The 144179-nt window shown below is 40.4% G+C and overlaps 1 protein-coding gene across 50 annotated transcripts; it reads left to right on the top strand.

The window, feature by feature from the left end:
• Positions 1 to 6979: 6979 nt before the first annotated feature.
• LOC103345948 (zinc finger protein 39) lies at positions 6980 to 96564 on the top strand. 50 transcript variants are annotated; one of them, XM_070059248.2, is made up of 10 exons: positions 7000 to 7288; positions 7871 to 8006; positions 17406 to 17563; positions 31491 to 31624; positions 52537 to 52595; positions 61823 to 61900; positions 62611 to 62827; positions 65337 to 65551; positions 65800 to 65892; positions 67962 to 70351. In XM_070059248.2, exons 8-10 carry the CDS (start codon positions 65398 to 65400, stop codon positions 68048 to 68050), a joined length of 336 nt encoding a protein of 111 aa, XP_069915349.1. In that variant the 5' UTR covers positions 7000 to 7288; positions 7871 to 8006; positions 17406 to 17563; positions 31491 to 31624; positions 52537 to 52595; positions 61823 to 61900; positions 62611 to 62827; positions 65337 to 65397; the 3' UTR covers positions 68051 to 70351. The 50 variants fall into 50 exon arrangements, 35 of the variants coding, with proteins under 35 accessions (XP_069915373.1, XP_069915354.1, XP_069915368.1 ...); XM_089315075.1 differs by having other exon boundaries at positions 7007 to 7288; positions 7868 to 8006; XM_089315071.1 differs by lacking the exon at positions 62611 to 62827 and having other exon boundaries at positions 7007 to 7288; positions 7868 to 8006.
• Positions 96565 to 144179: the final 47615 nt, after the last annotated feature.

The following is a 144179-nucleotide window of genomic DNA, read 5'->3' on the forward strand; positions in this document are numbered from 1 at the left end:
TGAAAAAGGAAACGTAACAACAGACACCACAGAAATAAAAAAGAATCATCAGAAATTACTACAACGACTTGTATGCCAGCAAACAGGGAAACCTATCAGAAATAGATAGATTCCTGGACTCACGCAACCTACCTAAATAGAACCAGGAAGATATCGAAAACCTAAACAGACTCATAACTGAGACAGAAATTGAAACAGTAATAAAGGCCCTCGCAACAAAGAAAAGCCCAGGACCAGATGGATTCACTGAATTCTACCAGACATTTAAAGAAGAACTAACTCCAATTCTTCTCAAACTATTCAGAACAATTAAAAAAGAGGGAATCCTCCCAAATTCTTTCTATGAAGCCAGCATCACCTTAATTCCTAAGCAGGAAAAAGATGCAGCATTGAAAGAAAATTACAGACCAATATCCCTGATGAACATAGATGCAAAAATCCTCTACAAAATTCTGGCCAATAGAATGCAACAACACATCAGAAAGATCATCTACCCAGACCAAGTGGGATTTATCCCTGGCATGCAGGGATGGTTCATTGTGTGCAATCAACGTGATACACCACATTAACAGACTGCAGAAGAAAAAAACCATATGATTATCTCAATAGATGCAGAGAAAGCATTTGATAAAATACAACACCCTTTCATGATGAAAATTCTAAGCAAACTGGGTATGGAAGGAACATTCCTCAATACAATCAAAGCAATTTATAAAAAAGCCACGGCCAGTATCCTGCTGAATGGGGAAAAGTTAGAAGCATTTCCACTGAGATCTGGTACCAGACAGGGATGCCCACTCTCACCACTGCTATTCAATATAGTTCTGGAAGTTTTAGCCAGAGCTATGAGGCAAGAAAAAGAAATTAAAGGGATACAAATTGGGAAGGAAGAAGTCAAACTATCCCTCTTTGCAGATGATATGATTCTTTATTTAGGGGATCCAAAGAACTCTACTAAGAGACTATTGGAACTCATAGAAGAGTTTGGCAAAGTAGCAGGATATAAAATCCATGCACAAAAATCAACAGTCTTTGTATACACAGGCAATGCCACGGCTGAGGAAGAACTTCTAAGATCAATCCCATTCACAATAGCTACAAAAACAATCGAATACCTTGGAATAAACTTAACCAAGGATGGCAAGGATCTCTACGATGAAAATTACAAAAGCTTAAAGAAACAAATAGAAGAGGATACCAAAAAATGGAGAAATCTTCCATGCTCATGGATTGGAAGAATCAATATCATCAAAATGTCCATTCTCCAAAATGAAATTTACAGGTTGAATGCAACACCAATCAAATACCAAAGACATTCTTCTCAGATTTGGAAAAAATGATGCTGAAATTCATATGAAGATACAGGAGACCTCGAATAGCTAAAGCAATCTTGTACAACACAAACAAAGCCAGAGGCATCACAATACCAGATTTCAAGACATACTACAGGGAGTTGTTATTAAAATAGCATGGTTCTGGTACAGAAACAGATGGATAGACCAATGGTACAGAATGGAAACATCAGAAATCAATCCAAACTTCTACAGCCAACTTATATGTGATCAAGGATCCAAAACCGAGTCCTGGAGTAAGGACAGTCTATTCAATAAATGGTGCTGGGAAAATTGCATTTCCACGTGCAGAACAATGAAGCAAGACCCCTACCTTTCAACTTACACAAAAATTCACTCAACATGGATTAAAGACTTAAATCTACGACCCAACACCATCAAATTATTAGAGAGCATTGGAGAAACTCTGCAAGATATAGGTAATGGTAAAGACTTCTTGGAAAATACCCCAGAAGCACAGGCAGTCAAAGCCAAAATTAACTATTGGGATTGCATCAAATTGTGAAGATTCTGTACTTCAAAAGTAACAGTCAGGAAAGTGAAGAGGCGACCAACGGAATGGGAAAAAAATATTTGCAAACTATGCAACAGATAAAGGGTTAACAACCAGAATCTTCAAAGAAATCAAGAAACTCCACAACATCAAAACAAACAACCCACTTAAGAGATGGGCCAAGGTCCTCAATAGACATTTTTCAAAAGAGGAAATCCAAATGGCGAACAGACACATGAAAAAAATGTTCAAGATCACTAGCAATCAGGAAAATGCAAATCAAAACCACAATGAGGTTTCACCTCACCTTGGTTAGAGTGGCTCACATTCATAAATCTACCAACAACAGATGCTGGAGAGGATGTGGAGAAAAAGTTATACTAACCCACTGTTGGTGGGAATGCAAGTAGGTTGAGCCACTATGGAAGTCAGTCTGGAGATTCCTCAGAAACCTGAAGATAACCCTACCATTCAACCCAACCATCCCACTCCTTGGAATTTACCCAAAGGAAATTAAATTGGGAAACAAAAACACTCTCTGCACCTTAATGTTTATTGCAGCTCAATTCACAATAGCTAGAACCTGGAACCAACCCAAATGCCCATCAACAGTAGACTGGATAAAGAAATTATGGGACATGTACTCTATAGAATACTATTCAGCAGTCAAAAACAATGAAACCCGGTCATTTGCAACAAGATGGAGGAATCTGGAAAACATTATGCGGCGTGAAATAAGCCAGTCCCAAAGGGACAAATATCATATGTTCTCCCTGATCGGCGACAACTAACTGAGCACCAAAGGGGAAACTTGTTGAAGTGAAATGGACACTATGAGAAACAGTGACTTGATCAGCTCTTGCCCTGACTGTTGATGTACAATGTCATATTTTATCCATTTCAGTATTTTCTCTTTGTTTTTTTTCTAGTAGTATTGGTTGAACTGTGTGATTAACACACAATTATTCTGAGGTGTTTAAATTTTAACTGAAAAGTGATCCCTGTTAAATATAAGAGTGGGAATAAGAGAGGGAGGAGATGTACAATTTGGGACATGCTCAATCGGACTTGCCCCAATGGTGGAGTTAGAATCATGCCAAGGGATCCCAATACAATCCCATCAAGGTGTCATGTACCAATGGCATCTCACTAGTCGAAGTGATCAATTTCAGTTCATACTTGATCACACTGATAGGTCTAAGAGTCAAAGGGATCACACAAAGAAGACTAGTGTCTGCTAATATTAACTGATAGAATCAAAAGGGGAGAGAACGATTTATTATGGGCAGCGAGATACACAGCAGACTCATAGAATGGCAGATGTCCTAAACAGCACTTTGGCCTCAGAATCAGCCCTTAAGGCAGTCGGATATGGCTGAAGAGCCCATGAGAGTATTTTAGGCATGGAAAGCCAAGAAACCCTAAAAAAAAAAAATCCTAAATGGAAGATCTCTGCGAGTGAGATCCTAGTGGAAAGAATGGGGCCATCAAAGAAGGAGGTACCTTTCTGTGAAGGGAGGAGAGAACTTTCACTTCGACTATGACCCTGTTGGAATAAGATCGACGTCGGCGAACTCAAAAGGCTTCCATAGCCTTCGCAACTCATGACTAGAGCCTAGGGAGATTACTGACACCATAAACAAGAGTGTCAAATTGTTAAGTCAACAACAGGAGTCACTGTGTACTTACTTCTCATGTGGGATCTGTCCTTATTGTGTTGTTCAATGTGAAGTAATGCTATAACTAGTACTGAAACGGTATTTTACACTTTGTGTTTCTGTGTGGGTGCAAACTGATGAAATCTTTACTTAATATATCCTAAGTCGATCTTCTCTATATAAAGATAATTGAATCTTGATATGAATGGAAGGGGAGAGGGAGTGGGAGATGGGAGGGGTGTGAGTGGGAGGGAAATTATGGGGGGGAAGCCATTGTAATCCATTAAATGTACTTTGGAAATTTATATTTACTAAATAAAAAATAAATTAAAAAAACCCTCCAACATACAATTTATCTCATCAAATCTGCATCTCTGTTTTGTCTCCACTGACCCATCCCCAATCTACCAGCTCCATCCTTCCTTGAGACAAGGGGTACAGAACGGACCTGTAAGTAATAAATGCAACATTTACAAGCTCTCATGAGGGAAAACATCATAGCAAGGTGTCTTTGATGCTAATCCAATGGTACATCTATGTTTTCCCCTGAAGAAAGTTCAGCACTGTTGTGATTGTTCCATGGAGGAAATGTGTTAACACCACAAACTGAGTCAACTGTACTTGTAACAACCTCATTGTTGACAATTGTACAGTAGCCATGATCCTTAGGCATGCCCTATTCTTGTAAAATATGCCAATTTTCAATCTAATCCTTATGTCACACACTAAACTATGACAACATAGTTGAGCCCTGGATGAAAGTACTGCATGAAAGAGAAATACTGGAAATGGGGTAGCTTGGCTACCATTTCATGGTTTCTATTAAGCAATCTAAAAATAAGTCATCCATCATGTTTTCAAAAGCATGGGTGAGCTTCCAAATAATTGCTTTAGGCGTCACATCTTTGATACAGCCACAAATGCCATTTATTTTACCCTTATATGTAATTATATGCACTGGTGTTAGGCATGTTGTTGCAGGTGGGCATCCTTCACTTGTAAGTGGATGATCTTTTTTAATTTTTTAAAGATTTATGTATTTGGAAGTCTGAGAGAGAGAGAGACAGACAGACATAGAAGAAGAGATCTTCCATCTGCTGGTTCACTCCCTTAATAGCCACAACAGCCAAGTATTGGCCAGGCAGAAACCAGGGTCCAGGAATTCCATCCCAATCTCCCAGATGTGTGGCAAGGGCCAAGTACTTGGGCCATCTTATGCAGCTTTCCAGGCACATTAGCAAGAAACTGGATCAGAATTGGAGTAACTAGTACTTGAACTGGCACTTGTGGCACTTGCTGGTGTTGCAAGAAGTACCTTAGCCTGCTATGCCACAATGACAGTCTTGAAGTGGGTCACTTTGAACATTTTATTTCTGTTTGGCATGTCACTGAATAATGCAGAAGATTAATTTCTACTGAGTGACTACAATGAGAGCTGAGACCCATATACATCAAATCCAAATGCCAACATGACCAAACTGAATTTCAAAATAAGATTCCTTCTAGAAATATTAGATATCAGCAGAATCCAATTCCAAAGACTACATTCCACAAGTAGGTCAGGTGCTGATGTTATAATGTCAAATAAAGCAGATATGGTTCTTTTCCTCATGAAGTTTACAATCTGGTATGAAAGAGCAATCTCACCAAAGAGTATTGCACAACATAGTAAACACTCATGTGAAGTGAACAGATAAATATTCAAACACTCCCAATCCAGCACCTCTAATCACACACACTATAAGGGACAGAAGTAGTCATAAGCATAGAATGCCACGTGATCTGGTTAACTATTTATTTATAGAGCTTCCAATTAAATTTTTAAAACACAAATGACACACATATACCTAAGAATGCATATTATTTAGCCGCTACCTCAATGTAAGAAAAAATGATCATGGCATAATAATTAAGAATGAGGCTTTGAGACTCATCCCATTTTTGGACAGTTTGTAACCCTATGTGCTTCTCCATAGTGTGGATTATCCTTACTGTTATCCTTTCTTTCTCATTTTGTTTTTCCAGATGAGAAATCTGAGGCATTAGAAAGAGATACACAAGACAAAAGAATGATTTCTGAAACACTATTAGATTTGGGTTGGCTTTTCTCCTATATGCTTTAATCACATTCCCATGGGCAAATCAGAAAGCCCTTCTTTCTTTTTTTTAAGATTTTTATTTATTTTACTTGAAAGTCAGTTACACAGAAGAGAGGCAGAGAGAGAGAGAGAGAGAGAGAGAGAGAGAGAAAGTGAGAAAGAGAGGTCTTTCTATCCGATGGTTCACTCACCAATTGGCCGCAATGGCTGGAACTGTGCCAATCCAAAGCCAGGATCCAGGAGCTTCTTCCAGGTCTCCCACATGGGTGCAGGTGACCAAGGACTTGGGCCATCTTCCACTGCTATCCCAGGCCATAGCAGAGAGCTGGATGCGAAGTGGAGTAGCTGGGACTCGAACCAGCACCCATATGGGATGCTGGTGCTTCAGGCCAGGGTATTAACCCACTGTGTCACAGTGCCGGCCCCAAGACAACCCTTCTAACTTCAGTTTTCTCTTTGTAAACTGTGATAATATGGTCTCCAGAATTAATCTAAGGCGTTGAATGAGGCGATGTGAGGCAACTAGTCCCTTAACTTGGCTCCTCGGAGATTTTCAGGAATATTTGTGCTCTATCTAGTTCCTGTTTGTCTTTCCAAACTTTGTGAATTAAAGGATTAATAGGGGCTGGTGCTAATTCTCTGCTTGTGGTGCCAGCATTCCATATGGGAACTGGTTTGTGTCCCTGCTGTTCCTCTTCTGATCCAACTCTCTGCTATGGCTCAGGAAGGCACCATAGGATGGCCTAAGAGCTTAGGTTCCTGCCTCCATATGGGAGTCTGGGAAGAAGTTCCTGGCACCTGGCTTCTGATCAGTCCAGCTCCAAGCATTGTGGCCATTTGGAGATTAAACCAGCAGATGGAAGACCTTTCTCTCTATATATAACTTTCCCTCTCAAATAAATAAATAGAATCTTCAAAAAATGATCATATAAAATGATTTAAAAACAATGACCAAAATCAATGACATACCAATATAAAAATCTATTCTCAAATCTGGATACAAAACTATGCCTTTGCACGCCACCTAAAAGTTACATTGTATTCATACTCATTTATTATTTGATTCTTATACACAAAGACCCAGAGAAATCCTCCAGAAAGAAAAGCAGCAGATATTTTTCTGAAAGAACAAGGTTATGAAGAAGACAGGATTTGGGGGTCAGTCAGCAAAATCAGGTGTCATTCTTAAAGCCTCGGGTCCAAGAAAGGATGAGCAGCAACCAAATCTTGAGATTTTTGGCGGGTGTTTATAAAGGAAAGAAAAGGGCTCTAGTTTCCAGTTCAGACTCTGCCCAAGGCTGCCAAGCCCTTGGAGAGGGCCAGCAGCTCTGACCTCTAGGAATGCCCGAGCCTGGACTCCATTTCCCAGAGCTCCCTAGGAAGTCCCAGCATTCCGCGCTAGGCGTGCCTGTGTATATGCGCGCGCGTGAACAGGGACGACCTGCGCATGTGGCTCCGAGTCCCCGATCAGCACCTGCCTCAGCACCGCTCCAGCTCTCACACTCACAAGGCTCCTGTCCCCTTCCTGCAATCCCAGGGGGTTCGCGAGCCCGCAGCCCGGCGCATCCCCCGCCGCCTCCACTTCCGCTTACGCCGTGCCGCGGGCTTTTCCCGCCGCGTACCTTCAGCCCCAGGCTCTCTGCGTTGCCTTGAGGTGCGCGGCCGGGTCCCTCGGGAGTTTCCACGGCAAGTACGGAGACCGGGAAGGGTAGTGCATACGTGCGTGTGGGAGAGGCCTGGGTGCGAGGGCGGCTGGCGGCTACAGACCGGGCTCGCTCTCCTGGGCGCGCTTCCCAGCCACTGACTGTGGCTGCGACCGCTGCCTCCCAGCGTCTTACTGAGTTCCTGGCGCTGCCTCCGCTCAGCACTTTTCTCCTTGTTTTGTTTTGCATAGACAAGGGGGTAGGGGGGCCGGCGCGGCGGCGCTGGGCCGCCCTCAGCCCGGGAGCCTCGGGGCGTCAGGCGGGATGGGGACGGAGGTTCAGGTGAGGCTTGGCCTCGCTGTGCTCCCACACATCTGCTCATGGGAAGCCCGCGGACACCCAGGGCAGCTGGGACTCTGCGTATTCGTCGGACTTTTTCCTAGTCGGGTTGGGGGTGTATGCAGCAGCTTTGTTGGATGCAACCCGGCTCCCTGTGGAGCAACCCCTTGTTTGTGTAGCTAAGTAGCTGTTTTTTTTTTTTTTTTTTTTTTTTTTTGGGGGGGGGGTGGTGTCTGCTGTTCGACTTCTGGCTTCAACCCTTCCCTTCTTTTTCTCCTTTTAGTAGAGATGGCGTCTCATGATCCCTTTGCAAAATGAGAAGTGCAGTGAATGTAAGCCTACTCTGCTTGGGGCCGTACCTGGAGCTATTTTCATCTGGAGTTGTCTCAAATGAGAAGCTACAAACACAGCCAGGCAGAAAGGTAAGATTTGTGCCCAAAGGCTCCACCAACTTGATTGTCTTATAGGCCCTAGTGTTTTAATTAAGGGGCCAGTTAGTTTTCTTATTTTGGGTTCAGTGTTGAAGCCCAAGCGAATTTCAGAATTGGGAGCATAGTAACTGTAAATTGTTCATAATGTCAGTGATGTGCAGAAGCTTCTGTACAAGCTGTTAGTTTGAGGAGGGGCTAAGAAAGAAAAGGGAAGAGAAAGAAAGTTGCAGATCTCCCCACACAGAGAGGCCCACACAGCAGAGTTAAAGAAATGTGGCCTTGAACAATACTGCTGAGTTACTTTCTGAGGTTTTCAAATGAATAATCAGGTTTGCATGATTCCCAGGTTCTGTTAGAGGGTTTGGCGCTGTGACCAGATGACCAATTTATGAGACTAATTCTTAAACGGCAGTGTGCTGTTTTTGTTCTTTTCTCTAGCAAGCTTCCTATCCTTGTGCTTATTTTTTTTAAGAGATTTATATATCTATTTGAAAGACAGAGTTACAGAGAGGGGGAGGGAGGGAGGAGTATCTTCCATCTGCTGGTTCGCTCCCCAAATGACCAGAATGGCCAGAGCAGGGCGTATGAGGAGCCAGGAGCCTCCCCAGGTTTCCCATGTGGGTGCAGGGGCCCAAGGACCTGGGCCATCCTGCATTGCTCTCTCAGGCCACAGCAGAGAGCTGGATGGGAAGTGGAGCAGCCAGGACCCAAACTGGCGACCACATGGGATGCTGGCACTGCAGGTGGTGGCCTCACTTGCCATGGCACTGGTCCCTGCTTGTGCTTATTGAGGGGCAAGCAGTTAGGTATTTCTGCTGTGAAGGACTGCTTCAGACCCTCAAAACAGATGTAAGTGCCCTTTCTGAGCCACTATGTTGTGTGACCATTAATGTGACTTGAAACAACTAGGAATAGGATTCCTAGACATGTCAGGCCAGCTGGCTGTCCTTGGCAGATCCTTCCCTGTACTGCTATAAGTTGACAGGTGAGTTTAAAATTTGGAAAAGAAATTTTTAAAAATATGAAATATTTAACTTAGAAATGATGCCTTTACAGAAAGGCATCAATTAGGAAGCAGTCTGATGATATCCATTCATCTTCCCATTAATATCAGTGATTGACATCTGCTACAGGGTGAAAGGAAATATTCTGAATTGCTAGGAGGATTCAGCTGTAGTTTAACTGAGATTTTTCTGTTAGAGGGAATAACCAGAGTACTTCATTGTAAATGGGTGATTTGAAGGAGTGGGGCACCTTTTTTTTTTTTTTTTTAATCTCTATGTAAAGATTATAATTGGTAGCCGATGGTGATTTTTGATCACGCTTTGAGTTCATTAAGTTTCTATGTGGAAGTTATCAAGCCCTAGTATTCCTTTTATGTTATCTTTTTTTTTTTTTTTAATTAATGTATTTGAAAGGCAGATTTAGAGGCAGAGATAGAGTGGTCTTCTCTCCACTGGTTCACTCTACAAATGGCCACACCAGCTGGAGCTGGGCCGATCTGGAGCCAGGAGCCAGGAGCTTCTTGTGGGTCTCCCATGCAGGTGCAGGGGCCCAAGGACTTGGGCCATCTTCTGCTTTCCCAGGCCATAGCAGGGAGCTGGATCAGAGGTGGAGCACCAGGACTCCAAGTGGCGCCTGTATGGGATGCTGGCTCTGCAGGTAGCTACACCACAGCGCTGGCTCCATCTTTGCTTTTGATAAATAACCTTTCTTCTGTCTATCACTAAAGATACTTTTTTTTTAAATAGCATTTATTTATTTACTTACTTGGAAAACAGAGTTAGGGTGGAAGAGAGATATAGATAACTTTCATTGCTGGTTCACTCCACAATGGCCAGGATTGGTCTAGGCCTAAGATAGGAGCTTGGAACTCTATCCAGGTATCTCACATTGGTGGCAGGAGCCAAAGCACTTGGCTCACTCACCAATTCTGCTTTCCCAGGTACATTAGCAGGTAGCTAGACTGGAAGTGGAAAGGCTGGGACTTGAATAAGTCGTCTATATGGGATGCTGGCATTGTAGGTGGAGGCTTAGCCAGCCATATCACAATGCTAGCCCCTCCATATACTTTATTAAACGATTTTTTTTCAAAGATTTATTTATTTGCTTGAAAGGCAGAGTTACAGAGAGGCAGAGGCAGAAAGAGAGATCTTCCATGTACTGGTTCATTCCCCACATAGCTGTAAGGGCTAGAGCTGGGCCAGTCTCTGAAGCCAGGAGGTTTTTTTTGGTCTCCTATGTGGGTGCAGGGGCCCAAGGACTTGGGCCATCTCTACTGCTTTCCCAGACAATAGCAGGGAGCTGGATTGGAAGTGGAGCAGCGGAGCAGCCAAGACTTGAACCAGCGATTCTATGGGATGCTTGCACTGCAGGTGGTGGCTTTACCTGCTATGCCATAGTGCTAGCCCCTGAAAAATTTATTTTATTCATTTGAAAGATAGAGTGATAGAGTGAGTAAGAGAGAGGTGTTCCTTCTGTTGATTCATTCCCTAAATGCCCACAATGTGTGGACTTGGCTAGGCCAAACCCAGGAGCCTGGAACTCCATTTAGGTCTCCAATTGGGTGGCAGGGACCCAAGTATTTGTGCCATCTTCTGCTACCTTTGCCAGGGGCATTAGCAGGGAGCTGTATCAGAAGTGGAGTAACTGGGACTCAAACTGATAAATCATAAAGGATGCTAGCATTGCAGCGAGTGACTTAACATTATGACACAGTTCCAGCTTCTCTGTCTATATGTATATATATATGTGTGTGTGTGTATATACATATATATATATATTTTCTTTTTTAAAGATTTTTTATTTGAGAGGCAGAGTTACAGAGAGAAAAGTCTTCTGTTTGCTGGTTCATTCCCAAATGGCTGCAGTAGCTGGAGTTGGACCGATCTGAAGACAGGAGCCAGGAGATTCCTTTGGGTCCCCCATGAGTGGTGCTTCTTTACAATATAGACCTCTGCAGGTATTCTACTGGGTAATGTGGCCTTCAAAGCTTATTTTGAGTATTGTATTTGAAAGTTTCATAATTTTTTTTTTTTACTTACCTAAGATGTATTTCGCCTGGAACACATACAGACCAAAGTCAGCTGTGTGTAGATCACAGGAAGTTGTCCGTTGATTTTCCTGAATGAAAGTGGTGGTCTGTTGCTGCCCTCTGGCTCGTGAAGCCTGTGGTGTCTTTTGCCTGAGCTTCTGTAAACCAGAAACATGGACTCTCGACCACTTTTTTTTTTCCCCTCCCCCTGACTTTCTTCCTCCATCTCTTTCTCTTTGCTATTTCTCGTGGTCTACAACAGGGGTGATTCCCTAAGAATACTGCTTTGATCCAATATGCTACTTGGCCTCTGTCCCTGGGAACACTGCTTGTTTTGTGACACTGGCCACTGAAAGAGACTTTACGGACTCACACTGGGCATCGGCAAGATGGACAGCTTGTCTTACCTTCCCAACTTTTTGAAATTTCCAGCCCTGGTGGTTTTGGCACCCATGACCGAGGCTGGCCATAATGCGTCTATCCTTTGGAAGCAGCCATGATCCTTTGGTGTATATGTGTCACAGTAGACAGTGATGTGCATATTGTATTCATCAGTAGTTTCTATACCTTTACTTCTTTGTACCTTCTGCAAGGTGGGCTGCTAGGCAATTTTGCCAAGTATGCTTTTGCGCCTTCCTTAACTATACCTCTGCCCTCAGTGTTCTCCTCTAAATCTAGATTGCACTTCAGGCTGTGTGCTGGATCACAGTGGCGGGGGTTTTCCATGCATTTTCTTCCACTGTGAAGCAGATGAGCTGTCAGTCAACTTTTACGCCAGCCTAGGAACTGCAGAATTGCAATGGTCCCCGGTTTGCATTTAGCAGATGCAGATGGCAAGTGATAGGACTTGGGGTCACAGTACCCCTCCAGCTCTCTCTGATCACTTATTGAAGGTGTGTGCTGTTTCTGGCCTCATTTCTGATAGGGCGTCCTCATCTGGCTCAGAAGATTGGGATGGCAAGTTCAAGCCCTCCCATCCCCCAAGTAAGCTCTGCCTTGTGGTCATATTCAATGTCAGTGCTATTGTGCATGCTTCTGGTCATGGGAAAGGCCAACTCCTTTTTACCTGATAGCCGTGGAGTGCTGGCATGTGCCAGTCTCTCATCAATGAGCATTGATAGTTCTTGTGGGAAGTATTTTTCTAACGGTGTTCAAAGGCAAGTTGGCCTTGGTGTTGCCTTGGTTGGCTTATGCTCTGGGGACTCTGGAGTGAAGAGGGGTGCAAAGAGGCACTGCAGTGCATTTCACTACATCAGCAAGTGTAGACCTCTAGAGAATTTGGGGGAGATGGGGTAAAGAAATTCACCCATCCCCTCATTTCTTTGCTTTCCTCATTATCTTTCTCTGATCTTGGTTTTTTCTGGCTTTTCCATTGACTCCCATGCACCAGATTCCATGTGATTCTGTTTTCACAACCCTCAACCCTTTTGTCAGAGAAGAAAAAAGTTGTCTTCAGTCACTGAAACATTCCCAAATAGCTGTGTTTTCCTTGTGACCAGAAGGCTAGGAAACTGACGACTCTTGGGACCTAATAGGTTTTCTGGGTGCTTATCTTGGGGCTCACTTTCAGGAGTTCCTGTGTGACTGCTCTGTATTTTATATTCACAACTGCTACTACTTCCTGCGTATGAAGTGGCTTTTCTCATTTTCTTCAAGTGCCTGGTTGGGATGTGGCTACGGTCACCCAGAGTGAAAACTAAATCTTTATTTGGCACTTGGCAATATAAGTGCTGAGCCCTGAAATCTTCTGCTCAAAGTTATTCAGAAAGTAATTGTGCTTTAAAATGACTGGGCTGTGGGTAGGTAGGGCAGTTATCTTCAAGCCTGCTAAGAACTTAAGAATTGAAGGTGTTTTTCCACTCCATGATTTGCCCTAAGATTTGCTTCATTTTATTTTCTTAAGAAAACTACAGCTGAGATTTATTTTTCCCTGTTCCTCTGATTTTTGTGCTTCTCCGCTCTATAACCACCAACAGGAAAACTTTTTTTTTTTTTTTTTTTTGTCTTCCCCTTAGAGGCTGAGAACAACAGTTTTGTCCATGTTGGCAGTGCTTTCTCAGGCTGTCTCCATGACTGGAGACACTAAAAGGCATCTACCTAGACCCAGTATACCTTTTCAATAGAAGTTGTCATGAAATCCACCTGCCTCATACATTGCTCACGATTTTGGTTTTGAAATGTGCTGAGAGTGTGTCTCCTCTGTCGGTGTCTTTAAGGTGGAGTTTTCCTACTGGAGGCCGAAGGCTGCTGAGGGGTAGCACAACGGCCAGCCTTGCTGTGTGGCTTTGGCTGTGGCTCCTCTTTCATCCTTTCCCTTTCTGTTGATTTGTGTGTGTTCTGACCCTGCTTGTTGGAGAGACCTGTGAAGCAGGTCTTGGCGTTGTAATTTGTGCTAGTTGTAATTTGTGTTTAGTTGTAATTTATGTTTTGTTGTAATTTGTTTGTGTTTTGTGTTTTGTTATAATCTGTTGATCAAGGCTAGCTGTAATCTGGTCCATGGTGAAAGATGTCCTTAGGTTGTGACTGATTCTGCCTTTTCTGTTTTTCCACATACAAGTGGAAAATGAAATCTTTTCCAAACCAGTATGTCAGAAAGTAGCATCTGGACTCTAAAAATCTCACCTAACAGATCCACTGTCTCTATGTTTCTATCTTCTCAGCCCAAACCTTATCAGACTCTGAGAGAAGAGGAAGTTTGTTAGCTTAGTCAGAACTGATATATGTGGATACCTGTTCCCCTCAGAGTGGCAAAGCTATAGCTTTTCTGTTTGCTTGGTTTGCATTGCGTGGTGGTGCCACCCCCCATGGAAATCTCCATGCCATACGCTGGCATGGAGAAAAGTTCAGTAAGTCTGTATTCCTTAAGCAAAATAAAATTCTGATCTGGAAATTCATCAGATTCTCATCAGAAGGGTGGGGAAACTTATTTGTTTCAAATTAGGTGTTCTATAAATTGGCATCCTTTTCCCTTTTGTTCATGGTCTTCCTCCTTCATGGAGAACTGTGTGTTCTGGTGACTGAGAATGTTTGTGAACAATCACAGTATCTGGAGTTACCTTGGTGACCAGTCTCTAACCAGAAACAAAGGTGAAAGCGAGGAGACTGTGACCCTGAAGCCACTCTAGGTTTGTGTTCCTGCTCTTTTTCTTTCCTTAGGAGCTGGAGCGGCCTTCACAAAGTTATACCAGGAAGCATTGTCGCTTTCAGTTTTTGGAAAGGAGAGAAATAGTTTTTTTTTTTTTTTTTAATAGGGAAGGATTCAAGAGGCATTAGACAAAGTCAGCAGCAACTTTCTTGGCTCCTGTCCTGCTGACATGTATCAGGATATTTGTGGTCAGTTTTATGTAAATACATATTTAAGGCACATTAGAAGGCCTGAATATGTCCCTGAGAGGTCATGTCCCTACAGAACTCTTTTGAAGTAAGTACTCTTTCTCATATAATTAGGTGACCATCTATAAGAGTGTTTCCAAAGGAAAGCGAGCTTTAACGGCAGATTGAATGGGGTTATTGGGGGTGGGGGGCAGTGAAAGAAGAGAGGTTAGAATGTGTTCAGTAAAGTAATGAGATAGGACATTTGTGCAGATGGCCAACATTAATCATGTATATTTTAGTGTGTTGTATTTTTAAAACTTAATTTCTGACATTTTTATTTTCTTCACATAAAATTTTCTCATAAGATGTAGAAAAATGATCTAATGAAATGCAATAGTAAACTCCTAAAAGCCGTTAGCTTTAGAGTTTGATAGGCAGTTGGGAGAGGGGTGGATACAGGTGTGTGTATCCCTTGGTTAGGGCAGAAGTTTTATCAGTGAGTTTCATGTCTTTAAAATCAGTTTTATAGTGGTAGCACTGGCAGTCCTTACAGGTGCAGTGCCCATTCTCGGCATCCCTGTTTACATAGGTCCACATGGGAGCACCTTGGAATGGGGAACCTGCACACTTGCAGGAATTCACATGTGCCCTTTGCTGAAACCTGGAGACTGATAGGTTGGATCTTTGTGATTCAATTTGCATTTTTTCTTTAGAATTTGAAATACACCTATTTAGGTAAAGTATCCTCTCTCTTGGTAAATGAATCCAGCTGGCTTGCCTGACGTCTACCAGGCATCACAGGTGGTTCCCAAGGCAGGTATTGGGCTTTGTGGAAAGAAAGAAGCCATTGCAGAACTGACTTATTTCTCCTGGAAATTGGGAGAAGCTGTTCATGGAGGATGCATAATTCCCTAGGGTGGGGGCTGCAGTGATTTTTGTTCATGGTCCCTCTGTAAGCCAGTTCCCAAAGTTGCTTCTCTAGGGAAAAGAGACTGCCATTTATAGGCCAGTTACGAATGTCCTACACAGTAGTGTGACTAACATATGAAGTGTCTGTAGATATGTTTCCCAGGGCCCTTAAAATCAACATTTCCCCAGTAAGGAAACTTTATAACAAGAGGGAAGGTAGGCATTGTCTGCTGCCTTAGGATACAGTCTATGTATTTATTACCCCCTTGGCCCTGTGGCTTCTATAATGTACATCCTAATGATTCTCTTTCGGCCATCTCTGTGTTTAGGTTCTTGCCTGTGTGACAGTCTTTAGCCTGCCTGCTAGTCTGTCCGCTCAGACTAAATGAGAGTTGACTTTGTGCATTCTCATTCCAGGGTTAGAAGTGCTCAGAAATACTTATGACTGTCCCTCTCTTCTGGCTCACCACAGTGGGCACTGGTCACAGGCCCTAAATGACTTTGCTTGGTCCTCCATCCTTGGCCTTCCTGGTGGTCATGCACATTCTCAGGCAGGCAAGAAACCTGGTGGCTCACAGCAGGCTCTGGCTTTCTACTTTGCTCTGATCTGTGATATATTTGAAAAGTCTTTCTTGGGTACCAAAAACCCTGAGTACAGGGTGATATTTTGTACTCAGAGATGTATATTTTTGTAAGATTTATTATTATTTTTAAAGAGTATTTAGGCTGGTGCCATAGCTCACTAGGCTAATACTCTGCCTGTGGCGCTAGTACTCCGTGTTCTAGTCCTGGTTGGGGCGCCAGTTCTGTCCCAGTTGCTCCTCTTCCAGTCCAGCTCTCTGCTGTGGCCCGGGAGTGCAGTGGAGGATGGCCCAAGTGCTTGGGCCCTGCACCCGCATGGGAGACCAGAAGGAAGCACCTGGCTCCTGGCTTCGGATCAGCGCAGTGCGCCGGCTGTAGCGGCCATTTGGCGGGTGAACCAATGGAAGGAAGACCTTTCTCTCTGTCTTTCTGCCTGTCAAAAAAAAAAAAAAAATGTTATTTATTTATTTGAAAGGCAGAGTTACAGAGAGGCAGAGGCTGAGAGAGAGAGAGAGAGAGGTCTTCCATCTGCTTGTTTTCTTCCCAGATGGCCACAACGGCAGGAGCTGAGCCAATCCAAAGCCAGGAGACAGAGCTTCTTTAAGCTTTCCTACGTGGATATAGGGGCCCAATGACTTGGGCCATTTTCTATTGCTTTTCCAGGCCATAGCAGAGAGGTGGATCAAAAGTGGAGCATCCGGGACTCAAATTGGCACCCATGTAGGATGCCAGCACTGCAGCTGGTGGCTTTACCCATTATGCCACAGCGCCAGCCCCAGATTTATTATTTGAAAGGCAAAGGTAGCGAAAGAGAAATTGCCCATCATCTGGTTCACTCCCCATATGGTTCCAATGGCCAGGGTAATCCTGGCTGATGCTAGGAGCCAAGAATACCATCCAGGTCTCCTGTGTGGGTGGCAGGGGCCCAACTACTTGTGCCATCTTCGTCTGTTTTCCCAGATACGCTAGGAGGGAGCTGTATTGGAAATGGAGCAGCCAAGTCTCCAACCAGTGCTCATATAGGATGCCAGCATTGCAGACAGCAGCTTAATCTGTTGCACCACAACACCAGCCCCAAGAGATGTGTCTTTATAAGGTCATGTGTTGCTAGGAATCAGCTGAGCCCATCAAAGCCATGGCCAGCCTGGAATGATCAGGATCCTAGTGACATTGTGCCTATGGTGCTGGGCACTAGGGGGATACTTTCCAAGGGCTTTAAGACTGAAAGTAGGGGGAAACCTGGTGTGGGGTTTTAGAATTGCTCTTGCTGAGGAAAATGGGGCAGTGCCAAGGTCATCAGGTGCACTTCTGGATTGCAGCCAGAGCAGATGACCACTGCGAAGGGTCAGCAGATCACTTGATGAACCATCCTTCTATCCTGACTGCACAGACATAGCTCAGCTCTGGATCATCTGCCCCCGCATTCTCCCTAAGCCTCTTTTCCTTCTCTCCAGGGGAGGCAGGAACTTCAGTGATGTGTGTGGTGGTTTCTTGTTTTTCCTCAACAGGTCTTGCAGGTTCCTTTTCATGCTTCTGGGTTTGTCTTATAGGAATGAAGAAATGTTTGCACAGTGAATGGGCCGGCTGGATGGGAGCTGTCCCTGATGGCTGTGGAATCCTCTAGTCAGCTTGGCATGGCTCTGGCAGATCAAGCTCCACACCACTCTGAGATGTGCTCCTACACCCAGCAGGAACTTCTAATCACCGGGTGAGAAAGCTGGTGCTGGGCCCACCCTCCTGCTTCCCCCTGGCAATTTGTCATGCAGAAGTTATCTGGGCTGCTTGTTGCTCTCATCTGCCTGTCACCCTTGCTGTGCAGAAAAGGTGGCTAGAAATTGATCATTTGCAGGTAGGGACTTGAGAGGTACCAGGACCAGGCTACAGAAGTTAGGATGTAGAGGGGCACTGGTGTCAGTGCCTGCGAAGGACTCCCAGCCTCTTCCCCCAGTGAGGCTTGTGAGTGCTTTCACAGATGCTGGTGACTTTGCCATCTCTCTGTGGGAGAATTTCACATGTAGACCAAGGGTAGGAGGGTCTGTATCCTCTGTGTCCTTAGGTCACCCTAAGGTTGGGGCCCCAGGTTGATTTTCTGTCTTTTGAGCACAGGGTGGGGGATGTGGGTGAGGGTCAGGAGAAGGCATGTGGCCAGAGGCGATGCAGGAGGAGGGGACAGAGGGCAGACCACGTGGTCATGGAGTGATGGGGCCAGCAAATGGTGCATGGAGGAGGGAGGTGTGCAGGATGTGGAAGGGTGGAGTGCAGATTGGGCTTGTGGGGGAGTGAGGTTTGGCCAGCTGTGGCATCTGCACAAAGTGAGTCACACTGTAACCTGAGGACCACACCTGGGCACCACACCATTGATTACCATCCAGCTGGTCTCTAGAATCTTGCAACAGGAAGTTTTCCAAGGTTGTCTTCTGGTCAGCAACCTCTGCTTGATTATTTGGTGGCCTTTCTTTGAAATTGAAATGTAGTATCCAAATAACAGAAGTTGCTCTACCTCCCCTTGATGGCAGTCTCGAAAGGCTACAGGTCACTTTTCTGTGCCGACCCTGCTGCTTCTCCTCCCTCTGTTACTATCCCTTTCCCAGGAGTAGCCCTGGGTTTCCTCTGGCCTCTTTATCCCTTCAGTTTATTGAGCAAGGTCGTAACAGAGTTAGAGGAACTGAGTCTCTAGGTCAGGAGGGGACTTGGCTAGGATTAGATATCTATGTGGTAGCCCAGGTTAGAGAATCTCTGAGGAATTTTGTAGAATCAGATACTGTGTGAAACAAATGAACTATTAGAATTTGTGTGTCATGGTGTTTGGGGTGGTATATAATTATAATTGCAGTGATGATATATGAATAGTGTTCAAATTCAGAGTTCCACGGTTTCCGGTGTGTCCTTCCGTCAGAATCTACATAGACACATTTATCCTCTTGTCTATGTGAAACCCATCTGCAAACCTTCCCCCATGTGTACATCATAGGCTCACAGCACCATGGAAAGTCTTAGGATAGAACATGAAGGGGCCTTATAGGTCAGGAGAGAAAAGCAGAGCAGGCCTGAGGTGTGGGGAGTTCTGGGCAGGCATTAGATATAGGCCTGAGATGAGTGGGGAGAGGCCTCTCATGTGTCTGTGTGCATCCTCCTAGGGGTGAAAGAGGACTGTCCATTACCCTGAGTGCACAGATAAACTCAGTGTTTTTATCTTTATGAAAAGGGAGCCCCCATGGGGCTTGGGAATGCCAGAGAAGGATTCTGATTGTCAGAGAGGTGAGGAGTAGGAGGGTGGGAGTTGGGAACACTGACCTGCCTTTCTGCTGGCTTTGGATTTCAGCCAGTTAATTAAATAAACTCATTTAAATATGGCTTATGTTTGAAAAGCCTCATGTTCACATATGTGTGTAGCAGAAACAGCCATGAGAATTCAGATGTCTGACACCTTAATTCTTGTCAACTCCTTTATGGACCCTTTTAAGGTTTAAGGGAAGGGGCTCAGCGGGTTAAAGCCCCTGCAGTGCCAGCATCCCATATGGGCACCAGTTCGAGTCCTGGTTGCTCCACTTCCAATCTAGCCCCCTGCTAATGTGCCTGGGAAAGCAATGGAAGATGGCCCAAGTCCTTGGGCCTCTGCACCCATGTGGGAGACCCAGAAGAAGATCCTGGCTCCTGGCTTTGGCCTGGCCCAGCCCCAGTTGTTATGGCCATTTAAATAAAATCTTAAGAAAAGAAAAAAAAAAAAAAAGGTTAAGGGAAGGGGTTAAGCTCATTGTTGGGGCAGAACATCCCTGCCAATCATGGAGTACCCAGTTCTGTTCTCTAGTCCCTAGTCCTTCCAATATATTGTCACAAAGCTATATGGGAAGCAGGAAGGGAGACACTAAGCATGGGATTTAGGCCCAAATGCCACAATAATAATGAAAAAAGAACTCTAGAAAAATCCAGGATGGAATGTGAGAGATACCCAGGCTTGAAGAAAGCTTTAGCAGGTCTGCTGTTAGGTCCTAGGCTTCAGCTTCCTTTGTGAGCAGTAAAATTACAAAGTAACAACAACCTTAGAGTAACAGAAATTTGGGTGCATGGATGTGCTTTCTGACAGGCCAGTCAGAAGTCAGAGCTGGTTTATGAATAAAAGAACCCAGCAGGTGGACTTAACCCTTTTCTAACAGCACAGATTCGTCATTGCAGATGTTACCTCCTCCTCCTAACTTGTAAGCATGGTGTTGTCAGCTTCAGGGCATGTGTGGCAGTGCTGGTAGGGAAGGGGGACTGGGAGTGTGGAGATTGTGTAGTGTAATGCAGGTTCCCAGAGCCTGCACTCATCCTTCTAAGCAGAATCACAGGAATCACCACTTAGTGTTCTGGATCTTTAGAAAGCCACCCACAAGTTGCTGCTTATGGCCCTTGTGGTTTCTGAATCACTCATCTAGGGGGAAAGCATCAGAGGGAGGGTTTGGCATAGGACTTTGACCTGAAGAAAGGGGAGTTAGGACTGGAAGAGAGGAGAGGAACAGGATGCCATTCCACTGAGGAGTGGGAAGGGCGAGAGTGAAGACACAGGGCTTCTCCCAACAGTGTCTTTCTCACGCAGTCTCCTGGCCTGGAGAGGACCTCTCCAGTTGCCTGTGTTTTCCACCATGGCCTGTGTTCTTCCATTTTTCTTCTCACATTGCTGACTAGCTGACTATGCCTGCTCTGGCCTGGCTTCTCAGTGCAATATTGTAACAAAGAGGTGGCCCAGTGGTTGAGGCTTAAGGTACTTAGCCAGATATGAGAAAGGGTTGGCCCACACTGTTGTGGCTTGGGGACCCACCAGCTCATCTCCTTGTTGGTGTTATGATGGCGGTGCTAGGAGGCTTTTTTTTGTCCAACGTGCTCGTTTTCTTTACCAACTCTTAAGGTATCAAATGCCCATTTGTAAAGAAACAAGGGTGGGAGGGTTAGACGTAGCTTTCAAGATTAGTCACCAGCATGTGTGGATTGGACTTCTGCTTCAAGCTTTAGCCTTTTTGTGGGCAGTGCCAGTGGGTGAGAGGTTAAATGAGCCACAGAAAGGGGCTCTGGGTGAGGTTCTGGTGGCTTTAGATACCTGAGTACTAAGGGATACACTCATCAAACTTACTTCTGGACTTGGAGTGGTTTTTCCCCCAACATAATTTCCTGCTTTCTTTTAAGGTAACTCATCATATTCTATTGTAATTATTTGCTTAATTGTTTTCTCTTCCAAGCGCCAATTTCTGTCTCCTTTGTGACTCCATCCAGTGTGTCACTTCATGTAGTTGTATAGCGGTTGTGAAAACTCCACTTCTCCTGTGGAGCCCTGCCAAGAGGTGTTAGCTGGCTCCAGCCTCTTTGACATAGTGTGAAAGACGCTCCAGTGTTGAGCACCTTCTGGCGAGAGGATTGGCTCAGGGACAGGGTCACAGTGCAGAATCAAATGCTGGGCTTGTCAGGGACAAGCTGTATGACTCCTGGTAAATCACTTTTTTTTTTAGAACCAGCTACTCACAATTCAAATGAGAAGTAGCAAATAATCCTTGCTATGCCTTACAGGGTGGCTGAGTTGGAAAAGATCACACAGGTGTGTTTTGTAGTCCAAAAGTAACTAAGTAAATGCCTACGTAGGCACTGTATGCATGGATATGGATACACAAAGAAATGTTTGTCTAAAGAATGAAACAGTATTAGGGGATTAAAATAGCTTATGAAATACCCTAGTGTAGGGGCCGGTGCTGTGGCTCACTTGGTTAATCCTCCGCCTGCAGCACTGGCATTCCATTTGGGCGCTGGGTTCTAGTCTCAGTTGCTCCTCTTCTAGTCCAGCTCTCTGCGGTAGCCTGGGTGGGCAGTGAAGGATGGCCCAAATGCTTGGGCTCTGCACCCGCATGGGAGACCAGAAGGAAGCTCCTGGCTCCTGGCTTCGGATTGGCGCAACACTGGCCATAGCAGCCATTTGGGGAGTGAACCAATGGAAGGAAGACCTTTCTTTCTGTCTCTCTTTCTCACTGTCTATGACTCTACCTGTCAAATAAAAATAAATAAATAAATAAATAAATACCCTAGTGTAGAACTTGGAGGGAGGCTTCTCACATGCTGTTCTGCAATTGGAATTGGGCTACAGTAGAGGGCTTATTCCCTGAGGCTGATTATAGCATTCCTTCCCTAGGCAATCTGGGGCAAAAGGTTCCCAATTTTTGTAGACTCTTGGGAATGTAGGCTGACAGACCCTGTTCTATGCCGATCTGTGACATCTCAGCTGACATTTCACTTTGCCAGATCCCCATTGAGAAGAATCACCCTTCACCTTTCTACCCAACAGAAATCTGAGCACCTTTGTTTTTCTGTGTCCAGGGCCTGTGACTGTCTTTTCTATGGATGGAAGTAGGGGTATAACACCCGGTCTGAGGAATGACAAGCAGAGATGAGATGAAGAAGGCTTTTTGCCTAGTGATCTTTTCTAGGCTGTAAGCATAACTGATCTCTGTGCTGGGGCACTATGAAGAGGCCAGGACAGATTTTGAAGGATTTGGAAGGGCTTGTGCTTTAGGTGAGATCTTTAGAAGTCAGAGCTGGGCCGGGAGGATTGGAAAGAGCAAGCAATTAGGAAAGGCTTTAGTTGTGTGGGAAATTTCATTATGTGATTTCTTAATAGACCATTATGAAGCAGATTCATTAACAAAATCTTAATAAGTTTCAGGGTTACTCTTCCAACTTCCCAGGGGAACTGTTCTCTTCATATTTATTTGCATACTTCCTGTTCTCCTTAAGCTAACTGTATGAGACACATTGAAATTCAATCTTTTTATGACTATTGAAATGACAACAAGGGAAGACAGAAACAGTGCTTCTCCTGATAATAATAGCAGACAGTATTTTGATTGCATTAATCTTTATATCACTGTTTTGAGATAGGTGTTACATATTGCCATTTACAATTCAGGAAACTAAGCCACAGGGTTTTTAAGCAAAGTTCCCCTTATCACACAAGCAAGACGTAGATGAAAATCAAACCTGGGTAATGTAGCTACAGGATCAGTTGAAAAGGAAGAAAATCCCAGGATAGGGAGAACTATGGATCAGATTCATGATGTAGTAGTTACAATGATACTTCCATCTGTTCATGGACTCTTAGACATTCTTTTTAATATATATTTATTTATTTGATATACAGAGTGATGGAGAAAAAGAGACACCTGCAAACCACTTGGGAGCCCTAAATGGAATTTCTGGCTCCTTTCTTCATCCTGGCACAGTTCTGACAGTTGCAGCCATTTGGAGAGTATACCAGTGGATGAAGAGATTGCTCGCCCGCCCTCCTTCCCTCCCTCTCTCCCTCCCTCCCTCTCCCTGTTCTCCTCCCCCCCCCTTTCCCCCTCTCCCTCTGTGTGTGTTTGTGTGTGTGTGTGTGTGTGTGTGTTGCTCTGCTTTTCATGCTAACTCTGTGAGAATGCAGAGATGCTCCTGTTGTTTCTGTACCTCCCTTTCCTTAGGGCTAAGTGGGATGAACACTGATACCAAATTATGAGAGTTGTCATAAAGCTAAGTGAGTTAATAGAATATACAGATAAGGTCCTAAGAGTAATAATGCCTGGCACAAAGTAAGCATTTTGTAAATTTGAGCTATAATTAATATTACAAGTGTTGGGCACAGAGCTGAAGTCTCTTGAACCACGCTTACCTTTCACTTCTGCTTTGATTGCATTACAAGGACAGACTCTGGCAAGCCCTGATCTTTTAGGGGTTTGCGTAGTTTGACAGGTCTTTAGCACCCCCCCCCCCCCACCAAATCTAATTGATGTTAAGGAATTGGTACCTAAATGTTGCCTTTCCTCCATGGCTCCAGTTGTATGGTGGCTGGAACAGGAGTGACTTGAGAGCTCACTCCATGACCCCCTGTATGAACTACTCTTAAGACAGAGGAAATGATAGAATGTGATGCTACATTCCTAACTGGGGAGCGATAGTAAGACATAGGGTCTTTCTCTGGGGCAAGGGGCTTGGTTAGTCATACTCTTTGCCTCTGCCTTGGTGGCTGTCAGATACCAAGCCTAAGGACAATTCACTCCTTCCCAATGACTTTGGAGAGAAGATGAGTGAATAATATAGTGTCTAAAATTACATGGAATTTTGAGCTCTGAGAGAACTGCTGTAGACGTCTTTTCTCTCCTTTTTAATTTATTGTACTTAAGACCTAAGAATTGTGTTTTCCAGGATGGGTACAAGTGGTTACGATGCCATTTGGGGCCAGTGCTGTGGTGCAGTGGGTTAATGCCCTGGCCTAAAGCATCGGCATCCCATATGGGCACCGGTTCTAGTCCAAGCTGCTCCTTTTTTGATCCAGCTCTCTGCTCTGGCCTGGGATAGCAGTAGAAGATGGCCCAAGTCCTTGGGCTCCTGCACCCTCATGGGAGACCCTGAGGAAGCTTCAGATTGGCGCAGCTCCGATTGTTACGGCTACTTGGGGAGTGAACCAGCAGATGGAAGACCTCTGTCTCTCTAACTCTGTCTTTCAAACAAGTAAGTCTTTTTTTTTTTTTTTTGACAGGCAGAGTGGACAGTGAGAGAGAGAGACAGAGAGAAAGGTCTTCCTTTGCCGTTGGTTCACCCTCCAATGGCTGCCGTGGCCAGCGTGCTGCAGCCGGCAGACTGCGCTGATCCGATGGCAGGAGCCAGGTGCTTCTCCTGGTCTCCCATGGGGTGCAGGGCCCAAGCACTTGGGCCATCCTCCACTGCACTCCCGGGCCACAGCAGAGAGCTGGCCTGGAAGAGGGGCAACCGGGACAGAATCTGGCCCCCGACCGGGACTAGAACCCAGTGTGCTGGCGCCGCAAGGTGGAGGATTAGCCTGTTGAGCCACGGCGCTGGCTAATAAATAAGTCTTCCAAAAAAAAAAAAAAAAAGCTGCCGTTTGGGACACCCATATGAAGTGCCAAGTTCAAGGTTTTTTTTTTTTTTTTTAAGATTTATTTATTTATTTGAAAGTCAGAGTTACACAGAGTGAGAAGGAGAGGCACAGAGAAGTCTTCCGTCCGCTGGTTCTCTCCACGGTTGGCTGCAGCAGTTGGAGCTGAGCCAATCTGAAGCCAGTAGCCAGGAGCTTCCAGGTTTCCCACGTGGGTGCAGGGGCTCAAGGACTTAGGCCATCTTCTACTGCTTTCTCAGGCCATAGCAGACAGCTGGATTGGAAATGGACCTGCTTGGGCTTCAGCTGGCGCCCATTTGGTGCCATGGTGCCACCCCTAAGTTCAGGTCTTGGCTGTGCTTCTTATCCAGCTTCCTGCTAATGCTCACCCTTGGAGGTAGCAGGTGATGACTAAAGTTCTTAGGTACCTACCACCCATTTGGGAGATCTGGATTGAGTTCCAGGCTCCTGGCTTAAGCCTGGCCCAGCACTAGCTCTTGTGGGCATTTGGAGATGTACTGGCATATGCAGGATCTTTTTCTTTCCTGCTCTCTACCTCTTTCTGTCTCTCTCTCTCTCTCTCTGCCTTTCAAATTAAATAACAAACAGGTAAAAATCTAAAACAAAAAGAAAGAATCCTTTCCCTTACATTCTAAGAAAAAAAATGCTTTTTGTTCTGTATAGATCTCATCTCAGTTGTGCATTTTGCAAATACTTTTTTTTAAAAGTGACATCGTAAGTGAGCAGTTGCAGTGATTACTTTTTTTTTTTTTTTAGCTTTATTTCATTTATTTGAAAGCAGAGTTACAGAGATAGAGACAGAGAGGTCTTCTGTCTGCTGGTTCACGCCCCAAAAGGCTACAATGGCTGGAGCTAAGCTGATCTGAAGCCAGGAGCTTCTTCTGGGTATCCCACGTGGGTAAACGGGCCCAAAGACTTGGGTCATCCTCCACTGCTTTCCCAGGTGCATTAGCTGGGAGCTGGATAGGAAGTGGAGCAGCTGGGACCCAAACCAGCGCCCATATGAGATGCCCGTACTGCAGGCCAGGGCTTTAACCTGCTGCACCATAGCACTGGCCTATTTGTAGATACTTTTTCTTTTTCTTTTCTTTCTTAAAGAGGCAGAGAGAGAGAGAGAAAGAGGTCTTCCATCCATTGGTTCACTTCCCAATTGGCCGCAACGGCCGGAGCTGTGCTGATCTGAAGCAAGAGCCAGGTGCTTCCTCTGGGTCTTCCCATGTGGGTGCAGGGGCCCAAGCACTTAGGCCATCTTCTACTACTTCCCCAGGCCATAGCAAAGAGCTGGATCGGAAGTGGACCTGCTGGGACTTGAACTGGCACCCATATGGGATGCTGGCACTGCAGGCAGCATCTTTACCTGCTATGCCACAGTGCTGGCTCCTGCACATACTTATCTAAATCTGCTTGAAGCCTTGCTGAGTACTGTTGTCAGGGCTGCATGCTTTAGCCCCAGTTATTTTATCTATCACTTTCCATTGTCTTCAGTTCATTTTCAGTAGTCATAAACCCATAGACTACCATCTAATTTGCATCTTTGTGTGTGTGTGTGTGTGGGTTTTTTTTTTTTTTTTTTTTTTATATTTACTTGAAAGGCAATAATGGGGATGGGAGAGATCTTCCATCTACTGGTTCAATCCCCAAATGGTCACACCCCTCAAGGCTGGGCCAAACCAAAGCCAAAATCTGGAGCTCCACCATGGATGGCAGGTACCCAAGTACTTTGACCGTCTTCTGCTAACTTCTCGGGCACTTTAGCAGGGAGGTGGATTGGAAGTGGAGCAACTGGTGCTCAAACCAGTGCTCAAATGGGAGACCAACATTGCAGACCACAGCTTATCCCACTGCACCATAGTGCCAGCCCCTATTTTTGTCTTTATAAGTATCTTGACCATAATACCAGTTTATCTAGCAGCATCCTAATTTCTAAGAGGCTTAATAGGCCAGCAATTGTGGATCTTTGATTTTTCTGAGCCTCAGTGGTTTATTCTGTGAAGCTGATTTTAGGTGGTGAGTACAGATTTGCTGCATATGAAGTTGGGGTGAGGAATTTGCTATTAGAGGAACTGGGTTTTCATTGCCCCTTCCGCTGTGCCCCGCCTTGCATGCAACCCATGCCTTCTCTTGAATTGTATTTAGAGCTCTGGACAGAAGGTGGTAGTGATGGAGTGAAAGATCTTTTCTTGGAGGATGCAAGAAGTTGGCTTTTTTTCCTGAGATAATCTTTGCTCCCACCTCTACCCTTTCTGTGATTTGTTTCCTATTTTACAGTCTGGTGCTTTTAGGATTTTAAGTTTTTGCTTTCCTTCACCCCTATTTTTTGCCCTACTTCTCTATTATTATTATTTTTTTAATATTTACTTATTGTCATTTCATTTGAAAGGCAGGGGGGACAAAGATCGTCCACCCTCTCTCTATTTATTTATTTATTTATTTAATTATTTATTTAAAAGGCAGAGTTACAGAAGGCAGAGGCAGAGAAAGAGAGAGGTCTTCCATCTGCTGGTTCACTCCCCACATGGACGCAACGGCTGGAGCTGTGCCAATCCGAAGCCAGGAGCCTGGAGCTTCTTCTAAGTCTCTCACACGGGTGTGGCGGCCCAAGGACTTGGGCCATCTTCCAATGCTTTCCCAGGCATATTTTTCCTCAGATCTACAGCAGTGGGAATTTATTCCTTCTTGTAATTTGACCCTGATGAAATCTTTCCAGGTTTCTTGATTAACATTCTCTGTTGGTCCAGGAAGTTGACAGATTGGGAGAGCAGGGAAAGAGTGCTTTCTGTTCGCTGGTGCTGAGTTGCAGAGAAACTATAAGGGCAATTTATGAGCAGGGAAAATGAGGTTGGAGGTGTGAGGGAAAGGAATTAGAGTATAAGGATGGAGGGAAATAAGTACAGGACAGTATTCACAGAAATTTGGTAAGAGAACCGAATGTGATCAGAGAGCCACGAAGAAGGAAGACAACCTGAAGTTAGAGAAAGGAAGATGGAAAATTTGAAACATCTTGAAATGAACAGTTTGTGTGATAACATACTTGATGAAGTTGGGGAAGAGGATCTTGTACTCACAGGTGGCAGGAATATAATACAGAAGAGTGTCTCTGGAGGAAAATTTGCCAGTATCTTTACAAAATATTTTAAATGCAAGTGTCCTTTGGTAGGATTCAGCTGCAGGAATTTATCCTACAGATATTTAGTCAAGTACATAAAGACTTTGTAAGTTCTTTATAATATTTTTTGCAGTGAGAACAAAACAAGTGTATATCAATAGGGAAATACTAAAATACATTATGAAACATCCATATAATAGAATACAAAATATGTAGTAGTTTGAAAAATGAGTTAGGGACAGACTGCTTATATGTCAAAGAAGGCACAGAAAAAAAAATACTACTTCATATAAAAAAAAGATACAAGCATATGTATCTTTGTAAATTCAAAAAATTCATAGAAAATGGAGTTAAAAGATAATGTTATTTTGGTGCAAAAAATTGAAACCCATTCAATTTTTTTCATAATGCACTACACAATCTTTTTGAAGACCCTTTCTATGCATGGATTTCAAAATTTATAGTAAAACAAACTTTACATTTTAATTCCATTTTTCATGATGTTAAGTACAATTGTGTATATGCATATGGAACTTACAGTAGGGCATGTAAGAAACTTAAGAGTAGTTTCTTCTTGGAAAGAAAGAAGTAATACTTTTATTTATACACCTATGTGGTATTTGACACTTAATATGTACATGTATTATGTTTTAAAGGGGGAAGTAGAGAGAGAGAGAGAGAGAGAGAGAGATGGCTGCAACATCTATGGTGGACCTGGCTGAAACCAGGAGTTAGGAACCCCATATGAGTTTCCCACATGCATGGTAGGGATCCAAGCATTTGGACCATCTTCCACTGCATTAACAAGAAGCTGGGTCAGAAGAAGAGCAGCCAGTCTTCTAACTGGCTTTCTGATATGGAATACTGGCATGTAAGCAACAGGTTAATTTGCAGCACCACTATGCTGCCCTCATTTATTGATTCTATAACTAAAAGATCTAGTTTCTGACTTTAAAATTACAATTCGGAGATCCTGGAAAAGAAAAAGAACATTAAGTAAAAACTAAGCAAATACAAGTAAAATGTGGATTTCATTTCATAACATATCAATGTTGGGGCCAGTGTTGTGATGCAGTGGGTTAATTCACCACTTGCAAAGCCAGTGGGTGATGGTGCAAGTTCTGACTGTTCAGTTCCAATCCAATTCTCTGCTGATGCTCCTGGAAAAGCAGCAGAAGGTGGTTCAAGTACATGGGCGCAGGCCACCAATGTGAGAGATCCAAGAGACCCAGATGGTGTTTTAGGCTCCTGGTTATGGCCTATCTCAGCCCCAGCCATTGAAGCTAATTGGGGGTAAACCAGCAGATGGAAGATTTTTTCTCTTTCTCTCTGTAATTTTGCCTTTCAAATAAATATATTTTATTTATTTATTTATTTTTTAACTTTTATTTAATGAATATAAATTTCCAAAGTACGACTTATGGATTACAATGGCTTCCCCCCCATACCGTCCCTCCCACCCACAACCCTCCTCTTTCCCACTCCCTCTCCCCTTCCATTCACATCAAGATTCATTTTTGATTATCTTAATATACAGAAGATCAGCTTAGTATACATTAAGTAAGGATTTCAACAGTTTGCTCCAACACAGAAACATAAAGTGAAAAATAATAGATGATTTTTTTAAATGATGATGAAATCAGATCAGACCTATTGTCGTGTTTAATCCCAGAAAGAGTCAAGTTGGGAATTGATAATTTCTTTCCTTTTTTTTTTTTTTTTTTTTTTTTTTTTTTTTTAACAGAAGATCAGTTTAGTATGCATTAAGTAAAGATTTCAACAGTTTGCACCCCCATAGAAACACAAAGTGAAATATATTGTTTGAGTACTCGTTATAGCATTAAATCTCAATACACAGCACATTAAGGACAGAGATCCTACATGACAAGTAAGTGCACAGTGACTCCTGTTGTTGACTTTACCAATTGACACTCCTGTCTATGGCATCAGTAATCTCCCAATGCTCCAGTCATGAGTTTCCAAGGCTATGGAAGCCCTCTGAGTTCTTCGACTCTTATCTTGTTTAGACAAGGTCATAGTCAAAGTGGAGGTTCTCTCCTCCCTTCAGAGAAAGGTACCTCCTTCTTTGAAGACCTGTTCTTTCCACTGGGATCTCACTCACAGAGATCTTTTGCCAGAGTATCTTGGCTTTCCATGCCTGAAATACTCTCATGGGCTTTTCAGCCAGATCCGAATGCCTTTAGAGCTGATTCTGAGGCCAGAGTGCTAGTTAGGACATCTGCCATTCTATGAGTCTGCTGAGTATCTCACTTCCCATGTTGGATCTCTCTCCCCTTTATTTATTCTATCGGTTAGTGTTAGCAGGTACTAGACTTGTTTATGTGCTCCCTTTGACTCTTAGTCCTTTCATTATGATCAATTGTGAACTGAAATTGATCACTTGGACTAGTGAGATGGCATTGGTACATGCCACCTTGATTTTTTAAAAATGTTATCAACATTGCTTAATTAGTTGTGTTAAGTGTACCATATTAATTTGTTAGTAAGAGTGGAAACTGGGGGTGAGGTATATATAAACTCCGTTTTACCCTGGCATTTTTTTTCTGTAAATCTGAAAACTATTGTAAAATAAAAATTGATTTTAAAGAGATAACTTGGAAGTTGGTATTATGGGAAAGGCCTGTAACCTAGCATTTAAAGGTTGAAAATTGAAGAGATGAATTAATAGAGAAAAATGATGCCCCTGCATCTAGAACCAATTACTAATTGATTATGTTTCTTCTAAATAGTGAAATGGATAGGAGTGTAGCCACAGTTGCTAGAAAGTGATTTTGCTTACAAAATATGTTTTATTTAATAAAAAAGTTAAAAAACTGTTAAGTGATGTTTACTTCAATTTCACCATCCAAAAATCAGATTGAGACCTACCTATAGAAGGGAGTTTAAAATTGAAAAGACTTGGGGTGGTGTTGTGTTGCAGAGGGTTTAGCTGCCTCTTAGGATGTCTATATCCCATGATGGAATACATGGGATCTACTCTGGGGTGCACTCCAGTCTAGCTTCCTGCTATAACACACTCTGTGAAGCAGCATATGGTGGCCCAAATACTTAGATTCCTGGCACCATTATGGGAGATCCTGGACCCTGGCTTCAGCATGGCCCAGTATCATCCTGTTGTGGGAGTATAGAGAACCAGCAGATAGAAAAACACAGTCTTTCTCTCTCTCTGGTTTTTCTTCTCATCACTGTCTTTCAAGTAAAGAAGTGATAAATCTTTTAAAAAGTGAAATGACTTAAAAGTGGTCAAGTGCTTGCTGTTTCTTTAAGTGAGCAAGATGCAGATGGGATAGACAGCACGTGTGAGTGGTCAGTGTAATTGCATTTAACCAGCTCTGTGGGTGGTTATTTTTGAGAACTTTCCTCAAATTGGCATCTAAGAGGCAGACCCGGAGATTTTCTTGCTACCTGTGTCCCAAGTAGGATCTCCTCCCTCTTCATGCACCATCAAGGTTGATTTAGCCATTGGCTGACTTCTATGCAGGATTAAGGTTGAGGAACAGAAACCTGACACTGCATGAATATCACATGTACTCATCTCTCTTCCTGCCTTTGACACTAACACATGGTTAAGAACAAATGTAAGAAATTTTCCCTTTGCAGGCTGGCGCTGTGGCTTAGTGGGCTAAGCCTCCACCTGTGGCACCAACATCCCATATGGGCACCGGTTGTATTTCTGGATGCTCCTCTTTTGATCCAACTTTGTGCTATGACCTGGGAAAACAGTTGAAGATGACGTAAGTGTGTGGGCTCCTGCACCCATGTGGGAGACCCAGAAGAAGCTCCTGGCTCCTGGCTTCAGATCTGTCCAGCTCTAGCTGTTGCATACATTTGAGGAGTAAACCAGCGGATAGAAGACCTTTCTCTGTGTCTTTCCCTCTCTCTGTAACTCTGCCTCTCAAATAAATAAATTAAATCTTTACCCCCTCAAAAAAAAAAAAATTTCCCCTTTGAATTAATTTGTATCCTGACCAGAAGAAGGCACTTTGGTTTTACCTCCCCATGTAGTAGAAGGAGATCTCTGGACTGTGTTACCAATTGGCTTTGACAAGAGAAGAGGGGGTGCTCTGTAGTATAGGTTACAACCAACTATTTCATCCTTCTTGAAATTTACCCTCCCTTGGCTTCTGGTACATTTTATCTCCATTGTTTTACTTCCTCCTCCATGTTTCTGCTACTGTCATGCCCTATTTCCCCACATAACAACACACACCAATTTTTTTTCTTTTTTTCTTTTTATAACTGTGCAGGGGAAGGGAGCAGGATGCTGCTAATCTGTAGAGGGATTTTAGAGCAATCAGTGGGACAGGTACTGTGGTACAGCAGCAGGTTGTCACCACTCAGAGTGCCCATTTTCCCTATTGGGGTGCCAGTTCAAGTCCCTGCAGCTTGTTTCTAATCTAGCTTCCTCATGCATCCTGGAAGGCAGTGGCTGATGGCTACTAGTGTGGGAGATTCAGGTGGAGTTCCTGATTCCTGGCTTCAGTCTGGGTTGGCCATGGCTATTGTGGCCATTTGGAAAGTCAACCACCTCTCTCATTATGCCTTTCCAGTAGATAAAAGAAACGTTTGAAAAAACCAATATAATAGGCCTGGCATGGCATAGTAGGTAAATCTGTTGCCCATGATGCCAGCATCCCATATGGTCACTGGTTTAAGTCCCGGCCTGGCTGCTCCACTTCCCATCCAGCTCCCTGCTAACATGCCTGGGCAAACAGAGGACTATGGCCCAAGTAGTTGGCCTCTGCCTCCATTTGGAAGATCTAGAAGAAGCTCTAGGTTCCAGCTTCATTCTGACTTAGCCCTATCCATGGTGGCCATTTGGGGAATGAACCAGTGGATGGAAGATTTCTCTCTCTCTTCTCTCTTTCTGTAACTCTGCCTTTCAAATATTTTTTTTTTTTTTAAACAAACCAAAGTAACAGTAATGTTTGGCCTGTTCCTATATATCATATACTGGCAATTTTAAACAATGACCGTTGTAAAATATTTCTCTCCTAAAAAAATTTGGTTGATCTAGGGTTTAAAAAATTGCTGTGGTTACTTAAGTTTTGATATATATGTTGTAACTTCAACGCACATAATATACACTGTGGACCCCTGAAATTGCAGATTTAGTTAGAGAGTAGTATTTCAGAATTGGTTGGTCCCTGGGACTAAGTTTTTATCTCCAACAGCTGTGATACTACATATGCTTGCATTCATCCAGAGAGAAAAACTGGTATCCCATCTGCTGGTTCTCTCTGCAAGTGCCCCAACAACTGGGACCTGGGCCAGGCCAAAACCAGGAACTAAATCTAAGTCTCTCATGTGGATGGCAGGAACCCAGTTACTTGATTCATCACCTGATGCTTCCCAGGAAACTAGAATTGCAAGCAGAGCAAGGACCCAAACACAGCACTCTGATGTAGGATGTGGTGTCCACTTGTGGTACCTTAACCACTATGCCAAATGCCCACCCCTTTGATTATATTTTAAAGCAAATCAGCTCAGCTGCAGAGTATAGTATTTTTGTTTGGTATGTGCAAATTTTAGTTTGCTTTGTAGATAGTATATTAAATTTGAATACTTTAAAAATGAAAGTTTCTTTTAAGTCATCAATTGCTTCTGTTAAAACTAAAGAATTTATCAAGAAAATAATTATGACTGATTTTATGTAATGATTTGTCATCAAAGGAAAAAAAAAAACAACTGCCAAATAAGCTTGGTATGCCCTTGGAAATGATTTCCAATTGAAATGTGATGAGCAGGAGACAACTGTGTAAGGATTTGAAAATAGGGGTCTAGGCACATTTTAGGAGTAAAGAGAAGGCCTGAGAGCTGTGAGAGTGAATTGAGGCATGTGGTAGTAGATGAGATGGAGAGGGGGCAAACCTTCATAATTTTTTTAGGCTATCAAGAGCTTGGATTTTATTCCAGTTGTAATGGAAAGCCATAGATTATTGTAAATAGGAAGAAGCAGAAAGTGGCTTTTCTTTCATTTAATAAGATTACTCTGGGGGTGAGAATTGTGGCACAGAAGATTAGACTGTAGCTTTAGCTTCAGACACCCGTATCTCATGACAGTGCTGGTTCAAATTCTGGGTATTCCACTTCCATTTCATCCTTCTGCTCATTTTCCTGGGAAGCAGTGGATGATGGCTAAAGTACTTGAGTTTCTGCCACCCACCTTGGAGACCCAGATGGAGTCCTTGGCTTCTGGCTTCAACCTGGCACAGCCTCTGCTGTCGCACCCATTTGGGAAGTGAACCAATGACTGCAAAAATTTGTCTTTTAACCTGCCTTCCAAATAAATAGATCTTTTGAAAAATTAAAGAATACTGTGACTGCTACATGAATTGAACTAGAGAAAGTGTTGGCAACAGAAGATTTGTAAACAGGCTATTGCAATAGTCAGAGTGAGAGATGAGGGAAGGAATTAGGTCTTATGCTTTTTAAAATGTCTATAGTAGCTTTCCCATAGTAGGTCTTCAAGGAATACTGAAGAAGTACAATTTATAAATCACTCAATGCCACAAAACCCCTAAAACAAAACAAGATGCACCTGTGACAGACAAGGTGCTGTGCAACATGGTATTAGGTCCAGAATTTGGAGTTCCACGAATCTGCTTTTAACAGCAGCTCTGGTACTTCTTAGCTATATTGCTTTTGGGACAGGGAATTTAAACCCTTTGGGCCTTGGTTTTTTTCTCCTATGCAATGGGACTGGCTTAATTCACCCCCCCCCCATTTTATTGAATGAATTGCATGTGGTGATATATGTAGAACATGGCTCCTGATTCATGGTGGTCTCTTGGTAAGTGGTGAACATTGGGGTTAACAAGACATGAGGATGCCTCAGATAATGCTCAGTGAAGCTTCTGTGTGATCCCAGCCACAACTAACAGGATTCCTTAGAAGAGGGGTAACTCTTTGGGCCTTTACACTATTAGGATTTTTTTCTCCTGAGCCAATTTTCTTCACTTTTAGTTAATTAGATTTCCAAGTATAAAGAGGAAAATATTAAGAAGATAACTTTAGAAAGAGAAAGTGCTAAAATTTTCTCTCAGCCTAACTCTTTGCCTGGATTTTAGAAATGAAATTTTCTCTCCCTCTATTCACAGGTTGAACAGTATAATGCTGAGGGTTGTGCTTCCTTGGGACTTAAAGTAGCTACTTTCTGGGTCATTCCCAATCTTCCCTGCAAGGGTTCCTAGGAGTCCAGAAGTCTCTTATCTTGTGCCTAATTAAATGCCTTGATGAAGGATGTAATTATAATTGTTTGGCTCTGTAAATTATAATTGTTTGGCCCTTACATAGACCAGTCAGGATTTCTGGGCCCCAGCAATGATCATTATGGACCTGTGAGAAGGTGTGGCTGAGACAGCTTTTTATGTTTAGGGAAGGGCTGGCCACTTCCTATTTTCCTTGGTTTTCTGGCTAAGATATGTGTGTATGTGAGCAAGAGAGAAAGAGAAAGAAGTAAGTTCAAAAAGGCCCAACAGTGTATAGAGACTTAGCACAGGGGCCATCACTGTGGTATAGTAGGTTAGGCCTCCAGCTGCAATGCCAGCATCCCATATGGGTGCCAGTTGCATGTCCCAGCTGCTCCACTTCTGGTCTGGCTCCCTGCTAATGGCCTGGGAAAGCAGAGGAAGATGGCACAAGTGCTTGAGTCCCTGCACCCATGTGGGAGACCTGGAAGAAGCTCTGGGCCCTTGGTTTTGGATCAGCCCATCTCTGGCCATTGTGGCCACTAGGGGAGTGAACCAGCGGATGGAAAACCTCTTTATCTCTCTTTCCCTCTAACTCTGCCACTCCAATATATATAGTTTGTTCTTTTAAAAAAAGAAACTTAGCACAGAGACCAGGGGAGGGACTTATAGAAGACAAGGAAGTAGTTTTCCCAGTTTAAGTCCTACACGAAGTGGGTGATTTCTGAGTCGTGAAACCCCTGAGGTTCAAGTTGAGTGCACTCTGAATAAAGCACGATTTCATGGCTCCTGTCAGAAAAGCTTTAAAAGATTTGGAAGACTTTTCCTTGGGACAGCAGCCAGTTCTCAGCAAAGCAGGTTGTTGAGATGTGTACAGATGAGCAGATTAAATTCTCCCATGAGGATTAGAGTCCACTTAAGAAGCATGTGAAAGTGGAAGCATGGGAGATGGGAATCTGCCAGGGCACACTCACTCTCGTTTACCCTCAGTAACCATCGAGTGCAGTAGAACTTCTGTTACTAAGCCAGCAGGGAAGAGCAAATGTGGCCTGCAAAGGTGTCGCTCCTCCGCGAAGAGGGGGAGCGACATAATGGTGCCGTGACTTGGATAGGAAGCCTAGGAGACATAATGGTGCCGTGACTCGGTAGGAAACCTAGGAGGGAAGAAGCGGGAAGAAGTGGGAAAATATCAGAGAGAGACGAGGGAAGAAGTGGGAAAATACCGGAGAGAGAGACTAGGAAAGAGCCTAGGGAAAAGCCGGACAGAAAAAGTGCTGGAAGAAGTTAGGATTGAAAGCGAAAGTGAAAGCTGGAAGAAACATAGACTCAGATACAGACTATGGCGGGGGTTAGGAGAAATTTATGGTTGAAAGCGAAAGTGAAACCTAGAAGAAACTTAGACTCGGATACGGACTGTGGGGAGAAGCCAGGAGAAATGAGAGGGGAATATTGTTGGAAGAAAAGTTAGGAAACATACCGGGTAGAGAAAAATGTTAGGGAAAATGAAGCCGCGGGGGCAGGCTGAGGCGGAGACGTAAGCTAGGTTGGAATTCGTCAAGTCAGCCCAGGGAACAAAAGGCGAAAAGCTAAAACCAGAGGCGGAGACGTAAGCCAGGTTGGAATCTGTCAGATTAGCCCGGGGAGCAAAAGACGGGAAGCCAAACTGGGAGCGGAGACATAAGCTATAGGTTGCATTTCGTCAGGTTAGCCCGGGGAACTTAGACTGAAAACTAAACCAACCGATGGCGGAAACGTGAGCTAGGCTGTGATTTGCGGAAGCCGCCGTGTGCAGAGAGCGCGTGGGGCACAAGCGGGGAGAGCGCACGGGGCGCAAGTAGATAGGGAATGCAGGGCTAGCGTGGAGGCCGTGGTGCGGGTGCGAAGGGGCGCAGAGACCGCGGAGCGCACGCGAAGTAGGGAAGCCGCGCAGAGCCGGGAAGCCGCCACGGGGCAAGGCGCCGAGAAGCAGCCTCGGGGCGGGCGCCGGGAAGCCGCGGGGATAAGAGAAACAGAAGTTTAGAAGTAAAATGAGAGAAATAGGAATGCTGGCAGATAGAAGTAAAATAGGAGAGATAGGAATGCCCGGAGATAGAGAAATAGAGAAAAATAAGGCCTCCCCACAACATGGCAATGAGAGAGCTTGGATTCGGTCTGCCTGATTAGTAAGACAATAAGCACCTGTGGGCGGCTGCAGGTCACCGAAGACAGGCACGAATCAACATCAATAAGTCTCCCCACAAAACGGCAATGAGAGGGCTTGGATTCAGTTTGCCTGATTGGTAGGGCTTGTAAGCACCTGCAGGCAGTTCTAGCAGAGCAGAGCATGCGCTGCAGGGCACCGAACACAGGCACGCATCAGCGCCTAAAAACCTCACAACATGGCGAAGAGAGGACCCGGATTCAGTTTGCCTGATTGGTAGGGCTTGTAAGCACCTGTGGGCAACGATAGCAAGCAGAGCAGAGTGTGTGCCGCGGGGCACTGAAAACAGGCGCGTATCAACGCCAAAAAATAAAAAGAAAGGGGGAACTGTGGGGAGCAACTCGGACTAGACTAAGTTACTGGAATTAAGACTTATTCTAAGCATCTGCTCTCCCACAATATGGCGCTGGGAGAGGAGGAAACAGCTTCTACACAGCTGCCTCCAGTTTGACCATTAACCTGCAGGAGCTGCTCCTGCTCCTGATTGGAGGAGAGCAGCGTACTCGGTGTGTGGGTAGCAGAGTTGGGATTGGTGGAAGAGGACTATAAAGGAGGAGAGAGACAACATGCACCAGGAACATATAAGGGGAACACCTGAGGAACATCTGAGCAGCCCGCGAGAGAGCCGGCCGGCGGTGTGCTGCTCCCCCGCGGAAGTGGGGAAAGTGGCAGAGGGCACCGCCCCTCCACGGAGGTGGAAGGACGGTAGCCAACCCTAGCCAACCCGGGAAGAACCAGCAGCAAACCCGGGAAGGGCCGAGCAGACAAAAGAACAGCGCAGGGTCTTGTGTCGTTCCTCCATGAAGAGGGGGAGCGACACAAAGGTCTACGTGTGGGTGGGCCAGCTTCATGAGCCAAGTAGTTTAATCTTACTGATTAGCTTTCAGGGGAGCAACTCGGATTGGCGATGCTGTTAGGAAGTATAATGAGCAATTAAATGCATTTATGAAACTATTCTAAGCAGTCTCTTAAGGAAATAATTGTCACTGCTGATCAAACCAGTGTTTTAAACACTAGCTTAAAGGCCTGCCCCATCACACCGTGCTCTTATTTTTAATAAGCCGTGCAGAGCTGGACTATGCACCAGCCATGCATATGATGATAGCACTGGCAATTCCTGCTCTTCGTCTCAGCACAATCTACTAAATACACTTTCAGTAGTCATTCTTTGATGTCACCTCCAACCTAATTCAGGGTCACCCTTCCGTCTTTCTGTCCCTCTCTATATTACTTTCCAGAGAAACTGGTCCTTATTCCTTAAAGCACTTAGCATGTAATTACAAAAGCTTCTTAACAAAAGTTCTTCAAAATGTGCATCATGAAAAAACTGCATAGTTTCCATTTTATATACAACATAGGTTTATCTTTTAATTCAGTTTTCCACACACTTTCGAAGTACTCTGTGTTTACATGTGCTTCCAAGAGGCATTTTGGGCCTCAGCCCCCAACGTAGCATCCAGTGTGCACCCAGATAGTACTTGTTGTTTGTTGCCTAGCCAATTGACAACAGAGTGTTCCCTGCTAAAGCAGGCGTTCAGGTTAAGTGGAGCCATCTTGAGAATTTGATAAAATGATGGTGATCAGTGTAGACGCTTAAAAGTCCCCATTTGGGAACAATGTTATGGTATAATGGGCAGAGCTGCCGCCTGTGATGCCAGCATCCCATTTGGGCACCGGTTTCTCTCCTGGCTGTTCATTTCTGTCTCAGCTCCCTGATAATGGCCTGAGAAAAGCAACAGAAGATAGCCTAAGTGCTTGGGCTGTTTGTCACCCACATGGGAGACCCCAAAGAATTCCTAGCTCCTGGGTTCAACCTGGCCCAGCGCAGGCCATTGCAGCTATCTGGGGAGTAAAGCAGCAGATGGAAGGTCTTTCTCTGTTTCTCTTTTTCTCTGTCTGGCTCTCCCTCTCTTTCTCTAACTCTGACTTTCAAATAAATAAATATCTTTGAAAAGTTTGGTATCACAATTAAGATGGTGCTTGAGACACACATACTTCATTTGGAGTGTCATTTTGAGTCCTGGTTCTGTTCCTGATCCATTTCCTACTAATGCATACCCAGAGAGACAACAGGTAATGGATCAAATACTTAGATTTCTGCTGCCCATGACGGAGTTCCAGAATTCTAGCTTTGGTCTGGCTCAGCCATGGGCATTGTAAGAATTTGAGTAGTGAATCTGGATGAAAGATCTCTGTCCATCTATCACTGTTGCTTTGCCATTCAGATAAGTTAAAATGTTTTATGTCTACAACAGCAAGTGCTGGGCCAGGTTGAAGCCAGATGCCAGAAACTTCATCCAGGTGTCCCATGTGATGGCAGGAACCCAAGTACTTGGGCCACCATTTGCTACCTCCCAAGTGTATCATTAGGAAGCTGGAACAGAAGCAGAAGTGGATCTCAATCCCAGTCATTTCAATATGGGATACAAGCATTCCAAATGGTGGTCTGACATACTATGCCACGTATGAAAACATATAATGGCATAAATGTCATTTTAAGAAACATGCAATGACATGTTATAGAGAAGAAGGTTAAATGTCTTTTAAAAAGGATTTTATGGAAAAAATACCTAACAATATGATGTAAAATAGAAATGTTGATTTTTTTTAACTTTTATTTAATGAATATAAATTTCCAAAGTACGACTTATGGATTACAATGGCTTCCCCCCCATACCGTCCCTCCCACCCACAACCCTCCCCTTTCCCACTCCCTCTCCCCTTCCATTCACATCAAGATTCATTTTCGATTATCTTAATATACAGAAGATCAGCTTAGTATACATTAAGTATGGATTTCAACAGTTTGCTCCCACACAGAAACATAAAGTGAAAAATAATAGATGATTTTTTTTAAATGATGATGAAATCAGATCAGACCTATTGTCATGTTTAATCGCAGTGAGAGTCAAGTTGGGAATTGATAATTTCTTTCCTTTTTTTTTTTTTTTTTTTTTTTTTTACAAAAGATCAGTTTAGTATACATTCATTAAGTAAAGATTTCAACAGTTTGCACCCCCATAGAAACACAAAGTGAAATATACTGTTTGAGTACTCGTTATAGCATTAAGCCTCAATACACAGCACATTAAGGATAGAGATCCTACATGAGGAGTAAGTGCACCGTGACTCCTGTTGTTGACTTTACCAATTGACACTCCTGTTTATGGCATCAGTAATCTCCCTATGCTCCAGTCATGAGCTGCCAAGGCTATGGAAGCCCCTTGAGTTCTCCGACTCTTATCTTGTTTAGACAAGGTCATAGTCAAAGTGGAGGTTCTCTCCTCCCTTCAGAGAAAGGTACCTCCTTCTTTGAAGACCTGTTCTTTCCACTGGGATCTCACTCACAGAGATCTTTTTGCCAGAGTATCTTGGCTTTCCATGCCTGAAATACTCTCATGGGCTTTTCAGCCAGATCCGAATGCCTTTAGTGCTGACTCTGAGGCCAGAGTGCTAGTTAGGACATCTGCCATTCTATGAGTCTGCTGAGTATCTCGCTTCCCATGTTGGATCACTCTCCCCTTTATTTATTCTATCGGTTAGTGTTAGCAGGTACTAGACTTGTTTATGTGCTCCCTTTGACTCTTAGTCCTTTCATTATGATCAATTGTGAACTGAAATTGATCACTTGGACTAGTGAGATGGCATTGGTACATGCCGCCTTGATGGGATTGAATTGGAATCCCCTGGTATGTTTCTAACTCTACCATTTGGGGCAAGTCAGCTTGAGCATGTCCCAAATTATACATCTCTTCCCTCTCTTATTCCCACTCTTATGTTTAACAGGGATCACATTTCAGTTAATTTTCAACACTTAAGAATAACTGTGATAATTACAGAATTAAACCAGTCATATTAAGTAGAACAGACAAAAAAACTACTAAGAGGGATAATGTATTAAGTTGTTCATTAACAGTCATGGCTATGCTGATCAAGTCACCATTTCTCATAGTGTCCATTTCACTTCAGGAGGTTTCCTTTTTGGTGTTCAGTCAGTTGTCACCGATCAGGGAGAACATATGGTATTTGTCCCTTTGGGACTGGCTTACTTCACTCAGCATGATGTGTTCCAGATTTCCCCATTTTGTTGCAAATGACTGGATTTCGTTGTTTCTTACTGCGGTATAGTATTCTAAAGAACACATATCCCATAGTTTCTTTATCCAGTCTACCGTTGATGGGCATTTAGGTTGGTTCCAGGTCTTGGCTATTGTGAATTGTGCTGCAATAAACATTAAGGTGCAGACCGCTTTTTTGTTTGCCAATTTATATTCCTTTGGGTAAATTCCAAGGAGTGGCATGGCTGGGTCGATCGGTAGGGTTATCTTCAGGTTTCTGAGGAATCTCCAGACTGATTTCCATAGTGGCTTGACCAGTTTGCATTCCCACCAACAGTGGGTTACTGTCCCTTTTTCCCCACATCCTGTCTAGCATCTGTTGTTGGTAGATTTCTGTATGTGAAGCATTCTCACCGGGGTGAGGTGAAACCTCATTGTGGTTTTGATTTGCATTTTCCTGATTGCTAGCGACCTTGAACATTTTTTCATGTGCCTGTTGGCCATTTGGATTTCCTCTTTTGAAAAATGTCTATTGAGGTCCTTGGCCCATCTCTTAAGTGGGTTGTTTGTTTTGATGTTGTGGAGTTTCTTGATCTCTTTGTAGATTCTGGTTATCAACCCTTTATCTGTTGCATAGTTTGCAAATATTTGTTTGTTCCCATTCTGTCGGTTGTCTCTTCACTCTCCTGACTGTTTCTTTTGCAGTACAGAAACTTCTCAATTTGATGCAATCCCAATAGTTGATTTTGGCTTTGACTGCCTGTGCCTCCCAGGTCTTTTCCAGAAATTCTTTGCCTGTGCCAATATCTTGAAGGGTTTCTTCAATGTTCTCTAATAACTTAATGGTGTCAGGACGTAGATTTAGGTCTTTAATCCACGTTTAGTGGATTTTTGTGTAAGGTGTAAGGTAAGGGTCTTGCTTCATGCTTCTGCATGTGGAAATCCCGTTTTCCCAGCACCATTTATTGCATAGACTGTCCTTGCTCCAGGAATTGGTTTTAGATCCTTGGTCAAATATAAGTTGGCTGTAGATGTTTGGGTTGATTTCTGGTGTTTCAATTCTGTTGCATTGGTCTATCCATCTGTTTCTGTACCAGTACCATGCTGTTTTGATTACAACTGCCCTGTATTATGTCCTGAAATCTGGTATTGTGATGCCTCCGGCTTTGTTTTTGTTGTACAAGATTGCTTTAGCTATTCGAGGTCTTTTGTGACTCCATATGAATTTCTGCATCATTTTTTCCAGATCTGAGAAGAATGTCTTTGGTATCTTGATTGGGATTGCATTGAATCTATAAATTGCTTTTTGGAGAATGGACATTTTGATGATATTGATTCTTGCAATCCATGAGCATGGAAGATTTTTCCATTTTTTGGTATCCTCTTCTATTTCTTTCTTTAAGATTTTGTAATTCTCATCGTAGAGATCCTTAATGGCCTTGGTTAAGTTTATTCCAAAGTATTTCATTGTTTTTGTAGCTATTGTGAATGGGATTGATCTTAGCAGTTCTTTCTCAGGAATGGCATTGCTTGTGTATACAAAGGCTGTTGATTTTCGTGCATTGATTTTATATCCTGCCACTTTACCAAACTCCTCTATGAGTTCCAATAGTCTCTTAGTAGAGTTCTTTGGATCCTCTAAGTACAGAATGATATCCTCTGCAAAGAGGGATAGTTTGACTTCTTCCTTCTCAATTTGTATTCATTTGATTTCTTTTTCTTGTCTGATGGCTCTGGCTAAAACTTCCAGAACTATGTTAAATAGCGGTGGTGAGAGTGGGCATCCCTGCCTGGTGCCAGATTTCAGTGGAAATGCTTCCAACTTTTCCCCATTCAATAGGATGCTGGCCGTGGGATTTTTATAAATTCTTTTGATTATATTGAGAATTGTTCCTTCTATACCCAATTTGCTTAGAGTTTTCATCATGAAAGGGTGTTGAATTTTATCAAATGCTTTCTCTGCATCAATTGAGATAATCATATGGTTTTTCTTCTGCAGTCTGTTAATGTGGTGAATCACATTGATTGATTTGCGAATGTTGAACCATCCCTGCATACCAGGGATGAATCCCACTTGGTCTGGCAGGATGATTTTCCTGATGTGTTGTTGTACTCTATTGGCCAGAATTTTATTGAGGATTTTTGCATCTATGTTCATCAGGGATATTGGTCTGTAATTTTCTTTCAGTGCTGCATCTTTCTCTGGCTTAGGGATTAAGGTGATGCTGGCTTCATAGAATTTGGGAGGATTCCCTCTTTTTCGATTGTTCTGAATAGTTTGAGAAGAAATGGAGTTAGTTCTTCTTTAAATGTCTGGTAGAATTCAGCAGTGAATCCATCTGGTCCTGGGCTTTTCTTTGTTGGGAGGGCCTTAATTACTGTTTCAATTTCTGTTTCAGTTATGGGTCTATTTAGGTTTTGTATGTCTTCCTGGTTCAATTTTGCATGTGTCCAGGAATCTATCCATTTCTGATAGGTTTTCCTGTTTGCTGGCATACAGGTCCTTGTAGTAATTTCTGATGATTCTTTTTATTTCTGTGGTGTCTGTTGTTACGTTTCCTTTTTCATCTCTGATTTTATTGATTTGGGTCTTTTCTCTTTTTTTAGTTAGTTGTGCCAATGGGGTGTCAATTTTGTTTATTTTTTCAAAAAACCAGCTCCTCGTTTGGCTGATTTTTTGTAGTGTTTTTTTTTTTTTTGGTTTCAATCCTGTTAATTTCTTCTCTGGTTTTAATTATTTCTCTTCTCCTACTAGATTTGGGTTTGGTTTGCTGCAGTTTTTCTTGGTCCTTGAGATGCGCTGAAAGCTCATTTATTTGGTACCTTTCCAATTTGTTGATATAGGCACCTATTGTTATAAATTTGCCTCTCAATACTGCTTTTGCTGTATCCCGTAAGTTTTGATATGTTGTGTTGTTGTCTTCATTTACTTCCAGAAAGTTTTTGATTTCTCTTTTGATTTCTTCCATGACCCAGTGTTCATTCAGGAGCATGTTGTTCAGTCTCCATGTGTTTGCATACTTTCTGGGGTTTCCTGAGTTGCTAATTTCCAGCTTCATTCCGCTGTGGTCTGAGAAGCTGCATGGTATGATTCTAATTCTTTTAAATTTGCTGAGACTTGCTTTATGGCCTAGTATGTGATCAATCCTAGAGAAGGTTCCATGCGCTGCTGAGAAGAATGTGAAGTCTGTAGATGTAGGGTTGAATGTTCTGTAGATTTCTATTAGATCCATTTGGGCAATAGTGTCAATTAAATCTGCTGTTTCCTTGTTGATCTTCTGTCCAGATGATCTGTCTATTTCTGAGAGTGGAGTATTGAAGTCCCCCAGTACTATTGTATTGGAATCTAAATCTCCCTTTAAGTCCCTTAACATATCTTTTAAATAGACCGGTGCCCTGTAATTAGGTGCATATACATTTATAATAGTTATATCTTCCTGTTGAATTGAACCCTTAATCATTATATAGTGTCCCTCTTTGTCTCTCTTAACAGTTTTTGTATTAAAGTTTATTTTGTCTGATATTAATATGGGTACACCTGCTTTTTTTTTGGTTTCTGTTGGCATGGAATATCTTTTTCCAACCTTTCATTTTCAGTCTGCATGCCTCTTTGTTAGAGAGATGTGTTTCTTGTAGGCAACAAATAGTTGGGTTGTGTTCTTTGAGCCAGTTAGCCAAACGGTGTCTTTTAACTGAAGAATTCAGACCATTAATGTTCAATGTGACTATTGATACGTAGTGACTTTGCCCTGCCAATTTCCCGGAAATATTTTCTAGTATATGCTTTGAGCTTCCCATGCTCTTTTACTGGTAGGTGTTCTTCCTTTCTCTTCTTTCTTATTGATGGCCGTGTTTCTGTGTTTCTGAGTATAGCACATCTTTAAGTATCTTTTGCAGGGCCGGACGAGTGGCCACAAAGTCTTTCAATTTCTGTTTGCTATGAAATGTCTTTATTTCACCTTCATTCACAAATGAGAGCTTGGCAGGATATAATATTCTGGGCTGGCAATTTTTCTCTCTTAGCACCTGTGCTATGTCTTGCCATTCCCTCCTAGGCTGTAGTGTTTCTGATGAGAAGTTTGCTGTGAGTCTAATTGGAGATCCTCTGAGAGTAATCTGACGTTTCTCTCTTGCACATTTTAGGATCTTTTCTTTATGTTTCACTGTGGTGAGTTTAATTACAACGTGTCGTGGTGAGGATCTCTTTTGGTCATGTTTACTAGGGGTTCTATGAGCTTCCTGTACTAGGATGTCTCTGTCCTTCTCCAAACCTGGGAAATTTTCTGCTAGTATCTCACTAAAAAGGCCTTCTAATCCTTTCTCTCTCTCCATGCCTTCAGGAACTCCTAGAACTTGAATGTTGGGTTTTTTAATAGTATCCTGTAGATTCCCAACAATATTTTTTAGATTTCTAATTTCCTCTTCTTTTCTTTGGTTTGACTGTATGTTTTCCTGTGCTCTATCTTTTAAGTCCGATATTCTCTCTTCTGTTTCACTGACTCTGTTTTTTAGACTTTCTAATGTGTTTGTCATTTGATCTATTGAGCTCTTCATTTCATTTTGATTTCTCTTCACTATCACACTTTCCTGTTCTACTAGTTTCTGCGTTTCATTTTGATTCTTCCTTAAAATTTCATTTTCACGAGAGAGATTTTCAGTCTTGTCCAATAAGGATTTCTGTAGTTCAAGGATTTGCTTTTGAAAACTTCTAAATGTTCTTATCATAAATTTTTTGAAATCCGTATCTTGCATTTCTTCTATCTCATCATCTTCATAATCTTGGTTTGGGGTGTTTTGTTTATTTGGAGGCATCATAGTGTCATCGTTGATCTTGTTCCCTCGATTTCTGTGTTTGTTACTTGGCATTGTTAATTCTGCTTGTGTCACTGTGCGTTTTTTTTTATTTATTTTTTTTTATTTTATACTATGTCCGTGTTAAGTGAACTTCCTGCTGTTAGAAGAGCCTTGGAGGCTTGAGATGGGTGCGGCCTGAGAGCTCTGCTTGGTTCTTCCTGGTTAAGGGTGTGCAAAGGTGACACCCTCAGGTTATGCGTAGTAAATCTCTCTCTTTTTATTTATTTATTTATTTTATTTATTCAGGGGTAAGTAACACCGCACGGCACGGCTGTGCAGAATTGATGGTATTTAGCTTCCAGTCTCTGGCTTCTACCCACAGAGTCTGTTTAGGCTCCTCTGGACTCCCACTGGGTTGTCCAGGCTACTGAATTGTAGTGACTCAGTTCCTTAGCTCTCCCCCGTTGATATGTAAATCCAGAGAGGGGGCCTGCTCTTTGTCTCTTGCGAATTCTTCAAGCTTTGCAGCCTATCAACCTTTGAAAGGTTAGGGGGAAGAGAAACCCCCAAGCCTTTTTTTTTCCTTCTTTCCGGTAATGAGTTTGCTGCACTTTCCGGCCCCCCTCTAGATTCTGACCCCCGTTTCCCCACCAATGTCTCGGGTTATTGAGCTCACCTCCCCTTCCAGCGCCGATGTGTGGACTCGGAGCCCTGAGCGTCCCAAGTCTCCCCGCTGTTGTCTGTGTGGCATGCACTCCCCTTGGAGCACTGTCGCGCAGACCCTGGGGCTTCTGCGTCTGGGTCCCGCGACTTGGCTTCCACGCGGTGGGCGACCTTGTTCTCCCAGTAGGTCCTCCGATTCACAGCCACTTGATCCAGAAGAGTTTCTTCTGCAATATTTTCCTGGTTCTTTTTTCCGAGGCTACCGTAACTCCCCTTTTATTAAACTAAATTTTCCCGGATTATCGGTGCGCGCCCTCACTATTCCGCCATCTTGGCTCCGCCCTCAAAATAGACATGTTGATTAAACAAAGTAATATACATTCTCACTTTTTGGACCATAATCCTTTTCATTTAGGGAATATTATGTATAAGAAATTATGTATAAGAACAGTCTTCAGAATCATTTTATTCCATTCAAAGATAATTTTGAAATATTTTTGTTTGCTTTTTGGTTTTAGGATTTTAGGGTTCAGAGATGCACAGGGATGACTAAGGCAGAAAGTTTTATAATATGGGGGAACACAATAGTTGGGGGTTAAAGAGAGTGGGGGTTCAGCCTAGCTAGACAGAGGGCATGGGATTTGAAGCCAGACTTCATTTTTCTTGGGCAATTGGCAGAATCCCTTTTTAAAGTGTTGGGAGATATCATGTGGATGCTCAGTGTGCCATATGGACACTGTTAAAGTGAAGTGGGGCAGCTGTGTGTGTGCAGAAATGCTGTTTGCTGAAGTTTGCAATGATTGTCTTAGCAGTTTGGAATGTCCCAGGTCAGGGGCTTTGCTGGACAATAAACCACTAAATTTTAGATTATCTATACCTAGTTTCATTGTGTTTGGGCTTAACTACTCATGCCTCAGTGGCCTGAAGAAAAAAAAAAATTTGGTGTTACATATTAAAGGGTCCTAGGGGAGGGAGGAACTAGGGAATGAGGATTCCAGCAGTCTCCATAGCTGCATCCTGCTGAGAGGGAGTTTGGTTAGGGGAGTGATACCTCCCTCTCCCAGTGCTGGGATTGAGATCATTCTAGCAGTGGCTGGGATGAGGTGCTTTATAGTAGATGGATGCTATGGATATAAGTTTGAGTGAGGTTTCCAGTAACTGAAAGAGGCATGACCCTAGAGACAAAAAAAAAAAAAAATGTTTTGAGAGTGTGAGAAGTGGTGCAAGCTGTGGTAACCAGATGCCCATTGTCAAACTTTGGGTGCCCCGTCAGCTTGTGAGCAGCATCACAAACAAGCCTCGATTGATATTGTTGCCAAGGAGTCAACTTGGTCTTTAACCTTAAAAAGGCCTTGAAATATTCATCTAAGCTGTCTTGAATATCTTTAGAAAGGGTCTGATAGTAGGAGAGGAATGTAGCAAGTTTTCCTGTTGCATCCACCCCCAAACTCTGGGAGTGTGTTTGCTCCATGACAAAGTATGAGGTTAATGAACAGGAGAGAAGACAGCTTAATAAAAAGTTTCTTAATAGTGAGAAACTCTTGTTAATCAGAAGGGGAATGGAGAATTCCAGAAAGAATAGGGTATGGGTGTTTATATAGGGGACAAAAAACAAGTTACTTCCTGCTATTTGGTTGCTCTGGTGTCAGGGGGACTGTTAATCCTTACATACGTTTTGGAAAGTAGTCATGGCTATTAGATCAGATATAACCACTTCCTTATTCTTTGCATTCATATGTTCTTGTGGGGTAAAGTCAGGATCTGGCAGTTAATTATAGGACCCATTGTTTCCCTATTGTATTATCTTTTCTTTTCTTTTTTTTTTTTTTAATTTATTTGACAGGTAGAGTTACAGACAGTGAGAGAGAGAGACAGAGAAAAAGGTCTTCATTCCGTTGGTTCACTCCCCAAATGGCCACTATGGCTGGTGCTGCACCTATCCGAAGCCAAGAGCCAGGTGCTCCTTCCTGGTCTTCCATGCGGGTGCAGGGGCCCAAGCACTTGGGTCATCCTCCACTGCCCTCCCGGGCCACAGCAGAGAGCTGGGCTGGAAGAGGAGCAACCGGGACTAGAACCGGGCGCCTACAGACGGAGGATTAACCAAGTGAGCCATTTCACCGGCCCCTAGTCTTCTCTTTCCCTTTGCATATCCTTTTACTTTCTTAGGGACTTGTTTTGAATTACTCAGTAGAAAATAGTTAACATTAGCTAGATACAGGCATGTGCATATATCTTGCAGCTCCTGGCTGGTGCCACCATAGAAACTAATTATTTGTTCCCTATCTCCCTAAATCTGCCTTTCCAAATATCAACTATTTCCTCACACTCCTACCCCCATGGCCAACCTAATGGCAATTTTTAAGCTGGCTAACAGTTGTATTAGGGTGGCAGCTATTTTGTGGTGAATATTTGTGGTTAGAGAAGCCTGTAGAAATTGGTTATATTGAAAGCTACACTAACATTGGGAGACAGAAAGATAAGAGTACAAATTCCAGGCTACTTAGTTGGAGCTGCAGAGTTAAGTGTTGTTCTCACACACACACACACACACACACACACAATTCTGTTTATATAAGCAAGCTGTCAGATGGAGGGAAAACAGATGTTGGTAAATATAAGTGCCTCCTGGTGTTGGTTCATTCTCCTAGATATTTAGTGTATCTTCCAGTGGGGCATCCGTGAGGGGTTGTAGTGAGTTGTTAGGGTTAATTTGGATTACTACTGGTGTTTTATTTTCATAAAGAATAAAGTGTTTGTGGGTAACTATAAGAACCGGTCTGTAGAAATTTTTTTTTTTTTTTTTAGGAACTAGTGCTTATTGTCCATCAACCTCATTTCCATTTTTGCTTCAGAGACTGGGAAGAGCAGCTTAAGACCACTTTGGTATCCTGAGCATAGGGAGCTGCGGCCCAGTCTCAGTGGTGGGCGAGCACTCCAGTCTTCAGTAGGGAACTCTTGAATAGGCACAGAAGGTACGTGCACACCATCAGATCCGTCTGCAACCTCAGGTTGAGTAGCAGTAAACTCAGGAGCTGGGACAGTACATCTACCCTGAAATTCTCCCTTGGTCACAGCATTTCAGTGGTGGCCTGCTCTTCTTTTTCAGTGTCTTCAGAATCTGGAGAAGTAGAGATCAGGTATGATTTCCCATGGGTGTTCGTGGGAGATTGTATCACACATGTGCAGAACTTCTCAGGCCAGCATCCACCTCCTAAGACCCACTGAGTGGGCTCCTTATTGCATAGGATGGCAGTGTCCATATAGAAGAGAGGAGAGTTGGCATTATGTAGAGCAGTGGTAGGCAAGTTCACGTAAGATGCCTCTGTAAGAGGCTTGTGACACCCTGGGATCAGTAACCACCAGAAGATGTGGCGCCTGGAAGGCTGCTTGGGTCTGGGTGTGAAACAAGCAATAGGAGTGGCTCCAGTGGCAGCAATAAACTTCACATCTCTCTGGCCAGTGTTCTTGGGGGATATCACGAATATCACACTGACAGGAGAAGGGTTTCCTTTTTTTTTTTTTTTCTTTTTTCTTTTAAAGATTTCTTTATTTGACAGGCAGAGTTACAGACAGAGAAACAGAGATCTTCCATCTGTTGCTTCACTCCCTAAATGACTGCAATGGCTAGCTGAACTGATCTGAAGCCAGGAACCAGCAGCTTCTTCCAGGTTTCCCATGTTGGCACAGGAACCCAAGCACTTGGGCCATCTTCCGCTGCTTTTCTAGACAATTAGCAGAGAGCTGGATCAGAATAGGAGCAGCTGGGAGTCCAACCAGAGTCCATCAGGGATGCTGGCGCCACAGGCAAAGGCTTAACCTATTACGCCACAGTGTTGGCCACAGCAGAGTTTGTTTTTTTTTTTTTTTTTTTTTTTTTTTTTTTTTTTTTTTGACAGGCAGAGTGGACAGTGAGAGAGAGAAACAGGGAGAAAGGTCTTCCTTTGCCGTTGGTTCACCCTCCAATGGCCACCGTGGCTGGCGCGCTGCGGCTGGCTCACCGCGCTGATCCGATGGCAGGAGCCAGGTGCTTCTGGTCTCCCTTGTGGTGCAGGGCCCAAGTACTTGTGCTGTCCTCCATTGCACTCCTGGGCCACAGCAGAGAGCTGGCCTGGAATAGGGGCAACTGGGACAGAATCCGGCGCCCTGACTGGGAATAGAACCTGGTGTGCCAGCGCCGCCAGGCAGAGGATTAGCCTGTTGAGCCACAGCGCCCACCTACCAGCAGTTTTCAATGGCAAGAATAGCATAAGCTGCCAACACAAGTTTCTCCCAGGACCTCTTCACATTTATGATGTAGATGACTCTTGTCCTCCTTTCAGTACTCAGTTCAATAAATCCATGTCAGTAAATCACTTTTTCTTTTGTAGATGCACTGTTGCATTTGCCACCTATTATTATTATTATTATTTGCCAAATTCCTTCCTGCTGCAAGGAATTTGAGGACATCCTCCTCCTTCATTTGCAGGACATCAAAGGTTCTGGGCATTGTGACAGCTTCCCTTTAAGTTACACTGGGAATCAAGAACAATGCCCTGTGACTCCCTTCCCAGACAGTACAGAAGGGGGTCAATAGAATTTTTATATGCATTTGGAAGCAGACATTTTGTTTTAGTTTCCAAGGTATGTTCCTAGGGTAAGGATCCATGCATGTGGAGGGATGGCACTTATAGAACTGAGAGATGGGCATAGAGTTGGCACAAAGAGAATGGGTGCCTATGAACAAGATAGGTTGTGTGAATTTGCTGTTAGCCCAGGGGGAAATGTAGTGATTAACTCAGTGATCCTGGTGTTCTGAAGGGCCAGTAATCTTGATCATTAGAGCACAAAGCTCAGGAAGAAAGTCCCTCAGTATAATGTTGCCCTGAAATAGGGCCCTTGTAGTGCAAATATGGACCTTGTCTAGGAGTCGCATATTGGTTACTGGGCCAAGTATCTGGTTCTGAGATGCGGGAATTATGTAATACTTGACATACAAGCCTTGAAATGTCTAATAATCTGGTCTGCTTGTGCTGTGGGACAATTTTTGAAGACAGTTTTTGCTACATCTGCAAATGTTTTCTGTTTTAGCAGAGATGGGCTTTGGTATCAACCCAGGTGGTCTATTGAGCTGGGACTGTGGCATAATTGGAGGAGGATAAAAACATAAGCAGAAATGTTTTGTGAGATTTGTGTTTGTGTTATTTAGAAGTGAGAGGTAAGACTGAGTGTGCCTTCTATATAAAATGTATTATGTTTCCTATAAATTGTGAGCAAAAATTTCAGATCATAAGATATATACTTTCTATGGAATTTTAGGTATATAAAAGTCAGATGATTTAGTGAAAATACTAATAGAGTCCTATGTATTATATCTGTATTAATAGAATAGTTAATGTCTCCCAATTATTTTTCTGTTGTATAGATTTTAATGACAACATGGTCTTTCTTTCTTTGATGTATGGTAATTTACTTGAACAATTGTGCTTAAAATTGAAGTAAAATACCTTTTTTACAAAATAAGCAGCAAATAAATGTTTTCATTAATCCAGTGGTAAGTTGTGTTTAGTTTTTGCAGATTCATGGAATTGCCTGTGCTCTTTTAAGGAAGACTTTCCTACCCCTTCTCATGTGTAAAGCTTTTTTTCCAACTAATGTGCTTATCATTCTATAATCATTCCTGTCTTGATTTTACTTAGCACATTGGAATCTAGGCACAAGCCAGATCAGTTTTCACTACTCCCTCCATTCACCTTCTCTTCCAGGTGTAATTTTAGAGACCTCTACATGTTTCTAAGATCAAAGAAAAATGAATACATCTCCAGTAAGTTTTATTTATTTATTTACTTATTAGCATGTGTTACATTATATTTTTGTAGGTTTATGAGGTTTTGTTAAGTAAAATGGTAAAGTAAAAGTAAATATAATTCAATGTCTGAATATATATAGGCAAACATATAAAGTAAAGTTGTCATGGTTATAAGAATTAGAAGGAGATTCCAAGAAGGCAGAATAGGGATGGCACTAACTGCTCTAGTCTAGAGGAAGATAGCTTAAAAAAAAAAAAAAAAAAAAGTGGAGAGAGTACAATCTCAGGGAAGAGTTAGGGATAAAACTGCAGTGGAAACTCCGTGGATGTTAGAGGAATGCTGTGAATCTATGTGGAGGCTGTGACTTGCAGCATGAGCATGGACACAGCACAGGCTCTAAGCAGCCAAGAGCCTCAGCACCAGCTTTGGAGAGGGAAGTGAGAACAGACTGCAGCAGCCCATTACTGGTGATAAAGCTCTGGGGAGAACTGTCTGAATACAGCCTGAAGCTCTGTGCGGAACAGTGTATGGGCCAATCTAGAGAAAAATAGACATGTTTCTCTCTTCCCAACCCCCCATAATGGCATCCTACAACTAGCTGAGAGAGGTCAGACACCATTTTGGAAATACGTAACAGCTGCACACACCCAGCAAACAGCAAAGAAGAGACTCCTGAGTCTGGCTGGGAGGATTGACAGGGGCCTGGGTGCCTACATAGGACTGTGAGGTGTCCCCGGCCTCCCAGCATGTCACAGTCTCTGGGGCTTGGGCTGCCTGGGTGGAATACCTACAGGCAGCTAGCTATGGGAGCATCTCCGCCTCTCTGTGGACAAGATAGAATGGTAGGGCAGAGTGGATCCTTGGTGACTGTGACTTTCAGAGCCTTGTGTATTGGGACTGTGGAAACACTCTGTGTGGGATGCTGGGTCCCTGGACAGTTGCTGTTGGCAATTCTGTATTCTCAGGGATCCCTGATTGCCTGGGGTAGGTCATTGTTGCAGGATCCATGCTCACACTGAGGACTCTACATATCCTTTGTGTGGTCCTTGTGGCAGTGTGGATGAATATTACACCCACTGGGGCTAGTGCCTGGACATTGCTCGATTTGGAGGAGAGGAGTTGAGGTTGAGACTGTGCCAACAGAGCTCATCAAATCCTCCCCTCTGATAAAAAGATATCTACCATGCTCAACTTGGGTGTCATCTTAAATACTCCTCTGACCCTGGAGCATTGAACAGAGCTCTCTGGGCACACCTAGCACACTGAATGAGCACTCTATTATGAGGTATTATCCAAAGATAATTGGTTGAACTCTGTAATTAACACACAATTATTCTTAGGTATTTAAATTTTAAATGAAAAGTGATCCCTGTTAGGAATTTGGAAAACATTATGCTGAGTGAAATAAGCCAATCCCAAAGGGGCAAATACCACTTGTTCTCCTTGAAAGGTGACAACTGAGCACCAAAAAGGAAACTGTTAAAGTGAAATGAACACTATGAGAAGCGGTGACTTGATCAGCCCTCACCCTGACTGTTGATGAGCAACTTGATATGTTATCCCTCTTAGTATTTTTTTTTTTGTTTGTTCTACTTAATACTTTTGGTTGAATATTGTAATGAATACACAATTCTTCTTAAGTGCTGAAACTTAACTGAAAAGTGATCACTGTTAAGTATAAGAGAGGGAATAAGAGAGGGAAGAGATGTGCAATTCGGGACATGCTCAAGCTGACTTACCTCAAATGGTGGAGTTAGAAACATACCAGGGGATTCCAATTCAATCCCATCAAGGTGGCATGTACCAATGCCATCTCACTAGTCCCAGTGATCAATTTCTGTTCACAATTGATCATAATGAAAGGACTAAGAGTCAAAGGGAGCACATAAACAAGTCTAGTACCTGCTAACACTAACCGATAGAATAAAAAAGGGAGAGAATGATCCAACATGGGAAGTGAGATACACAACAGACCCATAGAATGGCAGATGTCCTAAACAGCAGTCTGGCCTCAGAATCAGCCCTTAAGGCATGCGGATCCAGCTGAAAAACCCATGAGAGTATTTCAGGCATGGAAAGCCAAGACACTCTGGGGAAAAAAAAAAAAAAAAAAAAAAAAAAACCAAAAAAAAAACCAAAACCTAAATGAAAGATCTCCGTGAGTGAGATCCCAGTGGAAAGAATGGGTCATCAAAGAAGGAGGTACCTTTCTCTGAAGGGAGGAGAGAACTTCCACTTTGACCATGGCCTTGTCTAAATATGATCAGAGTCAGTGAACTCAGGGGGCTTCCATAGCCTTGGCAGCTCATGACAAGAGCCTAGGTTGATTACTGATGCCATAAACAAGAGTGTCAATTTGTTAAGTCAACAACAGGAGTCACTGTGCACTTACTCCTCATGTAGGATCTTTGTCCTTAGTGTGCTGTACATTGAGATTTAATGCTATAACTAGTACTCAAACAGTATTTTTCACTTTATGTTTCTATGTGGGAACAAACTTTGAAATCTTTACTTAATGTATGCTAAACTGATCTTCTGTATATAAAGAGAATTGAAAATGAATCTTGATGTGAATGGAAGGGGAGAGGGAGTGGAAAAGGGGAGGGTTGTGGGTTGGAGGGACGTTATGGGGGGGAAGCCATTGTAATCAATATTCTGTACTTTGGAAATTTATATTCATTAAATAAAAGTAAAAAAAAAAGAAAAAAAAGAAAAAAAAAACAAAGATAATGCCATGAGAGGGGAGAAAAAAAAAAAAAAAAACACGAGTATCTCCACAAATGCCTACAGATAACTGCAGAAATTCAAGTAACAGAATAAGGAGGACAACATGACACCCCCAAAGGAACAGAACAACACTTCAGTTGTAGAATGTGAAGATGAAGAGATTGAAGAAATGCTGGAAACAGAACAGAATTCAAAAAATTAATCATAGGATTACACAGGAGTAAACAGAAGCAAATCTGTGAATTAAAACAATCCATAATGACATGAGTAACAATTTTTCCCATGAAATTGAGGTTGTCAAGAGAAATCAAAATGCAATTATGGAAATGAAATTCAAGAGAAAAAATAAAAAAATGTGATGGAAAGCCTTAACAACAGACCCAGTGAGACAGAAGAAAGAATATTCAAGTTAGAAGAAAATCTCTGGAAATTTTAGACACCCCCTCCCAAAAAAAGAAGTTAGAAAAATTAAAAATAATGTTGGAGGTTTATGGGATACTATCAAATGGCCCAACATATGGGTCTTAGGAATTCCTGAAGGCATTGAAAGACAGATGGCATTAGAAGCCCTTTTCAGCGGTCCAGGAATCTATCAATTTCTTCTAGTTTCTCAATTTGTTGGCATACAGCTCTTTGTAGTAATTCCTAATGGTTCTTTTTATTTCTGTGTATCTGTTAATACATTTCCTTCATCTGTGGTGTTATTGATTTGAGTCTTCTCCATCTTTTTTGTTGACGTTGTTAGCCAATAGTGTTATCAATTTTCTTTGTTTTTTTAAAAAAACAGCTCTTTGTTTTGTTGATCTTTTATTTTTTTTTTGTTCCAACTTTGTTTATTCTCCACGTTTAATTATTTCTTTTCTCCTACTAATTTTGGATTTGGTTTCTTGTTTTTCTTGATCCTTGAGATGCACTGATAGCTCATTTATTTAGTGTCTTTCCAATTTTTGATGTAGGCACCAACTGCGATAAAATTCCCTCTTAACACTGCTTTTGCTGTATCTTTTAAGTTTTAATATGTTATATTGTCCTCTTCATTTATTTTCAGAAATGTTTATGTCTCTTTTTATTTCTTCTATGACCCACTATTCATTCAGGAGCATATTATTCAGTCTCCATGTGTTTGCCTATGTTCTAGAAATTCTTGAGTTGTTGATTTCCAGCTTCATTCCATTGTAGTCAGATTTCTTGGAAAATATTTTTCAACAGGGTATCCTAATGATGTACAGACACATCAATAATGCTCATGATTACTAGCCATCAGGGAAATGCAAACCAAAACCACATGATACTTTACCTCACTCCAGTTAGAATTGCTTTCATACCAAAATCAACAAAGAACAACTGCTGGCAAGGATGTGGGGAAAAAGATATGCTGATCCACTGTTGGTGTGAATGTAAACTGGTCCAGCCACTGTGGAAGACAGCATGGTGATAGATACCTCAGAAATCTGAAAATAGACCTACGGTATGACACATCCATTCAACTTCTGGGAATATACCCAAAGAAAATGAAATCATCATATAAAAGAGTTATCTGTACCCTCATGTTTATTGCAGCTCAATTCACAATAGTTAAGATATGAAATCAACCCAGATCCCCATCAGTTGAAGACTGGATTAAGAAATTATGGTATATGTACACCATGGAATAGTATACAACATTTAAAAAAATGAAATGTTCTTGTTTTCAACAGAATGGATGCAAGTAGAAAACATTATACTTTAACCTAATATGCTATGGTGTTGGCCCCCAGATTAGGGCATCTTCAATGGTATCGTAAACACAAGGCTAATAATCTACCCCACCTTTTATTTTGCCATATGTTTAACTACATGGTCTTCTCCTAAAATAAAATTCTTCCTATATTATCTCACTGATGATTTCTTGTCATTCTACTTGAATTCAGATTTTTTCTCCTTTATGTCACCCACTCAGGCATTGCATTTGTTGTCCCATTCATTCCTCCTTGCAATTCTCAACAGATCTAACCTCTGTGGGCTGACACACCTGCTTCCTTCCAGTAGGGTCCCCTCCACAGCTTTTCTACTCCCTGTTGAATACTTTTTGTAGATACAGATGGCATCTCAATCCTAGCAAATCTAAAAATTTGGGGTGTTTCATTTGATATTTCATTTCTTTTTTTCCTTGTGAAACTTCAGTTGCACTTATGAGAGTACATAAAAAGATTGTGAAAGTTTTTTTTTTTTTTTTGTACACCAAATTTTGTAGTTCATGTATAAAACTGGTTTAAAAGTTCATTGAAAATGCATGTTATAAAAATACCAAGTATAAATGTCATAGAAATGGTAGTTTTTTATAAAAACCTATTTATGTGTTTCACATTTTTTGTTTACTAAAGTGAACTTGCTTTAATTCCACTTTTGTATAGTCCTTTTGAAGCACCCAGGTATGTTACATTCCTTTCTAAATTGTTTCATGTGTTTCTGAAGCTTATGTCTTTTCTCTTTTATGTTAGAAAAATCTGTTGATCTATTTTGTGGCATAGTCTGTTTTATATTGCTGAAAAAATATTACACAATTGGTAATTTAAGAAGGAAAACATTTTCAGGATTCACTTATTTCCTTAGTAGAGCAATAGAGTGGGAAAGGCACACACACACACACACACACACACAAATCTTCCACCCACTGTTTCACTCAGCAAATGCCTGAAACAACTAATTGAGGGCAAGAAAAGCCAAGAATCAGGAATCCTATCTGGATGTTCCACATGGGCATCAAAATCCCAAGTAGTTGGGCCATTATCCACTGCTTTCCCAGATGCATAACAGGAAGCTGAATTTGAAGCTGAATGTCCAGGACTCAAATCAGCACTCTGATCTGTGCTGTTGGATTTATTAGTGGTGTATAACCTGTCCCCACTTGCATGCTTCAAATCAATTATTTAGAGTCTGAAGGCTGAGAAGTCTAAAGTCAGGCCATGTTGTCTGGAAAGTGCCATTATTCTATATCATAACATAGTAGATGACATCACAGGATGAGAGAAAGCAAGAGTGGAATTCATAGCCTTAAGTTTTTTACAGTTGTGTTAACTCATTCCTAAAGACAGGAACTGTTGCCTTGGGGATTAAGTTTCTAACACATGCATTTTGGGAGTAAATTAAAGTCCTACCATATTTCAAGTTCAAGTTTTTTTGTCCTTTTCCAATGTGTTGTTTAGCCTACATTTAACTGTATTTTATAGCTGTAAAACTTAAATTTTTAAAGATTTTATTTATTTGCAAGTTACAGATGGAGGGAGAGATAGAGAGGTTTTCGATCTGCTGTTCACTCCCCAGATGGCCACAATGGCCTGAGCTGTGCTGATCTAAAGCTAGGAGCCAGGAGCTAGTTCTGGGTCTCCCACACTGGTGCAGGAACCCAGGTACTTGGGCTATTTTCCAACCAACTGCTTTCCCAGGCCATTGGCAGAGAGCTAGATCAGAAGAGGAGCAGCCAGTATACAATCGGTGCCCATATGGGATGGCAGCTCTGCAGGCAAAGGCTTAGACTACTATGCCACAGCGCTGGCCTGCCCCCCCCTTTTTTTTCCAGTTTGAAAGAGTGAGAGTGAGAGAGAATGAATGTTTCATCCTCTGGTTTACTCCACAATGGCCAAAGTTGGGCCAATACGAAGGTAGGAGACAAGAGCTTCTTCCTAGTCTCCCTTGTGGGTACAGAAATTGAAAGACTTGAACAATGTTTTGCTGCTTTCCCAGGCACAGCAGCAGGGAGGTGGATTGGAAGTGGAGTAGCTGGGACTTGAAACAGTGCCCATATGGGATGCTGACACTGCAGATGGTGGCTTAACCCACTACACCACAGTGTTGGCCCCCAAATTATGTTGAAGCACCCATGTATGTTTATTCCTTTCTAAATAGTTTCATGTGTTTCTGAAGCTTTCTAGTTTACTTTTCTACTTGTAATCTGTATCTGTCATTCTTTATATCATTTTATGTTGTCCTTTACATATTCCAAGATATTTAGACATTGTTTAGTCATCTTACTGCCACTTGCAACAGTTGACTTAACACAGATTTCTTCCAGTGAGTCAAATTTTCTTTTCTTTACATGTGTAACGATTCTGAATTTTAACTTAAGTATTGAAAATAACATATTTTGGGGCCGGTGCTGTGGTGCAGTGGATTAATGCCCTAGCCTGAAGCACCGGCATCCCATGTGGATGCCGGTTCGAGACCTGGCTGCTCCAGTTCCAATCTAGCTCTCTGCTATGGCCTGGGAAAGCAGCAGAAGATGGCCCAAGTCCTTGGGCCCCTGCATCCATGTGGGAGACGCGGAGAAGCTCCTGGCTCCTGGCTTTGGATTGACGCAGCTCTGGCCATTGCAGCCAATTGGGGAGTGAACCATTGGATGGAAGACCTCTCTCTCTCTCTCTGCCTCCCTCCCTCCCTCCCTCTCCCTCCCTCCCTCCCTCCCTCTCTCTCTCTCTCCCTCCCTCTCTCTCTCTCTGCCTCTCCTCTCTGTGTAATTCTGACTTTCATATAAATAAATCTTTTTAAAAATAGCATATTGCTTAAATTATCATTAATGTTATCTTTCTTGGAGATTAAGTTCTGTTTTACAAGGCAGTTAATTGACTTGGTTCAAATTTCAAACTTTGTTCTTTGCAGTTATTAGTAACTGTTTATTTTTCTCAGCTCCCAGTGGTTGACTTTTTTTTTTTTTTTAAATTGAGTTCACTGAGATATCCCACACATGTGTAATGATGTAGTCAGCCAATCAGTTTGGCTCGTTTTGTGTGCAAATTTAGGGACTTGAGTTCTTTAGCTTTCTCTTTCCCAGGTCATGTCATCTTCTTCCTTCATTTTTGGTTGACTTTTCAACCATGAACTTGCCTCTATAACATTTTGCTTCCTTGATCTGTGTGTAAACAGAAGTGTCTTCTGGTATAATGCCCTAAATGGTTGAGTTTCAATTAGGAGTTCCCTCAATCGAATTTCTACCTTTTATTTCTCTAGTCCTCAGAGTTATACCACAAATTTTGTTCAGATTTTATAATTTTAATTCTTTTAAGTATCATGTGTATTCACCATGATACTTTTGACTTGTTAATTAAAACTTGTCTTCTATACTTTATCTGTTTATATTTGTTTAGTTTCATGTTTTTCTACTCTGGACTATTGCTTTAGATAGTTTTCAATCTTATTTTTTAATGTACTAGTCAGGTACTTATTGCATAGGAATACTTTGTACAAAATAAAAATAGGCCTACCTGTCAGATTTAGATCATTTCCTGTTTTTGTATGGCCTGTGGTCTTCTTTATTGGCTTATTCTAACTTTCTAAATAGATTTTTTTGTGATTCTCAGTAGTCATTTTGAGTTATGATCAGTTTTCAAGTAGTATTATACTTCATGTATAAAATAGTATCTTTATAGTACTATAGTTCTAGTTTTCTGTTCCCCTCTTCTGTGTCATACTATGATACATTGTATTCCTACATACATACTATTAAGTCTTTTTTATACATTTTCATTTTCTTGGTTCAAATGCTAAATAACTTTTTAAATAGTTTCAAAATAACAGTGAAAAATATTTGTGTTCCCATACTTACCATTTCCAGTATTTGTATGTTCTCAGATTTCTACCTGTTTCATTGTCTGTAACTTTTTGAAATTTGATTATAATAAACCATAGTATAATTGGTATCTTTTTTTGCTGGGTGAAATGAGGATATCCCAAAAGTCATGATTATTTTGATATCAAGAACATCCTCACTTCGCTAACATGAATCTCATGTTCAGTGATGCCACAAAGGAATTTAAAAATTCAGAAAAACCTTCATGCTTACATTCTAATTCACTACTATAACAGAATCCAGTATGATATGTCAAGGAATTAGATGCATAGAGCAGGATCCATGATTCCTTCAGCATAATCTTGTGGTTATTTACCTCACTGGAATCTTATTATCATTACCTACTTCTCCCAATCACATTGTGTGACAGTACCCCCAGGATATTAACAGTCTAATCTAAGCCTGTGTTTATGGTCCTTTTTGAAATTTGGTTACATAGACAGGGTTGAGCAACCATATCCTATCTTTTGTCTTCGGCATATCCAGAGATTGGGTTGATTACACATGAGCAAAAGCCTGCCACCACCACAAATGCCACTGTGAGAACCGTATATGCATGGGACCTAAGACATTTGTACAATGTGAGACCTAATGGTTAAGAGAACCCAGCCCAGGTTCTGGATAATAGCCAAATTTTCTTCAGGACACGTTCATTCTTTCTGATACAGATTTTGATTGCAGCCTGAGCTGCTTCTGATCAGTGATATTATAATTTATAGTAGAGTTTTTCAATTTTTATTTCATTGAACATTTTTCTGGTCTACCACTAATTAAGTCTGTATTTACATGTGTGTCATACTACCTGATAGTACATAGAACCTCAAGTTCTCTCATCTAATATTAATGGTGCCCTTTATCCTGGCAGAATTTATGTCCTCCTAAAGTTTTTTTTTTTTTTTCTTCTGACTTTAGATTTAACTTACCCTACACATCTTCCGAATTTCTCAGATAGCATGACATGAAAAATGGCCATGGGTTGAAGTCCTTCAGGTAGCTAATTTTGTTTTTCTATCTTCTTGTGACCTCCCAAAGCTTTTCTGGGTTTTCTCTCCTTGGAGACGGTATTGGGAACAGTTTAGAAGCTGGTGTTTTGTAAAACCATAGTTACAATGGTATTAAGTACTGATGCAATATGGGATATGTTTTGAGACTAGAACCAGTAAAATGATGTTTACCTATTGATTAGAAAAAAAAGATTTTATAAAACTTTGTCCAATATATTAGGTAAAACAGTATATTGCAGTGTAATTTTAATTTGTGTTTTTCATTTTTGTCACAATTTATTCTTTTTATATATACATATATATATATATTTAAATATTTATTTGAAAGGCAGAGTTACAGAGAGGCAGAAGCACAGAAGAGAGAGAAGTCTTCTATCTACAGGTGTACTCCCCAAATGGTTGCAAAGGCCAGAACTGGACTTATCTGAAACCAGGAGCCAGGAGCTTCTTCTGGGTCTCCCACACAGGTGCAGGGGCCCAAACAAGGACCTGGACCATCTTCCACTGCTTTCCCAGCCTTAGAGAGCTGTATTGGAAGTGGAGCAACCAGGAATCAAACTGGCACCCATATGGGATGCTGGCACTGCAGGTGGCAGCTTTACCTGCTGCGCCCCCCTCTTGTAACTTAAAAGACTGGTATTTTGAAAAGCAGAGAATAACCAATAATAGTTACACATTTTCTCATTTTTTTTAAAGATTATTTATTTGACAGGTAGAGTTACAGATAGTGAGAGATAAGAGAGAAAGGTCCTCCCTCTGCTGGTTCCCTCCCCAAATGGCTGCAAGGGCTGGAGCTACGCCAATCTGAAGCCAGGAGCCAGGAGCTTTCTCCCGGGCCACAGCAGAGAGCTGGACTAGAAGAGGAGCAACCAGGAGTAGAACCTGGCATCCACATGGGATGCCAGCGCCACAGGTGGGGGATCAACCCAGTGTGCTACTGTGCCAGTCCCCATTTTCTCATTTTGATGCCAGTTCTTTCCTTATTTTTTCATTTGGATGGCAAATTTTATTAGGAAAGTGAATTTTCTGGGGTAGTGTGACTTAATTTTTTTAATCATTCTTCATATATCTTTAATCTTTATATTAAAAAGTTTTGACATTTGTATATTCAAATTTTTCAGCTTGGGCTTATGTAACTTCTGGATATTGAGTTTAAGATAGAATTGACTTTAAATACAAGACTGTACACCACACATTCCATATAGTTTTCATGTTGTTATACACTTGATGTGAACTGGGATTGACTTTTAACTTTATATTCTGCCTATGTTTCACACACCATTTATTAAAAAGCCCACAGAGCCATCCCATAAGTATCTATGAGAATTAACTGTTCTAAATGATGCTTTTTCTGGGTGTCTTAGAATATCAGGGGCAGTGAGAGCCTGATTGTGGTTATAATAATAACTAGTGACTCCCAGCCTCTGAAGTGCTTCCACATTCAAGTGTGTATCACATCACTTATTTCTATTAGCCTGTCAGAATGGCCTTTACTACAACATTGCCTATCTTTATGACTAGAGAAAATATGTCACTGATCCAAAATGAATGTGCAGGAACTTCTTAGAGAATCTGTTTTACAAGAAATGGAATTTTTTTAAGAACTTTTTCTCATTACCTGTGTGGATGATTCTAGAATTTTTTCTCCATAGAGCTCCAAATATGATGAAACACATGAAGGTACTTCTTAGGATTTATAAGAAATTTTAAAATTATTTGTACTCATGGATTTCTTATCATTGAGCTTTTACAAGTCCTTGGAAGAAATTTTGAATTTTCATTCTCTTTGGACCATTGCACTAATATTTCCTTTACTTCTTGTATCAGTGAGTGTCAGTTTTTCCTCACATTCTGTGCTCCTCCCTTTTCTGCTTCCTGTCACTTCACTTCTCTTTGAGTCTTGCCTTCACTGCTTTGGCTTCAAGTGTTACTGAAATGCTGCTGCTTGCCAGATCTTTATCTGCAGCCCACATCTCTCCTGCATTGTATATCATAGGTCCAGCTACCATTCTGACATCCCCACATACATGGCTATTGAAACTTCAAACATAATGTGTCCAAATTCAATATCTCTCCTTTCCACCATATTCTTTGTCGTCTTGCCCAATTTCATTTCAGTGACAGTGTCTACCCCAACTCTCATGCACATGATATGGAAATAAACTCCGTATTTCACTTGCTTCACAACAAATTAATAGTGAGTTCTGTTCTTGCTTCTTGTTCCCTTTTTCATATGTATAGTGACTGTTCTGTTCTGCCTTCTTACTGCTCTGTGTCCCGATGGTAAATAATCATGTCTCACTGTGGTGTCTTCCCTCTGTTTACCATATAGTGCTTACCCCATTGCCTCCCTGGGATGACATTTAAAATATAATTCTTTTCAAGTAATAACCAGATTTTATTGGTTACCTATAATTTACACTCTGTGCTTTAGGATGTGAGCAATCATTTTTATGTGAAAAATAATAATTTTGATTATTGGAGGAAATATGAATATGCTTATGAAAATATTTGATAAATAACTTTACAAAAATAGCCCATACATTTTTTTTTTTTTTGACAGGCAGAATGGACAGTCAAAGAGAGAGACAGAGAGAAAGGTCTTCCTTTTGCCGTTGGTTCACCCTCCAATGGCCACTGCAGCTGGCACGCTGCGACTGGTGCACCACACCGATCTGATGGCAGGAGCCAAGTACTTATCCTGGTCTCCCATGGGGTGCAGGGCCCAAGCACTTGGGCCATCCTCCAGTGCACTCCCTGGCCATAGCAGAGAGCTGGCCTGGAAGAGGGGCAACCGGGACAGAATCCAGCACCCCGACCGGGACTAGAACCTGGTGTACCGGTGCCGCAAGGTGGAGGATTACCCTAGTGAGCCACGGCACTGGTGTGAACCCATACATTTTTATTGTTGAATTCTTTCAAGCATGTAAATAAAGATTATCAGTTCCTTGTGCAGCTTCACTGCCCATGTGAACACCACTCACAGCCTGGGATCACTCACTTAGAGGTGGTGCAGTTTGTATCCCCATTACCTGGCCTTTGTTCTTTGTGCTATTACCATCTGATTTGTGTTGTATCATATTCGTGAGAACATACTCATGCAGAAGGTCTAACCAACTTTGGCATTTCAGTGAACTGCAGCCTGCTGATACAGAAAAATCTTTTAAAAAGTTTTCTTTTACCCTGATTGATGTTGAACATATTCTCCTGTAGTTTCTTTTACATGCTGTTTCAGTCATGTGTTTATACTTGCATCTATAGACTACACTGTGAGATCCTTTCAGAATCAATAGCAGAAAGATCAGTTCCAGATAAAATTTATTGTAGTGATTTTGAAATAAAGTTAATATTGAGCAAGATATTTTCATAGTGGTTTCCTTCTATTGCGTTCATATTATAAAGTTGGCTGCATTTTATTTCAGAGGCACATAAGATGCACACAGAAGAATACACTCCCTATCTCTGCTTTTGGGTACAGCTGATATGTTTAGGAGAAATATGACGTTTCAAGTGTTGGTGTCATTCAAAGACCTAGCTGTGGACTTCACCTGGGAGGAATGGCAGGACCTGATTGTTGCTCAGAGAATCCTGTACAGGCATGTGATGCTAGAGACCTATAACTGCCTGGTGTCCTTGGGTGAGTGATACTTCCCTTATTTGCTCAGTTGGAACATTTTCTTCTGGTTTGTTAAATACATGAAAACTTTGTAAGGTTTAATGCTGGGTATATATAGAATCTGAGTCCATGAAGAATCTGAATATCTCTCCCCCAGGAAAGGATTCAAATCGGCACTTCTGTTGCACAGCTCCTGTGCAAAGCTAATGTTCTTCTTCAAATAACCTTTAAGTTATTTGACAAAATCTTACATTATTTCTCATTAACAGGATACTGCATTACCAAATCTGAGTTAATCTTCAGGTTAGAAGATGGTGCAGAGCCATGTGTGGTGGAAAAACCGCTAAACTGGCGCCTATCAGGTCAGTCAGCATATTCTGGGTATAGTACCTGGGACAGAATGAATGAAGCAAATATTGACAAGAACTTGTTGCTAGTTTTCTCCAAGTCTCAGCCTTCTGAGTTCAGTGGGTTTCATGCATTAGACATGGTCATTCTATAGTCTCCAGGGCAGGTTCTCCTGTGTACATCTCTCTACCTCTTGTTCTCTTGATGAATATCTTCTTTGATGTGAAAGAAATCCAGCCCCTTTCTTGCTGTACTAAGTCTGTTCTAACTTTTTTTTTCCTCCATTTTCACACTGATTTTTCTTTATGTATTTTGATCATGTGTTTATTAATTCCCTTAACATTTGGTTATTGGAAAGCTCATAGGTATGGTTTCTTACTGCTGGTTCCTGTTCTTGGTTTTGATTGAGCACAGAGCTTGCTTTTGCAAAGATTTCAAGATTTAACCAATGAATGTGAACTCTATTTATCTCTTTCTCTCTCAAATCAATAATAAAATGATTGCTGCAGACATTTGAGGAATGAACCGTTTGATAGGTGCTCTCTCTTTCTCTTTGTCTCTCTGACTCTCAAATGATTGAATGAATAAATAAAATGATAAAAGATATTCAAGAGCAATCAGCTATCCTCTGACATCAGAAATCATGAAGTTAAGCAGGACCCCCAGCATAGGAACATGGAAATAGGTGGCCCTAAACTCATTAAGAGAATCAAGAGATTCTGCTTCCCAAGGTCAATGAAACACAAGGCTTCAAGTTGAATAGCTCAGATTTCTTTGGGAATAGTTTGAATTCTCCCTTTTTCAGCAGCTTTAAATGAACAATAGACCTGTGTGAACGACATAGAAGACTCAGTTTTCCATGTAAGTAGGAGACAAATGATCCTTCAAAACAGAAATCAAAAAGCATTCAGAAACTCAAATTATCAAGCAGGAGTGTGTACCAAGAATTTAAAGCAGAAAGGGCTGTTGATATCAGCATGTGTTAGAAAACACTTTTCCAAGAAGCTGAACACAACCTGAGCTACAGAAAGAAATCCCTTAAATTATTTGGAGCGCATATGCAGGATGATATATTGGACTTTTTTTTTTTTTTTTTTTTTGTACCTATTGTGGTTCTGAGAAGCTGAAGATATTGGGTTTCTTTAGGAGTATGAGTAAAACTGTCATGGTGTTTAGATAAAAGGATATTTTTTGCATTTAGAAAAACCCCACAAATACCATTCCCCTGGGAAGACTGAACAGGGGACAACCATAGATTCAAGTCCTATTTCTAAACTGTGATCCTGCATAGGGGACAGACATAAATCCATCTTCAAGTAAATGATCCATTAGAATATGCCCATTGTTAAGACTGAAAGTTCAGTTGAGAAGCACAAAGCACAGTTTTTATAAAAAGAAAAAAAAGTTATAGAAAAAGGACAGGGAGAAATTAACTGGTGGAAAGCATTCCATGTTTTGTTGCAGCTAGTCAGTGGGTAAATGTATTTACTAAGTGTTTCACCATTCCATTCATTAATATCTCAGATATTTTCATGTTCAAGAAGATCAAAGAGATCATGAGAGAAGGAGACACATACACAAACACAGGTCTTCTATTTACATACGCATTCCACAAATACTTCCAAGAGTTATGGATGGATGAGGCTGAAGGCAAAAGCATGGAATTCCATCTGGGTCTCTCAAGTGTATGACAGTGTCCAGAGCATTAGAAATCATCATCTTCTGCCTCCCATGATAGCTTGGCAGAAAGCTGTACAGAAAGCAGACTACCCATGAGTAAAATTTGGACTGTGTTGGGATGTAGGCATTCCAGTCAGTGACTTAACTTACCTTACAACATCACCCATTCTGCCACACACTTAAAATATTTATGGTAGTAAAAAAAGCATGATTGAACATTGAGAAATATGTTAACTATTTATTTTATTAATGTATTAAGGAAAACTATCATCAATAAATATTTTTAGTGATATGCTAAAATCTTACGCCATTACGATATTAAATACTTTCATTGCCACTATATGAGCATTTCAGAAGAAATACTTACATGTGGTCCATGAATATGGTTGTTTTCTCATTTCAGTTGCCCAGAAAATGGATGGCTTAATTGGGACCAATCAGGAAAATGAAGACAGACATAAGTTTGAATCAAGATACAATCATAAACAATAACACATCAGTTCACAAGGGAGTTGAATTTAAAGAAGCAGTTCATTTAAGCTCAAGCCATATTCCAAAACTTATTATAAAAAGGGGAAGTTGTTCAGGAATGAAACACAAGGCATGCAATATATTCCAAAATGTGTATCTCCCTAGTGGGTCTGATGTGATGGAAACTGGAGAGAAATCTGATGTCCCTAATGTACCTGGGAATTCTGCCCCATGCTGCGAGCTTCTTTGTCAGCATAACAAGATTCAGACTATGCAGTGGCCACTTGAACGGAATGGACAAGGTTAAGCCTTCAGAAGGAAGAGATACTCTTTTCATTTGAGAAGGTTCATTTAGAAGAACCCTGTATTAAATCAACTGTCTTTGTTGGAAACACAACTCAGATAGAAAAGAAAACTTTACATAAAAATGATAACCTCAGTAAGCATCAGTGAAGCCACACAAGACAGAAACTCTGTGAATCTGTTGAAAATGAGATTAGAACATGTAAATCAGATCTTACAATAAATCAGAGAACATATACAGGAAAAAAAGCCCATGTGTGTAAACCCTGTGGAAAATCTTTCAGTTGTAAATCCTGCCTTAACATCCTTCCCAGAACTCACACAGGGCAAAAGCCCTTTTGGTGCAATGAATGTGGAAAAACCATTTACCTAATTTCAGACATCACTAGAAATCAGAGAATTCACATAGGTGAGAAATCTTATGAATGTGATAAATGTGAAAAAGCCTTCTGTCGGAAGTCACATCTCATAACACATCAGAGAATTCACACAGGGGAGAAACCGTATGAATGTAATGAATGTGGTAAAGCCTTTTGTCATAAATCAATCCCCATTACACATCAGAGAATTCATACAGGAGAACAGCCTTATGAATGCAATGAATGTGGAAAAGCCTTTTGCCAGAAGTCACACCTCAACACATCAGAATTCACACAGGGGAGGAACCCTATGAATGTAATGAGTGTGGAAAAGCATTTGGCCAGATGTCACACCTCATAACACATCAGAGAATTCACACAGGGGAGAAAATTTATGAATGTCATGACTGTGGAAAAGCCTTCCGACTGAAGTCAGACCTCATCAAACATCAGAGAATACACACAAGGGAGAAACCTTATGACTATAATGAATGTGGAAAAGCCTTTGGCCAAAAGTCACACCTCAAAGCTCATCAGAGAATTCACACAGGGGAGAAACCTTATGACTGCAGTGAATGTGGAAAGGCCTTTTGGAGAAAGTCAGACCTCAAAACACATCAGAGAATTCACACAGGGGAGAAACCTTATCAATGTAATGAGTGTGGAAAAGCCTTTGGCCATATATCAATCCTCATTAAACATCAAAGAATTCATACAGCAGAGAAGCCTTATGAATGTAATGAGTGTGGGAAAACCTTTTGGCGAATGTCATACCTTAATAAACATCAGAGAATTCACACATGGAGAGGAAATATTGTAAATGTGATCAAAGTGGAAAAGTTTTGCCAGAAGTAGTAACTCCTAACACCACAGAATTTACACAGGGGAGAAACATTAATCAGTGTGGAAAAGCTTTTGTTGGCAGTTACACATTATGCACTAGATAATTCACACAGGAGAGGAAGCTTAATGTAATGATTATGAAAAAGTCTCAGAAGTCAGTCCTCATTGCATATCTGAGGATTTTGTACAGGGAACAGCACTTATGAATATAGAAAAACATTTTCCTGAAGTTAACACTCTCAATAGGCAAAGAATTCACAAAGGAGGAGGGGGCATTTTGTATGCACTGGGTCAGAAAAAATAAAAACCATTTTTACCAGAAGTTATTCTTCAGGAGGTATTAGAAACTCATACAAAGAAAAAATAACAGCCTGTATAATGAGTATAAAAATATTTTTACCATAATTCATTCTTCACACATCAAAGGACTTAGTGATAAGAACATGCATTGTCAGAAATCTTTACCATAAATCATTTTAACAATGTATCAGAAAACCCACATAGAGGGAAAATCCTGTGAATGTAGTGGAACTATAAAAACCTTTCTTATAAGGCAAACTTCAACAAAAAGCAGAATTATGGAAAGCACTGTGAAAATGTAGAGAAACACTACTGGAAACATCAGCAGGCATTGAATTCACATGATGGAATAATGCTGTATGACAGAAGGACTATGTATTCAGAATCTTTTTCTCTTTGATGTACCTTTATAGTGATTTGGGCTATGTAAATGAGTTATATAGTTACATAAACGTTAACAATTTAGTCAGGAACATTTGAAATACTATCTTCCTTGATTATAAAATTATTTGCTGTAGTGGTTTTGTTTATTCCCATGATTCCTTTTGCCTCATTATTGTAGCACAAAATAGTGGTGTGATTACAGCCAAGCTTTTGTTGCAAACCGTGAAACTGTTCTCTCAGTCCTGGATGATGAGTATTTTGTAGGGGATTAGTTTCTGGTGACATCTATACTAATGAGAACCCTAGATTTATCTCTGTCAAAATCTGGATTTTCCTAGATTACCCAAAATCTTTTTATCAGGTGAGGAGGGGATCTGTGCAGAGTGTTCTGGTGGCAGTCTTCCCAGGATTGATTTCATGCTATTTTTACATATTCCTGGGATTTTCCATCCAGTCTTCTGTGGTGCATTGATGTTTGTAATTGAGTTCCCACATGCTTAGATTCACCTGGCATTGTTGTTACCTCTTATTTTATTGAATTATTTGGGGGTGAAATATACAAGGAACTAGTTAGCAGTAGAAACAGGATTGCTAGCAGCCTCGTGTTCACACCTTCCACAACCTAAATACCTGTTATGTTTAGCTATTGGGATTGCACTGGCTAGAAATATCCAAGAGGATATTGGCCAACCCACTCACCATCAGGCACCAGAGGCTCATTTACCATCATGTATCAGATGCCATGACATTTTCTAAATTTTAATGTGTGTCCCCAGCCACTTGTGCACCTGAGGCTATCACCGAGAATTCCTTAAAAGGAACAGCAGAGTGGGTATTACTCATGTCCTGCCCCCAAACTCTGCCCTAATTGAATATTCAACTATGTGTTGGCTCATATGCAACACACATCCAATAAAAAGGACAATAATTTTAGAAATTGCAGTTCTCATAAGAGGTTTCCCATAACCCTGCCTGTGTGTGTACCATCCCTCTAAATCTTACTTTCACCATTTCCCTTTTCTACCTCTCTTTAATTCTTTATTACTTGGAGACAGTTAATTCAGTTTAGCCACAGGATTTCTCCTGTAACAGGAACCAGTTCATAAATATACTGTCTTGTATTATTTTGACATTGCAATGATACGGTGTTTTTTTAAGCCCCCCCCACCACCACCACCAAGGTGACACTCAGTTTTACTAAACTTTGTGTTCACTTCTCTTCCCTATTTTCCAAGTCTTTTCTGGGTTCTGATTACATGTGCTTTCAGCTCAGGTTTCAGCACATACCCACTCAGCATGGAAACTTTGCCAAGATGGCATAGCCATTCCTTGGTTACTTGACTGCAAATGTGATGTAGGATTATCTAGCTGTATTTTCTCCTTTTCTATGTCTCATCAAGATGATTATCCAGAAAGTCATTTCTTCTACCTTCATTTATACACATTGCAAACAGCTCATTACCTCAAGCAGGACCCCTGGGGATCTTTGAAGCACTAATAAGATGCAAACCTCAAATCCTATTGTAATGAAATTTAGAAGCAAGAAAATGCACTGAGAATGGTAGAGTTGAAGCCTGGCATTTAAATTTCTGCCCCATCAAACTTACCCATCAGCATCCATCACAAGCCAGGAAAATAAAATCACATCACAGCTTGAAAGAACAGGAAAAGCAAAGAACACTTTATAGAAAAACATGAAACATTCACTGAGTGGACTTGAAACACTGGACTGCAAGTCACATGATGCTTTGCAATTAAGGCAGTCATCCATTCAGAATACTAAGCATATGTTAAAGTAAATTATTCCCACTGGTATCAGTACTTAGTTCAAACTAGCCTTTTTCACTCAATTTGCCCTACGGAATTGAACATAAGTAGTCTTCCATGAAAAGGACACCATGCATTTCTATTTCTGGGGTCTGACACTTCAGCAAGAAGCAAGGCGAGCCCCTTTCAGTTTTTTCAGATGTCCTGTATTTTCAGTATTGATGAACAGACTAGGTCATGTTGACTGCCTGTTGATTGTCACTGTGTGCTCCAGAGGAAATGATAGTTTTTCATTTTTTGGTTTATGTTGCATAAGTATGTATATTTTATTTATAAATAGTTGTCTATAACCATATATACAGCTGGTATAGTTTATATATATATAGCTTCTATACATATTTGTTATCCAAATATCTCATTCACATTTTTTATGTAGAACGAGGAATTTTGAAGATCCTTGCTAAAGGGATCAAATAATTTTCAGTTTTGTACTTAATATGTACCTATTCTTCTCCTCATTCTTCTACTCTTTCCTCCAGTCCTCATCCTGTTCATTTCATCCTCCAGCTCCCTTCTGGTATCAAAAGGTCTGGAAGGTTTTTTGGCACACTGAACATTTTTGAGAGTTGCCCTTTTTGATGTGTTTTATACTGTGTTCCCTATCTCCAACAGTTTATCACTAATTACTGTATATTCTAAAGTTGGTGAATCTAACGGTGGAGGGTATAGTGTCTAAGATTATTGTTAATATTGCTTACTTTTTCAAGTGTCATAAGTAATTGTTTTCTCTTGGGTTTGCTGAGACTCATGAGCTCCAGTTTGCATGGTATTCATGTGGCAGGAATCTGGGCACTATTCATAGAAGCTTTTCCTGCTCCTGGGAATTCACTATCTCCTGGTCTCCATCATTTCAGGGTGCACTTAAATGATATACTGCATGCATAGCCATGAGGAATCCCACTACTACTAATACTTCATAGATGGGATGACGTGTGCATATCAAATTAGGGCAATTTATAAAAATGTGAAGAGAATATTGTTAAACTGAGCTAGTATCCATTAAATTATTTCTGCAGTGATCTTTGGACAAATGCCTAAAATATGTAATCAATGGCATCACCTTGGTAGCACCAAGTATACTTCTCTAATCCACTGGCTTTAATGATAATGCAATGATCTATGTCCTAATACCTACCCATCAAAGATCTATGCAGTGTCATCCTACTTCCTGTTGAATTACAGTAGAAACCAATTAGAAAATGAGTACTTTCAACAACAGGTGTGCAGAAAACTATTATGCCATCCTACAAGATACAATATTCTGTAGGCATGAAATTTTCATATATATGTATGTATACATATATTTGAAACATTTATATTTAGCTACAAAAAGAAAACCTGTTAAGGAGGGGTAGAGACATAATAATACCTCTTCTGCAATATCTATTCTTGTCTTGAAAAGACAGAATCAGTGACTCAACCTGAATTTTGTATTTTCAAATCATTAGAGTTCACATGGGTCACACTCACCATTAAAATATATTTAATATTATATTTTTGCAGAGGTGTTACCCTATGATTACTAGGTACTAGCAAAAACTTTATATTTTCTTCAGGACTGTAGGAGAAATAAAGTGTTCTCATGGCCCCAAATCCGGTACATAACAGAAAAGTTTGTGAGCACATGTAGAAGAGCTCATGTTAACCCAAGTTTGCTCATTTTGGTGCACTGTTTCTGAAAGTCTGCTGAGCACAGTAGTCCACTGAGCTGATAAACATGGACTAGGAAGGACAGGAAGAACAACGAGACTTTCCTCTGATGAGACCACCTTTCCCTGACCCATTAAGGGTGCCAGACAAGAAAGAAATGTCTTCATCATTCCCAAATCAATTTTCAGCAGTTTTTAGGAGGGACATAAGATGGACAGGGAGGGACACAGAATGCGTTTGTCCACCCATCTGCAGACCATATAACAAGAGGCTAATATGTGACTTATGGGAAAATGATTACAGCAAAGAGAACTTACCCTTAGAATGTGAGATTCTTATTGAAAATATTAATGATTCTATCAATGAGGTATGTGTAAATGGGGAAAAATGCAACAATCACAGTATCAGTATCCTTGTAAAAAATGCATTCCATTTTGAGAAAGCAGTTGGGATCATTATGACACATCACAAGGCAATACGGCTGCAGAAAGCAACAAAAAAATCAAAGCAAACATCTTGCAAATTTGTGAAAAATCCTAGGACACAATGGCAGTGGATTTGTTCTGAGAGGAGGAGCATGGTTGGGGCAAGAGGCGTGGAGTCATGACAGACACAGAGTAGAGTGAAACTGGGCTAGAAGTGAGCAGCCTGCAGAGTCATTTATTTCAGTTGGTACAGCAGCTTATAGCCAAGGCAGCCAATCCAGTCAAGGGGCGGTTTATGCCTTAAATCACTGCCTATGGCCAGGCAGGCTCCTTTGCCAGGTGGGTTCTGAAGCCATTTCCTGAGTAACTGATGCTTGCCTGCCAGCGGCCATCTTGGCACGGCCTTCCCATTCCACCACACAACCCCACTTGTACAGGGAGCATCCATTGGGTGGATATACACTCACTTGTTTGCTGCTTGCTTTGTTATGTTACTACTCATAAGGTTGGACTGGAGTTTGAATTTCCTTGCTTCTTTTTAAGTCACACATTGAGTTTCTGTCTGGATCCCTTGTGTTACTGGTTCTACAGACCGGAGCTATGGAGATTATTTTGCTGATGTAAAAGTTGTGAGCTGGATGGTGAATAATGCAGTTGTTTTTCTGTGACCCAAGATCCCAAATATCCTTCCAGAATCCTGTTGATCCAGTCTTGAAATCCGCAAATGCAGTATGGTCTATACCCTGTATATCTGCACCCAGAAAACCAATCAGATCTTAGAAAATTGTGACCAAGAGGAAGTTGGTGATAATGTCTTGGCTGGCCCTTACATGGGCTCAGTAAATAGAGTACGTGCCCTCTAGGTACAATATGGCAGTAGCGGCAGCATTCAATGGTCCACAGAAGGGGTAGAAGTGATTGAGTGCAATGGAACACATGAAGGAACCAAGAGTTGTGGCTTAGTACAGAAAAGAGCATATTAATGGGCAGAGTGTCATTTCCCATATGCCACTGTACCTGCTCCATGTGTCCTAACAGCAACTGTAAAGCACCAGAGCATCTTTTCCCTTTGCACTCATTGTTTCTTCATGCTCTTTGTTTTGCCATTACTTTTCCTAGCTTTTTCTACATTCTTAACCTGGGAGCATAGTTTGCTGATTTTACATATCCTTTTAAAAATAATCATACTTATAGCTCTTAATTTCTGTCTAACCCATTTTAAATAAGTGAGTTCTTATATATTTTATTTTCAATTTTTTAATACTTTTTGAAAGCTTTTATTTATAAATACAAATTTCATAGGTATAGCTTTAGGAATATAGCAGTTCTTCCCTCCATACCCACCTTCCCACCCTTATTCCCATCCCACTCTTCATTAAGATTCATTTTAATTATCTTTATATACAGAAGACCAAATCTATACTAAGTAAAGATTTCAACAGTTTACACCCTCCTACACAAAGTATAAAGTACTGTTTGAAGACAAGTTTTCCCACTAATTCTCATAGTATAACTCAACAAGAACAGAGGTCCTACCTACATGGGGAGCAAGTGCACAGTGACTTCTGTTGTTGATTTAAAAAATGACACTCTTATTTATGATGTCATTGCTGTTTGCATAGTGTGTAGTAAAGGCCATTTTGTTTGATTTACATTACCCTTTTTGCTTTCATCATTACTACATACAGTAAACAATATTTCTTTCTCCAACTATCTACCCTGTTATTTTTGCTATATATACAAACTTGCCATATATTAAAGGGTTTATTTTCTGACTAATTTATTCTGTTTTACTGCTGATTTTTCTATTTCAACTTCAATATCTGTAAGAATCCCATGTGTATTATGAATGTATGGTAACTCTTGACTGGTGATGCATAACATATATGTTTATTATGCTTTGTTTCAGAAGTGTCATTGTCACGTTGGGTCATTTGCTCTTACATAAAGCTATTTTAGTTTTCGGCTTATCAATTGAATTGCTAATAATTCCTATTTGAATTTTTACTGGAATTCTATGCTCTGCTTGGATTTTGCTATTGATTAGTTTGTAGAAAATCAATGCACTTAAGTTATTGAGACTTTTCCAAGGCGTGTGGCATTCTTTTCCAATGTTGAAGATTATTTTCCCTCTCACTACATGTTGAACTCTTAGTAGAGTTAATCTTTTGAGTATAAAGTAAACTGAAAGTAGTTCATTGTAAAAAGTAAAAGAGGGAATAAGAAAGGAGGGAGCAGTAAGAATGGGAGCATTGCCAGGAGATTGTGTAGGGTGGGAAGTATCACTGTGTTCCTAAATCTGTATATATGAAATATATTAAATTTTTTCACCTTAAATGAAAATTTAAAACCATTTTTATATTTTAGTTTAATTTTACATCTCTGTTGTGAAATAATTGACATATAATCAACTATATGTTAATTTTGAAAGCTGATAATTTCTAAAAACTTCATGAAAATGGAACTAAAAGATGAGCTTATTTGGTTCCAAAATTTGAAATCCATGTTTTTTGTAGTAGATGTTTTATGGGCATTTTGAAAACCCCTCATGTGTACAGAATTACATCATTACCACAATCAAAATAATGTATACACCCACTATCTACAAAAATTTTATTATGGCACTTTCTATTCCTCTCTCAATCCATCTTTGTTTTTGAAATTCAATCTTGTTTACTTTTTTTTGACAGGCAGAGTTAGACAGTGAGAGAGAGAGAGACAGAGAGAAAGGTCTTCCTTTCATTGATTCACCCCTCAAATGGCCACCACGGGCTGGCACACTGCACCAATGTGAAGCCAGGAGCCAGGTTCCTCCCGCTGGTCTCCCATGAAGGTGCAGGGCCCAAGCATCTGGGCCATCCTCCACTGCTTTCCTGGGCCACAGCAGAGAGCTGGAATGGAAGAGGAGCAACTGGGACGGAATCCAGTGTCCCAACTGGGACTAGAATCTGGGGTGCCTGCGCCGCAGGTAGAGGATCAGCCAAGTGAGCTGTGGTGCTGGCCTCTTTACTTTTTTTTTTTTAAAAAAACACTTATTCCTTAGTTATTTGAAAGGCAGAATTACAGAGAGGCTGAGAGAGAGAGAGAGAGAGAGAGAGAGAGAGTCAGTATTACATCAGCTGGTCCAACCCCAGATGGCTGCTATGGCCAGAACTGCACTGATCCAAAGACAGGAGCCAGAAGCTTCTTCTGGGTCTCTCAGTGGATGCAGAGGCCCAAGGACTTGGGCCATCTTCTACTGCTTTTCCAGGCAACAAAAGAAAGCTGGATGGGAAGTGGAATAGCCAGGACTCAAACCAGTGCCCATATGATATGCTGCCACTGCAGGTGTCAGCTTTACTCACTGTGCTACAGTATTGGCCACTCTCGTTTACTTTTTCTAAAAATATAGCTTATTTTTAAAATTGCACTTATTTATTTTTAAATTTAAAAATTTTAACACTTCTCCATATTCACTTACTACATGTGTAGATATTGCATAAATACACATACTACATTTCTTCCAAAGATGTGAATATCATGTAACATGAAATTCATGACAGTGATCACAAAGAGAGAAATGAGAAGTATGTTATTGTGTGGAATGTATAATTTAGTGAGGAATTATAGCCATATATTAAATATTCAGACATCCACACATTTTTATACATGTATCTATTAATTTTACACATGTGGGAGAAAATGTTATATTTGTCATCATATTTCTGGACTATTTCAGTTAGTGTAATCATCTTAAATTCCATTCTTATTGCAAACATCAGGATTTAATTCTTTTTCATGGGTAATAACAGTTTATATATAAATACCACATCTTCTTTATCCAATCATCAATTGATGAATGTCTAGGTTGATTCCACATTTTTGTAATTTTGAATTTGGCTGCAATAAACATGGTAATACAGGAATCTCTTTCATATGCTGGCTTAATTGCCTGTGGATATATTCCCAGGAGTGGGATAGCTAGGACCTGTGTTAGATTCTTTTTTGTTGTTGTTGTTTCTTGATGAATCTCAACAGTGTTTTCCATAACAGGATTATTGATTTGTATTTTCACCAGCAGGGTAATAGTGTTCCCTTTTCCTCACATATAAATAAACATTAGCTTTTTATTAATCTTTTGTATAATAGCCATTCTATCTGGAATAAGATGATGCCTTATTGTAATTTTCATTTGAATATTCCAGATTTCTAATTCTCTTAAGCACTTTTCCTGTGTCTGTAGGCCATTTGTATTTCTTCTATAAAAATGTCTATTCATATTCTTTACTATTTTTTCATTAACTTAATATTTTATCATTTTTGAGATAACACAGTTAATTTAGTTTAGTCAAAATCTTAATGTCGTTAGTAAATAAAGTGTTTAATAGTTAAAAATAGAAAAGGTCTGTAGTCCAGCAGAAAAATAGGCAAGGACTATGAACAATAAACAGATGAAAATATTCAACTTCAGTCATGTTAAATTTAAAATGGACACAAAATCATTAAAATTATAAATGGTGGGGGGCTGGTGCTGTGGCATAGTGGTGCTGCAGAGCCAGCATCCCATATGGGCACCAGTTACAGTCCGGGCTCTTCCATTTTTGATCATGCTACCAGGTAAAGCCTGGGAAAGCAGCAGAAGATGGCCCAAGTTCTTGGGACCCTGCACTCATGTGAGAGACCCAGAAGAATCCCTTGGCTCCTGGCTCCTGGCATTGGATCAGCACAGTTCTGGTCATTGTGACCATCTGGGCCATGAACCAGTGGGTGAAAGACTTATCTTTCTGCCTCTATATCTGCATCTTCATAACTCTGCCTTTCAAATAAAATAAATAAATCTTTTTAAAAATTTGTGGTTAAATATTTAGACATAGAAATCAGAGATCCAAGATGGCAGAATAGGGAGGGAACTTACTGGTTTAGTCTAGGGGAAGATAGTTTAAAAAAAAAAGTGGAGAGCGCTCTCTCTTGATCTCTCTCTTACCTTCCCCTCCTCTCACCCTCTTGCTCTCTCCATCCAGCCCACCAGGTTTCCCCCATCCAACAAGAAAACTTTCCTCTAACTTTGGTTTGGTGTGTTTTGTGGCTGTCTTACATTGGTGCCATGACTCAGATTCAGGATCCCCCAGTGACTTTGCTGCCCCTTCAGGGATCTCTGAACTGCCTTGGGTTCCTGGGTTTCAGCCAGTCACAAAACACACACTTGGATCTCCTTCCACTCCAGCGAACACTTCAAGATCTCCATTCACACAATGGCCTTTCAAATTCTGAAGTAATATGTGGAATGGGAAATTGTCACAGTGACCTCCACTGTGGTTCCCCTCTACTTCATCTCAAAGTCCTGGTACCAGGCACAACTCCCTGTAGCTTGGTGCCACTATGGACTCTTTTTCCAGAATAGTAGATGTGGTTCATGACTCAATCCCCTGTTTCCTTTCTATGGGCTAAGCCCTAGGCTCCAGTAGGAGCATGGGTGATGACCCAAGCCCTCTGTCCCCATATCATCCAATTAGATGGCCGTGATCTCAGGGACACTTGATATCCATTGATCCAACTCTACAGGAAACCTGTAAAAGTGAAACTGACAGTATGAGAAACAATGACTGGATCAGCCCTTGTACTGACTGTTGAGGAAGAGCTTACTATTTTATTCTTTATAGTATTTTCTTTTTCTACTTAATATCATTGGTTGAACTCTTTAATTAACACAAAATTATTCTTATGAGTTTGAATCCAACTGAAAATTGATCCCTGTTAAAAATAAGAGTGGGAATAAGATAGGGATGAGATGTACAGTTTGGCACACTCTCACTTGGACTAAAGCTAGTAGAAGAAAAAATTAAAGTTAGAGAAAGAAATCAACAAAATTGAATCCCAAAAACAATATAAAAGATCAACAAAAGAAGAGCTGGTTTTTTGAATAAACAAAATTGATACACCATTGGTCCAACTAAGCAAAAAGAGAAGACCCAAATCAATAACAGTGGAGATGAAAAAGGAATGTAACAACTGGCACCACAGAAATAGAGTCAGCAGAAATTACTACAAAGAGTTGTATGCCAACAAAGTGGGAAATCTAGCAGAAATGGGTAGATTCCTGGACACATAAAACCTACCTAAATTGAGGCATGAAGACATGGAAAACCTAAGTAGACCCATAGACAAGACAGAAATTGAATCAGTAATAAAATCCCTATTAACAAAGAAAAGCCCAGGACAGGATGGATTCACTGCTGAATTCTACCAGACATTTAAAGAACTAACTCCAATTCTTCTCAAGCTATTCAAAACAATTGAAATAGAGGAAATCCTCCCAAATTCTTTCTATGAAGCCAGCATCACCTTAATTTCTAAACCTGAAAAGGATGCAACAGAGAAAGAGAATTACGGATCAATTTCTGTGATGAACAGAGACACAAAAATCTTCAATTCCTGGAGCAAGGACAATCTATTCAACAAATGGAACTGGGAAAACTGGATTTCCACATGCAGAAGTATGAAGCAAGAACCCTACCTTACGCTTTACAAAAAATCCACTCAACATGGATTAAAGATCTAAATCTATGATCTGACACCATCAGATTATTAGAGAACATTGGAGAAGCGCTGCAAGACATTGACACAGGTGATCACTGACGTCATAAATAAGGGTGACAATTGTTAAATCAACAACAAGAGTCACTGTGCACTTATTCCCCATGTAGGACCTTTGTCCTTAATGAGTTGTACTATGAGAATTAACAGTAAAACTAGTCTTCAAACAGTACTTTATAGTTTGTGTGTCTGTGTGGGTGTGAATGGTTGAAATCTTTACTTAGTATAGAGTTGGTCTGTATATAATTAAAAATGAAACCTAATGAAGAATGGGATGGGAGGGCTGGCGCCGTGGCTCACTAGGCTAATCCTCCGCCTAGCGGCGCCGGCACACCGGGTTCTAGTCCCGGTCGGGGCGCCGGATTCTGTCCCGGTTGCCCCTCTTCCAGGCCAGCTCTCTGCTATGGCCAGGGAGTGCAGTGGAGGATGGCCCAGGTGCTTGGGCCCTGCACCCCATGGGAGACCAGGAAAAGCACCTGGCTCCTGGCTCCTGCCATCGGATCGGGTAAACCAACGGCAAAGGAAGACCTTTCTCTCTGTCTCTCTCTCTCTCACTGTCCACTCTGCCTGTCAAAAAAAAAAAAAAAAAAAGAATGGGATGGGAGAGGGAGTGGGAGGGTAATGGTTTGAGGGTGGAATGGTGAGTATGGGGGAAGGAATCACTATACTCCAAAAGTTGTACCTATAAAATTTATATAAACTAAATAAAACCTTTAAAAAAACATATTAAGGATACACAAGGACAGAGGAAGTAACATGTGAGCACATAGCAAATTGGTGGCTGATTTGAAAATAGGGGAAGAGGCTTCAGAAGAAACCAAATCTACACTTTGACCTTGGAATTCCAAAGTACATAACTATGAGAGATTATCCCATGTGGAACAATATATTATGGAGACCCTGACGAAGAAGTACAATCTCACTTCTTTCTGTTTTACTTGCAAAAGCATAGAAGGTCCACAAAACAGGGTATCAGAGAAGTATAGATGTTAAAACTTCGGTCTTTAAGTGCCTATAAGCATAAATCAAGAAAAAAATAATTCAAAAGATTAAAAAATGAAAAAATAATTAGAGCTGGTGTTATGGTACAACAGGTTAAGTCAACACCATTGTCAGTTTTAGTCCCATGTACAGTGTTTACATTTCAGTTCCCTGTTAATGTGCCTAAAAAGGGGGCAAAATGGCACAAGTTCTTGGTCAGTGCCAACCTTGTAAGAGACTTGGATGGAGTTCCAGACTCCTGGCTTTGGCATGGCTCAGCCCTGGGCATATGGCTATTTGAGAAATGAACCTATGATAAAAGATTTCCATATATCTATCTCTTCTTCTCAGTCATTGACTTTCAAATGAAGAAATTCTTTTAAAAATCAAAAAATTGTCCAGAAAAAACAAACTAGAAATATGAAAATACAAAAAGAGGAGTGATACACATGTGTATATGTATTTATTTTAGAAGACTCATATTCTAAAACAATTAGAAATCTCAAATTTATTTTTAGATAAAGATAAAAATGACAATCATTGGATTCTATGTTTCTACAACGTAAGATCTAAGTTACCAGCTTCTAAAAAGGCACCGATTTACAGACTTATAGGTATAATAATGGTGTGACTCAACTCAGAATCCTACCTAAGGATCCAAATAAATTTAAACAGAGTGCCACCTGTAATCTTAGGAAAGTTAATAAAAACAAAACAAAAGGAAATTACTTTATCTCCTTGGTCACTTCATTTTAACACTAATTTCTCAAAGTCAATTCTGACCAATTTTCCAATTAATGTCTTAGAGTCCAACTGCATGAGCAAAAATACAAAACAAATCTTAGAAATGAAAAATTGGCTAGAAAAAAATAGGACTCTTTAAAGTCCAAATTAAACAAAATGGCCCAATATAAAAAAATCATGCAAGAACTGAAATATATTGCATGTGGATGATATCATGGCATAGTGAATTAAACCACCATCTGCAACACCAGCATCTCTTATAGGTGCTAGTTCAAATCCTGGCTGTTCCACTTTTAATCCAGGTCCTTGTTAATGTGCTTGAGAAAGCAGTGAAAGATGGCACAAGTACTTGAACCCCAGTACCCATGTGGGATACCCTAATGAAGTTCCTGGTTCCTAGTTTGGGCATAGATCATCCCTGGTCATTGCAGCCATTTGGGGAGTAAGCCAGCGGGTATACGGTCTGTCTCTCCCTTTATATAACTGTGATTTTTTAAAAATAAATGTATTAGACAAAGCCTAATTATCAAAGCATTGATTACTGCCTCTTCTTCCACATTTCATAGCTCAGTGTTGCCTGTTTATAAATCTAGAAAACAATAAAAAGTGCAATATGGTGGATTGCACTCTTAATGCTGTAGATCATCAATTATGCTCCACATCTTATACAAAATCTGATTTTTATTCAATAAATCATTTTCATCCATTAAGGATGTGGCCAATATGTTTTCCAATTCTTTATCAATAGACTCTCAGTCTGTTTGCTTTTACTTGAACAGCCAAAGTATACTTCTTCAAGGGTACACATGGGACATCTCAACAGCCTCGTCAAATTCATAATCTTAGTAAAGATATTAACTGCATCCATCTTACATCATAGACATAGATAAAACATCATATTAATGACATCCTCCCCCAAGGAATGACTATTCACATAAATGAATAACATAATCTGAGGGGCTGGCTCTGTGGTATAGTGAGTAAAAAAACAATCTTCAGTGCTGACATTCCATATGGATATCAGTTTGAGGCCTAGTTATTCCACTTTCAACCTAGCTATCTGCTATGGCCTGGGGAATCAGTAGAAGATGGTTCAAGTCCTTGAGCTGGTGTACCTATGTGGGAGGCCTTAAAGAAGTCCTGGTTCCTGGCTTCATTCGGCCCAGATCTGGCCATTGAAACCATTTGGAGAGTGAACCAGCAGATGGAAGACCTCTTGTTCACTCTCTGCCTCTGCCTCTCTGGAACTCTGCCTTGAACTCAATATTCCAGCCTCAAAACCAAAGCTCACATCAGAAAATTCATTACAAACCATGATAAATAAGAAAAATGTGACAAAAGCAAAAGGACTCCAAGAGTCCTTAGTGATACTGGGCTTAATTTAGTCACAAGTAAACCGGCTGTTTGCGGATTCATCCACCCCTCCCAGCTGACTGGCTGTGGAATTCTGATTGAATTCACCTGAAAATCGCACTCACACTCGATTTGGAGGGAACCCTCAGCAAAAGAGTTCCATTTCATTTTCCAGACACAAAAACTCATCTTGGTCATGTTGCCTGTAGATTTCTAAGCATGAAACACCAATGTGTTGTGTTTTTTTATTTCATAATGGCTTCTCTGTCTAAACTCTTGTTGGTATTGTGTCAGAATACAAAATTTGGGAAGGAAGAAGGCAAAACAAACTCAGACCCAGAAAACATTTAGGAAATTGCCACTCAACAATCCAAAAATTGGCTGAGGCACCCAAAACAATGACAGAAAGCCAGAATTGGAGCAAGCCAACAGCTGTACCCTGATGGAAAAAGACCATTCCACCCGTACCCAGAACTCCATATTCCAGCCTCAAAACCAAAGCTCACATCAGAAAATTCATTACAACCCAGATAAGTAAGAAAAAATGGGATAAAAAAGCCAAAGGACTCCAAGAATCCTTAGAGATAATTGGGCTTGATTTAGTCACAAGTAAACTGGCTATTTGTGGATTCATCCACCCCTCCCAGCAAACTGGATTAGAATTCTGATAGAATTCACCTGAAAATCGCACTCACACTCGATTTGGAGGGAATTCATATCTGTCCCCTCAGTAAAAGGTTTCCATTTCATTTTCCAAAACACAAAAACTCCTCTTGGGCATGTTGCCTATAGATTTCTAAGCACGAAACGCCAATGTGTTGTGTTTTTTATTTCCTAATGTCTATTATGTCTAAAATCTTGTTTGTATTGTGTAAGAAACAACATTTGGGAAAGAAGAAGGCAAAACAAACTCAGACCCAGAAAACATTTAGGAAATTGCCACTCAAGAAAACAAAAATGGGCTGAGGCACCCAAAACAATGACAGAAAGCAGAAGTAGAGGAAGCTAACAGCTGTGCCCTGGTTGAAAAAGACCATTCCTCCCGTACCCTGAACTCCATATTCCAGCCTCAAAACCAAAGCTCACATCAGAAAATTCATTACAAACCATGATAAATAAGAAAAATGAGATAAAAAAAATTCCAAGAGCCCTTAGTGATATTGGGCTTGATTTAGTCACAAGTAAACCAGCTGTTTACGGATTCATCCACCCCTCCCTGCTGACTGGCTGTGAAATTCTGATTGAATTCACCAGAACATCACACTCACACTCGATTTGCAGAGAATTAATATCTGACCACTCAGCAAAAGGGTTCCATTTCATTTTCCAAAAGACAAAAACTCATCTTGGGCATGTTGCCTGTAGATTTCTAAGCATGAAACGCCAATGTGTTGTGTTTTTTATTTCATAATGGCTACTCTGTCTAAATTCTTCTTTGTATTGTGTCAGAATACAAAATTTGCGAAGGAAGAAGGCAAAACAAACTCAGACCAGAAATCATTTAGGAAATTGCCACTCAAGAAACCAAAAATTGGCTGAGGCCCCCAAAACAATGACAGAAAGCCAGAATTGGAGCAAGCCAAGAGCTATGCTCTGACTGAAAAAGACCATTCCTCCGTGCCCTGAACTGCACATTGTCAGTCTCAAAACCAAAGGTCACATCAGAAAGTTCGTTACAAACCATGAGAAATAAGAAAAATGAGATAAAAAGAACCAAAGAAATCTAAGAATCCTGAGTGATATTGGGCTTGATTCAGTCACAAGTAAACGGCTGTTTCTGGATTCATCCACCCCTCACAGCAGACTGGCTGTGGAATTCTGATTGAATTCACCTGAAAAACACACTCACACTTGATTTGGAGGGAATTAATATCTGTTCCCTCAGCAAAAGGGTTCCATTTCATTATCCAAAACACAAAAACTGATCTTGGTCATGTTGCCTGTGGATTTCTAAGCATGAAATGCCAATGTGTTGTGTTTTTTAATGCATAATGGCTACTGTGTGTAAACTCTTGTTTGTATTGCATCACAATACAAAACTTGGGAAAGAAGAAGGCAAAACAAACTCAGACCCAGAAAGCATTTAGGAAATTGCCATTCTAGAAACCAAAAATTGGCTGAGGAACCCAAAACAATGACAGAAAGCCAGAATTGGAGCAAGCCAACAGCAGTGCCCTGATTGAAAATATCATTCCTCCTGTGTCCTGAACTCCATATTCCAGCCTCAAAACGAAAGCTCACACCAGAAAATACATTACAAACCTGATAAATAAGAAAAATGCGACAAAAAGCAAAGAACTCCACGAGTCTTTAGTGATATTGGGCATGATTTTGTCACAAGTAAACCGGCTGTTTCTGGATTCATCCACCCCTCCCAGCTGACTGTGGAGTTCTGATTGAATTAACCTGAAAATCACAACACACTTGATTTAGAGGGAATTAATATCTGTCCCCTCAGCAAAAGGGTTCCATTTCATTTTCGAAAACAGCAAACTCATCTTGGTCATGTTGCCTGTAGATTTCTATGAATGAAACGATAATTTATTTTGTTTTTTTTTTATTTCATAATGTCTACTCTGTCTAACATCCTCTTTGTATTGAATCAGAAAACAAAATTTGGAAAGGAAGAAGGCAAAACAAACTCAGACCCAGAAAACATTTAGGAAATTGCTGCAAAAGAAACTGAAAATCAGCTGAGGCACCCAAAACAATGACAGAAATCCAGAATTGGAGCAAGACAATAGCTGTGCACTGATTGAAAAACAGCATTCGTCCCATTCCCTGAACTGAATATTCCAGCCTCCAAACCAAAGCTCTCATCAGAAAATTCATTACAAATCATGATAAGTAAGAAAAATGTGACAAAAGCCATAGAAATCCAGGAGTCCTTAGTAATATTGGGCTTTATTCAGTCACAAGTAAACCGGCTGTTTCTGGATTCATCCCCCCTCCCCAGCAGACTAGCTGTGGAATTCTTATTGAAGTCACCTGAACATCGAACTCACTTGATTTGGAGGGAATTAATTTCTGTCCCCTCAGCAAAAGGGTTCCATTTCATTTTCTAAAACAGAAAAATCCCCTTGGTCATGCTTCCTGTAGATTTCTAAGCATGTAATGCCAATGTGTTGTGTTTTTTATTTCATAATGGCTACTCTGTATTTGTATTGTATCAGAATACAACATTTGGGAAAGTAGAAGGCAAAACAAAATCAGACCCAGAAAAATTTAGGAAATTGCCACTCAAGAAACCAAAAATCAGCTGAGGTACCCAAACAATGACAGAAAGCCAGAATTGGAGCAAGCCAACAGCTGTGCCCTGACTGAAAAAGACCATTCCTCCGTGCCCAGAACTCCATATTTCAGCCTCAAAACCAAAGGTCACACGAGAAAATTCACTACAAACCATGATAAATATGAAAAATGAGAAAAAAAAAAAAACAAAGAAATGCAAGTGTCCTTCGAGATATTGGGCTTGATTTAGTCACTAATAAAAAGGCTGTTTCTGGATTCATCCACCCCTCCCAGCAGACTGGCTGTGGAATCCTGATTGTATTCACCTGAAAATCGCACTAACCCCCGATTTGGAGGGTATTTACATCTGTCCCCTCAGCAAAAGGGTTCCATTTCATTTTCCAAAACACAAAAACTCATCTTGGTCATGTTGCCTGTAGATTTCTAAGCATGAAACGCCAATGTTGTTTTTTTTTTTTTATTTCATAATAGCTACTCTTTCTAAACTCTTGTTTGTATTGCGTCAGAATACAAAATTTGGGAAGGAAGAAGGCAAAAAGAAACTCAGACCCAGAAACCATTTAGGAAATTGCCGCTCAACTAAGCAAATATCAGCTGAGGCACCCAAAGCCATGAGAGAAAGCCAGAATTGGAGCAAGCAAACAGCTGTGTCCTGACTGAAAACGACCATTCCTCCCATGCCCTGAACTCCATATTTTATCCTCAAAACCAAAGCTCACACCAGAAAATTCATTACAAACCATTATAAAAAAGAAAAATGAGATAAAAAAAAAAAAAAGAAATGCAAGTGTCCTTAGTGATACTGGGCTTGATTTAGTCACAAGTGAACCGGCTGTTTCCCGATTGATCCACCCTTCACAGCAGACTGGCTGTTGAATTCAGATTGAAATCACTGTTAAATCGCACTTGCACTCGATTTGGAGGGAATTAATATCTGTCCCCTCAGCAAAAGGCTTCCATTTCATTTTCCAAAACACAAGAACTCATCTTGGTCATGTTCCCTGTACATTTCTAAGCATGAAATGCCAATGTGTTTTTTTTTTTTTTAATGGCTAATCTGTATTTGTAGTGTGTCAGAATACAACATTTGGGAAGAAAAATGGCAAAAACAAACTCAGACCCAGAAAACATTTAGGAAATTGCCACTCAAGAAACCAAAAATCGGCTGAGGCACCCAAAACAATGACAGTAATCCAGAAATGGAGCAAGCCCACAGCTGTGCCCTGATTGAAAAAGACCATTCCTACCATGCCCTGAACTCCATATTCCAGCCTCAAAACCTAAGCTCACACTAGAAAATTCATTACAAACCATGATTAAAAAATGAGATAAAAAAAAGAAATGCAAGTGTCCTCAGTGATATTGGCTTGAATTAGTCACAAGTAAACTGGTTGTTTCCAGATTCATCCACCACTCCCAGCAGACTGGCTGTGGAATTTTGATTGAATTCACCTGAAAATTGCACTAACACTCGATTTGGAGGGAATTCAGATCTGTCCCCTCAGCAAAAGGCTTCCATTACATTTTCCAAACACAAAAACTCATCGTGGTCATGTTGCCTGTAGATATCTAAGCATGAAATGCCAATGTGTTGTGTTTTTATTTCATAATGGCTACTCTGTCTAAACTCTTGTTTGTATTGCATCAGAATAAAAAATTTGGGAAGGAAGAAGGCAAAACAAACACACCCTGAAAAATTTAGGAAATTGCAGCTCATCTAATCAAATATCGGCCTAGGCACCCAAAGCAATGACAGAAAGCCTGAATTGGAGATACCCAGCAGCTGTGCCCTGATTGAAAAAGACCATTCCACACATGCCTAGAACTCCATGCTCCAGCCTCAAAAACAAAGCTCACACCAGAAAATTCATTACAAACCATGATACATAAGCAAAATGAGATAAAATAACAAAGAAAGAAATACAAGTGTAATTAGTGATATTGGGCTTCATTTAGTCAGAAGTAAACCTGCTGTTTATGATTCATCCACAACTCCCAGCAGACTGGCTGTGGAATTCTGATAGAATTCACCTGAAAATCGCACTCACACTCGATTTGGAGGGAATTAATATCTGTCACCTCCGCAAAAGTGCTTCCATTTAATTTTCCAAAACACGAAACTCATTTTGGTCATGTTGCCAGTAGGTTTCTAAGTGTGAAACACCAATGTGTTGTGTTTTTTATTTCATAATGGCTAATCTGTCTAAACTCTTGTTTGTATTGTGTCAGAATACAAAATTTGTAAAAAAGAAGGCAAAAACAAACTCAGACCCACAAAACATTTAGGAAATTGCCGCTCAATTAATAAAAAATCAGCTGAGGCACCCAAAACCATGACAGAAAGCTAGAATTGGAGCAAGGCAACTGCTGTGCCCTAATGGAAAAAGACCATTCCACCCATGCCCTGAACTCGATATTCCAGCATCAAAACCAAAACTCACATTAGAAAATTCATTAGAAACCATGATAAATAATAAAAATGTGACAAAATAACAAAGAAATGGAAGTGTCCTTAGTGATTTGGGGCTTGATTTAGTCACAAGTACACCGGCTGTTTCCAGAATCATCCACCCTTCCAAGCAGACTGACTGTGGAATTCTGACTGAATTCACCTAAAAATCGCACTCACACTCAATTTGGAGGGAATTAATACCTGTCCCCTCAGCAAAAGGGTTTCATATTTTCCAAAACACAAAAACTCATCTTGGTCATGTTGCCTGTAGATTTCTAAGCATGAAACGCCAATGTGTTCTGTTTTTTATTTCATAATGGCTACTCTGTCTAAATTCTTCTTTCTATTGTGTCAGAATACAAAATTTGGGAAGGAAGAAGGCAAAATTTAACTCAGACCAAGAAAACATTTGGGAAATTGCCGCTCAAGAAAGCAAAAATTGGCTGAGGCACTAAAAGAATGACAGAAAGCCAGAATTGGAGCAAGCCAACAGCCGTGTCCTGATAGAAAAAGACAATTCCTCCCGTGCCCTTAATTCCATATTCCAGCCTCAAAACCAAAGCTCACACCAGCAAATTTATTACAAACCATGATAAAAAAGCTGAGAAAAAAAAACACGAAGAAATGCAAGTGTCCTTAGTGATATTGGCTTGATTTTGTCACAAGTAAACTGGTTGTTTCTGGAACCCCCCCCCCCCCAGCCTGAAGACTGGCTGTGGAATTTTGATTGAATTCACCTGAAAATCGCACTCACACTCGATTTGGAGGGAATTAATATCTGTCCCTTCAGCAAAAGGGTTCCATTTAATTTTCCCAAACAGAAAAGGTCATCTTTGTCATGTTGCCTGTAGATTTCTCAGAATGAAATGGCAATGTGTTACGTTTTTTATTTCATAATGGCTACTCTGTCTAAACTCTTGTTTGTATTCTGTCAGAATACAACATTTGGAAGATGGCGGAATAGGAAGGGAGCACACTAATAGTCGGGGGAGAGACAGCTTAATAAAAGTGGAGATACTGCAGGTTCCAGGAAGAGTAGGGGAGGAAATAGCAGAAGAAACTCTTCTGGAACACATGATTCACAGTGGACATTCTTCTCAGATCTGGAAAAAATGGTGCTGAAATTTATATGGAGGCACAAGAGACCTCGAATAGCTAAAGCAATCTTGTACAACAAAAACAAAGCCGGAGGCATCTCAATACCATATTTCAGGACATATTACAGGACAGTTGTAATCAAAACAGCATGGTACTGGTACAGAAACAGATGGATAGACCAATGCAACAGAATTGAAACACCAGAAATCAACCCAAACATCTACAGCCAACTTATATTTGATCAAGGATCTAAAACCAATTCCTGGAGCAAGGACAGTCTATTCAATAAATGGTGCTGGGAAAACTGGATTTCCACGTGCAGAAGCATGAAGCAAGACCCCTGCCTTACACCTTACACAAAAATACACTCAACATGGATTAAAGACCTAAATCTATGACCTGACGCCATCAAGTTATTATAGAACATTGGAGAAACCCTGCAAGATATTGGCACAGGCAAAGAATTTCTGGAAAAGACCTGGGAGGCACAGGCAGTCAAAGCCAAAATCAACTATTGGGATTGCATCAAATTGAGAAGTGTCTGTACTGAAAAAAAAAAAAAAAAACATTCAGGAGAGTGAAGAGACAACCGACAGAATGGGAAAAAATATTTGCAAACTATGCAACAGATAAAGGGTTAATAACCAGAATCTACAAAGAGATCAAGAAACTCCACAAAAACAAAACAAACAACCCACTTCAGAGATGGGCCAGGACCTCAATAGACATTTTTGAAAAGAGGAAATCCAAATGGCCAACAGGCACATGAAGAAATGTTCAAGGTCACTAGCAATCAGGGAAATGTAAATCGAAACCACAATGAGGTTTCACCTCACCCCGGTTAGAATGGCTCAAATACAGAAATCTACCAACAACAGATGCTGGGGAGGATGTGGGGAAAAGGGGCACTTACCCTCTGTTGGGAGGAATGCAAACTGGTTAAGCCACTACGGAAGTCAGTCTGGAGATTGCTCAGAAACCTGAATATAGCCCTACCATTCGAACCAGCCTTTCCACTCCTTGGAATTTACCCAAAGGAATATAAATTGGCAAACAAAAAAGCGGTCTGCACCTTAATGTTTATTGCAGCACAATTCACAATAGCCAAGACCTGGAACCAACCTAAATGCCCATCAACGGTAGACTGGATATAGAAATTATGGGATATGTACTCTTTAGAATACTATACTGTAGTAAGAAACAATGAAATCCAGTCATTTGCAACAAAATGGAGGAATCTGGAACAGATCATTCTGAGTGAAATAAGCCAGTCCCAAAGGGACAGATATCATATATTCTCCCTGATCGGTGACAACTGACTGAACACCAAAAAGGAAACCTGTTGAAGTGAAATGGACACTATGAGAAATGGTGACTTGATCAGGATAGCTCTGACTGTTAATGAACAACTTAATACATTATCCCTCTTAGTAGTTTTTTTGTCTGTTCTACTTAATACTACTGGTTTAATTCTGTAATTAATACACAGTTATTCTTAAGTGTTGAAATTTAACTGAATTGTGATCCCTGTTAAACATGAGAGTGGGAATAAGAGAGGGAAGAGATGTATAATTTGGGACATGCTCAAACTGACTTGCCCCAAATGGTAGAGTTAGAAACATACCAGGGGACTCCAATTTAATCCCATCAAGGTGGCATGTACCAATGCCATCTCACTAGTTCAAGTGATCAATTTCAGTTCACAATTGATCATAATGAAAGGACTAAGAGTCAAAGGGAGCACATAAACAAGTCTGGTATCTTCTAATACTAGACGATAGAATAAATAAAGGGGAGAGTGATCCAACATGGGAAGCGAGATACTCAGCAGACTCATAGAATGACGGATGTCCTAACTAGCACTCTGGCCTCAGAATCAGCCCTAAAGGCATTTCGATGTGGCTGAAAAGCCCATGAGAGTATTTCAGGCAGGGAAAGCCAAGACACTCTGGCAAAAAAAAAAAAAAAAAAAAAAAAAAAAAAAAAACCTAAATGAAAGATCTCTGTGAGTGAGATCCCAGTGGAAAGAACAGGTCTTCAAAGAAGGGGGTACCTTTCTCTGAAGGTAGGAGAGAACCTCCCCTTTGACTATGACCTTGTCTAAACAAGATAAGAGTCGGAGAATTCAAGGGGCTTCCATAGCCTTGGAAACTCATGACTGGTTTATAGGGAGATTGCTGATGCCATAAACAGGAGTGTCAATTTGTAAAGTCAACAACAGGAGTCACTGTGCACTTACTCCTCATGTAGGATCTCTGTCGTTAACGTGCTGTACATTGAGACTTAATGCTATAACGAGTACTCAAACAGTATATTTCACTTTGTTTTTCTATGGGGGTGCAAACTGTTGAAATCTTTACTTAATGTATACTAAACTGATCTTCCATAAAAAAAGAAAAGAAAAAGAAATTATCAAAAGGTCTGATCTGATTTCATCATCATTTAAAAAATCATCTATTATTTTTCACTTTATGTTTCTGTGTGGGAGCAAACTATTGAAATCTTTACTTAATGTATGCTAAACTGATCTTCTATATATAAAGAGAATTGAAAATGAATCCTAATGTGGATAGAAGGGGAGAGGGAGTGGGAAAGGGGAGGGTTGCGGGTGGGAGGGACGTTATGGGGGGGAAGCCATTGTAATCCACAAGCCGTACTTTGGAAATTTATATTCATTAAGTAAAAGTTAAAAAAAAAATTAAAAAAAAAGAATACAACATTTGGTAAAGAGGAAGGCAAAAACAAATGCAGACCCAGAAAAATTCAGGAAATTGCTGCTCAACTAAGAAAAAATTGGCTGAGGCACCCAAAACCATGACAGAAATCTAGAATTGGAGCAAACCAATAGCTGTGCCCTGATGGAAAAAGACCATTCCTCCCGTGCCCTGAACTCCATATTCCAGCCTCAAAACCAAAGCTCACACCAGAAAATTCATTGCAAAGTATGATACATAAGAAAAATGTGATAAAAAAAAGAAAGAAATCCAAGAGTCCTTAGTGATTGTGAGCTTGATTTAGTCACAAGTAAACCGGCTGTTTCTGGAATCCTCCACCGCAAACAGCATACTGGCTGTGGAATTCTGATTGAATTCACCTGACAATTGCACTCACACTCAATTTGGAGGAAATTAATATCGGTCCCCTACACAGAGGGTTCCATTTCATTTTCCCAAACACAAAAACTCATCTTGGTCATGTTGAATGTATATTTCTAAGCATGAAATGCCAATGTGTTGTGTTTTTATTTCATAATGGCTACTCTGTCTAAACTCTTGTTTGTATTCTGTCAGAATACAAAATTTAGGGAAGGATGAAGGCAAAAACCAACTCCCACCCAGAAAACATTTAGGAAATTGCCACTCAAGAAACCAAAAATTGGCAGAGGCACCCAAACCCATGACAGAAATCCAGAATTGGAGCAAGCCAACAGCTGTGCCCTGATTGAAAAAGACCATTCCTCCCGTTCCCTGAACTCCATATTCCAGCCTCAAAACCAAAGCTCACACCAGAAAATTCATTACAAGCCATGATAAATAAGAAAAATTAGATTAAAAAAAGAAAGAAATCCAAGAGCCCTTAGTGATATTGGCTTGATTTAGTCACAAATAAACCGGCTGTTTCCAGATTTATCTACCCCTCTCAGCAGACTGGATTTGGAATTCTCATTAAATTCACCTGAAAATGGAACTCACACTCAATTTGGAGGGAATTAATATCTGTCCCCTCAGCAAAAGGCTTCCATTTCATTTTCCAAAACACAAAAACTCATCTTGGTCATGTTGTCTGTAGATTTCTAAGCATGAACCGCCAATGTGTTGTGTTTTTTAATTCATAATGGCTACTCTGTCTAAACTCTTGTTGGTATTGCATCAGAATAAAACATTTGGGAAGGAAGAAGGCAAAAACAAAGTCAGACCCAGATAAATTTAGGAAACTGCCTCTCCGGAAACCAAAAATCGGCTGAGGCACCCAAAATAATGACAGAAAGCCAGAATTGGAGCAAGCCAACAGCTGTGCCCTGATTGAAAAAGACCATTCCTCCCGTGCCCTGAACTCCATATTCCAGCCTCAAAAGCAAAGCTCAAACCAGAAAATTAATTACAAACCATGATAAATAGTAAAAATGAGATAAAATAACAAAGAAATACAGGAGTCATTAGTGATATTTGCTTGATTTAGTCAGAAGTACACCGGCTGTTTCTGGATTTATCCACTACTCCTAGCGGACTGGCTGTGGAATTTTGATTGAATTCACCTGAAAATTGCACTCACACTCGATTTGGAGGTAATTAATATTGGTCCCCTCAGCAAAAGGCTTCCATTTCATTTTCTTTTTTTTCTTTTTTTTATTTTTTATTTTTTTGACAGGCAGAGTGGACAGTGTGAGAGAGAGACAAGAGAAAGGTCTTCCTTTGCCATTGGTTCACCCTCAAATGTCCGCCGTGGCTGGCGCAGTGTGGCCAGCGCACCACGCTGATCCAATGGCAGGAGTAATGTACTTATCCTGGTCTCCCATGGGGTGCAGGGCCCAAGTATTTGGGCCATCCTCCACTGCACTCCCTGGCCACAGCAGAGAGCTGGCCTGGAAGAGGGTCAATCGGGACAGAATCCGGCACCTGACCGGGACTAGAACCCGGTGTGCCGGTGCCACAAGGCAGATGATTAGCCTAGTGAGCCGCGGTGTCTCTATTACATTTTCCCAAACACAAAACTCATCTTGGTCATGTTGCCTGAAGATATCTAAGTATGAAACCCAAAGTGTTGTGTTTTTTATTTCATAATGTAGATTCTGTCTAAACTCTTGTTGTTATTGCATGAGAATACAACATTTGGGAAGGAAGAAGGCAAAAACAAAGGAAGACACAGAAATATTTAGGAAATTGATGCTCAACAAAGCAAAAATTGGCTGAGGCACCCAAAACCATGAAAGAAAGGCAGAATTGGAGCAAGCCAACAGCTGTGCCCTAATTGAAAAAGACCATTCCTACCGTGCCCTGAACTCCATATTCCAGCCTCAAAACAAAGCTCAAACCAGAAAATTCATTACAAACCATGATAAATAAGAAAAATGAGATAAAAAAAAAAGAAATGCAAGAGTCCTTATTGATATTGGCTTGATTTTGTCACAAGTAAAGCGGATGTTTCCGGATTTATCCAACACTCCCAGCTGTCAGGCTGTGGAATTTTGATTGAATTCACCTGAAAATGGAACTCACACTTGATTTGGAGGGAATTAATATCTTTCCCCGCAGCAAAAGGCTTCCATTTCATTTTACCAAACACAAAACTCATATTGGTCATGGTGCCTGTAGATTTCTAAGTATGAAACACCAATGTGTTGTGTTTTTTATTTCATAATGGATATTCTGATTAACTGCTGTTTGTATTGCGTCAGAATACACCATTTGGGAAAGAAGAAGGCAAAAACAAACTCAGACCCATAAAAATTTAGGAAATTGCTGCTGAACAAAAGAAAAATTGGCTGAGGCACCCAAAACCATGATGAAAAGCCTGAATTTGAGCAAGCCAACAGCTGTGCCCTGATGGAAAAAGAGCATTCCTCCCGTTCCCTGAACTCCATATTCCAGCCTCAACACCAAGCTCACACCAAAAAATTCATTATAAACAATGATACATAAGAAAAATGAGATAAAAAAAAAAACAAAGAAATCCAAGAGTCCTTAGTGATATTGGCTTGATTTAGTCATAGTAATTCGGCTGTTTCCGGAATCATGCACCCCTCCAGCAGACTGGCTGTGGAATTCTGATTGAATTCACCTGAAAATCGCAGTCACACTCGATTTGGAGGGAATTAATATCTGTCACCTCAGGAAAAGGGCTTCCATTTAATTTTCCAAAACAAAAAACTCATTTTGGTCATGTTGCCTGTAGATTTCTCAGCATGAAATGCCAATGTGTTGTGTTTTTTATTTCATAATGGCTACTCTGTCTAAACTCTTGTTGGTATTGCTTCAGAATACTACAAGTGGGAAGGAAGAAGGGAAAAACAAAGGCAGACCAAGACAAATTTAGGAAATTGCCAGTGAGGAATCCAAAAATCGGCGGTGGCACCTAAAACCATGACAGAAAGCCAGAATTGGAGCAAGCCAACAGCTGTAACCTGATGGAAAAAGAGCATTCCTCCCATCCCTGAACTCCATATTCAAGCCTCAAAACCAAAGCTCACACCAGAAAATTCACTAAAAACCATGATAAATAAGAAAAATGAGGTAAAAAAACAGAGAAATGCAAGTGCCCTTAGTGATATTCGGCATGATTTAGTCACAAGTAAACCGGCTGTTTCCCGATTGATCCACCCCTCACGGCAGACTGGCTGTGGAATTCTGATTGAATTCACCTGAAAATCACACTCACTCTCAATTTGGAGGAAATTAATATCTGTCCCCTTAGCAAAAGGGTTCCATTTCATTTTCCAAATCACAAAACTCTTCTTGGTCTTGTTGCCTGTAGATTTTTCAGCATGAAATGCAAATTTGTTGTGTTTTTAATTTCATAAAGGTTACTCTGTCTAAACTCTTGTTTGTATTGTGTCAGAATACAATATTTGGGAAGGAAAAAGGCAAAAACAAACTCAGAACCAGAAAAATTTAGGAAAAGGCCGCTCAACAAATCAAAAACAATGACAAAAAGCTAGAATTGCAGCAAGCCAACAGCTGTGCCCTGATGGAAAAAGACAATTCCTCCCATGCCCTGAACACCATATTGCACCTTAAAACCAAAGCTCACACAAGAAAATTCATTACAAACCATGATAAAAAATGAGATATAGAAAAAAAAAAGAAATGCAATTGTCCTTACTGATATTGGGCTTGATTTAGTAACAAGTAAACCGGCTGTTTCGGGATTCATCCACACCTCCAAGCTTACTAGCTGTGGAATTCTGATGGAATTCAAGTGAAAATCGAACTCACATTCGATTTGGAGGGAATTCAGATCTGTCCCTTCAGCAAAAGGGTTCCATTTCATTTTCCAAAACACAAAAATTCATCTTGGTCATGTTGCCTGTAGATTTCTAAGCATGAAACGCGAATGTGTTGTGTTTTTTTTTTTTTATTTCATAATAGTTACTCTGTCTAAACTGTTGTTTGTATTGTGTAAGAATACAACATTTGGGAAAGAAGAAGGCAAAAACAAACTCAGACCCAGAAAAATTTAGGAAATTGCCGCTCAAGAAACTAAAAATCTGCTGAGGCACCCAAAACCATGACAGAAAGCCAGGATTGGAGCAAGCCAACAGCTGTGCCCTGATGGAAAAAGACCATGCCTCCTGTGCCCTGAACTCCATATTCCAGCCTCAAAACCAAAGCTCACATCAGAAAATTCTTACAAACCATGATAAATTAGAAAAATGACATAAAAAAACCCAAGAAATCCAAGAGCCCTTAGTGATTTGCGGATAGATTTAATCACAAGTAAACTGGCTATTTCCAGATTCATCCACCCCTCCCAGCAGACTGGCTATGGAATTCTGATTCAATTCACCTGAAAATCGCACTCACACTCGATTTGGAGGGAATTAATTTCTGTCCCCTCAGCAAAAGGGTTCCATTTAATTTTCCAAAACACAAAAACTCATCTTGGTCATGTTGCCCGTGGATTTCTAATAATGAAATGCCAATGTTTTTTGTTTTTTAATTCATAATGGTTACTCTGTCTAAACCCTTGTTTGTGCTGTAACAGAATACAAAATTTGGGAAGGAAGAAGGCAAAACAAACTCAGACCCAGAAACAATTTAGGAAATTGACCTCAACTAATCAAAAATTGTCAGGGCACCAAAACCATGACAGAAAGCCAGAATTGGAGCAAGCCAACAGTTGTGACCTGATTGAAAAAGACCATTCCTCCCATGCCCTGAATTCCATATTCGATCCTCAAAACCAAAGCTTACACCAGAAAATTCACTACAAACCATGATTAAAAAATGAGATAACAATATTTAAGAAATGCAAGAAACCTTACTGATATTCAGCGTTATTTAGTCATAAGTAAACTGGCTGCTTCCAGATTCATCCACCCCTCCCAGCAGACTGGATATGGAATTCTGATTAAATTCACCTGAAAATGGAACTCACACTTGATTTGGAGGGAATTAATATCTGTCCCATAACCAAAAGGGTTCCATTTCATTTTTCCAAACACAAAAACTCATCTTGGTCATGTTGTCTGTAGATTTCTAAGCATTAAATGCCAATGTGTTGTGTTTTTTTATTTCATAATTGCTACTCTGTCTAAACTCCTGTTTGTATTGTGTCAGAATACAACATTTGGGAAGGAAGAAGGCAAAAACAAACTCAGACCCAGAAAACATTTATGAAATTGGTGCTCAAGAAAGCAAAAATCAGCTAAGGCAAACAAAACAATTATAGAAAGCCAGAATTGGAGCAATCCCACATATTTGCCCTGATTGAAAATGACCATTCCTCCCATGCTTTGAACTCCATATTCCAGCCTCAAAACGAAAGCTAACACCAGAAAATTCATTACAAACCATGATTAAAAATGAAATAAAAATTCCATAGCCTTGCAGCTCATGACAAGAGCCTAGGTTGATTACTGATGCCATAAACAAGAGTGTCAATTTGTTAAGTCAACAACAGGAGTCACTGTGCACTTATTCCTAATGTAGGATCTTTGTCCTTAGTGTGCTGTACACTGAGATTTAATGCTATAACTGGTACTCAAACAGTATTTTTCACTTTATGTTTCTGTGTGGGAGCAAACTGTTCAAAACTTTACTAAATGTATGCTAAACTGATCTGTATATAAAGAGAAACGAAAATGAATCTTGATGTGAATGTAAGGGGAGAGGGAGTGGAAAAGAGGAGGGTTGTGGGTGGGAGGGACGTTATGGGGGGGAAGCCATTGTAATCCATAAGCTGTTTTGGAAATTTATATTCATTAAATAAAAGTAAAAAAATTGAGATAAAAAAAAAAACAAAGACAAGCAAGTGTCCTTAGTGATATTGGCTTGATTTAGTCACAAGTAAACCGGCTGTTTGAGGGTTCATCCACACCTCCCAGCTGACATGCTGTGGAATTCTGATTGAATTCACCTGAAAATCGCACTCACACTTGATTTGGAGGGAATTAATATTGTACCTCGGCAAAGGTTTCCATTTCATTTTCGAAAACACAAAAAGCCATCTTGGTCATGTTGCCTGTAGATTTCTAAGCATGAAATGCCAATGTGCTGTGTTTTATATTTTATAATTGCTACTATGTGTAAACTCTGGCTTGTATTGTGTCAGAATACAAAATTTGGGAAGTAAGAAGGCAAAAGCAAACTCAGACCCAGAAAAATTTAGGAAAATGCTGCTCAACTAAGAAAAAATTGGCTGAGGCACCCAAAACAATGACAGAAAGCCAGAATTGGAGCAAGCAAACATCTGTGCCCTGATTGAAAAAGACCATTCCTCACGTGCCCTGAACTCCATATTCCAGCCTCAAAACTAATGCTCACACCAGAAAATTCATTGCAAACTAGGATAAATAAGAAAAATGAGATAAATATCAAAGAAATCCAAGAGTCCTTAGAGATTTTGGGCTTGATTTAGTCACAAGTGAAGTGGCTGTTTCTGGATTCATTCACCCCACCCAGAAGACTGGCTGTGGTATTCTGATGGAATGCACTGGAAAATCGAATTCACACTCAATTTGGAGGGAATTAATATCTGTCCCCTCAGCAAAAGGCTTCCATTTCATTTTCCCAAACACAAAAACTCATCTTGGTCATGTTTTCTGTAGATTTCACAGCATGAAATGCAAATTAGTTGTGTTTTTTAATTTAATAATGGCTACTCTGTCTAAACTCTTGTTTGTATTGTGTCAGAATACAAAATGTGGGAAGGTGGAAGGCAAAAACAAACTCAGACCCAGAAAAATTCAGGAAATTTCCGCTCAACTAATCAAAAATTGGCTGAGGCACCCAAAACCATGATGAAAAGCCTGAATTTGAGCAAGCCAACAGCTGTGCCCTGATGGAAAAAGACCATTCCTCCTGTGCCCTGAACTCCATATTCCAGCCTCAAAAGCAACGCCCACACCAGAAAATTCATTACAAACCATGATAAATAAAAAAATGAGAAAAAAAAAAACAAAGAAAGGCAAGTGTCCTTAGTGATATTGGCTTGATTTAGTCACAAGTAAACTGACTGTTTCCAGATTCACCACCCCTCCCAGCTGACTGACTGTGGAATTCTGATTGAATTCACCTGAACATTGCACTCACACTCAATTTGGTGGGAATTAATATCTGTCCCCTCAGCAAAAGGGTTCCATTTCATTTCCAAAACACAAAAACTCATCTTGGTAATGTTCCCTGTAGATTTCAAAGCATGAAATGAAATGCCAATATGTTGTGTTTTTGATAACATAATGGTTACTCTGTCTACACTCTTGTTTGTACTGTGCAAGAATACAAAATTTGGGAAGTAAGAAGGCAAGAACAAACTAGGACCCAGAAACCATTTAGGAAATTGCAGCTAAATAATGCAAAAATCGGCTGAGGCACCCAAAACAATGACAGAAAGCCAGAATTGGAGCAAGCAAACATCTGTGCCCTGATTGAAAAGGACCATTCCTCACGTGCCCTGAACTCCATATTCCAGCCTCAAAACCAAAGATCACACCAGAATATTCATTCCAAACCATGATAAATCAGAAAAATGAGATAAAAAACCACAGAAATGCAAGAGTCCTTAGTGATTATGGGCTTGATTTAGTCACAAGTAAACCGGCTGTTTCCGGATTCATCCACACCTCCCAGCAGCCTGGCTGTGGAATTCTGATTGAATTCACCTGACAATTGCACTCACACTCGATTTGGAGGGAATTGAGATCTGTCCCCTCAGCAAAAGGGTTCGATTTAATTTTCCAAAACACAAGAACTCATCTTGGTCATGTTGCCTGTGGATTTCTCAGCATGAAACACCAATGTGTTGTGTTTTTTATATCATAATGGTTACTCTGTCTAAACTCTTGTTTGTATTCTGTCAGAATACAACATTTGGGAAGGAAGAAGTTAAAAACAAACTCAGACCCAGAAAAATTTAGGAAATTGCCGCTCAACTAAGAAAAAATTGGCTGAGGCACCCAAAACAAAGATAGAAATCCAGAATTGGAGCAAGCCAACAGCTGTGCCCTGATTGAAAAAGACCATTCCCCCCATGCCCTGAACTCCATATTCCAGCTTGAAATACAAGGCTCACACCTAAAACTCATTATAAATCATTATAAATAAGAAAAATGAGATAAAATAAAACAAAGAATTCCAAGAGTCCTTGGTTATATTGGGTGTGACTTTGTCACAAGTAAACCGGCATTTTCCAGATTCATCCACCCCTCCCAGCAGACTGGCTATGGAATTCTGATTGAATTCACCTGAACATCGAACTCACACTCGATTTGGAGGGAATTAATTTCTGTCCCCTCAGCAAAAGGGTTCCATTTAATTTCCCAAAACACAAAAACTCATCTTGGTCATGCTTCCTGTAGATTTCTCAGCATGAAACGCCAATGTGTTGTGCTTTTTATTTCATAATGGCTACTCTGTCTAATCTCTTGTTTGTATTGTGTCAGAATACAAAATTTGAGAAGGAAGAAGGCGAAAACAAACTCAGATCCAGAAAAATTTAAGAAATTGCTGCTCAACTCAGAAAAAATTGGTTGAGGCACCCAAAACAATTCAGAAAGCCAGAATTGGAGCATGCCAAGAGCTGTGCTGTGATTGAAAAAGACCATTCCTCCTGTGCCCTTAACTCCATATTCCAGCCTAAAAACCAATGCTCACACAAGTGAATGCATTACAAACAATGATTAAAAAAATGCGATAAAAAACAAAGAAATGCAAGTGTCCTTAGTGATAGTTTCTTGATTTACTAAGAAGTAAACCGACTGTTTCCGTATTTATCCACCCCTCCCTGCACACTGGCTGTGGAATTATGATTGAATTCACCTGAAAATCACACTCACTCTCGATTTGGAGGGAATTAATATCTGTCCCCTCAGCAAAAGTCTTCCATTTCATTCTCCCAAACACAAAATCTAAACTTGGTCATGTTGCCTGTAGATTTCTAAGGATGAAATGCCAATGTGTTGTGTTTTCATTTCATAACGGCTACTCTTTCTAACCTCTTGTTTGTATTGTGTCAGAATACAAACTTTGGGAGGGGAGAAGGTGAAAAATAAACTCAGACACAAAAAAAACATTTAGGAAATCACCGCTCAAGAAACTAAAAAACGGCTGAGGCACCCAAAACAATGACAGAAATCCAGAATTGGAGCAAGCCAACAGCTGTGCCCTGATGGAAAAAGACCATTCCTCCCGTGCCCTGAACTCCATATTCCAGCCTCAAAACCAAAGCTCACGCCAGAAAATTCAATACAAACCATGATAAAAAATGAGATAAAAAACAAAGAAATGTGAGTGTCCTTAGTGATATTGGCTTGATTTAGTCACAAGTAAACTGACTGTTTCCAGATTCACCACCCCTCCCAGCTGACTGACTGTGGAATTCTGATTGAATTCACCTGAACATCGCACTCACACTCAATTTGGAGGGAATTAATATCTGTCCCCTCAGCAAAAGGGTTCCATTTCATTTCCAAAACACAAAAACTCATCTTGGTAATGTTCCCTGTAGATTTCAAAGCATGAAATGAAATGCCAATATGTTGTGTTTTTGATAACATAATGGTTACTCTGTCTACACTCTTGTTTGTACTGTGCAAGAATACAAAATTTGGGAAGTAAGAAGGCAAAAGCAAACTCAGACCCAGAAAAATTTAGGAAAATGCTGCTCAACTAAGAAAAAATTGGCTGAGGCACCCAAAACAATGACAGAAAGCCAGAATTGGAGCAAGCAAACATCTGTGCCCTGATTGAAAAGGACCATTCCTCACGTGCCCTGAACTCCATATTCCAGCCTCAAAACCAAAGATCACACCAGAATATTCATTCCAAACCATGATAAATCAGAAAAAATGAGATAAAAAACCACAGAAATGCAAGAGTCCTTAGTGATTATGGGCTTGATTTAGTCACAAGTAAACCGGCTGTTTCCGGATTCATCCACACCTCCCAGCAGCCTGGCTGTGGAATTCTGATTGAATTCACCTGACAATTGCACTCACACTCGATTTGGAGGGAATTGAGATCTGTCCCCTCAGCAAAAGGGTTCGATTTAATTTTCCAAAACACAAGAACTCATCTTGGTCATGTTGCCTGTGGATTTCTCAGCATGAAACACCAATGTGTTGTGTTTTTTATATCATAATGGTTACTCTGTCTAAACTCTTGTTTGTATTCTGTCAGAATACAACATTTGGGAAGGAAGAAGTTAAAAACAAACTCAGACCCAGAAAAATTTAGGAAATTGCCGCTCAACTAAGAAAAAATTGGCTGAGGCACCCAAAACAAAGATAGAAATCCAGAATTGGAGCAAGCCAACAGCTGTGCCCTGATTGAAAAAGACCATTCCCCCCATGCCCTGAACTCCATATTCCAGCTTGAAATACAAGGCTCACACCTAAAACTCATTATAAATCATTATAAATAAGAAAAATGAGATAAAATAAAACAAAGAATTCCAAGAGTCCTTGGTTATATTGGGTGTGACTTTGTCACAAGTAAACCGGCATTTTCCAGATTCATCCACCCCTCCCAGCAGACTGGCTATGGAATTCTGATTGAATTCACCTGAACATCGAACTCACACTCGATTTGGAGGGAATTAATTTCTGTCCCCTCAGCAAAAGGGTTCCATTTAATTTCCCAAAACACAAAAACTCATCTTGGTCATGCTTCCTGTAGATTTCTCAGCATGAAACGCCAATGTGTTGTGCTTTTTATTTCATAATGGCTACTCTGTCTAATCTCTTGTTTGTATTGTGTCAGAATACAAAATTTGAGAAGGAAGAAGGCGAAAACAAACTCAGATCCAGAAAAATTTAAGAAATTGATGCTCAACTCAGAAAAAATTGGTTGAGGCACCCAAAACAATTCAGAAAGCCAGAATTGGAGCATGCCAAGAGCTGTGCTGTGATTGAAAAAGACCATTCCTCCTGTGCCCTTAACTCCATATTCCAGCCTAAAAACCAATGCTCACACAAGTGAATGCATTACAAACAATGATTAAAAAAATGCGATAAAAAACAAAGAAATGCAAGTGTCCTTAGTGATAGTTTCTTGATTTACTAAGAAGTAAACCGACTGTTTCCGTATTTATCCACCCCTCCCTGCACACTGGCTGTGGAATTATGATTGAATTCACCTGAAAATCACACTCACTCTCGATTTGGAGGGAATTAATATCTGTCCCCTCAGCAAAAGTCTTCCATTTCATTCTCCCAAACACAAAATCTAAACTTGGTCATGTTGCCTGTAGATTTCTAAGGATGAAATGCCAATGTGTTGTGTTTTCATTTCATAACGGCTACTCTTTCTAACCTCTTGTTTGTATTGTGTCAGAATACAAACTTTGGGAGGGGAGAAGGTGAAAAATAAACTCAGACACAAAAAACATTTAGGAAATCGCCGCTCAAGAAACTAAAAAACGGCTGAGGCACCCAAAACAATGACAGAAATCCAGAATTGGAGCAAGCCAACAGCTGTGCCCTGATGGAAAAAGACCATTCCTCCCGTGCCCTGAACTCCATATTCCAGCCTCAAAACCAAAGCTCACGCCAGAAAATTCAATACAAACCATGATAAAAAATGAGATAAAAAACAAAGAAATGTGAGTGTCCTTAGTGATATTGGCTTGATTTAGTCACAAGTAAACTGACTGTTTCCAGATTCACCACCCCTCCCAGCTGACTGACTGTGGAATTCTGATTGAATTCACCTGAACATCGCACTCACACTCAATTTGGAGGGAATTAATATCTGTCCCCTCAGCAAAAGGGTTCCATTTCATTTCCAAAACACAAAAACTCATCTTGGTAATGTTCCCTGTAGATTTCAAAGCATGAAATGAAATGCCAATATGTTGTGTTTTTGATAACATAATGGTTACTCTGTCTACACTCTTGTTTGTACTGTGCAAGAATACAAAATTTGGGAAGTAAGAAGGCAAGAACAAACTAGGACCCAGAAACCATTTAGGAAATTGCAGCTAAATAATGCAAAAATCGGCTGAGGCACCCAAAACAATGACAGAAAGCCAGAATTGGAGCAAGCAAACATCTGTGCCCTGATTGAAAAGGACCATTCCTCACGTGCCCTGAACTCCATATTCCAGCCTCAAAACCAAAGATCACACCAGAATATTCATTCCAAACCATGATAAATCAGAAAAATGAGATAAAAAACCACAGAAATGCAAGAGTCCTTAGTGATTATGGGCTTGATTTAGTCACAAGTAAACCGGCTGTTTCCGGATTCATCCACACCTCCCAGCAGCCTGGCTGTGGAATTCTGATTGAATTCACCTGACAATTGCACTCACACTCGATTTGGAGGGAATTGAGATCTGTCCCCTCAGCAAAAGGGTTCGATTTAATTTTCCAAAACACAAGAACTCATCTTGGTCATGTTGCCTGTGGATTTCTCAGCATGAAACACCAATGTGTTGTGTTTTTTATATCATAATGGTTACTCTGTCTAAACTCTTGTTTGTATTCTGTCAGAATACAACATTTGGGAAGGAAGAAGTTAAAAACAAACTCAGACCCAGAAAAATTTAGGAAATTGCCGCTCAACTAAGAAAAAATTGGCTGAGGCACCCAAAACAAAGATAGAAATCCAGAATTGGAGCAAGCCAACAGCTGTGCCCTGATTGAAAAAGACCATTCCCCCCATGCCCTGAACTCCATATTCCAGCTTGAAATACAAGGCTCACACCTAAAACTCATTATAAATCATTATAAATAAGAAAAATGAGATAAAATAAAACAAAGAATTCCAAGAGTCCTTGGTTATATTGGGTGTGACTTTGTCACAAGTAAACCGGCATTTTCCAGATTCATCCACCCCTCCCAGCAGACTGGCTATGGAATTCTGATTGAATTCACCTGAACATCGAACTCACACTCGATTTGGAGGGAATTAATTTCTGTCCCCTCAGCAAAAGGGTTCCATTTAATTTCCCAAAACACAAAAACTCATCTTGGTCATGCTTCCTGTAGATTTCTCAGCATGAAACGCCAATGTGTTGTGCTTTTTATTTCATAATGGCTACTCTGTCTAATCTCTTGTTTGTATTGTGTCAGAATACAAAATTTGAGAAGGAAGAAGGCGAAAACAAACTCAGATCCAGAAAAATTTAAGAAATTGCTGCTCAACTCAGAAAAAATTGGTTGAGGCACCCAAAACAATTCAGAAAGCCAGAATTGGAGCATGCCAAGAGCTGTGCTGTGATTGAAAAAGACCATTCCTCCTGTGCCCTTAACTCCATATTCCAGCCTAAAAACCAATGCTCACACAAGTGAATGCATTACAAACAATGATTAAAAAAATGCGATAAAAAACAAAGAAATGCAAGTGTCCTTAGTGATAGTTTCTTGATTTACTAAGAAGTAAACCGACTGTTTCCGTATTTATCCACCCCTCCCTGCACACTGGCTGTGGAATTATGATTGAATTCACCTGAAAATCACACTCACTCTCGATTTGGAGGGAATTAATATCTGTCCCCTCAGCAAAAGTCTTCCATTTCATTCTCCCAAACACAAAATCTAAACTTGGTCATGTTGCCTGTAGATTTCTAAGGATGAAATGCCAATGTGTTGTGTTTTCATTTCATAACGGCTACTCTTTCTAACCTCTTGTTTGTATTGTGTCAGAATACAAACTTTGGGAGGGGAGAAGGTGAAAAATAAACTCAGACACAAAAAACATTTAGGAAATCGCCGCTCAAGAAACTAAAAAACGGCTGAGGCACCCAAAACAATGACAGAAATCCAGAATTGGAGCAAGCCAACAGCTGTGCCCTGATGGAAAAAGACCATTCCTCCCGTGCCCTGAACTCCATATTCCAGCCTCAAAACCAAAGCTCACGCCAGAAAATTCAATACAAACCATGATAAAAAATGAGATAAAAAACAAAGAAATGTGAGTGTCCTTAGTGATATTGGCTTGATTTAGTCACAAGTAAACTGACTGTTTCCAGATTCACCACCCCTCCCAGCTGACTGACTGTGGAATTCTGATTGAATTCACCTGAAAATCGCACTCACACTCAATTTGGAGGGAATTAATATCTGTCCCCTCAGCAAAAGGGTTCCATTTCATTTCCAAAACACAAAAACTCATCTTGGTAATGTTCCCTGTAGATTTCAAAGCATGAAATGAAATGCCAATATGTTGTGTTTTTGATAACATAATGGTTACTCTGTCTACACTCTTGTTTGTACTGTGCAAGAATACAAAATGTGGGAAGTAAGAAGGCAAGAACAAACTAGGACCCAGAAACCATTTAGGAAATTGCAGCTAAATAATGCAAAAATCGGCTGAGGCACCCAAAACAATGACAGAAAGCCAGAATTGGAGCAAGCAAACATCTGTGCCCTGATTGAAAAGGACCATTCCTCACGTGCCCTGAACTCCATATTCCAGCCTCAAAACCAAAGATCACACCAGAATATTCATTCCAAACCATGATAAATCAGAAAAATGAGATAAAAAACCACAGAAATGCAAGAGTCCTTAGTGATTATGGGCTTGATTTAGTCACAAGTAAACCGGCTGTTTCTGGATTCATCCACACCTCCCAGCAGCCTGGCTGTGGAATTCTGATTGAATTCACCTGACAATTGCACTCACACTCGATTTGGAGGGAATTGAGATCTGTCCCCTCAGCAAAAGGGTTCGATTTAATTTTCCAAAACACAAGAACTCATCTTGGTCATGTTGCCTGTGGATTTCTCAGCATGAAACACCAATGTGTTGTGTTTTTTATATCATAATGGTTACTCTGTCTAAACTCTTGTTTGTATTCTGTCAGAATACAACATTTGGGAAGGAAGAAGTTAAAAACAAACTCAGACCCAGAAAAATTTAGGAAATTGCCGCTCAACTAAGAAAAAATTGGCTGAGGCACCCAAAACAAAGATAGAAATCCAGAATTGGAGCAAGCCAACAGCTGTGCCCTGATTGAAAAAGACCATTCCCCCCATGCCCTGAACTCCATATTCCAGCTTGAAATACAAGGCTCACACCTAAAACTCATTATAAATCATTATAAATAAGAAAAATGAGATAAAATAAAACAAAGAATTCCAAGAGTCCTTGGTTATATTGGGTGTGACTTTGTCACAAGTAAACCGGCATTTTCCAGATTCATCCACCCCTCCCAGCAGACTGGCTATGGAATTCTGATTGAATTCACCTGAACATCGAACTCACACTCGATTTGGAGGGAATTAATTTCTGTCCCCTCAGCAAAAGGGTTCCATTTAATTTCCCAAAACACAAAAACTCATCTTGGTCATGCTTCCTGTAGATTTCTCAGCATGAAACGCCAATGTGTTGTGCTTTTTATTTCATAATGGCTACTCTGTCTAATCTCTTGTTTGTATTGTGTCAGAATACAAAATTTGAGAAGGAAGAAGGCGAAAACAAACTCAGATCCAGAAAAATTTAAGAAATTGCTGCTCAACTCAGAAAAAATTGGTTGAGGCACCCAAAACAATTCAGAAAGCCAGAATTGGAGCATGCCAAGAGCTGTGCTGTGATTGAAAAAGACCATTCCTCCTGTGCCCTTAACTCCATATTCCAGCCTAAAAACCAATGCTCACACAAGTGAATGCATTACAAACAATGATTAAAAAAATGCGATAAAAAACAAAGAAATGCAAGTGTCCTTAGTGATAGTTTCTTGATTTACTAAGAAGTAAACCGACTGTTTCCGTATTTATCCACCCCTCCCTGCACACTGGCTGTGGAATTATGATTGAATTCACCTGAAAATCACACTCACTCTCGATTTGGAGGGAATTAATATCTGTCCCCTCAGCAAAAGTCTTCCATTTCATTCTCCCAAACACAAAATCTAAACTTGGTCATGTTGCCTGTAGATTTCTAAGGATGAAATGCCAATGTGTTGTGTTTTCATTTCATAACGGCTACTCTTTCTAACCTCTTGTTTGTATTGTGTCAGAATACAAACTTTGGGAGGGGAGAAGGTGAAAAATAAACTCAGACACAAAAAACATTTAGGAAATCGCCGCTCAAGAAACTAAAAAACGGCTGAGGCACCCAAAACAATGACAGAAATCCAGAATTGGAGCAAGCCAACAGCTGTGCCCTGATGGAAAAAGACCATTCCTCCCGTGCCCTGAACTCCATATTCCAGCCTCAAAACCAAAGCTCACGCCAGAAAATTCAATACAAACCATGATAAAAAATGAGATAAAAAACAAAGAAATGTGAGTGTCCTTAGTGATATTGGCTTGATTTAGTCACAAGTAAACTGACTGTTTCCAGATTCACCACCCCTCCCAGCTGACTGACTGTGGAATTCTGATTGAATTCACCTGAACATCGCACTCACACTCAATTTGGAGGGAATTAATATCTGTCCCCTCAGCAAAAGGGTTCCATTTCATTTCCAAAACACAAAAACTCATCTTGGTAATGTTCCCTGTAGATTTCAAAGCATGAAATGAAATGCCAATATGTTGTGTTTTTGATAACATAATGGTTACTCTGTCTACACTCTTGTTTGTACTGTGCAAGAATACAAAATTTGGGAAGTAAGAAGGCAAGAACAAACTAGGACCCAGAAACCATTTAGGAAATTGCAGCTAAATAATGCAAAAATCGGCTGAGGCACCCAAAACAATGACAGAAAGCCAGAATTGGAGCAAGCAAACATCTGTGCCCTGATTGAAAAGGACCATTCCTCACGTGCCCTGAACTCCATATTCCAGCCTCAAAACCAAAGATCACACCAGAATATTCATTCCAAACCATGATAAATCAGAAAAAATGAGATAAAAAACCACAGAAATGCAAGAGTCCTTAGTGATTATGGGCTTGATTTAGTCACAAGTAAACCGGCTGTTTCCGGATTCATCCACACCTCCCAGCAGCCTGGCTGTGGAATTCTGATTGAATTCACCTGACAATTGCACTCACACTCGATTTGGAGGGAATTGAGATCTGTCCCCTCAGCAAAAGGGTTCGATTTAATTTTCCAAAACACAAGAACTCATCTTGGTCATGTTGCCTGTGGATTTCTCAGCATGAAACACCAATGTGTTGTGTTTTTTATATCATAATGGTTACTCTGTCTAAACTCTTGTTTGTATTCTGTCAGAATACAACATTTGGGAAGGAAGAAGTTAAAAACAAACTCAGACCCAGAAAAATTTAGGAAATTGCCGCTCAACTAAGAAAAAATTGGCTGAGGCACCCAAAACAAAGATAGAAATCCAGAATTGGAGCAAGCCAACAGCTGTGCCCTGATTGAAAAAGACCATTCCCCCCATGCCCTGAACTCCATATTCCAGCTTGAAATACAAGGCTCACACCTAAAACTCATTATAAATCATTATAAATAAGAAAAATGAGATAAAATAAAACAAAGAATTCCAAGAGTCCTTGGTTATATTGGGTGTGACTTTGTCACAAGTAAACCGGCATTTTCCAGATTCATCCACCCCTCCCAGCAGACTGGCTATGGAATTCTGATTGAATTCACCTGAACATCGAACTCACACTCGATTTGGAGGGAATTAATTTCTGTCCCCTCAGCAAAAGGGTTCCATTTAATTTCCCAAAACACAAAAACTCATCTTGGTCATGCTTCCTGTAGATTTCTCAGCATGAAACGCCAATGTGTTGTGCTTTTTATTTCATAATGGCTACTCTGTCTAATCTCTTGTTTGTATTGTGTCAGAATACAAAATTTGAGAAGGAAGAAGGCGAAAACAAACTCAGATCCAGAAAAATTTAAGAAATTGCTGCTCAACTCAGAAAAAATTGGTTGAGGCACCCAAAACAATTCAGAAAGCCAGAATTGGAGCATGCCAAGAGCTGTGCTGTGATTGAAAAAGACCATTCCTCCTGTGCCCTTAACTCCATATTCCAGCCTAAAAACCAATGCTCACACAAGTGAATGCATTACAAACAATGATTAAAAAAATGCGATAAAAAACAAAGAAATGCAAGTGTCCTTAGTGATAGTTTCTTGATTTACTAAGAAGTAAACCGACTGTTTCCGTATTTATCCACCCCTCCCTGCACACTGGCTGTGGAATTATGATTGAATTCACCTGAAAATCACACTCACTCTCGATTTGGAGGGAATTAATATCTGTCCCCTCAGCAAAAGTCTTCCATTTCATTCTCCCAAACACAAAATCTAAACTTGGTCATGTTGCCTGTAGATTTCTAAGGATGAAATGCCAATGTGTTGTGTTTTCATTTCATAACGGCTACTCTTTCTAACCTCTTGTTTGTATTGTGTCAGAATACAAACTTTGGGAGGGGAGAAGGTGAAAAATAAACTCAGACACAAAAAACATTTAGGAAATCGCCGCTCAAGAAACTAAAAAACGGCTGAGGCACCCAAAACAATGACAGAAATCCAGAATTGGAGCAAGCCAACAGCTGTGCCCTGATGGAAAAAGACCATTCCTCCCGTGCCCTGAACTCCATATTCCAGCCTCAAAACCAAAGCTCACGCCAGAAAATTCAATACAAACCATGATAAAAAATGAGATAAAAAACAAAGAAATGTGAGTGTCCTTAGTGATATTGACTTGATTTAGTCACAAGTAAACTGACTGTTTCCAGATTCACCACCCCTCCCAGCTGACTGACTGTGGAATTCTGATTGAATTCACCTGAAAATCGCACTCACACTCAATTTGGAGGGAATTAATATCTGTCCCCTCAGCAAAAGGGTTCCATTTCATTTCCAAAACACAAAAACTCATCTTGGTAATGTTCCCTGTAGATTTCAAAGCATGAGATGAAATGCCAATATGTTGTGTTTTTGATAACATAATGGTTAGTCTGTCTACACTCTTGTTTGTACTGTGCAAGAATACAAAATTTGGGAAGTAAGAAGGCAAGAACAAACTAGGACCCAGAAACCATTTAGGAAATTGCAGCTAAATAATGCAAAAATCGGCTGAGGCACCCAAAACAATGACAGAAAGCCAGAATTGGAGCAAGCAAACATCTGTGCCCTGATTGAAAAGGACCATTCCTCACGTGCCCTGAACTCCATATTCCAGCCTCAAAACCAAAGATCACACCAGAATATTCATTCCAAACCATGATAAATCAGAAAAAATGAGATAAAAAACCACAGAAATGCAAGAGTCCTTAGTGATTATGGGCTTGATTTAGTCACAAGTAAACCGGCTGTTTCCGGATTCATCCACACCTCCCAGCAGCCTGGCTGTGGAATTCTGATTGAATTCACCTGACAATTGCACTCACACTCGATTTGGTGGGAATTGAGATCTGTCCCCTCAGCAAAAGGGTTCGATTTAATTTTCCAAAACACAAGAACTCATCTTGGTCATGTTGCCTGTGGATTTCTCAGCATGAAACACCAATGTGTTGTGTTTTTTATATCATAATGGTTACTCTGTCTAAACTCTTGTTTGTATTCTGTCAGAATACAACATTTGGGAAGGAAGAAGTTAAAAACAAACTCAGACCCAGAAAAATTTAGGAAATTGCCGCTCAACTAAGAAAAAATTGGCTGAGGCACCCAAAACAAAGATAGAAATCCAGAATTGGAGCAAGCCAACAGCTGTGCCCTGATTGAAAAAGACCATTCCCCCCATGCCCTGAACTCCATATTCCAGCTTGAAATACAAGGCTCACACCTAAAACTCATTATAAATCATTATAAATAAGAAAAATGAGATAAAATAAAACAAAGAATTCCAAGAGTCCTTGGTTATATTGGGTGTGACTTTGTCACAAGTAAACCGGCATTTTCCAGATTCATCCACCCCTCCCAGCAGACTGGCTATGGAATTCTGATTGAATTCACCTGAACATCGAACTCACACTCGATTTGGAGGGAATTAATTTCTGTCCCCTCAGCAAAAGGGTTCCATTTAATTTCCCAAAACACAAAAACTCATCTTGGTCATGCTTCCTGTAGATTTCTCAGCATGAAACGCCAATGTGTTGTGCTTTTTATTTCATAATGGCTACTCTGTCTAATCTCTTGTTTGTATTGTGTCAGAATACAAAATTTGAGAAGGAAGAAGGCGAAAACAAACTCAGATCCAGAAAAATTTAAGAAATTGCTGCTCAACTCAGAAAAAATTGGTTGAGGCACCCAAAACAATTCAGAAAGCCAGAATTGGAGCATGCCAAGAGCTGTGCTGTGATTGAAAAAGACCATTCCTCCTGTGCCCTTAACTCCATATTCCAGCCTAAAAACCAATGCTCACACAAGTGAATTCATTACAAACAATGATTAAAAAATGCGATAAAAAACAAAGAAATGCAAGTGTCCTTAGTGATAGTTTCTTGATTTACTAAGAAGTAAACCGACTGTTTCCGTATTTATCCACCCCTCCCTGCACACTGGCTGTGGAATTATGATTGAATTCACCTGAAAATCACACTCACTCTCGATTTGGAGGGAATTAATATCTGTCCCCTCAGCAAAAGTCTTCCATTTCATTCTCCCAAACACAAAATCTAAACTTGGTCATGTTGCCTGTAGATTTCTAAGGATGAAATGCCAATGTGTTGTGTTTTCATTTCATAACGGCTACTCTTTCTAACCTCTTGTTTGTATTGTGTCAGAATACAAACTTTGGGAGGGGAGAAGGTGAAAAATAAACTCAGACACAAAAAACATTTAGGAAATCGCCGCTCAAGAAACTAAAAAACGGCTGAGGCACCCAAAACAATGACAGAAATCCAGAATTGGAGCAAGCCAACAGCTGTGCCCTGATGGAAAAAGACCATTCCTCCCGTGCCCTGAACTCCATATTCCAGCCTCAAAACCAAAGCTCACGCCAGAAAATTCAATACAAACCATGATAAAAAATGAGATAAAAAACAAAGAAATGTGAGTGTCCTTAGTGATATTGACTTGATTTAGTCACAAGTAAACTGACTGTTTCCAGATTCACCACCCCTCCCAGCTGACTGACTGTGGAATTCTGATTGAATTCACCTGAAAATCGCACTCACACTCAATTTGGAGGGAATTAATATCTGTCCCCTCAGCAAAAGGGTTCCATTTCATTTCCAAAACACAAAAACTCATCTTGGTAATGTTCCCTGTAGATTTCAAAGCATGAGATGAAATGCCAATATGTTGTGTTTTTGATAACATAATGGTTAGTCTGTCTACACTCTTGTTTGTACTGTGCAAGAATACAAAATGTGGGAAGGTGGAAGGCAAAAGCAAACTCAGACCCAGAAAAATTTAGGAAAATGCTGCTCAACTAAGAAAAAATTGGCTGAGGCACCCAAAACAATGACAGAAAGCCAGAATTGCAGCAAGCAAACATCTGTGCCCTGATTGAAAAGGACCATTCCTCACGTGCCCTGAACTCCATATTCCAGCCTGAAAACCAAAGATCACACGAGAATATTCATTCCAAACCATGGTAAATCAGAAAAATGAGATAAAAAACCACAGAAATCCAAGAGTCCTTAGAGATTTTGGGCTTGATTTAGTCACAAGTGAAGTGGCTGTTTCTGGATTCATTCACCCCACCTAGAACTGGATGTGGTATTCTGATGGAATGCACCGGAAATCGCATTCACACTCAATTTGGAGGGAATTAATATCTGTCCCCTCAGCAAAAGGCTTCCATTTCATTCTCCCAAACACAAAATCTAAACTTGGTCATGTTGCCTGTAGATTTCTAAGGATGAAATGCCAATGTGTTGTGTTTTTTAATTTAATAATGGCTACTCTGTCTAAACTCTTGTTTGTATTGTGTCAGAATACAAAATGTGGGAAGGTGGAAGGCAAAAACAAACTCAGACCCAGAAAAACTCAGGAAATTGCCGCTCAACTAATCAAAAATTGGCTGAGGCACCCAAAACCATGATGAAAAGCCTGAATTTGAGCAAGCCAACAGCTGTGCCCTGATGGAAAAAGACCATTCCTCCTGTGCCCTGAACTCCATATTCCAGCCTCAAAACCAACGCCCACACCAGAAAATTCATTACAAACCATGATAAATAAAAAAATGAGAAAAAAAAAAAAACAAAGAAAGGCAAGTGTCCTTAGTGATATTGGCTTGATTTAGTCACAAGTAAACTGACTGTTTCCAGATTCACCACCCCTCCCAGCTGACTGACTGTGGAATTCTCATTGAATTCACCTGAAAATCGCACTCACACTCAATTTGGTGGGAATTAATATCTGTCCCCTCAGCAAAAGGGTTCCATTTCATTTCCAAAACACAAAAACTCATCTTGGTAATGTTCCCTGTAGATTTCAAAGCATGAAATGAAATGCCAATATGTTGTGTTTTTGATAACATAATGGTTACTCTGTCTACACTCTTGTTTGTACTGTGCAAGAATACAAAATTTGGGAAGTAAGAAGGCAAGAACAAACTAGGACCCAGAAACCATTTAGGAAATTGCAGCTAAATAATGCAAAAATCGGCTGAGGCACCCAAAACAATGACAGAAAGCCAGAATTGGAGCAAGCAAACATCTGTGCCCTGATTGAAAAGGACCATTCCTCACGTGCCCTGAACTCCATATTCCAGCCTCAAAACCAAAGATCACACCAGAATATTCATTCCAAACCATGATAAATCAGAAAAATGAGATAAAAAACCACAGAAATGCAAGAGTCCTTAGTGATTATGGGCTTGATTTAGTCACAAGTAAACCGGCTGTTTCCGGATTCATCCACACCTCCCAGCAGCCTGGCTGTGGAATTCTGATTGAATTCACCTGACAATTGCACTCACACTCGATTTGGAGGGAATTGAGATCTGTCCCCTCAGCAAAAGGGTTCGATTTAATTTTCCAAAACACAAGAACTCATCTTGGTCATGTTGCCTGTGGATTTCTCAGCATGAAACACCAATGTGTTGTGTTTTTTATATCATAATGGTTACTCTGTCTAAACTCTTGTTTGTATTCTGTCAGAATACAACATTTGGGAAGGAAGAAGTTAAAAACAAACTCAGACCCAGAAAAATTTAGGAAATTGCCGCTCAACTAAGAAAAAATTGGCTGAGGCACCCAAAACAAAGATAGAAATCCAGAATTGGAGCAAGCCAACAGCTGTGCCCTGATTGAAAAAGACCATTCCCCCCATGCCCTGAACTCCATATTCCAGCTTGAAATACAAGGCTCACACCTAAAACTCATTATAAATCATTATAAATAAGAAAAATGAGATAAAATAAAACAAAGAATTCCAAGAGTCCTTGGTTATATTGGGTGTGACTTTGTCACAAGTAAACCGGCATTTTCCAGATTCATCCACCCCTCCCAGCAGACTGGCTATGGAATTCTGATTGAATTCACCTGAACATCGAACTCACACTCGATTTGGAGGGAATTAATTTCTGTCCCCTCAGCAAAAGGGTTCCATTTAATTTCCCAAAACACAAAAACTCATCTTGGTCATGCTTCCTGTAGATTTCTCAGCATGAAACGCCAATGTGTTGTGCTTTTTATTTCATAATGGCTACTCTGTCTAATCTCTTGTTTGTATTGTGTCAGAATACAAAATTTGAGAAGGAAGAAGGCGAAAACAAACTCAGATCCAGAAAAATTTAAGAAATTGCTGCTCAACTCAGAAAAAATTGGTTGAGGCACCCAAAACAATTCAGAAAGCCAGAATTGGAGCATGCCAAGAGCTGTGCTGTGATTGAAAAAGACCATTCCTCCTGTGCCCTTAACTCCATATTCCAGCCTAAAAACCAATGCTCACACAAGTGAATTCATTACAAACAATGATTAAAAAAATGCGATAAAAAACAAAGAAATGCAAGTGTCCTTAGTGATAGTTTCTTGATTTACTAAGAAGTAAACCGACTGTTTCCGTATTTATCCACCCCTCCCTGCACACTGGCTGTGGAATTATGATTGAATTCACCTGAAAATCACACTCACTCTCGATTTGGAGGGAATTAATATCTGTCCCCTCAGCAAAAGTCTTCCATTTCATTCTCCCAAACACAAAATCTAAACTTGGTCATGTTGCCTGTAGATTTCTAAGGATGAAATGCCAATGTGTTGTGTTTTCATTTCATAACGGCTACTCTTTCTAACCTCTTGTTTGTATTGTGTCAGAATACAAACTTTGGGAGGGGAGAAGGTGAAAAATAAACTCAGACACAAAAAACATTTAGGAAATCGCCGCTCAAGAAACTAAAAAACGGCTGAGGCACCCAAAACAATGACAGAAATCCAGAATTGGAGCAAGCCAACAGCTGTGCCCTGATGGAAAAAGACCATTCCTCCCGTGCCCTGAACTCCATATTCCAGCCTCAAAACCAAAGCTCACGCCAGAAAATTCAATACAAACCATGATAAAAAATGAGATAAAAAACAAAGAAATGTGAGTGTCCTTAGTGATATTGGCTTGATTTAGTCACAAGTAAACTGACTGTTTCCAGATTCACCACCCCTCCCAGCTGACTGACTGTGGAATTCTGATTGAATTCACCTGAACATCGCACTCACACTCAATTTGGAGGGAATTAATATCTGTCCCCTCAGCAAAAGGGTTCCATTTCATTTCCAAAACACAAAAACTCATCTTGGTAATGTTCCCTGTAGATTTCAAAGCATGAAATGAAATGCCAATATGTTGTGTTTTTGATAACATAATGGTTACTCTGTCTACACTCTTGTTTGTACTGTGCAAGAATACAAAATTTGGGAAGTAAGAAGGCAAGAACAAACTAGGACCCAGAAACCATTTAGGAAATTGCAGCTAAATAATGCAAAAATCGGCTGAGGCACCCAAAACAATGACAGAAAGCCAGAATTGGAGCAAGCAAACATCTGTGCCCTGATTGAAAAGGACCATTCCTCACGTGTCCTGAACTCCATATTCCAGCCTCAAAACCAAAGATCACACCAGAATATTCATTCCAAACCATGATAAATCAGAAAAATGAGATAAAAAACCACAGAAATGCAAGAGTCCTTAGTGATTATGGGCTTGATTTAGTCACAAGTAAACCGGCTGTTTCCGGATTCATCCACACCTCCCAGCAGCCTGGCTGTGGAATTCTGATTGAATTCACCTGACAATTGCACTCACACTCGATTTGGAGGGAATTGAGATCTGTCCCCTCAGCAAAAGGGTTCGATTTAATTTTCCAAAACACAAGAACTCATCTTGGTCATGTTGCCTGTGGATTTCTCAGCATGAAACACCAATGTGTTGTGTTTTTTATATCATAATGGTTACTCTGTCTAAACTCTTGTTTGTATTCTGTCAGAATACAACATTTGGGAAGGAAGAAGTTAAAAACAAACTCAGACCCAGAAAAATTTAGGAAATTGCCGCTCAACTAAGAAAAAATTGGCTGAGGCACCCAAAACAAAGATAGAAATCCAGAATTGGAGCAAGCCAACAGCTGTGCCCTGATTGAAAAAGACCATTCCCCCTATGCCCTGAACTCCATATTCCAGCTTGAAATACAAGGCTCACACCTAAAACTCATTATAAATCATTATAAATAAGAAAAATGAGATAAAATAAAACAAAGAATTCCAAGAGTCCTTGGTTATATTGAGTGTGACTTTGTCACAAGTAAACCGGCATTTTCCAGATTCATCCACCCCTCCCAGCAGACTGGCTATGGAATTCTGATTGAATTCACCTGAACATCGAACTCACACTCGATTTGGAGGGAATTAATTTCTGTCCCCTCAGCAAAAGGGTTCCATTTAATTTCCCAAAACACAAAAACTCATCTTGGTCATGCTTCCTGTAGATTTCTCAGCATGAAACGCCAATGTGTTGTGCTTTTTATTTCATAATGGCTACTCTGTCTAATCTCTTGTTTGTATTGTGTCAGAATACAAAATTTGAGAAGGAAGAAGGCGAAAACAAACTCAGATCCAGAAAAATTTAAGAAATTGCTGCTCAACTCAGAAAAAATTGGTTGAGGCACCCAAAACAATTCAGAAAGCCAGAATTGGAGCATGCCAAGAGCTGTGCTGTGATTGAAAAAGACCATTCCTCCTGTGCCCTTAACTCCATATTCCAGCCTAAAAACCAATGCTCACACAAGTGAATTCATTACAAACAATGATTAAAAAATGCGATAAAAAACAAAGAAATGCAAGTGTCCTTAGTGATAGTTTCTTGATTTACTAAGAAGTAAACCGACTGTTTCCGTATTTATCCACCCCTCCCTGCACACTGGCTGTGGAATTATGATTGAATTCACCTGAAAATCACACTCACTCTCGATTTGGAGGGAATTAATATCTGTCCCCTCAGCAAAAGTCTTCCATTTCATTCTCCCAAACACAAAATCTAAACTTGGTCATGTTGCCTGTAGATTTCTAAGGATGAAATGCCAATGTGTTGTGTTTTCATTTCATAACGGCTACTCTTTCTAACCTCTTGTTTGTATTGTGTCAGAATACAAACTTTGGGAGGGGAGAAGGTGAAAAATAAACTCAGACACAAAAAACATTTAGGAAATCGCCGCTCAAGAAACTAAAAAACGGCTGAGGCACCCAAAACAATGACAGAAATCCAGAATTGGAGCAAGCCAACAGCTGTGCCCTGATGGAAAAAGACCATTCCTCCTGTGCCCTGAACTCCATATTCCAGCCTCAAAACCAAAGCTCACGCCAGAAAATTCAATACAAACCATGATAAAAAATGAGATAAAAAACAAAGAAATGTGAGTGTCCTTAGTGATATTGACTTGATTTAGTCACAAGTAAACTGACTGTTTCCAGATTCACCACCCCTCCCAGCTGACTGACTGTGGAATTCTGATTGAATTCACCTGAACATCGCACTCACACTCAATTTGGAGGGAATTAATATCTGTCCCCTCAGCAAAAGGGTTCCATTTCATTTCCAAAACACAAAAACTCATCTTGGTAATGTTCCCTGTAGATTTCAAAGCATGAAATGAAATGCCAATATGTTGTGTTTTTGATAACATAATGGTTACTCTGTCTACACTCTTGTTTGTACTGTGCAAGAATACAAAATTTGGGAAGGTGGAAGGCAAAAGCAAACTCAGACCCAGAAACCATTTAGGAAATTGCAGCTAAATAATGCAAAAATCGGCTGAGGCACCCAAAACAATGACAGAAAGCCAGAATTGGAGCAAGCAAACATCTGTGCCCTGATTGAAAAGGACCATTCCTCACGTGCCCTGAACTCCATATTCCAGCCTCAAAACCAAAGATCACACCAGAATATTCATTCCAAACCATGATAAATCAGAAAAATGAGATAAAAAACCACAGAAATGCAAGAGTCCTTAGTGATTATGGGCTTGATTTAGTCACAAGTAAACCGGCTGTTTCCGGATTCATCCACACCTCCCAGCAGCCTGGCTGTGGAATTCTGATTGAATTCACCTGACAATTGCACTCACACTCGATTTGGAGGGAATTGAGATCTGTCCCCTCAGCAAAAGGGTTCGATTTAATTTTCCAAAACACAAGAACTCATCTTGGTCATGTTGCCTGTGGATTTCTCAGCATGAAACACCAATGTGTTGTGTTTTTTATATCATAATGGTTACTCTGTCTAAACTCTTGTTTGTATTCTGTCAGAATACAACATTTGGGAAGGAAGAAGTTAAAAACAAACTCAGACCCAGAAAAATTTAGGAAATTGCCGCTCAACTAAGAAAAAATTGGCTGAGGCACCCAAAACAAAGATAGAAATCCAGAATTGGAGCAAGCCAACAGCTGTGCCCTGATTGAAAAAGACCATTCCCCCTATGCCCTGAACTCCATATTCCAGCTTGAAATACAAGGCTCACACCTAAAACTCATTATAAATCATTATAAATAAGAAAAATGAGATAAAATAAAACAAAGAATTCCAAGAGTCCTTGGTTATATTGGGTGTGATTTTGTCACAAGTAAACCGGCATTTTCCAGATTCATCCACCCCTCCCAGCAGACTGGCTATGGAATTCTGATTGAATTCACCTGAACATCGAACTCACACTCGATTTGGAGGGAATTAATTTCTGTCCCCTCAGCAAAAGGGTTCCATTTAATTTCCCAAAACACAAAAACTCATCTTGGTCATGCTTCCTGTAGATTTCTCAGCATGAAACGCCAATGTGTTGTGCTTTTTATTTCATAATGGCTACTCTGTCTAATCTCTTGTTTGTATTGTGTCAGAATACAAAATTTGAGAAGGAAGAAGGCGAAAACAAACTCAGATCCAGAAAAATTTAAGAAATTGCTGCTCAACTCAGAAAAAATTGGTTGAGGCACCCAAAACAATTCAGAAAGCCAGAATTGGAGCATGCCAAGAGCTGTGCTGTGATTGAAAAAGACCATTCCTCCTGTGCCCTTAACTCCATATTCCAGCCTAAAAACCAATGCTCACACAAGTGAATGCATTACAAACAATGATTAAAAAAATGCGATAAAAAACAAAGAAATGCAAGTGTCCTTAGTGATAGTTTCTTGATTTACTAAGAAGTAAACCGACTGTTTCCGTATTTATCCACCCCTCCCTGCACACTGGCTGTGGAATTATGATTGAATTCACCTGAAAATCACACTCACTCTCGATTTGGAGGGAATTAATATCTGTCCCCTCAGCAAAAGTCTTCCATTTCATTCTCCCAAACACAAAATCTAAACTTGGTCATGTTGCCTGTAGATTTCTAAGGATGAAATGCCAATGTGTTGTGTTTTCATTTCATAACGGCTACTCTTTCTAACCTCTTGTTTGTATTGTGTCAGAATACAAACTTTGGGAGGGGAGAAGGTGAAAAATAAACTCAGACACAAAAAACATTTAGGAAATCGCCGCTCAAGAAACTAAAAAACGGCTGAGGCACCCAAAACAATGACAGAAATCCAGAATTGGAGCAAGCCAACAGCTGTGCCCTGATGGAAAAAGACCATTCCTCCTGTGCCCTGAACTCCATATTCCAGCCTCAAAACCAAAGCTCACGCCAGAAAATTCAATACAAACCATGATAAAAAATGAGATAAAAAACAAAGAAATGTGAGTGTCCTTAGTGATATTGACTTGATTTAGTCACAAGTAAACTGACTGTTTCCAGATTCACCACCCCTCCCAGCTGACTGACTGTGGAATTCTGATTGAATTCACCTGAAAATCGCACTCACACTCAATTTGGAGGGAATTAATATCTGTCCCCTCAGCAAAAGGGTTCCATTTCATTTCCAAAACACAAAAACTCATCTTGGTAATGTTCCCTGTAGATTTCAAAGCATGAGATGAAATGCCAATATGTTGTGTTTTTGATAACATAATGGTTAGTCTGTCTACACTCTTGTTTGTACTGTGCAAGAATACAAAATTTGGGAAGTAAGAAGGCAAAAGCAAACTCAGACCCAGAAAAATTTAGGAAAATGCTGCTCAACTAAGAAAAAATCGGCTGAGGCACCCAAAACAATGACAGAAAGCCAGAATTGGAGCAAGCAAACATCTGTGCCCTGATTGAAAAAGACCATTCCTCACGTGCCCTGAACTCCATATTCCAGCCTCAAAACTAATGCTCACACCAGAAAATTCATTGCAAACTAGGATAAATAAGAAAAATGAGATAAATATCAAAGAAATCCAAGAGTCCTTAGAGATTTTGGGCTTGATTTAGTCACAAGTGAAGTGGCTGTTTCTGGATTCATTCACCCCACCCAGAAGTCTGGATGTGGTATTATGATGGAATGCACCGGAAATCGCATTCACACTCAATTTGGAGGGAATTAATATCTGTCCCCTCAGCAAAAGGCTTCCATTTCATTTTCCCAAACACAAAAACTCATCTTGGTCATGTTTTCTGTAGATTTCACAGCATGAAATGCAAATTAGTTGTGTTTTTTAATTTAATAATGGCTACTCTGTCTAAACTCTTGTTTGTATTGTGTCAGAATACAAAATGTGGAAAGGTGGAAGGCAAAAACAAACTCAGACCCAGAAAAATTCAGGAAATTGCCGCTCAACTAATCAAAAATTGGCTGAGGCACCCAAAACCATGATGAAAAGCCTGAATTTGAGCAAGCCAACAGCTGTGCCCTGATGGAAAAAGACCATTCCTCCTGTGCCCTGAACTCCATATTCCAGCCTCAAAAGCAACGCCCACACCAGAAAATTCATTACAAACCATGATAAATAAAAAAATGAGAAAAAAAAAAGAAAGGCAAGTGTCCTTAGTGATATTGGCTTGATTTAGTCACAAGTAAACTGACTGTTTCCAGATTCACCACCCCTCACAGCTGACTGACTGTGGAATTCTGATTGAATTCACCTGAAAATCGCACTCACACTCAATTTGGTGGGAATTAATATCTGTCCCCTCAGCAAAAGGGTTCCATTTCATTTCCAAAACACAAAAACTCATCTTGGTAATGTTCCCTGTAGATTTCAAAGCATGAAATGAAATGCCAATATGTTGTGTTTTTGATAACATAATGGTTACTCTGTCTACACTCTTGTTTGTACTGTGCAAGAATACAAAATGTGGGAAGTAAGAAGGCAAGAACAAACTAGGACCCAGAAACCATTTAGGAAATTGCAGCTAAATAATGCAAAAATCGGCTGAGGCACCCAAAACAATGACAGAAAGCCAGAATTGGAGCAAGCAAACATCTGTGCCCTGATTGAAAAGGACCATTCCTCACGTGCCCTGAACTCCATATTCCAGCCTCAAAACCAAAGATCACACCAGAATATTCATTCCAAACCATGATAAATCAGAAAAATGAGATAAAAAACCACAGAAATGCAAGAGTCCTTAGTGATTATGGGCTTGATTTAGTCACAAGTAAACCGGCTGTTTCTGGATTCATCCACACCTCCCAGCAGCCTGGCTGTGGAATTCTGATTGAATTCACCTGACAATTGCACTCACACTCGATTTGGAGGGAATTGAGATCTGTCCCCTCAGCAAAAGGGTTCGATTTAATTTTCCAAAACACAAGAACTCATCTTGGTCATGTTGCCTGTGGATTTCTCAGCATGAAACACCAATGTGTTGTGTTTTTTATATCATAATGGTTACTCTGTCTAAACTCTTGTTTGTATTCTGTCAGAATACAACATTTGGGAAGGAAGAAGTTAAAAACAAACTCAGACCCAGAAAAATTTAGGAAATTGCCGCTCAACTAAGAAAAAATTGGCTGAGGCACCCAAAACAAAGATAGAAATCCAGAATTGGAGCAAGCCAACAGCTGTGCCCTGATTGAAAAAGACCATTCCCCCCATGCCCTGAACTCCATATTCCAGCTTGAAATACAAGGCTCACACCTAAAACTCATTATAAATCATTATAAATAAGAAAAATGAGATAAAATAAAACAAAGAATTCCAAGAGTCCTTGGTTATATTGGGTGTGACTTTGTCACAAGTAAACCGGCATTTTCCAGATTCATCCACCCCTCCCAGCAGACTGGCTATGGAATTCTGATTGAATTCACCTGAACATCGAACTCACACTCGATTTGGAGGGAATTAATTTCTGTCCCCTCAGCAAAAGGGTTCCATTTAATTTCCCAAAACACAAAAACTCATCTTGGTCATGCTTCCTGTAGATTTCTCAGCATGAAACGCCAATGTGTTGTGCTTTTTATTTCATAATGGCTACTCTGTCTAATCTCTTGTTTGTATTGTGTCAGAATACAAAATTTGAGAAGGAAGAAGGCGAAAACAAACTCAGATCCAGAAAAATTTAAGAAATTGCTGCTCAGGCCGGCGCCGTGGCTCAATAGGCTAATCCTCCACCTTGCGGCGCCGGCACACCGGGTTCTAGTCCCGGTCGGGGCGCCGGATTCTTTCCCGGTTGCCCCTCTTCCAGGCCAGCTCTCTGCTATGGCCAGGGAGTGCAGTGGAGGATGGCCCAGGTGCTTGGGCCCTGCACCCCATGGGAGACCAGGAAAAGCACCTGGCTCCTGGCTCCTGCCATTGGATCAGCGCGGTGCGCCGGCTGCAGCGGCGGCCATTGGAGGGTGAACCAACGGCAAAAGGAAGACCTTTCTCTCTCTGTCTCTCTCTCTCACTGTCCACTCTGCCTGTCAAAAAAAAAAAAAAAAAAAAAAAAAAAAAAAAAAAGAAATTGCTGCTCAACTCAGAAAAAATTGGTTGAGGCACCCAAAACAATTCAGAAAGCCAGAATTGGAGCATGCCAAGAGCTGTGCTGTGATTGAAAAAGACCATTCCTCCTGTGCCCTTAACTCCATATTCCAGCCTAAAAACCAATGCTCACACAAGTGAATGCATTACAAACAATGATTAAAAAAATGCGATAAAAAACAAAGAAATGCAAGTGTCCTTAGTGATAGTTTCTTGATTTACTAAGAAGTAAACCGACTGTTTCCGTATTTATCCACCCCTCCCTGCACACTGGCTGTGGAATTATGATTGAATTCACCTGAAAATCACACTCACTCTCGATTTGGAGGGAATTAATATCTGTCCCCTCAGCAAAAGTCTTCCATTTCATTCTCCCAAACACAAAATCTAAACTTGGTCATGTTGCCTGTAGATTTCTAAGGATGAAATGCCAATGTGTTGTGTTTTCATTTCATAACGGCTACTCTTTCTAACCTCTTGTTTGTATTGTGTCAGAATACAAACTTTGGGAGGGGAGAAGGTGAAAAATAAACTCAGACACAAAAAACATTTAGGAAATCGCCGCTCAAGAAACTAAAAAACGGCTGAGGCACCCAAAACAATGACAGAAATCCAGAATTGGAGCAAGCCAACAGCTGTGCCCTGATGGAAAAAGACCATTCCTCCCGTGCCCTGAACTCCATATTCCAGCCTCAAAACCAAAGCTCACGCCAGAAAATTCAATACAAACCATGATAAAAAATGAGATAAAAAACAAAGAAATGTGAGTGTCCTTAGTGATATTGGCTTGATTTAGTCACAAGTAAACTGACTGTTTCCAGATTCACCACCCCTCCCAGCTGACTGACTGTGGAATTCTGATTGAATTCACCTGAACATCGCACTCACACTCAATTTGGAGGGAATTAATATCTGTCCCCTCAGCAAAAGGGTTCCATTTCATTTCCAAAACACAAAAACTCATCTTGGTAATGTTCCCTGTAGATTTCAAAGCATGAAATGAAATGCCAATATGTTGTGTTTTTGATAACATAATGGTTACTCTGTCTACACTCTTGTTTGTACTGTGCAAGAATACAAAATTTGGGAAGTAAGAAGGCAAAAGCAAACTCAGACCCAGAAAAATTTAGGAAAATGCTGCTCAACTAAGAAAAAATTGGCTGAGGCACCCAAAACAATGACAGAAAGCCAGAATTGGAGCAAGCAAACATCTGTGCCCTGATTGAAAAGGACCATTCCTCACGTGCCCTGAACTCCATATTCCAGCCTCAAAACCAAAGATCACACCAGAATATTCATTCCAAACCATGGTAAATCAGAAAAATGAGATAAAAAACCACAGAAATGCAAGAGTCCTTAGTGATTATGGGCTTGATTTAGTCACAAGTAAACCGGCTGTTTCCGGATTCATCCACACCTCCCAGCAGCCTGGCTGTGGAATTCTGATTGAATTCACCTGACAATTGCACTCACACTCGATTTGGAGGGAATTGAGATCTGTCCCCTCAGCAAAAGGGTTCGATTTAATTTTCCAAAACACAAGAACTCATCTTGGTCATGTTGCCTGTGGATTTCTCAGCATGAAACACCAATGTGTTGTGTTTTTTATATCATAATGGTTACTCTGTCTAAACTCTTGTTTGTATTCTGTCAGAATACAACATTTGGGAAGGAAGAAGTTAAAAACAAACTCAGACCCAGAAAAATTTAGGAAATTGCCGCTCAACTAAGAAAAAATTGGCTGAGGCACCCAAAACAAAGATAGAAATCCAGAATTGGAGCAAGCCAACAGCTGTGCCCTGATTGAAAAAGACCATTCCCCCCATGCCCTGAACTCCATATTCCAGCTTGAAATACAAGGCTCACACCTAAAACTCATTATAAATCATTATAAATAAGAAAAATGAGATAAAATAAAACAAAGAATTCCAAGAGTCCTTGGTTATATTGGGTGTGACTTTGTCACAAGTAAACCGGCATTTTCCAGATTCATCCACCCCTCCCAGCAGACTGGCTATGGAATTCTGATTGAATTCACCTGAACATCGAACTCACACTCGATTTGGAGGGAATTAATTTCTGTCCCCTCAGCAAAAGGGTTCCATTTAATTTCCCAAAACACAAAAACTCATCTTGGTCATGCTTCCTGTAGATTTCTCAGCATGAAACGCCAATGTGTTGTGCTTTTTATTTCATAATGGCTACTCTGTCTAATCTCTTGTTTGTATTGTGTCAGAATACAAAATTTGAGAAGGAAGAAGGCGAAAACAAACTCAGATCCAGAAAAATTTAAGAAATTGCTGCTCAACTCAGAAAAAATTGGTTGAGGCACCCAAAACAATTCAGAAAGCCAGAATTGGAGCATGCCAAGAGCTGTGCTGTGATTGAAAAAGACCATTCCTCCTGTGCCCTTAACTCCATATTCCAGCCTAAAAACCAATGCTCACACAAGTGAATGCATTACAAACAATGATTAAAAAAATGCGATAAAAAACAAAGAAATGCAAGTGTCCTTAGTGATAGTTTCTTGATTTACTAAGAAGTAAACCGACTGTTTCCGTATTTATCCACCCCTCCCTGCACACTGGCTGTGGAATTATGATTGAATTCACCTGAAAATCACACTCACTCTCGATTTGGAGGGAATTAATATCTGTCCCCTCAGCAAAAGTCTTCCATTTCATTCTCCCAAACACAAAATCTAAACTTGGTCATGTTGCCTGTAGATTTCTAAGGATGAAATGCCAATGTGTTGTGTTTTCATTTCATAACGGCTACTCTTTCTAACCTCTTGTTTGTATTGTGTCAGAATACAAACTTTGGGAGGGGAGAAGGTGAAAAATAAACTCAGACACAAAAAACATTTAGGAAATCGCCGCTCAAGAAACTAAAAAACGGCTGAGGCACCCAAAACAATGACAGAAATCCAGAATTGGAGCAAGCCAACAGCTGTGCCCTGATGGAAAAAGACCATTCCTCCCGTGCCCTGAACTCCATATTCCAGCCTCAAAACCAAAGCTCACGCCAGAAAATTCAATACAAACCATGATAAAAAATGAGATAAAAAACAAAGAAATGTGAGTGTCCTTAGTGATATTGGCTTGATTTAGTCACAAGTAAACTGACTGTTTCCAGATTCACCACCCCTCCCAGCTGACTGACTGTGGAATTCTGATTGAATTCACCTGAACATCGCACTCACACTCAATTTGGAGGGAATTAATATCTGTCCCCTCAGCAAAAGGGTTCCATTTCATTTCCAAAACACAAAAACTCATCTTGGTAATGTTCCCTGTAGATTTCAAAGCATGAAATGAAATGCCAATATGTTGTGTTTTTGATAACATAATGGTTACTCTGTCTACACTCTTGTTTGTACTGTGCAAGAATACAAAATTTGGGAAGTAAGAAGGCAAAAGCAAACTCAGACCCAGAAAAATTTAGGAAAATGCTGCTCAACTAAGAAAAAATTGGCTGAGGCACCCAAAACAATGACAGAAAGCCAGAATTGGAGCAAGCAAACATCTGTGCCCTGATTGAAAAGGACCATTCCTCACGTGCCCTGAACTCCATATTCCAGCCTCAAAACCAAAGATCACACCAGAATATTCATTCCAAACCATGGTAAATCAGAAAAATGAGATAAAAAACCACAGAAATGCAAGAGTCCTTAGTGATTATGGGCTTGATTTAGTCACAAGTAAACCGGCTGTTTCCGGATTCATCCACACCTCCCAGCAGCCTGGCTGTGGAATTCTGATTGAATTCACCTGACAATTGCACTCACACTCGATTTGGAGGGAATTGAGATCTGTCCCCTCAGCAAAAGGGTTCGATTTAATTTTCCAAAACACAAGAACTCATCTTGGTCATGTTGCCTGTGGATTTCTCAGCATGAAACACCAATGTGTTGTGTTTTTTATATCATAATGGTTACTCTGTCTAAACTCTTGTTTGTATTCTGTCAGAATACAACATTTGGGAAGGAAGAAGTTAAAAACAAACTCAGACCCAGAAAAATTTAGGAAATTGCCGCTCAACTAAGAAAAAATTGGCTGAGGCACCCAAAACAAAGATAGAAATCCAGAATTGGAGCAAGCCAACAGCTGTGCCCTGATTGAAAAAGACCATTCCCCCCATGCCCTGAACTCCATATTCCAGCTTGAAATACAAGGCTCACACCTAAAACTCATTATAAATCATTATAAATAAGAAAAATGAGATAAAATAAAACAAAGAATTCCAAGAGTCCTTGGTTATATTGGGTGTGACTTTGTCACAAGTAAACCGGCATTTTCCAGATTCATCCACCCCTCCCAGCAGACTGGCTATGGAATTCTGATTGAATTCACCTGAACATCGAACTCACACTCGATTTGGAGGGAATTAATTTCTGTCCCCTCAGCAAAAGGGTTCCATTTAATTTCCCAAAACACAAAAACTCATCTTGGTCATGCTTCCTGTAGATTTCTCAGCATGAAACGCCAATGTGTTGTGCTTTTTATTTCATAATGGCTACTCTGTCTAATCTCTTGTTTGTATTGTGTCAGAATACAAAATTTGAGAAGGAAGAAGGCGAAAACAAACTCAGATCCAGAAAAATTTAAGAAATTGCTGCTCAACTCAGAAAAAATTGGTTGAGGCACCCAAAACAATTCAGAAAGCCAGAATTGGAGCATGCCAAGAGCTGTGCTGTGATTGAAAAAGACCATTCCTCCTGTGCCCTTAACTCCATATTCCAGCCTAAAAACCAATGCTCACACAAGTGAATGCATTACAAACAATGATTAAAAAAATGCGATAAAAAACAAAGAAATGCAAGTGTCCTTAGTGATAGTTTCTTGATTTACTAAGAAGTAAACCGACTGTTTCCGTATTTATCCACCCCTCCCTGCACACTGGCTGTGGAATTATGATTGAATTCACCTGAAAATCACACTCACTCTCGATTTGGAGGGAATTAATATCTGTCCCCTCAGCAAAAGTCTTCCATTTCATTCTCCCAAACACAAAATCTAAACTTGGTCATGTTGCCTGTAGATTTCTAAGGATGAAATGCCAATGTGTTGTGTTTTCATTTCATAACGGCTACTCTTTCTAACCTCTTGTTTGTATTGTGTCAGAATACAAACTTTGGGAGGGGAGAAGGTGAAAAATAAACTCAGACACAAAAAACATTTAGGAAATCGCCGCTCAAGAAACTAAAAAACGGCTGAGGCACCCAAAACAATGACAGAAATCCAGAATTGGAGCAAGCCAACAGCTGTGCCCTGATGGAAAAAGACCATTCCTCCCGTGCCCTGAACTCCATATTCCAGCCTCAAAACCAAAGCTCACGCCAGAAAATTCAACACAAACCATGATAAAAAATGAGATAAAAAACAAAGAAATGTGAGTGTCCTTAGTGATATTGACTTGATATAGTCACAAGTAAACTGACTGTTTCCAGATTCACCACCCCTCCCAGCTGACTGACTGTGGAATTCTGATTGAATTCACCTGAACATCGCACTCACACTCAATTTGGTGGGAATTAATATCTGTCCCCTCAGCAAAAGGGTTCCATTTCATTTCCAAAACACAAAAACTCATCTTGGTAATGTTCCCTGTAGATTTCAAAGCATGAAATGAAATGCCAATATGTTGTGTTTTTGATAACATAATGGTTACTCTGTCTACACTCTTGTTTGTACTGTGCAAGAATACAAAATTTGGGAAGTAAGAAAGCAAGAACAAACTAGGACCCAGAAACCATTTAGGAAATTGCAGCTAAATAATGCAAAAATCGGCTGAGGCACCCAAAACAATGACAGAAAGCCAGAATTGGAGCAAGCAAACATCTGTGCCCTGATTGAAAAGGACCATTCCTCACGTGCCCTGAACTCCATATTCCAGCCTCAAAACCAAAGATCACACCAGAATATTCATTCCAAACCATGGTAAATCAGAAAAATGAGATAAAAAACCACAGAAATGCAAGAGTCCTTAGTGATTATGGGCTTGATTTAGTCACAAGTAAACCGGCTGTTTCCGGATTCATCCACACCTCCCAGCAGCCTGGCTGTGGAATTCTGATTGAATTCACCTGACAATTGCACTCACACTCGATTTGGAGGGAATTGAGATCTGTCCCCTCAGCAAAAGGGTTCGATTTAATTTTCCAAAACACAAGAACTCATCTTGGTCATGTTGCCTGTGGATTTCTCAGCATGAAACACCAATGTGTTGTGTTTTTTATATCATAATGGTTACTCTGTCTAAACTCTTGTTTGTATTCTGTCAGAATACAACATTTGGGAAGGAAGAAGTTAAAAACAAACTCAGACCCAGAAAAATTTAGGAAATTGCCGCTCAACTAAGAAAAAATTGGCTGAGGCACCCAAAACAAAGATAGAAATCCAGAATTGGAGCAAGCCAACAGCTGTGCCCTGATTGAAAAAGACCATTCCCCCCATGCCCTGAACTCCATATTCCAGCTTGAAATACAAGGCTCACACCTAAAACTCATTATAAATCATTATAAATAAGAAAAATGAGATAAAATAAAACAAAGAATTCCAAGAGTCCTTGGTTATATTGGGTGTGACTTTGTCACAAGTAAACCGGCATTTTCCAGATTCATCCACCCCTCCCAGCAGACTGGCTATGGAATTCTGATTGAATTCACCTGAACATCGAACTCACACTCGATTTGGAGGGAATTAATTTCTGTCCCCTCAGCAAAAGGGTTCCATTTAATTTCCCAAAACACAAAAACTCATCTTGGTCATGCTTCCTGTAGATTTCTCAGCATGAAACGCCAATGTGTTGTGCTTTTTATTTCATAATGGCTACTCTGTCTAATCTCTTGTTTGTATTGTGTCAGAATACAAAATTTGAGAAGGAAGAAGGCGAAAACAAACTCAGATCCAGAAAAATTTAAGAAATTGCTGCTCAACTCAGAAAAAATTGGTTGAGGCACCCAAAACAATTCAGAAAGCCAGAATTGGAGCATGCCAAGAGCTGTGCTGTGATTGAAAAAGACCATTCCTCCTGTGCCCTTAACTCCATATTCCAGCCTAAAAACCAATGCTCACACAAGTGAATGCATTACAAACAATGATTAAAAAAATGCGATAAAAAACAAAGAAATGCAAGTGTCCTTAGTGATAGTTTCTTGATTTACTAAGAAGTAAACCGACTGTTTCCGTATTTATCCACCCCTCCCTGCACACTGGCTGTGGAATTATGATTGAATTCACCTGAAAATCACACTCACTCTCGATTTGGAGGGAATTAATATCTGTCCCCTCAGCAAAAGTCTTCCATTTCATTCTCCCAAACACAAAATCTAAACTTGGTCATGTTGCCTGTAGATTTCTAAGGATGAAATGCCAATGTGTTGTGTTTTCATTTCATAACGGCTACTCTTTCTAACCTCTTGTTTGTATTGTGTCAGAATACAAACTTTGGGAGGGGAGAAGGTGAAAAATAAACTCAGACACAAAAAACATTTAGGAAATCGCCGCTCAAGAAACTAAAAAACGGCTGAGGCACCCAAAACAATGACAGAAATCCAGAATTGGAGCAAGCCAACAGCTGTGCCCTGATGGAAAAAGACCATTCCTCCCGTGCCCTGAACTCCATATTCCAGCCTCAAAACCAAAGCTCACGCCAGAAAATTCAATACAAACCATGATAAAAAATGAGATAAAAAACAAAGAAATGTGAGTGTCCTTAGTGATATTGGCTTGATTTAGTCACAAGTAAACTGACTGTTTCCAGATTCACCACCCCTCCCAGCTGACTGACTGTGGAATTCTGATTGAATTCACCTGAACATCGCACTCACACTCAATTTGGAGGGAATTAATATCTGTCCCCTCAGCAAAAGGGTTCCATTTCATTTCCAAAACACAAAAACTCATCTTGGTAATGTTCCCTGTAGATTTCAAAGCATGAAATGAAATGCCAATATGTTGTGTTTTTGATAACATAATGGTTACTCTGTCTACACTCTTGTTTGTACTGTGCAAGAATACAAAATTTGGGAAGTAAGAAGGCAAAAGCAAACTCAGACCCAGAAAAATTTAGGAAAATGCTGCTCAACTAAGAAAAAATTGGCTGAGGCACCCAAAACAATGACAGAAAGCCAGAATTGGAGCAAGCAAACATCTGTGCCCTGATTGAAAAGGACCATTCCTCACGTGCCCTGAACTCCATATTCCAGCCTCAAAACCAAAGATCACACCAGAATATTCATTCCAAACCATGGTAAATCAGAAAAATGAGATAAAAAACCACAGAAATGCAAGAGTCCTTAGTGATTATGGGCTTGATTTAGTCACAAGTAAACCGGCTGTTTCCGGATTCATCCACACCTCCCAGCAGCCTGGCTGTGGAATTCTGATTGAATTCACCTGACAATTGCACTCACACTCGATTTGGAGGGAATTGAGATCTGTCCCCTCAGCAAAAGGGTTCGATTTAATTTTCCAAAACACAAGAACTCATCTTGGTCATGTTGCCTGTGGATTTCTCAGCATGAAACACCAATGTGTTGTGTTTTTTATATCATAATGGTTACTCTGTCTAAACTCTTGTTTGTATTCTGTCAGAATACAACATTTGGGAAGGAAGAAGTTAAAAACAAACTCAGACCCAGAAAAATTTAGGAAATTGCCGCTCAACTAAGAAAAAATTGGCTGAGGCACCCAAAACAAAGATAGAAATCCAGAATTGGAGCAAGCCAACAGCTGTGCCCTGATTGAAAAAGACCATTCCCCCCATGCCCTGAACTCCATATTCCAGCTTGAAATACAAGGCTCACACCTAAAACTCATTATAAATCATTATAAATAAGAAAAATGAGATAAAATAAAACAAAGAATTCCAAGAGTCCTTGGTTATATTGGGTGTGACTTTGTCACAAGTAAACCGGCATTTTCCAGATTCATCCACCCCTCCCAGCAGACTGGCTATGGAATTCTGATTGAATTCACCTGAACATCGAACTCACACTCGATTTGGAGGGAATTAATTTCTGTCCCCTCAGCAAAAGGGTTCCATTTAATTTCCCAAAACACAAAAACTCATCTTGGTCATGCTTCCTGTAGATTTCTCAGCATGAAACGCCAATGTGTTGTGCTTTTTATTTCATAATGGCTACTCTGTCTAATCTCTTGTTTGTATTGTGTCAGAATACAAAATTTGAGAAGGAAGAAGGCGAAAACAAACTCAGATCCAGAAAAATTTAAGAAATTGCTGCTCAACTCAGAAAAAATTGGTTGAGGCACCCAAAACAATTCAGAAAGCCAGAATTGGAGCATGCCAAGAGCTGTGCTGTGATTGAAAAAGACCATTCCTCCTGTGCCCTTAACTCCATATTCCAGCCTAAAAACCAATGCTCACACAAGTGAATTCATTACAAACAATGATTAAAAAAATGCGATAAAAAACAAAGAAATGCAAGTGTCCTTAGTGATAGTTTCTTGATTTACTAAGAAGTAAACCGACTGTTTCCGTATTTATCCACCCCTCCCTGCACACTGGCTGTGGAATTATGATTGAATTCACCTGAAAATCACACTCACTCTCGATTTGGAGGGAATTAATATCTGTCCCCTCAGCAAAAGTCTTCCATTTCATTCTCCCAAACACAAAATCTAAACTTGGTCATGTTGCCTGTAGATTTCTAAGGATGAAATGCCAATGTGTTGTGTTTTCATTTCATAACGGCTACTCTTTCTAACCTCTTGTTTGTATTGTGTCAGAATACAAACTTTGGGAGGGGAGAAGGTGAAAAATAAACTCAGACACAAAAAACATTTAGGAAATCGCCGCTCAAGAAACTAAAAAACGGCTGAGGCACCCAAAACAATGACAGAAATCCAGAATTGGAGCAAGCCAACAGCTGTGCCCTGATGGAAAAAGACCATTCCTCCCGTGCCCTGAACTCCATATTCCAGCCTCAAAACCAAAGCTCACGCCAGAAAATTCAATACAAACCATGATAAAAAATGAGATAAAAAACAAAGAAATGTGAGTGTCCTTAGTGATATTGGCTTGATTTAGTCACAAGTAAACTGACTGTTTCCAGATTCACCACCCCTCCCAGCTGACTGACTGTGGAATTCTGATTGAATTCACCTGAACATCGCACTCACACTCAATTTGGAGGGAATTAATATCTGTCCCCTCAGCAAAAGGGTTCCATTTCATTTCCAAAACACAAAAACTCATCTTGGTAATGTTCCCTGTAGATTTCAAAGCATGAAATGAAATGCCAATATGTTGTGTTTTTGATAACATAATGGTTACTCTGTCTACACTCTTGTTTGTACTGTGCAAGAATACAAAATTTGGGAAGTAAGAAGGCAAAAGCAAACTCAGACCCAGAAAAATTTAGGAAAATGCTGCTCAACTAAGAAAAAATTGGCTGAGGCACCCAAAACAATGACAGAAAGCCAGAATTGGAGCAAGCAAACATCTGTGCCCTGATTGAAAAGGACCATTCCTCACGTGCCCTGAACTCCATATTCCAGCCTCAAAACCAAAGATCACACCAGAATATTCATTCCAAACCATGGTAAATCAGAAAAATGAGATAAAAAACCACAGAAATGCAAGAGTCCTTAGTGATTATGGGCTTGATTTAGTCACAAGTAAACCGGCTGTTTCCGGATTCATCCACACCTCCCAGCAGCCTGGCTGTGGAATTCTGATTGAATTCACCTGACAATTGCACTCACACTCGATTTGGAGGGAATTGAGATCTGTCCCCTCAGCAAAAGGGTTCGATTTAATTTTCCAAAACACAAGAACTCATCTTGGTCATGTTGCCTGTGGATTTCTCAGCATGAAACACCAATGTGTTGTGTTTTTTATATCATAATGGTTACTCTGTCTAAACTCTTGTTTGTATTCTGTCAGAATACAACATTTGGGAAGGAAGAAGTTAAAAACAAACTCAGACCCAGAAAAATTTAGGAAATTGCCGCTCAACTAAGAAAAAATTGGCTGAGGCACCCAAAACAAAGATAGAAATCCAGAATTGGAGCAAGCCAACAGCTGTGCCCTGATTGAAAAAGACCATTCCCCCCATGCCCTGAACTCCATATTCCAGCTTGAAATACAAGGCTCACACCTAAAACTCATTATAAATCATTATAAATAAGAAAAATGAGATAAAATAAAACAAAGAATTCCAAGAGTCCTTGGTTATATTGAGTGTGACTTTGTCACAAGTAAACCGGCATTTTCCAGATTCATCCACCCCTCCCAGCAGACTGGCTATGGAATTCTGATTGAATTCACCTGAACATCGAACTCACACTCGATTTGGAGGGAATTAATTTCTGTCCCCTCAGCAAAAGGGTTCCATTTAATTTCCCAAAACACAAAAACTCATCTTGGTCATGCTTCCTGTAGATTTCTCAGCATGAAACGCCAATGTGTTGTGCTTTTTATTTCATAATGGCTACTCTGTCTAATCTCTTGTTTGTATTGTGTCAGAATACAAAATTTGAGAAGGAAGAAGGCGAAAACAAACTCAGATCCAGAAAAATTTAAGAAATTGCTGCTCAACTCAGAAAAAATTGGTTGAGGCACCCAAAACAATTCAGAAAGCCAGAATTGGAGCATGCCAAGAGCTGTGCTGTGATTGAAAAAGACCATTCCTCCTGTGCCCTTAACTCCATATTCCAGCCTAAAAACCAATGCTCACACAAGTGAATTCATTACAAACAATGATTAAAAAAATGCGATAAAAAACAAAGAAATGCAAGTGTCCTTAGTGATAGTTTCTTGATTTACTAAGAAGTAAACCGACTGTTTCCGTATTTATCCACCCCTCCCTGCACACTGGCTGTGGAATTATGATTGAATTCACCTGAAAATCACACTCACTCTCGATTTGGAGGGAATTAATATCTGTCCCCTCAGCAAAAGTCTTCCATTTCATTCTCCCAAACACAAAATCTAAACTTGGTCATGTTGCCTGTAGATTTCTAAGGATGAAATGCCAATGTGTTGTGTTTTCATTTCATAACGGCTACTCTTTCTAACCTCTTGTTTGTATTGTGTCAGAATACAAACTTTGGGAGGGGAGAAGGTGAAAAATAAACTCAGACACAAAAAACATTTAGGAAATCGCCGCTCAAGAAACTAAAAAACGGCTGAGGCACCCAAAACAATGACAGAAATCCAGAATTGGAGCAAGCCAACAGCTGTGCCCTGATGGAAAAAGACCATTCCTCCCGTGCCCTGAACTCCATATTCCAGCCTCAAAACCAAAGCTCACGCCAGAAAATTCAATACAAACCATGATAAAAAATGAGATAAAAAACAAAGAAATGTGAGTGTCCTTAGTGATATTGGCTTGATTTAGTCACAAGTAAACTGACTGTTTCCAGATTCACCACCCCTCCCAGCTGACTGACTGTGGAATTCTGATTGAATTCACCTGAACATCGCACTCACACTCAATTTGGAGGGAATTAATATCTGTCCCCTCAGCAAAAGGGTTCCATTTCATTTCCAAAACACAAAAACTCATCTTGGTAATGTTCCCTGTAGATTTCAAAGCATGAAATGAAATGCCAATATGTTGTGTTTTTGATAACATAATGGTTACTCTGTCTACACTCTTGTTTGTACTGTGCAAGAATACAAAATTTGGGAAGTAAGAAGGCAAAAGCAAACTCAGACCCAGAAAAATTTAGGAAAATGCTGCTCAACTAAGAAAAAATTGGCTGAGGCACCCAAAACAATGACAGAAAGCCAGAATTGGAGCAAGCAAACATCTGTGCCCTGATTGAAAAGGACCATTCCTCACGTGCCCTGAACTCCATATTCCAGCCTCAAAACCAAAGATCACACCAGAATATTCATTCCAAACCATGGTAAATCAGAAAAATGAGATAAAAAACCACAGAAATGCAAGAGTCCTTAGTGATTATGGGCTTGATTTAGTCACAAGTAAACCGGCTGTTTCCGGATTCATCCACACCTCCCAGCAGCCTGGCTGTGGAATTCTGATTGAATTCACCTGACAATTGCACTCACACTCGATTTGGAGGGAATTGAGATCTGTCCCCTCAGCAAAAGGGTTCGATTTAATTTTCCAAAACACAAGAACTCATCTTGGTCATGTTGCCTGTGGATTTCTCAGCATGAAACACCAATGTGTTGTGTTTTTTATATCATAATGGTTACTCTGTCTAAACTCTTGTTTGTATTCTGTCAGAATACAACATTTGGGAAGGAAGAAGTTAAAAACAAACTCAGACCCAGAAAAATTTAGGAAATTGCCGCTCAACTAAGAAAAAATTGGCTGAGGCACCCAAAACAAAGATAGAAATCCAGAATTGGAGCAAGCCAACAGCTGTGCCCTGATTGAAAAAGACCATTCCCCCCATGCCCTGAACTCCATATTCCAGCTTGAAATACAAGGCTCACACCTAAAACTCATTATAAATCATTATAAATAAGAAAAATGAGATAAAATAAAACAAAGAATTCCAAGAGTCCTTGGTTATATTGGGTGTGACTTTGTCACAAGTAAACCGGCATTTTCCAGATTCATCCACCCCTCCCAGAAGTCTGGATGTGGTATTATGATGGAATGCACCGGAAATCGCATTCACACTCAATTTGGAGGGAATTAATATCTGTCCCCTCAGCAAAAGGCTTCCATTTCATTTTCCCAAACACAAAAACTCATCTTGGTCATGTTTTCTGTAGATTTCACAGCATGAAATGCAAATTAGTTGTGTTTTTTAATTTAATAATGGCTACTCTGTCTAAACTCTTGTTTGTATTGTGTCAGAATACAAAATGTGGAAAGGTGGAAGGCAAAAACAAACTCAGACCCAGAAAAATTCAGGAAATTGCCGCTCAACTAATCAAAAATTGGCTGAGGCACCCAAAACCATGATGAAAAGCCTGAATTTGAGCAAGCCAACAGCTGTGCCCTGATGGAAAAAGACCATTCCTCCTGTGCCCTGAACTCCATATTCCAGCCTCAAAAGCAACGCCCACACCAGAAAATTCATTACAAACCATGATAAATAAAAAAATGAGAAAAAAAAAAAGAAAGGCAAGTGTCCTTAGTGATATTGGCTTGATTTAGTCACAAGTAAACTGACTGTTTCCAGATTCACCACCCCTCCCAGCTGACTGACTGTGGAATTCTGATTGAACTCACCTGAAAATCGCACTCACACTCAATTTGGTGGGAATTAATATCTGTCCCCTCAGCAAAAGGGTTCCATTTCATTTCCAAAACACAAAAACTCATCTTGGTAATGTTCCCTGTAGATTTCAAAGCATGAAATGAAATGCCAATATGTTGTGTTTTTGATAACATAATGGTTACTCTGTCTACACTCTTGTTTGTACTGTGCAAGAATACAAAATGTGGGAAGTAAGAAGGCAAGAACAAACTAGGACCCAGAAACCATTTAGGAAATTGCAGCTAAATAATGCAAAAATCGGCTGAGGCACCCAAAACAATGACAGAAAGCCAGAATTGGAGCAAGCAAACATCTGTGCCCTGATTGAAAAGGACCATTCCTCACGTGCCCTGAACTCCATATTCCAGCCTCAAAACCAAAGATCACACCAGAATATTCATTCCAAACCATGATAAATCAGAAAAATGAGATAAAAAACCACAGAAATGCAAGAGTCCTTAGTGATTATGGGCTTGATTTAGTCACAAGTAAACCGGCTGTTTCTGGATTCATCCACACCTCCCAGCAGCCTGGCTGTGGAATTCTGATTGAATTCACCTGACAATTGCACTCACACTCGATTTGGAGGGAATTGAGATCTGTCCCCTCAGCAAAAGGGTTCGATTTAATTTTCCAAAACACAAGAACTCATCTTGGTCATGTTGCCTGTGGATTTCTCAGCATGAAACACCAATGTGTTGTGTTTTTTATATCATAATGGTTACTCTGTCTAAACTCTTGTTTGTATTCTGTCAGAATACAACATTTGGGAAGGAAGAAGTTAAAAACAAACTCAGACCCAGAAAAATTTAGGAAATTGCCGCTCAACTAAGAAAAAATTGGCTGAGGCACCCAAAACAAAGATAGAAATCCAGAATTGGAGCAAGCCAACAGCTGTGCCCTGATTGAAAAAGACCATTCCCCCCATGCCCTGAACTCCATATTCCAGCTTGAAATACAAGGCTCACACCTAAAACTCATTATAAATCATTATAAATAAGAAAAATGAGATAAAATAAAACAAAGAATTCCAAGAGTCCTTGGTTATATTGGGTGTGACTTTGTCACAAGTAAACCGGCATTTTCCAGATTCATCCACCCCTCCCAGCAGACTGGCTATGGAATTCTGATTGAATTCACCTGAACATCGAACTCACACTCGATTTGGAGGGAATTAATTTCTGTCCCCTCAGCAAAAGGGTTCCATTTAATTTCCCAAAACACAAAAACTCATCTTGGTCATGCTTCCTGTAGATTTCTCAGCATGAAACGCCAATGTGTTGTGCTTTTTATTTCATAATGGCTACTCTGTCTAATCTCTTGTTTGTATTGTGTCAGAATACAAAATTTGAGAAGGAAGAAGGCGAAAACAAACTCAGATCCAGAAAAATTTAAGAAATTGCTGCTCAGGCCGGCGCCGTGGCTCAATAGGCTAATCCTCCACCTTGCGGCGCCGGCACACCGGGTTCTAGTCCCGGTCGGGGCGCCGGATTCTTTCCCGGTTGCCCCTCTTCCAGGCCAGCTCTCTGCTATGGCCAGGGAGTGCAGTGGAGGATGGCCCAGGTGCTTGGGCCCTGCACCCCATGGGAGACCAGGAAAAGCACCTGGCTCCTGGCTCCTGCCATTGGATCAGCGCGGTGCGCCGGCTGCAGCGGCGGCCATTGGAGGGTGAACCAACGGCAAAAGGAAGACCTTTCTCTCTCTGTCTCTCTCTCTCACTGTCCACTCTGCCTGTCAAAAAAAAAAAAAAAAAAAAAAAAAAGAAATTGCTGCTCAACTCAGAAAAAATTGGTTGAGGCACCCAAAACAATTCAGAAAGCCAGAATTGGAGCATGCCAAGAGCTGTGCTGTGATTGAAAAAGACCATTCCTCCTGTGCCCTTAACTCCATATTCCAGCCTAAAAACCAATGCTCACACAAGTGAATGCATTACAAACAATGATTAAAAAAATGCGATAAAAAACAAAGAAATGCAAGTGTCCTTAGTGATAGTTTCTTGATTTACTAAGAAGTAAACCGACTGTTTCCGTATTTATCCACCCCTCCCTGCACACTGGCTGTGGAATTATGATTGAATTCACCTGAAAATCACACTCACTCTCGATTTGGAGGGAATTAATATCTGTCCCCTCAGCAAAAGTCTTCCATTTCATTCTCCCAAACACAAAATCTAAACTTGGTCATGTTGCCTGTAGATTTCTAAGGATGAAATGCCAATGTGTTGTGTTTTCATTTCATAACGGCTACTCTTTCTAACCTCTTGTTTGTATTGTGTCAGAATACAAACTTTGGGAGGGGAGAAGGTGAAAAATAAACTCAGACACAAAAAACATTTAGGAAATCGCCGCTCAAGAAACTAAAAAACGGCTGAGGCACCCAAAACAATGACAGAAATCCAGAATTGGAGCAAGCCAACAGCTGTGCCCTGATGGAAAAAGACCATTCCTCCCGTGCCCTGAACTCCATATTCCAGCCTCAAAACCAAAGCTCACGCCAGAAAATTCAATACAAACCATGATAAAAAATGAGATAAAAAACAAAGAAATGTGAGTGTCCTTAGTGATATTGGCTTGATTTAGTCACAAGTAAACTGACTGTTTCCAGATTCACCACCCCTCCCAGCTGACTGACTGTGGAATTCTGATTGAATTCACCTGAACATCGCACTCACACTCAATTTGGAGGGAATTAATATCTGTCCCCTCAGCAAAAGGGTTCCATTTCATTTCCAAAACACAAAAACTCATCTTGGTAATGTTCCCTGTAGATTTCAAAGCATGAAATGAAATGCCAATATGTTGTGTTTTTGATAACATAATGGTTACTCTGTCTACACTCTTGTTTGTACTGTGCAAGAATACAAAATTTGGGAAGTAAGAAGGCAAAAGCAAACTCAGACCCAGAAAAATTTAGGAAAATGCTGCTCAACTAAGAAAAAATTGGCTGAGGCACCCAAAACAATGACAGAAAGCCAGAATTGGAGCAAGCAAACATCTGTGCCCTGATTGAAAAGGACCATTCCTCACGTGCCCTGAACTCCATATTCCAGCCTCAAAACCAAAGATCACACCAGAATATTCATTCCAAACCATGGTAAATCAGAAAAATGAGATAAAAAACCACAGAAATGCAAGAGTCCTTAGTGATTATGGGCTTGATTTAGTCACAAGTAAACCGGCTGTTTCCGGATTCATCCACACCTCCCAGCAGCCTGGCTGTGGAATTCTGATTGAATTCACCTGACAATTGCACTCACACTCGATTTGGAGGGAATTGAGATCTGTCCCCTCAGCAAAAGGGTTCGATTTAATTTTCCAAAACACAAGAACTCATCTTGGTCATGTTGCCTGTGGATTTCTCAGCATGAAACACCAATGTGTTGTGTTTTTTATATCATAATGGTTACTCTGTCTAAACTCTTGTTTGTATTCTGTCAGAATACAACATTTGGGAAGGAAGAAGTTAAAAACAAACTCAGACCCAGAAAAATTTAGGAAATTGCCACTCAACTAAGAAAAAATTGGCTGAGGCACCCAAAACAAAGATAGAAATCCAGAATTGGAGCAAGCCAACAGCTGTGCCCTGATTGAAAAAGACCATTCCCCCCATGCCCTGAACTCCATATTCCAGCTTGAAATACAAGGCTCACACCTAAAACTCATTATAAATCATTATAAATAAGAAAAATGAGATAAAATAAAACAAAGAATTCCAAGAGTCCTTGGTTATATTGGGTGTGACTTTGTCACAAGTAAACCGGCATTTTCCAGATTCATCCACCCCTCCCAGCAGACTGGCTATGGAATTCTGATTGAATTCACCTGAACATCGAACTCACACTCGATTTGGAGGGAATTAATTTCTGTCCCCTCAGCAAAAGGGTTCCATTTAATTTCCCAAAACACAAAAACTCATCTTGGTCATGCTTCCTGTAGATTTCTCAGCATGAAACGCCAATGTGTTGTGCTTTTTATTTCATAATGGCTACTCTGTCTAATCTCTTGTTTGTATTGTGTCAGAATACAAAATTTGAGAAGGAAGAAGGCGAAAACAAACTCAGATCCAGAAAAATTTAAGAAATTGCTGCTCAACTCAGAAAAAATTGGTTGAGGCACCCAAAACAATTCAGAAAGCCAGAATTGGAGCATGCCAAGAGCTGTGCTGTGATTGAAAAAGACC

Source organism: Oryctolagus cuniculus, chromosome 16 (assembly GCF_051225735.1).
Source record: "Oryctolagus cuniculus isolate XC-2025 breed Fujian yellow rabbit chromosome 16, ASM5122573v1, whole genome shotgun sequence".
Classification (NCBI taxonomy): domain Eukaryota; kingdom Metazoa; phylum Chordata; class Mammalia; order Lagomorpha; family Leporidae; genus Oryctolagus; species Oryctolagus cuniculus.

Bases quoted from the DNA above. Each gene is read 5' to 3' on its own strand.
- LOC103345948 (XM_070059272.2), top strand. From the start codon at position 65,398: ATGTTTAGGAGAAATATGACGTTTCAAGTGTTGGTGTCATTCAAAGAC. The intron at 65,552-65,799 runs GTGAGTGATACT...TCTCATTAACAG, and splicing joins TAACTGCCTGGTGTCCTTGG to GATACTGCATTACCAAATCT. The intron at 65,893-67,961 runs GTCAGTCAGCAT...TTCTCATTTCAG, and splicing joins GCTAAACTGGCGCCTATCAG to TTGCCCAGAAAATGGATGGC.